This window comes from Gopherus flavomarginatus, chromosome 1, assembly GCF_025201925.1.
Source record: "Gopherus flavomarginatus isolate rGopFla2 chromosome 1, rGopFla2.mat.asm, whole genome shotgun sequence".
NCBI lineage: Eukaryota > Metazoa > Chordata > Testudines > Testudinidae > Gopherus > Gopherus flavomarginatus.
The window spans coordinates 365,825,914-365,959,256 of NC_066617.1; the positions used below are offsets into that span (position 1 = coordinate 365,825,914).

Genomic DNA, 133,343 nt, shown 5'->3' on the forward strand with positions numbered 1-133,343 from the left:
AGCGCACAGCAACACGGCTTGCCAGTCTGGAGCAGGAAATGAAGGCGCATAGCGTATCTGCTTGAGACTGCAGGGGGAACTAAGGGAGGCGGGATCAATGTTACTGAGACGGAATTGGAGCAGGACGTGAGAACTATCACGTTGTGGGAGCTTTAATGAGCAGAAACAGTGAGGCCTTTGGTTTTACCCACCACCTGCACGCTGGCACTCCCTTCCTACACAGCACGATGGACGGAATTAGGTTAGTACAGAGTCAAAGGGAAGTGCACCACCTATTGACTCACCAGCATGACTTCTGCTGCAGCTGGGTGGGTGTTGCATGGGTCTCCCATCCCAGTAGTGACCCAGCCTGAGACCGAGGGAGGGAGAAAACACAGCAGTTTCTAAGCAAACAAGCCCTTTTATTACTTCAGAATGTGATACTCCTGGACATAAAAAGTGAACATCTCGCAAAGTCTTCAGATCCTAACACTTAAAATTCTCGTCTCCTGCCTCCCCCAAGAAATAATATTAAGCATAAGAGAGTTTCAAATAACAATTAAATTAAACATTAAAAAAATAGCTCGTGATTTCAACCACAACAAAAAACACAACACGACGGTAGTTTAGTAGGATTAAAGTCACACCAAATGCCTCGCTAACTAACAAAGAGACAAGGTGGGGTGCAGAGAGCCTGCCAGGCCTCCCGGGGACCAGCTCCTTCCCGTGCCTGATAGCTAAACCGCACTGGAAACCAAACACGTCCTTCATTTCTCTGTGAGAGCCACTTCATCACCATTGGAGATTCTCCTTGGGATGGGCAAAGGCTCCAGTGACCTAGCGGAGTCCTCCAAGGGTTGGATATGTCTCCTGGGGCATGCATGCTCACCTCTGGCTCTGGAAAAGCAGATGAGCACCACTGCCTCCATGGGGAAACTGAGGCACAGAGCGGTGAAATGAGCAGGCGAAAGGGCCAGGCAAGCAAGTCAGCATCAGTGCTGGGAACAGAAGCCAGGGCTCCTGACTCCTACTCCCATGTCCGCAAACCAGTAGCTCAGAACAGCCTCTGAACAAGGTTCCAGTCCATCCTAGCCCAGAGACAGCTGTGCTAACACAGGGACAGTAGCCAGCCATGTTTCACTGACACCGACAGGCGGGTCCTCATTGGAACCAAATCACAGTGATGATCCCTTTGGTCGGAAAGGGAAATCGGTGAGCAGGGACCTGCCCTCAGCACCAACCTAAGGGGCTGTCCCCCTTGGCAGCTGGTGTCTTGAAATGAGAACTGCTTAAAACTGAAACTGTGAACAAACTCAGACACCTGAGTTCTGGCCGTGCTCTGGCCTTTCGCCCGTCCTTAAGGCTTGATCTCTCCCTGTGCCACTCAGCGCATCCCCTGGGATCTTCCTGATGGCTAACAGGGAAAGGGGCCTAGAGAAAGTCAAGGAGGCAGCCCATGGCTTTCTCCCCCGAGATCGCCAGCAAGGGGCTGAAAGGCACTCACCCTGCCTGGAAAGCTGGCCGCAACCTCATCCAGCAACAGCTCCCAGCCACCACCACTGCCTCAGGCCAGATTCAAACTCGCCACAAAGCAGGGGGGCTTTGTATGGCCCCCCACACCACAGGCCTTACACTGCGGGATTGACCCCATGCGCAGCTGGCTCCAGAGGAGTCAGAGGAGACGGCTGTTAACACCACACGCTTGCTCAATGCCTTTGGGTCCCCGTCGGGTGGCTGGTCCAGATTAGCAGCCTGCCATTGCCACAAGCTAATGGAGACGGGGTTGGTGCCAGTGGGCGAGGGTGGGGCTGACGGGGTATGGGGTCTTGCCTCACGTGGCCCACGCTGGGGAGGGTTGAGTCACCCAAGCCTAGTGAAGAGTGGGGGTGAGTGCCCCATTGCCTGTGTTCCCGCTTGGAACGTGTCAGCCAAGCAGCCACCCATGTGCTGCCAGCATCCAGCAACCAGGCTGATGTGCCTGGCCGTGGTGGCCGGGGAGGGGGTGAACTATGTTCCTCTTCAGGCTCTCGCTGGCAAAGAGCTCAGGGTAGGGCCTGCCCCGTCTCCATCCACCCCAGGGCCTTGCAGATCAACCTCTTCAGTGCCACAAGGGGCTGCCCAAGAGCCCGAGTCAGTTACAAAGTGGCAGGTGGAGAATAGCTGGGAGGAGGCTGCGAAGAAATGGGGTTATGCCCCAGCAGCTAGAGCCTATGTAGGCAGCGATGGGGGCGATCTCAGCTGTCCACACATGGCAGTGGAATGACCCACCCCGGCTCTCTGATTTAACAGGTGCCTATAAACGCTCTGGCACCTGTGGGGTGCCGGAGCTCCACTCCCTGAAGGAAACTGGCACAGCTGAGTTTGGCAAAGGAGCTGCTTATGGTACTGGGAGAGCTATGATGTCCTTTGCAGTTACAATCTCGAGGCATTAGTGAAATAGCCTCAGTTTCCCTCTCCCCCAGCACACAGAGGAGCGGTTGGACGGGGCCTTGGGCATCTTGGCTTCTGAAGTGGGAAAAGAACCCAGGTGTCCGGAGCCCCAGTCCCTGGCATTAGAACTTTGGCCCTGCCTGGCTTGAAGGGAGGCAGCTGGGGTCCTAGACTCACTTTGGATTCGCTCAGCAGCAGGCGAGGACGCTACAGACACCGGCCAGAGCTGCCCCGTTTGTGATTTCGAATCAATTCCGTTAAAATGGAGCAAACCCCAGTGCGTGTGCTCTTAAGCCAATTGCAGCCCAGTATCTATCCATTTATCTTAATTCAGCAAGGACTCAAAGCTAACGTACATGGATATAAACCGAGTTTAATTTGGATAAAGGACTCTGACACTATCTTTTGCTCTGGTTCAACTAAACCGGTTTGATATAACACTTTCAGTCAAGCGGGTGCAACTCTGCTGTAGCCTGTCTCAGCTGCCACGTCCTCCCGCTCTCTGCTGGCAGCTCAGACTGGTGGGTAAAGACTTGATGCCAGTGGAAGGACTTGCTCTCCAGCCAGCAGCACATGGGGCAGGGCTGTGGCCCTCGCAGGCACCTGAGCTTGCTGCCCCAACATCTAACTAACTCATGTGGTGCAGGCAGGCACAGAGAACACGAACTCGGGGCTTGTCTTTGCTGCAGCGGGAACTCACGTTGTAACTCGGGTGTTGCCCCTAGCTTGAGTCCTGCCTCCACACCAAACCCCACATGTAGGCTGGCCCGCCGGGGGTACAAGCTACAGCTCGAGCGAGCTGAACGCAGCAGCTGCTCCCCTGACCCCTCTGCAGTGTGGATGCAGGCGAGCACCACTCTCCAGAGCTGGCAGTCCTCCGACAATTCCCCTTGTGGGCCCAGAAAGGACAGGCGGGTTCTCCCACGCTTCCCTGGGAAACGCCCCCTCACTCACTGCAGCGCTAAAGCCCACGGGTGTGCCCCTAGACGTTGCCGACCCGAGGGGGGGAATAAAGCGACGGGTACAAACGCTGCCCCTTGCTCTCGTGGACGGCGGGCACAGATGAAGGCAGGACCCTTGGGTCCCCACGCCCGGTGAGGAGCAGCTAGAAGACAGGGCAGCAGGAGGCAGTGCATGGAGCCTGGCTAGACGCCTGATGGGCAGGGCTGAGCTGGCAGGAAGGATGCCAGGGAAGATTGGCCAGCGGGTGGCGCACTAGCCTGGGTTTAATTCCTGGGTTGGGGGCAACCTGGGTTTAATTCCTGCTCCGCCACAGACTTCCTTTGACCCTGGGTGTTGCCCTGTCTACACTAGGAGTGCTTTAGCGGGATCCTAAGGCGTAACTACGCTACAGCCGGGGAGGAGAGGAGATAATGGCGGCCAGAGGAGGACAGAGGACACAGGAGTGAGTGGAGGGACCATTGCCCCCGCCATGGGCTCCCACAGTCAAGCAGAAGGGCTGAGATAGTCTTTACTCCCCCACTGAGCCTAGACCCTGCTGCCCACTCCAATTCTTCACTGGGTCAGAGGCGCTGGGGGGAGAGACCGTTCCTGACACAGACAGCCCTCCCTGGCTAACCACATGGTTGGGACGTATCCCAGGATGCTGAGGCGCCTGGCGGGAGACAGGGGGAAGTTGTTTTGTCATGACTCCCATGGGGAAAGATCCAGTGCACTGGCACGGAATTCCTCCTCAGCTCCGGGCCAAGCCTCCCAGGTTAATTCCAGCCTTTGACTCCCAGTCAGAGCCTGTCCCCGATTCCCCACCCTCCGGGCGGATGCAGGCTCATGTCCCCACTTAGGCAGCTCGCGTACCCCCCTCAATAGAGCGCTCCAGCCCCTTGCTCAGCCTGGTTGCTCTCTGGTGCCCGGAGCACTGTAACCCAGTGGCACCTGTGCCCGGGGAAGAGGGAGAGGCCCTGCCCGCCGCTGCCCACAGCGCTGCGAGCCCGCGGGATGCAGGGGGGCAGGAAAGGGCCTGGCTTGGCTGAAGGGGAAACTCTTTACAAAGGAGGAGGAGAGGCCTAAACTGGAGCAAGCCCAGGCTGCCTGGCAATGAAACAAGACAAACTTTCTTCCCCTGGTTCAATAAATACGCAATAACTTAGGCAGCAGAGCGCCCTCCTCCCAGGCCTAGGTCACTTCCAGCCCCCAGCTGTGGGACTGCTCAGCCCACGTGCAGCTCTCTGCCCCCTCCCACCCGTCGCCCCCTTGCTCTGGGTTGGCTCAGGCCTGATTCCTCCAGGAAGCCATGGGAGGCGAGGACAGGTAGGATCTGGGTTGCCGTGGGGTGGCTCCTCCCTACTCCACACCCACAGCCCCATCTCTGGGGTGCCCCCCTGCAGATGCAGCACTAAACCAGTGTCCCATGGGGATGCAGCTCGTGGCTGCCTCGAGTCCCCTCCCTCCCCGCCAGGGGGAGGGGGGTGCAGGCACAGTGAAAGCCCCCGAGATCCCGACGTAGGAGGGGGCAGGAGGGGGACGGGGGATGCGAACAGGAGCGAGCACGGACCGGCACGCCCAGGCCCTGGTGTGGGAGACACAGATTCCTGCTACTTCCTGAGCTTCAGCAGGTTCTCCAGCAGGAGGCGCTTGTGGTTGGGATCCAGCACCCCGGCCTCCTCCAGGTCCTCGTCCGTGATGTCACTGGAAGCGGGGGAGAGGACAGGAGTCAGCAGCCAGCCCCAGTGCGGCACCAGAAATCAGGTGACTAAATAGCCCCCCTCTGATGGAGAAGCACAGACATCGATTAACCCTCGCGGCACCCCCACCCCGACAGCCACAGGCAGGGGATATTATTTACCCACATGAGTCACTGGCAGAGCCCCAAATAGAACCCAGGCGTCCTGGCTCACGGTCCCCTGCTGTAACCACTAGGAAACACTTCTCTGACTTCTCACGTCACCAAGGAGACCCAGGCATCAGTGAGATCCCCCCAGAGCATGCTTCTGAGGTGCCTGGAGAAAGCAGGGTTTGCCAACAGGGACCCCTGCCTGGGGTCAGTGACCCTTCCCTGCCAGGAAGGCTGGTGGCGCCTACCCGATGCCCTTCCCTGCCGAGACCTCCGCTGTGGGCAGACATGGCACCGTCACCCCACTACAGCAGGACAGCAGCGGGCGTCAGACGACCAGAGCTGTGCCCCAAAGCTGTGCCACGTGGCAGGTAACCAGGTGTCTGGACAAGAGGCACCTTGCACTACACGCCTGCACTCGAGGACCAAGCCCCTATAGAGGACCATATAGACTGCTGCTCCTCTCAGCTGATCCCACGCTGGGAGAAGGTTCCCGGTTCTGCAAGTCAGTGGCGCCCCCTAGTGGCAAAAAGGCCAAACTTCCACCCTGTGCTCCCAAACCCGTCAGCATGCTGGGATGGAGAGCGAAGGCCCCGGAGAGCCAGGGTGTTGGCATGCCAGGTCCATGGAACAGGACGTGCCCCCAACAGCTGGCATTTGCTAAGATCCCGGGCAACCAGGAGACGTCTCTACTCATCTGTTCTCCTCCTTGTACCCTCCCACCCCTCCCCCTCCCCATTCATCATGCTGCCCCTCACTGCCCCCGCCAACCGGGCAGATGTATCTTGTTCAATCCCCCCGCCCCAGCGCTGGTGTCGCTCTCCGTGGCAGACTGGGGCGATCTCACCAGCGAGGCTGTCCCCTCCCTTCCCCATGCCCTGTGTCACTGGTGGCTATCCCGTCACAGAGGCTGATTGCTCTCCCCAACGGGTGTCTCGCCCCCTCCTGCTCCTTATGTTCCCCGCTCCCATGGACTATCTCGAGGGCCCGACCAAATTCACAACTGTGAAAGACACATCACGGACCGCAAACTCAGACCTCCCCCATAAAATCAAGCTATTGGAGGGGAGGGAGAGGGGCAGGGCTCCCCGTGCACCGGGCTCCAGCTGCTAGTCCTGGGATGGGACACAGCCGCTCTCGAGGGGAGATCAGACCCACCTCCGGGTACCTTCCCCAACTGCAGGAAGCTCTGTGGCTGCACAGAATGAGGGTAGCAATCCTGCGACCCCCCTACAACAGCTTTGCAACCCCCCACAACCTCCTTTTGGGTCAGAACCCCCACGGTTACAACACCCTGAAATTTCAGATGTAAACCTCTGAAAATATGAAATTGACTCATTTTAAAACTCTCTGGCTGTGAAATGGACCCTGAGTTTGGTAGGACCCCAGCTGTCTCCATCCCCGCCCCCTAGGATGTGCCCATCTTCACTGCCATGCCCCCAGCTTGGGCTCACTGCTCCTGCCAAGCCAGCATCCCCCTGAGCAGGGTGGTGATGGTCAGGCCAGGCCCCCTCACCTGAGGAACTCCAGGTCGTCCCAGCCGTTGTGAATCAGCCCCTCCTCGTACCTCTCCAGCCCGAGGGCTAGGAGCCATTCGCCCACGCTGCACTCGCTCAGGCTGGAGCTGCTCCTCCCTCCCTGGCCCAGCGCCTACACAGAGCAGATTGGCACAGTGCATCAGGCACCACGGGCCTCCAGCTGCCCCACCCCAAACCCCCGGGACCCTCCTGTGCCAAGCAAGGGGGCTAGTGCAAGGCCTTACTGCCTGCTCTGTGCATGGGAAAATCCGACTAACCCAGGGCCTGGCTCTAGCACCTTCCGTCCCAGGACCCCAGGCACTTTGGACTGATGAATTCATGCCCCGAGGGGTTGGGCAGTATCCGCAGGCCCATTCTCCAGATGGGAAAACCGAGGCCCAGAGCAGGCCAGTGAGCTACCCGTGGCCATGCAGTGAGTCAGTGGCAGAGCTGGGAGGAGAACTCAATTCCCCTGACTCCTGGGGACAAGACCAGGTGGAAGCCAGGGGAAGGGGACGTCAATTCCAGGGCTGCTGAGACCCCTCAGCCTTCAGCCATTTAAACCTGGGGCCTCTTAGCCACAGCAGCTTGGCTGAGCTTGCCCCCATGTGCATCGCTGAGGGACCCCAGAGGGAGGGCGCTGGGACCCCTGATTTCATAGGGCCTGTGACAAGCTCCTGCAAGTACCTCTTCAGCCAGGTCCTCCTCGATGCTCTCCCGGATGGAACGGGGCGGGAAGGTGATGGGCCGGCTGTAGTCGGGGTGCATGCACCTGGGGGGCAGGTCCAGCCGCCCTTTGCTGAGCAGATGTGGGGCCGGCCGGCCCTGCTGCTCCCGCCCCAGGCCACTGCCCCCTTTGCTGCCTGGATAATCCACCTCGCTCAGGGTCTTGGCCATCTGCAGCACCGAGCAGGAGCGATCGTCCAGGAGGCCTCCCTGAGCCTGGGGGGCACTGGGGGGCTCCACCAGGAAGCCAGGTCCGGGGGGGAGGGGAGGCCTTGGGTGTAGCTTGGGTGGGGCCAGCTTGGACTCCAAGGGGTCGCTGAAGGCCACAGCAGCCCAGGGCTTGGCAGTGCCGGGCTCCTCCCTGCCAGCTGCCCCACCCAGGTCCTTGGCGCTGGCGTAGAGAGGGTTTTCAGACACCTCAAACTCCACGGCCTTGGGCAGGGGCGGGGGTGGGAAGTCGGGGGGCGGCAGGTTGAGGGTGCCTGTGTCCTCGTCGGAGGAGCTCTCCTCGCCCCGGCCTGGGAGCGGCTGGCGGCGCCGCTCCGGCTGCACAGGCACCGTGATCTGCACTTTGTTCTTGGGGGCCGGCCCCTTGGAGGGAGTGGGGGGATCCGCAGCCAGCAGCTGATGTGGGACCCCCTCCAGCACGTAGTAGGCTGGGTTATTGAAGCTGTTCTTCGTGGGGCCGCCGTCGGGCTCCGAGGCCGAGTCCTGCTTGGACCTGAGGGCACAGGACGAGAGAGTGAGGCCAAGGGGCAGGCAGGAGGAGAAGCTGGTCCATGCAGTCCGCAGGCTCTTTGGGGCAGGGACTGTCTCTCGCTATGGGGTATGCACAGGGCTCAGGCCCCCCTCTCAGCTGCTCCCCGGCTCTGGAGGACTCCTCTACCCCAGGCATCTCTCCCCGATGGGACGGTCCCTGGCAGCCCCGAGACGTCACCACCGAGGCACTTAGGCCCCCCCTCGGGGGGACGTCCTGCCAGCTCTCTGGTGAGAGGCTGCATTGTTCTAGCTCATGGTGGTACCAAGGGGACTGGGGGCCCAGCTTGTCCCAAACTGACCTGGTCTGAGAGGTCTCCTCCCTGGAGGTGCCGCGGAGCGGGCCCGGCAGCCGGCCAGCAGTCAGGGTGCTGGGCTTCTCTGGCTCGTCAAACAGCTTCCCGAGGGGGCAGGCTGCCGTCTCCCCCGGCAGGGGCTTCCGTCCGGCGGATCTAGCAGAGAGGGGGAGACTATTGGTCAGTGGAGGCAGGGCCCGTCCATACCCTCCCAGTGCTCCAAGACTGACCCCCACATTGTGGTGCTGCTTCATCCGTCGTGAGGCAGGGCTGAGCCTGAGGGGGGAACTGCGGGCCCCGGAGAGACACCTTCAGGGAGGAGAGGCCCAACCCACCTGGGTGCTGACGTCCAGGCCAGGGCTGCCTAGCACCAAGCCCGGTGAGGCGCAGGCCCAACTCCAGGGCTAGAAAGCTGCCACGCAGCCCATCCCCGCGGGCCCAGGCCAGCCTGTACCCTACGGTCTATTCGCCAGCGTTTCAGACATCACCGGGGATCAAACCCCCGCAGGACTTTCCCAGCTGTACACAGCCAGCACCGCACTACGGCAGCGGGCTGCACTGATACCCGCTGCCTTTCACCCCAAACCTTCCAGCCCCAGACAACCCTGTCTGCTCCTGGGAAGCTTCTTCAGCCAGGGGCCTGCCCCAAAAGCCATCCCCACCCCAGCAGGTGGACCCCGCACTGCTCGCTGATCTCCCCTGAGACCAGGCCAGTGCAGAGGGTCACTGACCGTCCCCGTGAGTGACAGGGCTGACCGGACAGACATGCCCCCTGGGTATCCCTCCCCCAGGAGGAGAGCACCCTCCCACCCCCCCGCCCACCTGGCTTCTTCCTGGAGCGGCATTGCCACAGCCCGAACCCACCCCAGCCCACCCTTACTTGGCGTGCTCCTGGCTGGCCCGGGAGACCAGCGGCAGCTTCCCCTTGGCAGCTCCTGTCTCGTCCTTGTCGATGCTGATCCACTCTGTGGGCGGGAGAGACGCACGCTCAGCGGCGGAGCAGGCCCCGCTTAGCTCATTTGGTGCCTCGCCTTTGGGCACCCGGGCCTGGCTGGCTCGATGCAGTCCCAGGCCATGAGGATCCCACCCCTCGGCCCTTGGAGGGCTTCTTCTACCCACCTGGCACCATCTCGCTGGCTCCCCAGCTCTGGGGGTGAGTGGGAAACTCAGCCCCCAGAGTCCTTGTCTCTCGGGCACCTCCAGCGGTGGTGAGATGGAGTCACCCCCAGCCACTCACTAGATCAGAGGTGGGCAAACTACCGCCCGCGGGACCCTCCTGCCCAGCCCCTGAGCTCCTGGCCCAGAAGGCTAGCCCCTCAGCCCCTCTCCCACAGCCTCAGCTCACCCCACCACCGGTGCAATGCTCTGGGCAGCAGGGCTGCGAGCTCTTGCCGGGCCTGACCCGGTCTCTGTGCTGCGTGGTGGCGTGGCTGGCTCCAGCCGGGCGGCACGGCTGCCTGTTCTGGTGGTCTGGGCAGCGTCGCCAGCCACCAGTGCTCCAGGCAGCGGGGACTGGATAGAGGGCAGGGGAGTTCGGGGTGGTGGTGTGGATACGGATCGGGGCGGTCAGAGGGTGGGAAACAGGGGGTTGAATGGGGGAAGGAGTCCGGGGGGGCAGTCCAGGGGGGTTGGATGGGCAGCAGGGGGCAGTCAAGGGACAGGGAGGGATGGATGGGGCAGGGGTCCTGGGGGGCAGTCAGGAGGGGGGGTTGGATGGGGCAGCAGGGGGCAGTCAAGGTCTGGGGGCGGTCAGAGGACAGGGAGGGATGGATGGGGCAGAGATCCTGGGGGGCAGTCAGGAGGGGCGGTTGGATGGGGCAGCGGGGGGCAGTCAGGGGCAGGGGTTACAGGGGCAGTCAGAGAGAAGGAGTGGTTGGATGGGGCAGGGGTCCTGGGGGGGCCAACAGGGGACAGGGAACTGGGGGGTTGGATGGGGGGTGGGGGGCCAGGCCATGCCTGACTCTTCGGGGAGGCACAGCCTCCCCTAATCGGCCCTCCATACAATTTCAGAAACTCAATGTGGCCCTCAAAGTTTGCCCACCCCTGCACTAGATGATACCACCTTCCCCATAGCTGCCGGCCTGGCTTGGATTCAAATCCTGAGCCACGCAATAGCAGCGGCCCGGCTCCAGCCTGCGTCTCTGCTTAACTGGGGACCAACATCCCAGCTTCTTCTCGGTAAATTCCCTCCCTGGCTGCTAGCTAATGGCTCCATCAGACCATGCAATCAGCTGCGGCAATCGGGTCGTGTAACCCCGTGGAGCCCTGGGTGCCTGGCAGGCAGCCCCTGAAAGGCGGAAAGCCTCCCCCCACCCACTCACCGTAGAGCCTCTCCCGCGTGCTCATCCGCTCGGCTGGAACCCGGACCTTCATGGAGCCCCGGATGTTGCCCGTCTCCTCCCCGCGGTGGGATAGGAAGGTGAGGAACTGCTGGGTGGTGCTGCCGATCATGGACTTCAGGGCAATCACGCATTCGCCTGGAGGATGGGCGGGAGATGGGCGTCGGCAGGACAGCCAGAAGGCAGGCACCAGTCAAGGTTAACCGGGGATGGGGGGAGGGAAGAGGTGCCCATGGCACCGCCCTGCCCTCCCTACCATCCCCAGCAATGTGACCCCAAAGGAGAGTGGTGGAGGGAGAGAGAAGACGCTGCAGAGACAGGGGTGGGATTCCCGCCTGCGAGAGTCGCTCTGCGACTGCACTCAGGAGCCGAGCCCCTGGAGCGAGAGGCAGGTGGGGTGAGCAGCTGGGGCTCTGGACTGGGATGCTAGAGACCTGGGTTCGATTCCAAGCTTGGGAACATGCTCCCTGGCTGACCCTGGGCAAGTCACTTTAGAGCTCAGCTGGGAAAGGAACAGAACAATGCTTCCCTAATGTCAAGGGGCCATGTGAGGCTACAGAGCAGGGTGGGGGACTCGGATAGTGCTGTGCAGAGAGGGGCCTAGACAGGAGGTGTTGCATTATATACCAAGAATATCTACACTTGTTCTGAGGCCCAGAAGGAGGTGGGAGACAGACCAGAAAGTCTCCAGGTAAAAATAAAAGGGGGGGAGAAATAGGGGTGACATCATGGTAGACCACCAAAGTAGGAGGTGTTTCTACTACAAATAACAGCTATCCAGAATGCAAGCCCTAGTAACAATGGGGGGACTTGAACTGTGCAGCCATCTGATGGAAAAGGCAACACGTAAACTTTGCAGCAAGTTCTCAGGCTGTAGCAGGAATGACTCGTCGTTTCAGAAAGAGGAGGATGTAACCAGTGGGGAAAAGCCATTTTAGACTTCATTCTGAAAGACATGGGCGTAGGGAGGAGGCTTTTAGGTTTATTAGGAACTGGAGGAGCCTTTTGGGAAAGGAGGAGCCTGTACAGAAAGGATGGACTCCACTAAACCAAAATGGAACCAGATTGCTGGGTGTGTAAACTTAAAAAGGTTGTAGAGGAGTTTTTAAGCTAAGGGCAGAGGGAAAGCCAACAGGTGCTGAGCACACGGTTCAGGACAGAGACATCCCTTAGGGGAGGATCTGTTAATGGGGATTTTCTATATCTTCATAAGGAGGAGAGTATCGAAGTTGATAAAGTACAGGTAGGAACTGAAGAGAAACCGTCAAACGAAAAAGAGTCCCAGTCAGTTACATCACATGAAGGCAGACAGCCAAACATTGAGAAATATTATCAGAGCTTGTCCACAAATGCAAGAAGTCTCAGTACTACAATGGGTGAACTCGAGAGGGTGATATTAAATGAGAATGTTGGTAAGAAAGTAAGAATGGCCCTACTGGGTCAGACCAAAGGTCTGTTATGGACCCTGTTATGGTCCTGGCCTTCACAACATCCTCTGGCAAGGAGTTCCACCGGCTGACTGTGCATTGTGTGAAAAAAATACTTCCTTTTGTTTGTTTTAAACCTGTTGCCTACTAATTTCATGTGGCGACCCCTAGTTCTTGCGTTATGAGAACTAGTAAACAACACTTTCTTATCTACTTTCTCTAAACCAATCATGATTGTACAGACCGCAATCATATCTCCCCTTAGCTGTCTCTTTTCCAAGCTGAAAAGTCCCAGTCTTATTAATTTCTCCTCATACGGCAGCCGTTCCATACCCCTCATCATTTTTGTTGCCCTTTTCTGAACCTTTTCCAATTCCAATTTGGATGTAACAGGGATCACAGAAACTTGGTGGAATGAGGATAATCAGTGGGACACGGCAATACCAGGGTACAGGAGATATCAGAACGATAGAGTAGCTCGTACTGGTTGGGGAGTAGTACTAATACAGTTGCTTTCTTTCCCATATTGCACCACTCCCCCAGCAGCCCTGTTCTTGCCAGATTCTGCGAGCAGGGCCTGACTCATACCAGGCCTCTGGTACAAGGGCTCATGTCTCAAGCTGAATTCCTACTACATTAGCTAATGTGACGCTGATTTTTGAAAAAGGCTCCAGAGGTGACCCTGGCAATTAGAGGCTTGTAAGTCTAACTTCAGTACAAGGCAAATTGGTTGAAATTATAGTAAATAACAGAATTATAAGATAGGTAGATGAACGTGATTTGTTGGGGAAGAGTCAACACAGCTTTTATAATGGGAAATCATGCCTCATCAATCTACCAGAATTCTTTGAGGGGGTCAACAAACATGGGGACAAGAGGATACAGTGTGCCTGGATTTTCAGAAAGCGTTTGACAAGGAAATGGCCTTAAGCAAAGAAGGGAGTCCTGGGATAAGAGAGAAGGTCCGCTCATGGATCATTAACTGGTTAAAAGATAGGAAACAAAAGATAGGAATAAATATTCAGTTTTCAGAATGGAGAGAGGTAAATAGTGGTGTCCCCCAGGGGGCTGTTCTGGGCCCAGTCCTATTCAACATATTCATAAATGATCTGGAAAAGGGGGTAAACAGTCAGGTAGCAACATCTGCAGATGATACAATACTACTCAAGATAGTTAAGTCCAAAGAAGAGCTACAAAAGGATCTCTCAAAACTGGGTGACTGAGCAACAAAATGGCAGATGAAATTCAATGTTGATAAATGCAAAGTAATGCACATTGCAAAACATAATTCCAACTATACATACTGTGACAGACCCAGGCCAGTGGGGTACAGGAGTCTGGTAGAGGGCAAATATACTGGTCACTGGATAAGTAGTTTTCTGTTCCCTGAGTGACCAGAGCAGGGTCTGCACTAGAGTAGTCAGGAACCTGCTAGAACCAATTAAGGCAGACAGGCTGATTAGATCACCTGCAGCCAATCAAGGCAGGCTAATCAGGGCACCTGGGATTAAAAAAGGAGCTCACTCCAGTCAGGCAGGGAGGAGCCAGAGGAGAGGAAGTGTGTGAGAGGAGCTGGGTGTGAGAGGGTGTGCTGCTGGAGGATTGAGGAGGACAAGCATTATCAGACACCAGGAGGAAGATCCTGTGGTGAGGATAAAGAAGGTGTCTGGAGGAGGCCATGGGGAAGTAGCCCAGGGAGTTGTAGCTGTCATGCAGCTGTTACAGGAGGTACTACAGACAGCTGCAGTCCACAGGGCCCTGGGCTGGAACCCGGAGTAGAGAGCAGGCCTGGGTTCCCCCCAAACCTCCCAACTCCTGATCAGACACAGGAGGAGTTGACCCAGACTGTGGGGAAGATCACTGAGGTGAGCAAATCTGCCAATAAGTGCAGGACCCACCAAGTAGAGGGGGAACTTTTCACAACACATAATGATGGGGTCTAAATTAGCTGTTACCACTCAAGAAAGATCTTGGAGACATTGTGGATAGTTCTCTGAAAACACCCACTCAACATGCAGTGACAGTCAAAAAAGCGAACAGAACGTTGGGAATCATTAAGAAAGGGATAGATAATAAGACAAAATATCATATTGCCTCTATATAAATCCATGGTACACCCACTTCTTGAATACTGTGTGCAGATGTGGTTGCCCCATCTCAAAAAAGATCTATTGGAATTGGAAAAGGTTCAGAAAAGGGCAACAAAAATGATGAGGGGTCTGAAACGGCTTCCGTATGAGGAGCGATTAATAAGACTGGGACTTTTCAACTTGGAAAAGAGACGACTAAGGGGGGATATGATTGAAGTCTATAAAATCTTGATGGTCATGGAGAAGGTAGATAAGGATGTGTTATTTACTCCTTCTCATAACACAAGAACTTGGGGTCCCCTGATGAAATTAATCGGTAGCAGGTTGAAAACAAAGAAAAGGGAGTATTTCTTCACGCAGTCATCCTGTGCAACTCCTTGCCAGAGGATGTTGTGAAGGCCAAGAATATAACAGGGTTCAAAAAGAACTAGATACATTCATGGAGGGTAGGTCCATCAATGGCTATTGGCCAAGGTGGGCAGGGATGGTGTCCCCAGCCTCTGTTTGCCAGAAGCTGGGACAGGACGACAGGGGATGGATCACTTGGCGATGACCTGTTCTGTTCATTCCCTCTGGGGCACCTGGCACTGGCCACCGTCGGCAGACAGGACACTGTGCTAGATGCACCTTTGGTCTGACCCAGTCTGGCCATTCTTATGTTCCTAGGTCACAGCCCACAGGAGTCGGTGACAGAGCTGGGAACAGACCCCACCCTAGGGCAGCCAGGACTAGAACCCTAACCCGGGACTCCTCCCTTTGAGCCAAAGGAGAATGCCAGGCGCTAGAGCAGATCCCTCCCTTAGCCTCTCTGTGACCCGGCCCCTGGAGGGTGACATTACTCCTATGCTGCGCTCCCCCTCCTGCTACTTACCGTAGGATTCGTAGCCATCGACGGACTTGACTGTGAGCAGCAGGTGCTGGTCCTGGAGATACTCGATCTCGGACAGAATCGGTTTCAGCTGCAGCCAGGGGGAACCCATGGAGAATGGACATTTACTCAGAGCAAGGAGGCCAACATGCTGCATGTGGCAGCTACAGGGCACGGCGGAGCAAGATGCAGTAATACAGGGATCCTGCTCCGCCTGCCAATCGAACCCATCGCCCACGTTCTCCCACTCGGACAGGGAAGCAGTGATACTGACCCGCTTTGTAAAGATTTAGGGATTGTTACTAACAACAACAAGGTGGTGTCTCCTCTGCGCAGAGGGGGTGTCAGGGTGATTGGCTGGGGGAGGGGGTGAGTTCTTACCGTGGGCAGCTGCCTCGAGGACCACTGAACCTTCAGGAAGTTGATGTTGTCACTGCTCTGCATGTCATTCTCACAGCTCTTCTTGAACTCTGGGGGCGAGGAAGTGGCAGGCTCGGGTTAGGCACACATTCCCCCAGCGTTCAGACACAGTGGAGCAGTCCCACAGTACACCTCCCCACCCTGCCCCCATCTAGCCAGAATGGAACTGTCCTAAGACTAAGTTGACCCCACGTAGGGACAGACACCCTCCCTCTTCCCCGCAGGCTTCTGCTGCTTGAGCTAAAGGAGAATCTCCACGAGCACAAGGAGAATTAGGACTTTTACATCCTCTGCCAGCTGCAGCCACTGGCAGGCCATAGGCTCGCACACAGCAGATGTTGGAGAGGCTCCTGTCTACACTAGCCAGTGGGCTACACGGTATGTGTGAAGGCAGGCAAGCAGGGTGGGGGTGTCAGGCACGCACCTTCCAGGCAGGTGGAGTAGAACTCGATAAAGAACTTGGTCCGGCTGGCCGTCTTCACGATAGCTTCGATGCTCTCAAACTCAATGTAGGCCTGATCTGAGGCCTTGGAGAGCCCTGGAAGCAGAGCATAATAATAGAAGAACACCTCGCTAGCTCTTACGTAGCACTTTTCATCCCTAGATCTCCAAGTGCTGTACAAAGGAGGGCAGGGTTGTTATTCCCATTTTACAGAGGGGGAAAACTGAGGTATGGGGCCGGAAAGTGACTTGCCCAAGGTCACCCAGCAAGCCAGTGGCAGAGCTGGGGACAGAACCAAGGTCTGCTGAGTCCCGGTCCAGTGTTGCAACCACAACGCCAAACTGTGGAGAGGGCCATTGCTGCCCCAAGAAGACAGGACCCACAGGTTTATATGAGGGACTAGGAAGACACCCTGGCTCAGTTTTTATCACAGCTGGTATCAAGCGTGGAGAACTACCAGGTCTGCCGGACCCCAAGCAAGTTCATCTCTCTTCTGGGTTGAGTGATGGAGCAAAGGGTGCCCAGAACTGCCAAAGGGCACAGCCGAGGGGAGGACAGGAGAGCAGGGCTGAAAGGAGGCATGGATCTAGGGTGGCGTTGCCTTCTCCGGGGGCAGTGAGACAGGATCATGCTGGGGGGCGACAATCCTGAGGTGGTGAGGTTGGGAGGACTCCCAACACTCAGGTGGAAGGCTGGGCCGCTCTGCAGTATGGTGGGAAAGAGATTAAAGATCATCTAGGTATGACCCCAGAATACCAGGAATACTTTGCCTCGGTTTTCACTAACGAGGATCAGAGTGTCTGGACAAAGGCAGGATGGAAACGAGTTTCCAGAAATGGTAATTACCTCAGCCAAGGTGGAAGAAAAACTTAATGAACTTAATGTGCTCAAATCAGGTGGCAGGGAGCGGGGCAGATCGTTTCCATCCCAGGATCTTGAAAGAACTGGCACATGAGACTGCTAGTCCAGGAGAAAGGGGGGTTTAAATGCATCTAGCTATTTGGGGTAGTGCCGTATGACTGAAGAATAGCTAACGTCCCTGGATGTAAGAAAGGGGAAAAAAGTGACCGGGGCAGTTACAGACCTCTTAGTCAGACTGCAGCAGCATTCCAGGAGTTAGACCAGATTGTGAAGGAGAATAATTAAATTCAGAGAGGTAACTGGCAAAGGAGATGTAATGCAACATGAGTTTACCAAAGGTAGATCGTAGATTTCAACTACCTGAAGAGGGGTTCCAAAGAGGAGGGATCCAGACTATTCTCAGTGGTACCAGATGATAGAACAAGGAGCAATGATCTCAAGTTGCAGTCGGGATGGTTAGGTTAGATATTAGGAAAAACTTTTTCACTAGGAGGGTGGTGAAGCACTGGAATGGGTTACCTAGGGAGGTGGTGGAATCTCCATCCTTAGAGGTTTTTAAGGCTCGGCTTGACAAAGCCCTGGCTGGGATGATTTAGTTGGGAAATAGTCCTGCTTTGAGCAGGGGGTTGGACTAGATGCCTCCTGAGGTCCCTTCCAGCCCTGATATTCTATGATCGTGCCAGCCCAACAGATTTCCTTCTTTGAGCAAAGAATGGATGCTTTAGACAAGGGAGGTGCAGCAGACCTAATAGACTCGGTCTTCAGTGAAGCATCTGCCACGGTGTCACTAGGGAATGGTTACGGATCAGTGCAAGACTCGACAGGTGGGTAAGGAACTGGCTAAAGGGAGAAGGCAGAGGGTTGCGCTGAAAGGTGAATACTGGACAGGAGAGAGGTTCCTAGCGGAGTTCCCCAAGGATCAGTCTTGGGAACAATCTCATTCACTGTGGTTATTAAGGACCTGGACACTAAAAGCAGGAGCGGGCTGATGAAACGTGCTGATGACCCCAAGTTAAATGCCAGCATCAGTAGAGCGGCGAACTGGAACACAGGGATCTGATGACCTTGAAGGCTGGAGCGACGGAAATGGGATGAAATTCAGTAGTCCAGAGTTCAAGGTCATGCACTTTGGGTCAAGTAAGAATTTTTGCTTCAAGCTGGGGGCTCACTGGCTGGATGCGACAGAGGAGGAGAGACCTGGGTGGGTGGGTCAGGACTGGGAGCCAGTGGAGTGATGCGGCTGTGAAAAAGGCAAATGGGCTCCTAGAATGCATTAGCAGAGAGAAAGAAGTATTAAGGCCATTGCACAAGGCACTGGTGAGACCGTATCAGGAATCCCGGTGCAGTTCTGCTCACCTGTGTTCAGGAGAGAGGAATTCAAACTGGGACAGGTACACAGAAGAGCTGTGAGGATGACCAGAGAGTGGTGGGCCTGTTTTAGGGGAGCTGACTGGAAGAGCTTGGCTGGTTTAGTCTGGCAGCAAGAAGGGGAGAGGGAACCGGATTGCTCTGTGAATACACCAGGGGGTGAGCACCAGGGAGGGAGATGAGCTCTGGAAGCTAAAGGACAGTGCTGGCACAAGAACAAATGGAAACTAGCCATGAACAAATTCAGGCAGGAAATTTCTAACCATCAATAGGAGCTGTGGGAGCAAACAAATGACTTGGTTTTAAGGGAGAGCTGGACAAATGGATGAGTGGGAACTGCACGATAGAATTGCTTGTGAGGGTCGGGGGGTGGGGGGCAGGGGACAGGGCTCGGCAGCCCTGAGGCTGGCTTCCGATCTATGGCTTACACCTTCCCAAAGTTCATGCTTCAGGGTTTCAACTGCCCACCAGCAGGGGTTAGGAAGGGATTTCTCCCTCCCCCAGTGTATTCTGGGAGGATTTTTTTATCTCCCTCCTCTGAGGCGTGAGGGATGGTCACGGCTGGAGATGGGACATAGGATGGGGTGGCCAGGGCTCTGAGGTGCTCCCGAGCGCTGTTTCTTGGCGGCAGGGTTAGCATGCGGGGGCTGGGTGGGCTGGTGGCCTGCAGTAGACAGACGGTCACACCGGAGGCTCTAGCGGTCCCTTCCGGACTTAAACGCTACAACTTTGCGACGTGTGTCCCCTCACAGAGGCTCAGTGACAAGTCAGGGCCGGGGACAGGTGGAGAGCCGCTTGGCCATTGCTAGCCGGTGGCCCCCCAGCCCAGCACAGGGCAGGCACACGTCCGTCTTCCCCCCGTACCTTTCTTGGAGACAAACTGGGATGTCACTCCGACCTCGAAGGCTCCGAAGACAGGGGAGTGGTCGCTGGTCGTGATGTCGTCGGTGCATCCTGCCAACAAGCAGGATCCACTGGTGAGCTGGGCCGGGCACTGGCTCAGCAGGGCCAGGGGCTCCGACCTGCAGCTGATCAGGCCCGAGGGGAAGGCATGTCCCTCTCTAGGGGTGGAGTGCCCCAGGGCTGGGCTCACCGGTGGGGCAGCCGAGAAGGAGCTGGGCACTGCTGGAGCCCCCTTGCCTGGCCCTTCGCTTGGCATCCGTACGCACCTCAGAAACATCGCCAGGGAGAGAACTACGTTTCCCTCATACCAGAATTTAGTGGGGAATTCTGATAGCCCAGGGGACCAGGCCTCTCTGCCCACCCACTGCCCTGCCAATGTGCCCACCCCAGGCTCCCCACAGCCTCTTCAGTCCTTGCCCCCCTACCTCACTGAGGATGCTCACAAGGAGGAGGGGTGCTTGGCTAAGGGTGATGAGACCCTGTCCCAGGGACAGAGCCCACCTCCCCCATGAGAACCAGACTCAGACCCGCAACTCACAGGCCTCTGCGACTAGACCGGTTTGGGCTGGATTTGAACCTGGGACCTAGCAGGGAGAGGCTGCAGAGCTCGTTCCCAGCCCGGTCCCCACCCTGTCTACCCCACGCCCACGGGAGGGCTTTCCTCTTGAGCCCCGCAGGGCCTTGCCCAGCTGCACTGTGGGAGGCAGCGCCCACGAGGTCTGGGTGAGCAGAGCCCTGGCAGGGAGCCTGGGCTGTCCCTCTGCCCCTCTCACCACTCCCCCAGCGGTGTCGTGCGGCTCGAGGGGGTATGAGGGGAAGGAGATTCTGGGGCTGAGCGGAGAGAGGGTGTCCCAGCCCCAAGGAACAGCCAGCGCTGCAGGCACAGCCAGGGGAGCTCCTGGCACTGGGTCCCTGGTCACCTCTGTGCAGACGCGCCGGCCACGGGCTCCTCCGCATGCTGGCAGCAGTGAGGTGAGAACACGGGGCCTGCTGCTCCACAGGCCCAGGCCTCTCCCACGGGAGATGCTCCACCCTGGTCAGCCGCCCGAGGGTGAGCAGGTGACTCCAGCCAGTGGGTGCCGCTGACGCCCCGCACTCACCGTAGGAGTTGCAGTTGATGTGGGTCTCGGGGTACGACTTCCACAGGATGCGGTCACACCAGGAGGGGACGTTGGTGCGGACCTGGGCAGGGGGCACAGGATGCTGGGGTGAGGTATTGCTGGGCAGTGCCCTCCCCCTGCCCACCAACCTGGCAGGGCCCCTGGCACTGGCCCCTGACTGGCCCACAGGGTCCAGAGAGAGAGCCACGGGAACCAGCTAGCCCTCCCCAGCCCCCCAAACGCTCCCCCCCCCGCCTTTCCTTCCCCACCCAACCCCCAGCACCTACCCCGGTGGGCTTCTGCTTGTGCCATACGTAGGTGTCGCGGGAGCCCCGCTCGTAGCGGTAGGTTGGGGGGAAGGTGATCTCCTCCTCGCCTGCAGAGACACAGCCCGGGGTGTGAAGAGCAACAGCCTGGGCTCGGCCACCCTCAGCATCCCCAGCAGCCACGGGGCGACAGTCCACACACCGGACTCCAGGCCCAGCAGTGCTGATCCCCATAGAGGAGCCCCCTGCCCCCCAGCAACACCCCAGCAGGAAGGGGAGAGCCCCCAAAGCTCCCCCACTCCAGCAGGGAAGGCAAAATGCCCCACAGCTCCCCCAAGCCCAGCAGGGAAGGGGAGATCCCCCGCCACAGCTTGCCCCACCCCAGCAGGAAAGGGAGACCCCCACACCTGCCCCGACCCCAGCAGGGAAGGGGCAGAGCCAGTGGGTGAAGCAAAGACCACGCCCCGCCCGCCTGCAGCAGAGCCGCCCTCACCAAATCGCAGGAAAACCTTGTGCTTCTCCTTCTCCAGGTTGAGCTGATCCACCTTGAGCAGCGGCTCGAACTCCTTGCGGTTGATGTAGTTGAGGATCTCCTGGAGGAGGCAGGGCCGAGCGGGCAGGTCAGAGCGGGGAGGACAGGCCACACAGCCCCCCCCCGGGGCCTGCACTCCCCTCCCCTCAGGCCTGCACCCTCCTTCCCCCCACGGGCCTGTGCCCCTCACTTGTCAGTCCTCCCCACGCTGCATCCTTCTCCCACCAGGCCCGCACCCCACTCACCTGTATGTCCATGTCTAGGCGGTAGTTGAGGTCCCCGAACCAGAAGAGATGGGTGAAGCGGAGCGAGATGTCGAAGGAGCTGAGCTGCTTGTCGCCCAGGGACAGCAAGCGCAGGATGTCCAGGTAGTTCTGGTTCCGCCTGTCAGAGAGGGGAGTGGTGAGCAGGCAGAGATGGGCCAGCAGAGAGGAGACAGGGAAGGGGACACAGATCAGAGTCTCCAGGGGCCCAGCCCATGGGAACATAAACCCAAGGCCTCGACCTCTCCTAGTTACTAAAGATCCCCAGGTGCTTCCCACAGGAGCAGCGGGTTTGCCTGGGTGCCCTAACTCGCGTGCCGTCACTGTCCAATTCAACTGCCACCACGCTCCTCCCCAGAAGCAGACGCGCTGACCTGCTGCGTGGGGCTTGTTACGTGTGTAACCGCCCTCTGGGATCCATCGAGACGGTAGAGATGACAGATTGGGGGGTGGTTTAATATTCTCAGGGGTTCTACCAAAGAGAAGGCATGTGGAGAATGAACGCCCTCCCCAGGCTAAGAGCACCAGACCTGACAGAGAGACCAGGGGGCAGGAGATGGTGGTTTTCCTCATTTGGCAGTCGATCCACCAGCTGCACTTGCTGCTTAGCTTGGGAACGTTGGTGCTTCCAGAGCCCATCCAGCGGGACTGCAGCATGCATGCTAACAGCGACAATCGCCGCGTGCTGACTGCCAGGCCCAGGGCAATGCGGCCCCAAGGAGCAGAGTGCGGGACGGTGCATGGAAACACTCCGGGACGGGTGAGCACAAATGTGTCTGAGTGCATGCAAGTGTGCAGGGCTGAGCCCAACTGTGCCTAAGAAAGCAAGAAGGAGCATGCGAAGGCCAGAGTGAGCAAGGGTGCCCCAGGGTGAGCATGCGAGGGGATGAACCTGTTCAAACCGGCACATGTGTGCATGGCAAGTGTGCCCCAAACTGAGTGTGGGAGTGCAAGTGGCGGCATGCAAACACTAGTGCACCAGAGCGAGCAGGAGTGTGTCAGAGCGAGCAGGAGCGTGGCTCGGGTAGGTGCGAGTGTACCCAGAGCGAGGGTGTCCAGGAGTGAGCATGCCACATCTGTAAGCAAGCAGGAGTGTCAGCACGTCCCAGAGCAGACTCGGCTCTCCCTGGCAGCACAAGGCGACTCCCGCTGTGCCCGGCTCTCCTGTCTCTCCATGGAGACCAAAGCATCGTCTGTCTAGAGCCATTGGCCACGTTTGCGTGCTGCCCACGCCCAGCGGCAGGAGCTACCAGCAGCTCCCTCTCAGCCCAGCTGGCAAGACCCGGGCTAGGTGATGGGCTCCCACTCTGCCAGGGGCTGCCCTGCCCCGCGCACTCACCTGGCCGTCTTCTCGTTGCCTGAGGTCAGGTGGCAATTCACAAAGCCGAAAGAGGTGCCATTGAACATGAAGGAGACTCCCACGGCCCCTTTATTGCCTGTAAAACAAAGAGGGAGTGGGGGCGAGCCCCACTCAGGCTAGGCCAGGGCTCAGTTCCCAGGCCTGCTCCGGGCACCGATGGCCCATTGCACAGTGGCCAAAGCTGGCGCCGGCAGCATGGAGTGAGCAGAAAAAACACAAAGCCAGTAGGTGGCAGGAGGAGAGAGTCCCAGTTGGCTAAGAGCTGCACCAGAGGTCGGGGGTAGGGGATTAGGGAGCAGGCTCTGGGAGGGAGTTTGGGTGGTAGAGGGGGTCTGGGGTGCAGGCTCTGGGATGGCGTTTGGGTGCTGGGTGCAGGCTCTGGGCTGGGGCAGGGGGTGGGGGTGCAGGAGGAGGGGGTAAGGTTGCAGGCTCTGGGAGGGCGGAGGGGTGAGGGGTGCAGGCTCTGGAAGGGAGTTTGGGGTCTGGGGGATATGGGGAGGGGGTGCAGGCTCAGGGAGGGAGTTTGGGGGTGGGACGGAGTATGTGGCGAGGGGGTGAGGGTGCAGGCTCCTCAAGGTGGGGGGGGGGTGCTTACCTGGGGCTCCAAGGCAGGGCAGGCCAGGGGGCTTCTGCACGCTGCTGCCCCCAGGCATTGCCCCCGGAGCTTCCCATTGGCCACAAGGGTGCTCAGGGCGCGGGCAGTGTGTGGAGGCACAGCCCTATCCCGGGGCCACAGGGAGGGGCCAGCAGACACATGGAGCGAGCATGCAGACACTGCTCAGCTCCACTGCGCTGCCGGTGGTCGGCGGGGGCCTGGGCCATTGTAAATCGCCTGGGCAACGTGCCAGGGGTGGGAGTGCACAGGGGCAGCGGGCAGGGCCAAGGGAGAGACCCGGCCCGAAAATTGCTGGAGCCCCGTGGGCCACATTGGGGAGGTTCTTGGGCCACAGATAGCCTGCGAGCTGGGAGTTTGAGACTTCTGCTTTAAATCATGGTTTCCTGCTTGTTGATTTAGCTCAACATTACAACTGATGCTTTAAAACAACCCACCTTGATGCTAACTTGCCCTAACCCTGTGCTGGAGGGAAGGAAGAGAAATTTGGTCTGCAGGGTCCATTTGGCCGTTGACCCCTGACCGCTCCGGAATTGGCGCGAGATCCACCAAGGCGCTTCGCAAAGGCCAGTGAAGAGGCACAGACAGTCACAACTAGTGACCCAGGCCGGATCAGGATGACCAACTGCATCTGAAAGGCCCTGCGCTGTATCCCAATCCTCTGAGCCATCCAGTCCCCTCTTCCACTGTCCCAGTCTCAAACCCCAGAGCTAACTCCCGCCCCCAGAGTCAGAAAATGCTTATGTTGGATGTCAGCCCCACTGGAGCCTGTGTGGCCAGAACATACAGACACAGTGCGAAGAATCCATGTGCACTGACAACTGCTGTGTAAATCACTCACACGCAGAGAGCAACAGGGACTAGAACTGTGACCTGCTACTCGAAGACCAGAGGAATCTACCACTTGCATAGAAGGGCCCTGTGGGGCAGAACGTGATACCAGAGTGCACCCTCACTCACGCACAGCCAGCCGTGCTAAAGGTGAGTGCGGAGGGCCGAGTCTGTCTGTCCCAGGTACCCAGTCTAGCCCCCGCAGCGCCTAGATCGGCCCCTACCCAGCGTGTTGGCGATCCCGGTCTTCACGCTCGAGGTGCTGACATGGCTGATCCGGTTCTCGTGCTCCGGTTTCACCAGGACGGCAATCTTAATATTCCACAAAGCCTGCATTGCGATCTGGCAGGGGGCCAACAAGACACTGTTACAACTCCTGGCGGGGGTGCCGGAGCCTGGCTTGGAGGCAGCAGCTGCCTTAAAGTCACTGACCCTGAAACCCCACCTACAGCGAGAACCAGGCATGCAGCAATGAGAACCAACCCACCGAGACACCCAGCAGTGCCCGCAGAGCCTCCCTGTTGCTCAGTGTTTGCAATCCCAGGTTTAAATAAAGTTTGGTGAGGTTGAAAGCAGCCAGGGTGGCTGCTGGGAATTGTAGTCCAATCTGTCCCCGGGGCAGACACCTGGGATAGCTGCTGCTCCCCCTCTTCCATATTCCATCAAGGACACTTTCTGAACCACCAAGGCACAACCCAGATGTTTACAGGAGGCTTCTCTTCCTCTTAAGTCGTTTCTACCTTAAGGAGTCGCTGGGTCTAGCATTACATTAACGGCTGCTGGCTTGTCCTGGCAAGAAGAGAAGAGTCCTGGACAGCGTGATTTTCCTTTTGCCCGTGACTTTACTGTGTGTTCAGGACTCCCCCTGCAGCAGTGGCTCCTGTGCCTCGGGGCTGGGCCTGGCTCCCTGTTTCGAGCGTGGTGACCAGGCACACTCAGGTTTGGCCTAGCCACCCCCGTCCATCATGACAGAGGAGAAGGGGAAACCTCCGACTTGCAGCGGAGACAGGCCTGGCCCAGCCGGCGGGACACAGGAGCTGCCACTGGCCAGGTCAGTGCAGGATGAGCTTAGTCTCCAGCCCCGCACTCTTCTGCACCAGGCCAGGGGCGGGGTTACAGTCCCGGCGGGCGCTGCTGCAGGTGCTTGCGGCCCCTCATTGTTCAGGACATTTTCACGGAGCAGTCACTCAACCCGGGACTGTCCCTGAACTGACCACGACTGGAGGAAAGGGATAAAACCGCTGTTAAATATAACACCTTACACTTCACGCAGCTCTGCTGGTGCTGAAGGATCCCAAAGCAAGAAAGCTGAGAGCCTTTTTCAGATACTCCAAACACCCCCAGCCCCCATTGAATTCTCACACATGCATGAGTAATGCAGCCACCTCTGGGGGGCGGGGGGTAGGTATGGATGCCAGTGCACAACACTCTGAATGTGCTAGGACATGAATGGGAAATGTTGGCCAAAGACACCGCAGCTGAGACCCCTCACTCCAAAAGCAAAGCGTCTGGGAGCTGACGCCTCTACCTCAGGAGGTTAAAGGGCTGAGAGACCTGTGGCCACGGGCATGGGCAGCGTGTGACTCCCCGCATAACTGGGGAGGCTGGGCCCGAGTGCTGGAAGCTCCCTAGAAGTGTGGGGGGCCACCAGCGCCTGGACCATGGCCCTGCCCCGAGGCCCGTCTCCCCGAGGCCACACTCACGCTCCACCCCAACGCCGCCCCAGGCCCGGCTCCCACTCAGCCCCCTCCCCCGACGGGCCCCCCGCCTGCACCTCTCTCTGCCCCCTCCCCCGACGGGCCCCCCGCCTGCACCTCTCTCTGCCCCCTCCCCCAAGGAGCCCCCCGCCTGCATCTCTCTCTGCCACCTCCCCCAAGGAGCCCCACCACTGTGCCTCTCCCCACCCCCTCCCCCAAGCCCTCCCCCGCCCACCGTGCCTCTCTGCCTCTCAGGGGCGGAGAGGCATGAGTGGGGAGGGGCACGCGGGGGAAGTGGCGGAGTGGAGATAGGAAAGGAGCAGGGTGGGCAATGGGGTAATAGAAGGACGAGGGGGTGGGACCTCAGAGCAGAACGTGTAGTGGGGGCTACTGCCCAGGTGCCCTTTCAGCAGCAGGCGGCGCTCCAAAGGGAGGTGCACATCATGTCTGAGGGGGCTTAGCTTCCCCCCAGCCTATTATACCTGCCGCTTGTGTTCACAGGTTTCACACCCGGTCCCTAAGCCGTCCCTCATCCATAGCCTAGGTGAAAATGGCAAATCCAGCAATGCTGAGGATTTGGGAGGATGGTCACCCCAGCAACAGTCTCCCCGAGCCCTTCTGCTATCCCATGGCCATCCACAGCCTGGGATCCACTTGGATTTAGAGGCCTGGGAGTCTAATGGCAGGCCCTCAACCAGAGGAGGTTGCAGACATCCTGGGTCTTAATACGGCGGGATGGCCCCTGGAGATGACAGCTTCCCAGCATGCGATCCTCCCTCTTGAGCCGAGCGGTGCGCAGCTGGAGCATGGCATGCTGGGAAGCTGTCGTCTCAAGGCGAGCGTGGCCCAGTGTGCAGCCGGGTACCACCACACAGCCCCGAGTCCCAGGCCATCTCCTCAGGCCCTGCCCCAGCGCTCGGGCTCTTACCGGGCGGTACTCGATCTCCGTGAACTCCTTCAGCACGCCCCGGAGGAAGTCAACCCACTCCTTGTCCCCCATCGAGTTCTCCTGGGTGCCAAAGACGTAGATGTCATGGGGGATGGTGACTGTCATCTCATCCAGCGTCTTCCCCAGGCCCTTCGACGTAAACCAGGACGTGATGCTCTTGGGGGGAGGCACGCTTCCTGTGGGAGAGGGCATGGCCCAACAGACCCGCGGTCACCAATGGGGTCACCCTGCTCAGTCCCAGGAGGATGGGCCTGTGGTTGGGCCACCAGCCTGGGACATCAGAGACCAGAGTTTAGTTCCCTGCTCTGCACCAGCCTCTTGGTTTCCTTGGGCCCGCCGTTGAGCCGCTCCATGCTTCCGTTTCCCCTCTGTGCAGTTGGGGAAATAGCCGGGCCCAGCCTCACAGGAGTGCGTGAGGATAAACACATCGAAGATTGTGAGGTGCTCAGAGACTGCAGTGTTGGGGGCCAGACAAGAACCATCACACGGTGCCCACTGCGTATTCACAGAGATCGGGGACTAGGCAGGGATCAGACACGGATGCCTTCTCAGGGGGCTGCGAACAGGTGTCAGGAGGCAGCAACCATCCTGCCTCGCCCAGGCTGTTAAAACTTGGGGTAGCTATAGTTAAAATACTTTCACTTGCAGCAGGCTAGTCAGCCACTAGATGTCACTGTGTATTGCCGGGGGGAGGAGGGGGGGACTTTTTGGCCTGAGGGCCGCATCGAGTTTTGTAAATTGTATGCTTAGGGGAGAGGGTCGTGGTCCGGTCCCCACCTCCTATCTGCCCCCCTACCCCACCCCGGGACTCCTGCCCCATCCAACTCCCTGTCCCCTGACCGTCCCAGGACCCCTGCCGCCCCAACCCCTCCTCTCATTCCTGATGGCCCCCCGGGACCCCTGCCCCATCCAACCACCCCTTCTCCATCTCCCCTGACTGCCTCTGGAACCCCTGCCCCCATTCAACCCCCCTGTTCCCCCCCAAATTCCCCTGCCCTCTGTCCAATCCCCGCTGCTCCGTGCCCCCTTACCGCACTGCCTGGAGCACCGGTGGCTGGCAGCGCTACAGCTGTGCCCCCCGGCTGAAGCTGGGCCACGCCACAGCCACCACGCAGCCCAGAGATCGGGTCAGGCCGGGCTCTGCAGCTGCGCTGCCCGGCCACCCAGAGCATTGCGCCGGTGGCACAACGAGAGAGCTAGCTGAGGCTGCGGGGCAGAGGGATGAGCCTCCCGGGCCAGGAGCTCAGGGGCCGGGCAGGATGGTCCCACGGGCTGGATGTGGCCCACGGGCCACAGTTTGCCCAACCCCAGGGGGAACTGCATGAAATTCCAGACAGGTGTGGTCCCTGGTGAACAAGGCAGACAAAAGTGGAATGCAAGCTGGGCGGAAGCCTGTTTGTTAGTGCTTGGAGCTGGCAGCTGTTTTGTTTAAATAAAGGCTTCCTATTTAAGACAGGCTGTGATTCCTTATGTCCTGAAGGCAGGAGGAGAGCTGGGTAGGGTATGTGGCTTGGAGATGGGATCTGAGACTTCAAGGCATCCCGGTGGGAGGTGTTTAGTGGGTCTGGATACGTTCTGTGACTATGGGCCATGCTCCCTGGGCTGAAGGGGACCCCTGTGAGGCCAGCCACTGTGACCCTGGCCCCTGCTTCCCAGACTGAGGGGAACTCCCGCAGGGCACTGTCTGAGCGCTCCACATCACCCTTGCCCATGTTCCCCATGCTACCAGAGGGGCAGCTCCCGACAAGCCCTGCCCCAGGCACCCCGTGGCACTGACCCATGTTCCACGTGCCGATGAAGACGGAGATCATGTCGGGCTCATCCTGCTTGGAATGTTTGTTTTTCATCAGCTGCAGCAGCTGGCAGAATGCCTCCCGCTTCTGGAGGAAAGGCAGGCAAAGGAGGCAGGTGTGAGGAAGTGGGAATGTTCTTAATGTTTTCTCTGAATACCATGTGAGTGCCTCAGTTTCCCCTACGCCTTTCTTAAGTATCTAGGTGGGGGGATAAGGGTATGTGACTTGCAGAGCCCTAGGCAGGCGTGATGCTGTCTGCACAGAGAATGGCCGACACCCTGTCTCCTGGCAACTGATGGCCTGGGCCCCTCCCCTGCAAGTGCCAACTGAAGGTGTTGGAGAACAAAGAGATCAGGTGGCCTCCTGGCCCAGAAAAGAAACAAAGGCCAGAGGAGGGGCTGGAGGGGGGTTCAATTTGGAGCTGGCTGGGGAAAGGGGGGAAGCTTCACCGGTCTGGGCTCCTTGCCCTCGAAGATGGACCTGACTGAGGGGGTCCTGTTGTCTGAACCTACAAGCTCTATTTTGGACTGTGGTCCTGGCGTTTAATTGCCGGGTCCTGACTCCCCTACACTCTGTGACAGCAGGTTAGGCAGCAGGAGGAGATGGGCTGTGGACAGGAGACCCAGGTAAAATCCCTGGTCCCGGCCACCCACTCGTCAGCCAGCAAGGGCTTGAACAGGACAAGGATATACAATAGTTCTCCCATCACCGAAATGCAGCCACCTCTGGGGTGGAACGTAGTTTGTTTTTAACAGGGCACAGCAACACTATGCAGCTGTTTAAGACAGGAAGCAAAGAATTCCATAACCAGTTACAAGGGGCAATCTGGTGCCGCGGCATGATTAATGCTCATGTGTGGTTGTGGTCTTGGTTTTAAAGGCAGCACCTCAGTAACCCCTATGAATTTGCTGGGCCTCCGATCAACCCGCAGACCCATCTTGGAATCTGAGTTAAGCTGGGTCCTTTACTTCTCCTGCATCATCACTAGCAGTAAAGATTTTGTAGGAAATCATGCGCTGGAGTGCAACCCCTTTTAATCATGCCCTTGGTGACCCTCGGGGTGGCCAGGCTGTGACGCCCCTGAGGTCTCTGCAACTGACATTCTGCAGACAGCCGAGCCGATGATGCATAAGGAAGAAGAGACACCCTGTCCCCGTCCCAGCGCCGGGTTGGCTTTGCAGGAGTGAAGACGCCCTGTCATCAGTGCAGTCAGCTATCCTGGGAAGATCTCCTAAGACAGGGTTTTGGTTTTTTTTAATGTCATTTCTTTGCGGAATGGAACAGCACTCGAATGCTTTGATTTAGCCACATTCCCTTCCACCCTGCGGCCTCGGAGCTGCGTGGGGAGGATCACACCAGACACAGTAATAACAGACCCATGACTCACCCTGGCGCTGACGAAGACGAAATCTTTCCGCTGAGTTTTATCCTTCTCCTTCTCGAAGACGATCCCCAGTTTATTCTGCACCCGCTGGGACTTGATTAGCTGTCGGACTGGAGAGCAGCATGGAAAATCAGAGCAGATGTGACCCCAGAGCCCCGTTCCTCTCCCCAACCCCAGGAGAAAGCCCGAGCTCTGCAGAGGCAGGACAGAGAAGACCCCAGGGATCCCAAGGCTGGAGGGACGGGTGCAGTGTGATTGGCACACACGGTATCATGCTACGAGGAGGCAGCGCAGGTGAGCGATCAGTTCCTGAGTGACGCAGTTTGGGGGCCAGATCTAATCCTTTCGTATCTCCGCATGCTACAGGGCAGCCCCAACACCCCACAGAAACAAGAGGGCACAGGGTAACAGCAGCGCCAGGAGAGCTGCAGCTGGTCCCCGAGGGCACGGGGCATACAGGCCGGGCACAGCACCCAGCTCTTACTCTTGTCATGGGTGAACGTGTTCCAGTCCTCCTGGGAGTCCTTCTGCTTCTTCAGCACCACCAGCTTCCCGCCCTCCACGTCTACGCTCAGCGTGAACTTCTGCGACTTGCCGATCTTGGTGAGGTCCCCCAAGATGACGTCCAGCTTCACCTGGGGCAGAGAGACGGCCCCACGTGGATGGGACGCTCGAAGCTGCTCGGGTGGCCACGCCCAGCCCTATGGCTAATGCCACTGAGCTCAATGGAGCTATGCCAGGGAGGAATTTGGCCCCGTGACTAGTCTTCTACCTGGCAACCCTGGCAAGAAAGCCCGTCCGAGGTGACTGGCGGGTAGCCACGCTGGGGTGTGTCACTCCCCCTGCCCTGGGTATTTCCAGCAGCTCCTGGCTCTCCAAAGCACAAACTCTGCCCATTTGAAGAGCAGCAGCTTCTGGGTGGTGTGAGGGGGTGTCTGTACCCTGCACAGGGCCTGGTGGGGTTACAGGCCAAAGTGCGTTCTGGCTGGTGGAGTGGGTTAAAGGGAGCTCAGAAGCCCAGGTTGGGGAGCGGGAGGGGTGTGGAGGCGAACTGGCTGCAGGGAACACAAGGCCTTCTCCTGGAAGTCACGGCTAAGGTCTGGGGTTCGGGGCTCTGCTGTGAAATGGAGGCGGGATTCGGGGGCAAATCGGGGCCAGGGTTTGGGATTTGGGGGCGAATCGGGGCCTCAGGACCCCAGCACTGTCTGGGCCCCCAGAGAGCGCCTTCCGTGTGAGGTGAATGTGAGACAGCTTCCCAGAGACGAGGATAGTACAGAACCTTTCCCTGCACTATGTTATTCTGGAGACAGAGCAATAAACCTGACTGATGCTGGTTACTTGGTATCCTGAGTATATTTCAGAACGAACCCAAGTGGGGTCAAGCAGCTGACTACACAATTGACCACCGTTTTCCTTGGTCGAACAGCTGCTTGGTTTGCTCCTCAGAGCTACGGACCAAGAGAAGCTCCGTAAATGTGTCGTTCCGGATCATCCAGGAGCTGGCACATGCTTCGGAGCGATTCCGGAACAGACACCGGCTCTGCTTTGCTTCTCAAGGGCCAGGGCCCAGGGCTTCACATCTGAACCCCTTTGGCTAGTTGTGGGGAGAGGGTGCGCTCAGACTGAAACTCCCAGATGCAAATCCACTCCACGGCTTTGGTTCCGAGTTGGGAAAGGAGGAGCATCTGGTTTAGATACGGTCAAAACTCTTCTTATGAGATTTTGGTGCTATCAAACCCACACCCTGGCTCCAGTTCCCACCGAACAATCCCAAACCTGGCCCTGATTCACCTCAGAATAATCCCAAACCTTGGCTCTGGTTAGCCCTCAAACAATCCCAAACCCAGCCCTGATTTCCCCGCAAATACTCCCAAACCTAGGTCCAATTCCCGCTCAAGTAATCCCAAAACCTGGCTCCAATTCCCCCTGGACTAATCCCAAATCTCGGCCCTGATTCCCCCTCAAGTAATCACAAATCAGGCCCTGATTTGCCTCAGAATCCCAAACCCTGGCCCCGATTTGCCCCCAAATCCCGCCTCCATTTCACAGCAGAGCCCTGAACCCCAGACCTTAGCCGTGATTCCTGCTAGAAACCCAGCCCCCAGCTGTAATTTGCCAGGAGCCCTTGGCTCACCCTAACCCCAAACTCTCTTCAGCCTGTCTCGGGGGCAAACTGGCACCTGCCGAGCACTGTTCCCAGTCGGGGGCCCAGGCCACGGGGCGAAAGCTTTACCTCGAATGCTTGCACGGGGATGCTCTTGGCTTTGCGGGAGGAGGGCTGGGCCGGGGCAGGCTGGGCCGTGGAGCTCATGTCCTGGAGAGCCTTCAGAGCCTGGCGGGGGGAGAGAATCGACACGGCCTGGTCACACGCGGCACCTGCCGGGTCCCTCGCTCCCCATAAAGCCTTTGGCCTGGGTGGGGTCTTCCGGCTTTAGCCCTGGCCCTCCCCACCTGGAGCTGACTCCTCAGCCGTCTATGGCTGCGCCGTGGGCTGCAGCTGGTTCCCCTGAAGTTCAGCGGCTCCCCCCGCCCCTCACCGTGACTGGAGAAAAACACATGGGAGGCGGGAGATCTGCCCCCGAGGTGCGAGCTAGGGCTGGGCCCAGGCAGAGCATTCAACGAGTAAGTGGAGACTGCGCTGCCACGCAAAGTCTGGCTGGCTCTGGTGGGGACTGTGAATCCCAGAGCAGTCACTACGCAGCTGGGAGGGCCCGGGCAGGGCTCCTAAGGTGGGGGTCAGACCCACAGACGCCCCCCCCAGCACCATTGGCGGGGTGCTCAGCCCCCCGGGAAGTCGATGGGAGTGACAGGTGCTCCGCAGAGCGAGCAGGCAGCTGTGGAGGTAGGTGGCTCTGCAATTTGCTCATGGCTCCCGAGGGAATCAGTGTCAGAGCCGAGAGCCGGCTCCGAGAGCCCCTGGGTCCCAGCCCTGCACCCGGACCACGGGATCCTAGCTCCGTCCAGCTGCACGGCGCCGTCCCTGGCCTCCGCAGCAGAATCCAGCAGCAGGACACACAGTCAGGCTCGGCACCGGGCAGGGTGACACCGCCACGTGTCCCCGGAGCCCAGGCCCGCCCCACTGGGCCCATACAGACCCACGCAGATCGCACGGGTTTGCGTCCCCAGCCCCCATTCTGACACGGGCTGCGAGTGTCCAGGGCCCGGGCCAGTTCACCCACCTTCTTCTCAATGCCGGACAGGAAGTCCTTCAGGACAGACAGCTTCAGCACCAGGCTCTCCAGCTCCTGCTCTCCCGTCTGGCCAGCGGTCTGCAGGCGCGAGGGATCCAAGCAGAGAACGCTCAGATGGCGCAGCAGCCTGGCAGCCCCAGCCAGGCCCCCCGCGTGCAGCCAGGCTGCGAGATCGGGGGTGCATAGGCTGGAGGGGCTCCCCCATCCCCACAAAGAGGGCTCAGTTTGTTCTCCCGACTTAATGCTGTTGCGTCCCACTTTCATGGGAGCAGGTCACAATGGGGGATCAGGGTCCAGGTCCTCTTTTTGGAGGGGGAAACTGAGGCACAGAGCCGCAGGCCATGTCGCCAATCAGCAGCAGAGTGAGGACAGAACAAAGGTGCCCAGCCCCCCAGCCCCAAGCCTGGCTCCCTTTCCTTGGGCTCTGGGAACTGACGTGTTTGGAGCTAGCGGGGAACAGGAATAAACTCGGTGAAGCCTCCGAGCGAGCTGGTGCCGGCTGGGCCGAAGGCAAAGGGGCAAGATGCTCTGGGTTGTCCACCCCCCACCGTCGCTCCCCGGGGACACACGCTGCCTCCTCTGAGCCAGGTCTCCAGCTGCTGGAACACAGCATGCTGAGAGGAAAGGATGGAGCCTGGCCAATGTATGCAGGACAACAGGGCACCCTCCCGCAGGGGCCGCCAGGTGGCCAGTCCCCCAGCTGGTATCGTAAGGGACGAAGGGCCCAGAGTGTCAGGGATGGCGGGCAGGCTGTGCGCCCCAGGGCACGCCGGAGAGGGGATGCCGTCTCCCGCTGCAGCAGCTGCTCTGATGGCCCCACAGCCCTGCCCCACCCAGCTCAGCCTGCTATCGCATGTAGGTCCCCGTCTCATGGGTTATCTCAGCTGCCAGGGGGGAGAAAGACACCAAGTCTGGGTCACGTCCAGCCCCCAGATTGGTGTGGGGGGTGGGGAATGGGCCCTCACCTGGCAGGTCCCCCACAACAAGGCCTAAGGAGGGGCAGCAGGTGTTGAGACATAAGGCGGGGGAGGGGTTCTAAGTCCCAGTGGGGTGGGGAAATGGCCCCCTGCGGCACGCCACAGCCATTACTCCCCACTCCCGACCTTACCTGCTGGAGGATCCGGGAGACCACAGGAGAACTCTGCTGGTCAAACACCTTGGAGAGGATCTCCAGCCCGGACAGGACCTTGTCCACCTCGCTGCAAGGCAGAGGTGCAGATGGATGTCAGCCTGGGGCAGGTCAGAGCCAGCCGCACCAGGGCCGGCGTGGGTTTGACAAGCGGCCGGGAAGCGGCACCAGCCGCTTCACCAGCCATGGGATGAATTCTGAGCAGGGTTAAGGGGGAGAATGAAACTCCTGCAGCTGAGTGCTGACGAGACTGGCAGTGGGACTGGACCTATACCCCCTCCCCACTGTTCCCCAATCCCCCCAAGGGCCTGCCCCACACTCCACCACTACAGCAGGAACCCCAGAGGGACACTGCTGTCCCATGCTGGCCAGGGGCCTGCAGATGCAGCAGGGAACAGGTGCCATGGGGCCAGCCCGTTGGGCAAGGAGATGCCCACAGCACCCTGCCTGCCTCCCAGTGGCAGCTCCCAGCCACAGCACCCCATGGCAGACAGCCCTGGAGAGGTGGGGATCAGCAGCCAAGATGCAGCCTGAGCCACCGGGGAGTGCCAGGCTCCAGGCCAGGCTCTTACCTGTGTAGCCTTTTGCAGGAGGTGACCAGGGTCTTGTTGAGATGGGGCAGGCTGCTGGCCCCGGCTTTGACAGCCTCCAGGTCCAGGGTGTAGCTGCCCTTCAGGTACTCGTGGGAGACTGTGCTGAGGCCGTTGGTGGCACTGCAGGGGGTGCAGAAAGGTTAGCAACCCGAGGCTGAGCACGGGAAACGCCCGCTGCATCCCGGGCCGTCCACCGGGGCATGAGAGCGAACGCCCGCGGGAGGGCACAGCGGGAGGGCTGAGTTCTGGTGACAGCAGGTCCCGCGAGAGAGCACTTCCATGGGACCCTTCCGTCTGGAGGGGAGCATCGCTCCGGGATGCGGGCACCCGGGACAGAGTGGGAACAGACGGGGGGCAAAGGCGCACAGGTGTGATTGAGGGTGATTGTGCACATGCGAACCCAAGTGTGCAAAGGTGTATGTGCATTAGCAAGTGTATGCACGGGGGGAAAGACAGCCCAAGCGTGCGAGTGCAGCAAAGCGGGAGTGGGTGTACAAAGGGGGGAGGCAATCGGGTGCATCTGGGGAGCGTCAGAAGGGACAGATTCTTGCCGTTCCAGCCTGCTCCACCGGAGGCACCTCCCCAGCTAGGGGATCGGACTAGCCCAGCTGTCCGAAAAAAGAGTGAGGAAACCCAGACTGGCTCAGGACGCGACTCGAGGAGTGGGCTGGATGGATCTCAGGCTGGTTGGTGGAGGACAAAATCACTAAATCCTTGCTCTCGTTGGCTCCCTGCTCCAGGGAGATCAAGGAACAGAGCAGGGGGAAGGGTCAGGAGCGAGGGGCAGGAGGGCAGAGATGGGGGCTGTAGGTCAGGAGTGAGAGCAGATATGGGGGCTGTGGGTCAGGAGCAAGGGGATGGGGGGCAGAGATGGAGGCTATGGGTCAGGAGCAAGGGGCAGGGGGGCAGAGATGGGGGCTGTGGGTCAGGAGCGAGGGGCAGGGGGGCAAAGATGGGGGCTGTGGGTCAGGAGTGAGAGCAGAGATGGGGGCTGTGGGTCAGGAGTAAGGGTCAGGAGTGAGAGCAGAGATGGGGGCTGGGGTCAGGAGTGAGAGCAGAGATGGGGGCTGTGGGTCAGGAGCAAGGGTCAGGAGTGAGAGCAGAGATGGGGGCTGGGGTCAGGAGTGAGAGCAGAGATGGGGGCTGTGGGTTAGGAGTGAGAGCAGATATGGGGGCTGTGAGTCAGGAGCGAGGGGATGGGGGGCAGAGATGGAGGCTATGGGTCAGGAGCAAGGGGCAGGGGGGTAGAGATGGGGGCTGTGGGTCAGGAGTGAGAGCAGAGATGGGGGCTGTGGGTCAGGAGTAAGGGTCAGGAGTGAGAGCAGAGATGGGGGCTGGGGTCAGGAGCGAGGGTCAGGAGTGAGAGCAGAGATGGGGGCTGTGGGTCAGGAGTAAGGGTCAGGAGTGAGAGCAGAGATGGGGGCTGTGGGTCAGGAGTGAGAGCAGAGATGGGGGCTGGGGTCAGGAGTGAGAGCAGAGATGGGGGCTGGGGTGAGGAGTGAGAGCAGAGATGGGGGCTGTGGGTCAGGAGTGAGAGCAGAGATGGGGGCTGGGGTCAGGAGTGAGAGCAGAGATGGGGGCTGGGGTGAGGAGTGAGAGCAGAGATGGGGGCTGTGGGTCAGGAGTGAGAGCAGAGATGGGGGCTGTGGGTCAGGAGCGAGGGTCAGGAGTGAGAGCAGAGATGGGGGCTGGGGTCAGGAGTGAGAGCAGAGATGGGGGCTGTGGGTCAGGAGCGAGGGTCAGGAGTGAGAGCAGAGATGGGGGCTGGGGTCAGGAGTGAGAGCAGAGACGGGGGCTGTGAGTCAGGAGCGAGGGGCACCAGCAGCTCCGTATGGCGGGATCTCTGGGCCCCACCTGGTGGTTCTGGAGATGGAGGCTCTTTACCTCTCGATGGCCCCGTCCTGTGTGGCTGGCCCGAGGCTGGCAGAGGAGAAGCTGGCAGAGCCGGAGCGCGGCGGTAACGGGGGCTTTTCATCCTCCCCATCTGGAAGGGAGGAGCAGAGCCAGTCACAGGTCGGGCCTCGTACGTCACCTGCAGTAACTGGGGTTCCCGGCTCACCCTGCCCTGGAGGGGCCGGGAGCCCAAACACCTTCCTGGGTGGGTCTCAATTTGATACCCACGGTGACCCTGGCAAACCTGGGACCAGCTCTTGCCAAGGCTTTGGGCCTCCGCTGAGCACGGACACATTCATTGCTTGGCACCCGTCTGTTCCCCTGGCACATGAGTACGGGGCAGTGGGGTATTGAACCTGTAACCCCGTGTCCAGGGCTCAGGAAAGGCTTGTGAGTTGCTGCGGCAAGAATCTCCCTCATCATTTCTGTATCTCCTGCTACGGGGGAATAGCTCTGGCTTTGCTTGATCCCTGATTGCTCTGGAACTAGCCAGGCAGGGGGGGTCGTCTCCTGCCCCGGAGAAGGGCTGTCACAACTCCCTGGCCCGCTGCGGGACACCCCAATACACAGACTTGGGTCAGTGCCCCCTCACGAGGCTCGTGCAAACCAGCTCCTCCCACCAGCTCCAATTCTGGGAGCGGGAAATACAGAGCAGCCGACTGGCCTGGACTCTTGCAGGGCTGGAGGGAGGACACAAGCCCGGAGCCCCGGGCCAGCCATTCAGAGCTGACACAATGCTACCGCTCGGCCGCCTTCTGCAGCCAGCGTCGCCTGCTTTAACCTGGACCTAACTCCTTTCTGCTTCCCAGCGAATAAATCCGCAGCTGATTTGCCACAGGATTGTGTTTGGTGGGAGCTCCGAGGGACCGACTGCGGCTCGTCGCTTGGGATGGGAGCCACCCCGAGTATTTTGCCATCGTTGGTGTGAGGGACCCAGCTCTCCCTGAGGCCGGCGTGCCTGGGGGCGGGACAGCCGGGAGCGGCCCAGGGCGCTGGCTGTGACCGGGATCCAGTTCACATTTGGTGCTGGCTCGATGAGAGCGAATTACAGACCACACGGCTGGTTCGGGGGTTCTGCCCTTGGTCGGCACTCACAGCCGTGAGCCGCTCCACATAACCACATCCTGAGCTGGTCAACTGCGGGGGTCCCAGACCTGCTGGGGAGCCCAGGGCCACAGGCCCCACGCGGCGTGGCAGGAGCAGCAGCAAGGAGACCTGGCTCTAATCTCGGCATGGTGTGAAGGGGTGAGATGGGCTGTCACTGCGAAAGGAGGCAGCAGGACCACTCAATATCACTCTGCCCCAGCCCCCAGTATTGGACCAACAGGCCCAGCTACCCTGGTATCCCGCCTCCAGAGACCCTGGCTTACATCAATGGGCCCATCTACCCTGGTATCCCACCTCCAGAGACCCTGGCTTACATCAGTGGGCCCATCTACCGTGGTATCCTGCCTCCAGAGACCCTGGCTCACAGCAATGGGCCCATCTACCCTGGTATCCCGCCTCCAGAGACCCTGGCTTACATCAGTGGGGCCGTCTACCCTGGTATCCCACCTCCAGAGACCCTGGATTACATCAGTGGGCTCACCTACCCTGGTATCCCGCCTCTTATCACCCCAGGTCTCCCCTGCCCCTGGCTCCTGGGGCAGGCCAGCACCGCCAGCGAGGCCGGGGGCCAAGCTGCCAGGACGTACCTGAGTAGTCCCTGTCCTCGGCATTCTCCTTCTCCTTCTCCCGCTCGACGGCGAAGAGCAGGGTGCAGACCAGGCCCTGGTTGGACTGCAGGTAGAGCGCGATCAGCTCGTTCAGGGTCTTGAATCGCCTCACTTGGACTCCCTGCGACGTCTGGGGGCACAAGGGGGTGGGAGGGAACCCATCAGCATAAGCAGGGGCCACACACAGACACGCCAGATTAACATAGCTCTCCCGGTTACCCCAGTGCAACCCCTCGGTGCAGCCAACGGGCGTCTTCCTTACAGCCCAGAGATCCTAGCAGCAGCCTCTGACTCTCCTGCCCTCCTTCTCCTCTTGGGCTTCACCCCTGTCCTTCTCCTGGCCAGTACCCTAGTCAGGGCTTTTCATCCTTCCCCATGCTCAGTCCCTGCAGCCTGTCTTTTTCTTCAATAACAGCAGTACCTAGAAACCTTGACTAAGATCAGGGCCCCATGGTGCCGGGTGCTGCCCAGACCCCTCCCGAGATCAGGGCCCCATTGTGCCAGGCCCTGCCCAGATACCTCCTGAGATCAGAGCCGCCATGGTGCCGAGTGCTGCCCAGACCCCTCCTGAGATCAGGGCCCCATTGTGCCAGGCCCTTCACAGACCCCGCCCGAGATCTGGGCCCCGTCACATTGGGTGCTGCCCAGACCTCTCCCGAGATCAGGGCCCCCATGGTGCCAGTCTCTGCCCAGAGCCCTCCCGAGATTAGGGCCCCCATGGTGCCGGGCCCTGCCCAGACCCCTCCTGAGATCAGGGCCCCATTGTGCCAGGCCCTTCACAGACCCCGCCCGAGATCTGGGCCCCGTCACATTGGGTGCTGCCCAGACCTCTCCCGAGATCAGGGCCCCCATGGTGCCAGTCTCTGCCCAGAGCCCTCCCGAGATTAGGGCCCCCATGGTGCTGGGCCCTGCCCAGACCCCTCCCGAGATCAGGGCCCCGTCGTGCAGGGCGCTGCCCAGACCCCTCCCGAGATCAGGGCCTCCATGGTGCCAGGCCCTGCCCAGACCCCTCCCGAGACCACGGCCCTGTCGTGCCAGGCGCTGCCCAAACCCCTCCCGAGATCAGGGCCCCCGTCGTGCCAGGTCTTGCCCAGACCCCTCCCGAGATCAGGGCCCCCATGGTGCCAGGCCCTGCCCAGACCCTTCCTGAGACCAAGGCCCCACCCTGCTGGGTGCTGCCCAGACAAGACACTAAACCGTTGTCTCTGTAACCTGGGCACACCTGCCCCCACAAGGAGGGCAAAGCCTGCCCATGCCTAGGAGACAACAAGGTGGCAGGCTGGGGGAAGCATGAGGGGTGGGTTGGTTTTCTCCCTTCTCATGCTGGAGATGAGAGGCTGGGCCAGATGGAGCGAGTGTCGGCCCCACCCAGGCAAGAGCCGTGCAAGGAAATGGGGGAGCCCCCTCTGCCATCTGGGGGTGTATCCAGCAGCGCTGGGGGTGAGGCAGCAGCCCTGGCCCTGCTGTACACACGGCCGGTGGGTGGCACCCATCTCCCGTGTCCCAGCCAAGCCTTGGTGTCCCGGGATGGGGCCAGGGCCCCGCTGTATGCAATGCAGACTCGGTGTGAGCCACGGGGCAGATCTCTGGGGAGTGACACTTTGGGGAGAAGGGACCAGGTGGAGGCAGGGGATTTCTCCTGTGGGAGGGGTTTGGTGGGGATTGCGGGAGGGTGCTTTCTCCTGTCCCCTCTCTCCATTCGGCTCCCTCCCTTCTGCCACGCGGGGACATGACAGCATTAACCCGCCGCCCATCCTTTCACAGCCTGGGCCTGGCTGGGAGGTATTTTAACAGGAATTTCTCCAAGATCCCCATGTCCCGGCCAGGGGCCGAGGGCCGGCCTTGGTGCCGTCCTGCCTAGTGCATCTGTTCCTCCAGCTGTCCCATGCTCCCAGCCAGAAATCCCATCTTGAGAGCGGTTGGAGAAAGCCCTGAGCCCCTGCACCTGAAGAGGACAGTGGGGCTGGGCCCCTGTGAACAGAGCCCACGGGACAAAGACCGTGATGCTCAAATGTGGCTGCGTCCTCACGCCTTCCGCACTGGGCCCTCAAAGCCCTTTGCTACTAGCAAACGGATTTCGGCTTCGGCTTGACAATCTCACTGCAAATCCAGGGCCCGGGCCCCCCGTGCTCTAACTATTTGGCTGCACTCTCTTTTAGCTGCCCCAGAACGGCCTGTTTGCAAGACGAGGGTTAGCCACAGGAACCGGGGACCCGGGAGCTGCAGGCAGCCGCAGAAGCCACTTTTTGTGCTGTGACTAAGCCCCAGGGCCTGTCTTCCCCAAGCCAGGGGCAGGGGTGGGCTGACTCCTGCCGAAGGGGACAGCTTGCAGCCAGTGTCTGGTGTGCAGCCGAGATAGGGGAGTTGGATTCAGAGACGCAGGGCGGAGAAGTGGGAGCCAAGAACTCCCGGAGTGTAGCCCCGGCTCTGACACTGCTCCCCGTGGCACCCAAACCAAGTCACTCTGCTGTGCCATGCCTCAGTTTCCCCAAAGCTAATAGTTCTGAGCCCCTTGTGAGCATCCTAGTTAAAAGCTGAGCTACACCGTGGGGTCTTGGGAAGGTAGGAGAACCTAGCTGGTGCATGTTCGGCTTTCATCCGCTGAGCAAGGGCGTGCAGCAGATAAACGCAGGCAGCTCGCCCTTCAGGGGGTAGTGTCACTGCTCCAGCTGACTTACTAACAGCTGGGTCACGGCGGTGGCGAGTTTGAAAAATTGGAAAAAAAAAATTAGTTTCAGGTCAGAACAAAAATAAAAGTTTTTGGTGACGTGAAAAGCGGAACAAAGGCCAGTTTCTCGGCAACCAAAACGTCCTGGGCCAACCAACCCCAGCAGCTTCCCTTCAGCAGCGACATTCGAAATAATGACATCCATGGAGACTTGGAGAGGAGAAGTCGTTCCAAAGCAAAACTGCAACCTGTTTAGAGCGCTTCCGGTGCAGGGGGGTTGGAAGGAGGGGACACATTTTCCACACGGAGAATTCTGCAAATCCGGCCTGAATTCGTGCCACATCCTGCAGTAAGAGCAGCGGGCTGAGACCAGGTGTCACTGCTCCACTTGACGAGCATTCTTCTTCCGTGCCCACTTGGCAGCCCATGCGAAGGTGAATCGATGCCACCGCACAGGCGGCACCGATTGGGCCTCTGCCTGGCAAGTTCCCGTCTCCTGCTAGAGATCTGCCTCGCTGAGCCAGGGCAGCAGAGCATTCTGGGTGAAGCATGTTCAGTGCTGCCTGTCCAGTACCTGCTCCGAGGCCCTGCCAGGTACCCAGGAGCGGTGCTGGCCCAGTGCCCCAGGGTGCTGCCTGATCTCAGCCCGGCTCCATGCACGGCGGGCAAGGCTGCGGCTGTCACTCTGGGGTGGGCGGGCGGACGGGCGGGGAGGAGGGGAAGGCGAGTATGCTGACTTGGCGATGCAGCGGGCAAGGCTGGCATGGGAGCTGGAGCACACAACACTCTCTTGTCTGTGGCCATCCCTCCCTGGGGGCTGCTTTTTCCTGTCTGCCGGACAGCACAAAGGGGTTACTGTTGGGCTATAAATACATCGGCACATGGACCAGCCTGTCTTCCTGCCAAGATCAGCAGCCTCTGCGCCAGCCGGCCTCGCTGCATAGCCCTGGGAAGCCCAGGCCACATGGCCTGTATTTCCACTGGCCCCAGGCGACAGGCGCCCTGATGTGGAACCCCCCTGTACTGCAGGGGCCCCCCCCACAAAGGCAGGGATCCCTCTGGGGCCAAGCTCCAGGCGTGTGGGAGGGGGAACCGCAGAGTAGACACAGCCCCCAAGTCCATCAAAGCAGAAGAAAGGGGGAGCCGTACTGAGAGCTATGCGTGCTGAGGAAAGGGAGAGAAAGGGGAACTAAGAGCCCCGGTGATCATGAAGCCCACGCTCTAGTTAGCTCTGCAGCCCAGCTGTGCACATCTGGAGGGGGTCCCATGGGCAGGGCTCTTTCACCAAGGTAGGCAGGCTGGTCCAAGGGTGTGCCAGGCACACAGCGGGCGGCGTCTCTCCATTCTCCCCTTCCCACTCCGCTTGGCCTCAGTCACACCTGTGCTGTCCAAGAGCCTCATCCTCTGCAGCCCCCGCAGCTGCCTCATAGGCCGCTCCTTCACTGCCCCGCTCTGTGCCTCAGTTTCCCCAGGAGCCTGCCTAGGGCTCATCTACCCAGGGAATTCCATCAGCATTGTTATACAGCCGTAAGCCCCCACATAGACAGTCCTACTGCCGGAATAACAGAGCCTTCTCCCAGGTCAGCATCAAAAGCCAGAACAAGGCTCTGTAACTCCAGGACACGTGTCCCCGAGCAGCTAACTTTGCCGATAAAATTCCCTATGGAGACCAGCCCGTAGACGGTGAACTCTGGGGGGCAGGGACTGTCCCCCACTGTGTGTGGGCAGTGCCCGGACGGATGGGGCCCTGAGCTCAGCTGGAGGCTTCCATGACCTCTATCTAATACACCTTGGTCTTCACCGGGGCTTCCCAGTCACCCTCGGCCCCAGCTGCGACTGGATTTTCCACACTATTTTCTCTGCCATGGGGAAATGTCTTGGGAAGATGCTACACAAAGTAGACTTGTATTATGATGGTGGGATGTCCTGGTGGGTACTGTGTGATGTGTATATTGTGTATGGATGTGCCCTGTTGTGTACTGTGTCTAATCGTCTGTGTGACGAGTAGCATCCTGCGTGGGGGGTGTCCTTTTGTGCACAGAGAATGGCCAGGCTGGGTCAGACCAATGGTCCATCTAGCTCAGGATCCTGTCTTCTCACAGCGCCAGGTGCTACTGAGGGACTGAAGAGAATGGGGCAATTATCGAGTGATTCCCTGTTCTCAGGTCCCTGCTTCTAGCAGCTGGAAACTTAAGGACACACAGGGCATGGGGCTGCACCCTTGCCCATCTTGGCTAATAGCCATTGATGTACCTGTCCTCCAGGGACTTATCTAGTTCTTTTTTTAACCTAGTTGTACATTTGACTTCAGGATATCCCCTAGCAACGAGTTCCACAGGTTGGCTGTGCGTTGTGTGAAGAAATGCCTCCTTTTCTTTGTTTTAAACCTGCTGCTGATTAATTTCACAGGGTGACCTCTGGTTCTTGTGTTATGAGTAGCAGTAAGTAACACTTCCTTATTCACTTTCTCCACAACAGTCATGATCTTATAGACCTCTCTCATATCCCCCCTTAGTTGTCTCTTTTCCAAGCAAAACAGTCCCAGTCTTATTAATCTCTCCTCATATGGCAACCGTTCCAGACCCCTCATCAGTTTTATTGCCCTTTTCTGAACCTTTTCCAATTCCAACAGATTTTTTTTAAGATGGGGCGACCACATCTGCATGCAGTATTCAAGATGTGGGCGTATCATGGATTTATATAGAGGAAACATGATATTTTCTGTCTTATTATCTATCCCTTTCCTAATGGTTCCTAACATTCTGTTTGCTTTTTTGACTGTCGCTGCACATCCACAATGACTCCACGATCTCTCTCTTGAGTGGTAACAGCTAGTTTAGACTCCAACAGTTTGCACGTATAGTTGGGATTACATTTTCCAATGTGCATTATTTTGCATTTATCAACACTGAATTTCATCTGCCACTTTGTTGCCCAGTTTTGTGAGATTCCTTTGTAACACCTCTCTGTCAGCTTTCAGTTTAACTATCACGAGCGGTTTTGTAGCATCTGCAAATTTTGCCAACTTACTGTTCACCTCCTTTTCCAGATCATTTATGAATATGTTGAATAGGACTGGGCCCAGTACAGAGCCCTAGGGGACACCACTAGTTACCTCTCTCCATTCTGAAACCTGATAATTTATTCCTACCCTTTGTTTCCTGCCTTTTTAACCAGTTACTGATCCATGAGAGGACCATCCCTCTTATCCCTTATCTTTGCTTAAGACTCTTTGGTGAGGGACCTTGTCCAAGACTTTCTGGAAGTCCAATATACTATATCAACTTGATGCCCCTTGTCCACATGCCTGTTGATCCCCTTAAAGAATTCTAGTAGATCTGTGAGGCACAATTTCCCATTACAAACACCATGTTGATTCTTCCTCAACAAATCGTGTTCATCTATGATTCAGGTAATTCTATTCTTTACTATAGTTTCAACCAATTTGCCTGGTACTGAAGTAACTCTTCCACTCTACTCCACACTGATTTGGCCTCAGCTGGAGTATTGTGTCCAGTTCTGGGTGACACATTTCAGGAAAGATGTGGACAAACTGCAGAAAGTCCAGAAAAGAGCAACAAAAATGATTCAAGGTCTGGAAAACATGACCTAGGAGGGAAGACTGAAAAAATTGGGTTTGTTTAGTCTGGAGAAGAGAAGACTGAGGGGGGACATTATAACAGTTTTCAAGTACATAAAACATGGTTACAAGAAGGAAGGACAAAATTTCTTCTCCTTAACCTCTGGGGATAGGACAAGAAGCAATGGGCTTAAATTGCAGCAAGGGAGGTTTACGCTGGACATTAGGAAAAACTTCCTAACTGTCAGGGTTGTTTAGCACTGGAATAAATTGCCCAGGGAGGTTGTGGAATCTCCATCATTTTAAGAGCAGGTTGGACAAACACCTGTCAGGGATGGTCTAGACAATACTTAGTCCTGCCATGAGTGCAGGGGACTGAACTAGACGACCTCTCGAGGTCCCTTCCAATCCTACGATTCTATGAAGTTTGGCTTACTGGCCTGTGTGACGCAGTAGGGAGCGGGGTGGATTGACCTGGGAATGTCGTTTAGTTTTACTGGCACAGTCTGCATTGGGGATGGGAGAGCAGGGGATGACTTTAGGTGAGGGACATTACCTGAGCCAGGAAGGGGGGTGGGACCAGTCGACACTTTTGCCAGGGAAACTGGACAAAGGGAGAGGGGGAGAGAAGGAATAGGGAGAGTTTTTTGGTTTCAGTTTTGGGCTGGCTGGGAAGAGGCAGGGAACCCCAAGTCTGGGATTTAATATCCTTGCCCCCCCCTTTCCCCCAGAGGGACCTGGCTGAGGAGTCCTGGTTGTACCTACAAGCCCTGCTTGGGACTGTGTTCCTATCATGTAATAAACCTTCTGTTTTCCTGGCTGGCTGAGAGTCTCGGTGAATAGCAGGAAGTGGGGAATGCAGGGCCCTGACTCCCCCACACTCTGTGACAGCCTGTAACTGCCAGGATCACCTCTGAACCCCTTTTTAAAAATTGGCATCACATTAGCTACCCTCCCGTCATCTGGTACAGAGGCTGATTATTACACTTAGCATCACAGTTAGTACTTCCGCAGTTTTATATCTGAGTTCCTTCAGAACTCTTGGGTGATACCATCTGGTCCTGGCGACTCATTACGGTTTAATTGATGAATTTGTTCCAAAACCTCCTTTACTGACACCTCGATCGGGGACAGCTGCTCAGATTGGTCACCTAAAAAGAATAGTTCAGGTGTGGGAATCTCTCTCACACCCTCTGCAGTGAAAACAGATGCAAAGAATTCATTTAGTTCTCCACAACAGCCTTGTCTTCCTTGCCTGCTCCTTTAGCACCTCGATGGTCCAGCGGCAGCTTCCTGCTTCTGATGTATTTAAAAAAAAATTTTTTTTCCTGTCACTTTTTGTGTTTTTAGCTAGTTGCTCTTCAAATTCTGCCTGGCCTGCCTCTTACACTTAACTAGCCAGAATTTATGCTCCTTTCTATTCTCCCCAAAAGGATTTGACTTCCAATGTCTTTCTGCCTCAAACTGCCTCTTTTACTCTGTTGTTTAGACAGGGTGGCACTTTTTTAGCTATTGGGGTTTTTTCTATAGTTGGGAGATACAGTTGGTTTGAGCCTCCACTGTGGTGTTTTTACACAGTTTCCATGCAGCTTGCAGGCATTTCACTCTTGTGACTGTTCCTTTGAATTTCCAGCTAACTAGCTTCCTCATTTTGGTGTAGTTCCCCTTTCTGGGGTGAAATACTGCTGCACAGGGCTTCTTTCATATCTTCCCCGACACTGATGTTAAATTTAACTACACTGTGATCACTATCACTGGGGTGGGAGGGGCTGTGACTAGCATAGTGGTGACAGGGGGGCTCGGGCTGGCATGGCAGTGCCCAGTGGGTATGGAGGGGCTGGCACGGCAGTGCCCAGTGGGTCAGGGGGCTGGGTCTGGCATGGCAGTGCCCAGTGGGTCAGGGGGGCTGGGTCTGGCATAGCAGTGCCCGGCAGGTAGGGGGGGGCTGGGGCTGGCAATGCAGTGCCTGGTAGGTATGGGGGGCTGGCGCTGGCATTGCAGTGCTTGGTGCTATGGGGGGTTTGGGTTGGCACAGCAGTGCCCGGTGGGTATGGGGGGGCTGACATGGCAGTGCATGGTGGGTATGGGGGGGTATGTCTGGCAGAGCAGTGCCCAGTGGGTATGGGGGTTTGGGGTGGCAGGGTAGTGCCTGGTGAGTATGGGGGGGCAGGCATGACAGTGCCCGGTGAGTATGAGGGGGCTGGGGCTGGCACAGCAGTGCCCAGGGGGTCTGGGGCAGGCATGACAGTGCCAGGTGAGTATGAGGGGGCTGGGGCTAGCAGGGCAGTGCCCAGTGGGTATGGGGGGCTGGGGCTGGCACGGCATTCCCTTCTGGCCATGTGTGGGGAGTGTCGGTCTCTGCACAGCCACACACTGTTGTGATCACAGCTCCTGTGTCCGAGGAAGCCCAGCCGGCACCGTGAATGCTGCACACGCTGCAGTGGGCAAGAGGCCGAGGCCCCAGCAGGCTGTTAGAGGGGACAGCCTGGCTCTGAGCCTGGTGAGCAGAACTGCTAACCACACCCATGGCCCGGAAAGAGCCCGTCGCCCACTGCACTGCACAAGAGCTACCCAGAAATGCAGCCACCTCTGGGGAGCAGGGCAAAAACCCCCTCTTCAGAGCAGTCTCAGGGGACCTGCAATGCCCACACCTCCATTGTGCGAGGTCTCTAGTTGCTCTTCAAATTCTGCCTGGCCTGCCTCTGCACTGGTCTCGGCACACGGCAGGAGCTGCACTGGTCTTGGCACATGGCAGTGAGCAGTCCCTACCTGCACCGCTAGGAAGTCATCCTCATCTGGCAGGATCCGGTAGGTGTGGACGTGCTTCTGGAACCTGCAGCAAGCCAGAAGGAAGAGGGGTTAGAGAGGCAGTCACAGAGCCCTGCGAGGTACAGAGTGGAAAGATGGGCTTGCGGTTAATGCACTAGGCTGGGACTCAGGTGATCAGAGCCCAATTCCCTGCTCTGTCACTGACTCCCTGTACGATCCTGGCCAGCGCCTTAGCCCCTGATCCTCAAAGGTATTTAGGTGCCTAACTCCCATAGGAGCTAGGCATCTAAATACCTTTGCACCTTAATCTCTCTCTTCCCCATCTTGGACATGGGGACCAGACCTCCTCTGTCCAGCCCTTGTTTACAGGGACTCGAAGCTACCCAGGATGGGGGCAGTCTCTCGCTGTGTATCCGCACAGCGCCCGGCGCACTGGGGCCCCAACCTCGGTTACAGCTCCTGGAAGATACTGCAATACTTCCCGTAGCACTCAGGAACAGTGGTGCTCCGCCTTTCCACCCACGGATCTCAAAGCCACTTAGGATCATTAACAAATTAACTGTGGGAAAACGAGGCCCAGATGGGACTTGCCCAGGTCCACGAACCAAATCGGATAGAAGCCAGGAGTACTGCTCCCACCCCCACACTGTAGCTATAGGACCATCTTTCTGGTGCAAATGGGTCTGCCACATGGACTGAACCAAGCAGCACTATTCCTGCCAAGCTACGCAACAGGACGCCAGCTGCAGCCCCCGAGAGCCCTGCCCCCTCGCTGAGCTCTGGTCCCCTACGGCCAACACAAACCCCAAGTGGCTGCAGAGGGAAAGACACCAGGGGAATTTTTTCACCCTTGTATAATTCAAAAAGCAGCTCAATGCCCTAAATGCAGCTATCATTGAAGCGCCGCCGGCGGTGTTTTTCAGTGAGCAAAGAGCAGGACAAGGAGGTTACAGCTGAAACCGCATACCAACCTTAAAAAGCGACACTGGAACAAACTGGCGAATGTGTATGTGTAGCTCTGCTAGCTGTTGCAATTGCTCAGCCGTGTGTCATCAGCCCTATAATGCCAGCAACTAAAGGAGAACCTCTCTTGGCTTGGGTACCAGGCAACTGCCCTTTCGGTGCAGAAAGATCCGGGTTCTATCCTTACTGCTGCCAGGACATTTTGAATGGCCACAGTGTGCGCCTGTTTGTACACAGTAACACCCAAAAGCACCATCTGACATCAAAGCCCATTGTGCTAGGCACTGTACGTACACACACACACACACACACACACAGTGAGAGTCCCTGTCCCAAACAGCTCCCGGTCTACAGAGATAAGACCAAGGACAGGAGGGGAAACTGAGTCACGGAAAGGGGACAGGACTTGTTCAGCGTCACCCAGCAGGTCAGTGGCAGAGCTAGGGGAAGGGCTCAGGTCTCCTGCCGCCCAGCCCTGTACTCACTAGGCAGCACTGCCGCCCACAAACGAATAAAGGAAACTAATGCCTACGAAGTGCTGTGAGATCCCGCACTGCAAGGGACTAGAGGAAGGCCAGCAGGACTGCCAAAGCACTGGAAACAAGGGTGCCTTTTAAAGGTAAGTACTCTGGCTTCACTGCTCAGCCCCTCCCACCCCCCCAGGCTCCCCTTCGCGTTGCCAAAACAGCAGGGGAAATGCACTGGGTCTGGCACCGGGAAGCCGCGTTTATTTCACTGGGAGTGATGCACCAGGGAAGCTGCTGAAACAGCAGCCAGCAGGTAAGGGGCAGAGCTGGGCCAATGCCGCAGCTGGCCAGCCAGAGGCAGCTGCTCACAGCTCAGCCTGGAGCGGCGGGTCCCCTCCCCCCACAGAATCTCAGTCCGCAGGTGGATGGGGCAGGAGCGGGGGAAGCTGGAAGGATTTGCCCTCTTGTCCCTCTGTCAGAGGAAGAACGCTCAGGAGGCTGGGTTCGCACTGGCTAGGCAGCTTTCCCCCTGCAAGGCGAGGACGGGGGCTGCATATAGACTGCGTCAGACCATCTGGCCCAGGATCCTGTCTCTGACAGTGGCCCCATTCCACAGGGTCAGGCACAGTGTCCAGAACAGGGCAATCATGGCTTGATCCACCCCTGTCGTCCACTCCCGGCTCCTGGCAGTCAATGGTTTAGGGACACCCAGAGCATGGGGTTGTGTCCCTGACCCTCCTGGCCAATAGCTATGGATGGACCTGTCCTCTTATCAATTTCTCTGATGATTTTTTGATAGTTTTTTTTTATAGTTTTGGCCTTCACAGCATCCCCTGGCAATGAGTTCCATAGATTAACTGTGTGTTGTGTGAAGGAGTATTTCCTCTTGTTTGTACTAAACCTGCTGCCTGTTAATTTCATTGGGTGACCCCTGGCTTTCGTATTGTGGGAAGGATAAATAACTCTTCCCTATTCACTTTCTCCACACCAGTCATGATTTTATAGACCTCCAGCAGATCCCCCCAGCATACCTTCTCTACGGTGAACAGCCCTAATCTTTTTAGCCTCTCCTCGTATGGAAGCTGTTCTGAGCCCTTCATCATCTTTGTTGCCCTTCTCTGAACCTTTTCCAGCTATACCCTTTTTGAGATGGGGTGACTAATGGCATTATGACCTGATGTGTGTGTGTCACCAATGCTCTCTACAAGATAGAATCAGAACTGTTCTGCTGTGTGTCGTATGCCCTATACTGCTAACAACTCGTGTGAAGCACTGACTGGGCCAGTGCATTACCTTCTGGCTCTAGACGGACTGCTAAGTCTGGGGTGAGGCACATTGGCAGGGGGGGGAGCAAGTGTCATCACTCAGCCCTCGGGAGGCCGGTCAGACATGCACATTCATGACACTGTTGCAAGCAGGAAGCAACCTGTTCTCCGAGGATTCCCCTGCCTGCGGGGAAAGTTCTCTTTGCTTGTCCTACCCACTCTCCTTAACCACACCCATGTCATCCTGGCCCCTTTACAGAACACTGCTCTTCCTGCTCCACAGCCCTGGGCCAAGAGACTTCACACAACACACAGTCAACCTGTGGAACTCGTTGCTAGGGGATGTTGTGAAGAGCAAAAGTTTAACTGGTTTCAAAAAAGAAGTAGATAAGTTGATGGAGGATTGGTCAATCGATGGCTATTAGCCAAGGTGGTCAGGGATGCAACCACACGCTCTGGGGTTCCCCAGGCTTCTGACTACCAGAAGCTGGGACTGGACGACAGGGGTTGGATCACTTGATAATTGCCCTGTTCTGTTCATTCCCTCTGCAGCACCTGGCACCAGCCTCTGTCAGAAGAGAGGACACTAAGCTCCACAGACCATTGGCCGACTCATATGTTCTCACGTAATAAGGAGCTAAGGAGCCGGGAATAAGTCACAGGCCTCTGTCACATGAGCTAAGGAGACACTATTGGCTGGTCCTTTGTTCTCTCAACAGACCAGCCCTAGAGGACGAGGTCACATCCACTCCCAAAGCCCAAGCCCCTAGTGGGCATGATGATGTGCTGCCAGGGGGCTCCCCTCCCCAAATCTCCTGCTTCAGCGGGAGATGTGTGCCACAGGTGCCCATGACCACCTCCCTCCTGCCCCCAGCCTCAGTCGCAACTTGGCACCGACCACGGCCAGTGTTTAACCTTCAGTGTGAACCAGCCTCTCTCCGCTGGCCCCTAGGTCAGCAACCCACAGGAGGGCAAGGTCGGGCGGAGGGTGCAGGCCAGAGGGCAGGGCTCCCAGCATGGCAAGGTGGAGCCAGTTAAGATTAGATTCCCAACTCTGCCCCGCCTCCCACTGGCTGGAAACTTCCCCCTTCTCCAGCCTGGCTTCCCATACACCCCCCAGTTCCCTCGTGCATCCTCCCACGCACACTGAGGGGAGACTGGCTTCCCAGGAGTTAAGTGCAGGAGATCACCAGGCCCCACAGCGACCCAGCAGCGTGCACTGTTCCAGCCCCAGCCCCGGGAGCATGGCCCAGACCACATCAAAGGCAGGGCGGTGCCGTTACTCTCCTCCACCCAGTGCAGCTGCCCGGGGCCTGACGGACATCACCAGGGCGACGGCAGGTCCCCCGAGGATGGGGGAAGGAGATGGCAGCCTGCGTGTGCCACTGAGTCAGCGGTTCTGCTGGCCTCCAACCAGCCCTCATGCGGACAGAGCTTTGAGAGATGGGGGCCAGGCCCCTCCAGAAGAGGGCAGGAGCTGTAAGAACCTGTGTAGAACAGGATCGGCTAAACGGCTCCACGGCCCGTCACTATGGGCCCTGTCCTGCAGATGGGGAAAAAACAGGTTCCCACTTGCTGCCTGGCAGAAGCTACAGCTCCCCCAAGGACTCTGCGTGGGCAGAAAACCTCGTGGTATCAGACTGGGGACAGTCTGGGGAAACAGAGTCACAGCCCTCTCCAGGCCCCTTTCACACCCGATCTGCTTGAGCGTTGACTGTACATTCTCCCCGGCTGGGGCTGTGTTTGAGTCTGTGAGCCAGGTAATCCCTTCGCTGGTTTTAACCCCATCTCCTGGAGAATTTAACCCTTCACAACATTTGCAAGGTTCCAGGCAAACTCCTGGCGCCGGTAAGCGGATTGATGAGGATGGTTCTTTGGACACAGCTGGGCTCAGGAAGCAGGAACTTATTTATTTTTCAGTGGAAGCTCGCAGGAGCCAGGGGCTGTGAGCCAAGCTGGTAGGGCGATGAGGAGGTGTTGACGGGCTGCAGGACGCCCCCATGACCCACAGAATGGGGTCAACCCCAGAATGCACCAGGCTTCCTGTGCCAGCCAATTCCAGCCAGCCCTGGCTACTAGCCCCAGAGAGGCCCCTCTGCTTTGCGGGTGTTGGGGGGTTGCTAGGTGGATGGAGGGAGGCAGGTGGGGGTAGAAACATGTGGCAGACGCACAGTTCCCAGCATGAGGCACGTCGGATTCAATGGCACGACCTATGCTCGCATGCCGCTGATGGCAAGACGCCCACCCACACCTACAGGGACCACAGCAGGAGGGCTAAGCGTTCACCCACATACGCTGCCAGCCCCACCTGCCCCTGCTAATGGGATTTCTCCGGGCTTCAGAGAGGGAACCCCTTGCCACCTCTGTCATAAGCCCAGAAGGCAATGATGCCCCAGGGGCAAGGAGAAGCCAGCTAAGGGGGCTGTACATGGCCCCACGTACAGAGTCCATCAGGATCCCGTACCCCACAGCTAGCGGCTGGCTGGAGGTCCCTAAAGTGACTCGACCTGAAAGCGTGGGAGGAGAGGAGCAGGGCCGAGAGGCATCAAAGTGACTTGGCCACAGGACGTTAGACCGCACACTCTCTCACTGTGACCGCACGCCCGCCTCTTTCACCCTTTAGGAAGGAAATCTAAAAATACCAACTGTATTTAAATGCATATGAAAAAAAAAGACAAAAGGGCAGGGAAATTTCAGTGGGTTAGGCAGGGTTTGCGGACAGTGGATACCAGACTCAAGGCAAGTTATTCGACTTTGCTCTAACGCAACAGGACACTCAGGACTTACCCCTGTGGGGACGAGTCAATGCACCTAACAGCCCAGTTTGCTTACTTCCCCTTTGAGATGGGCCCGACCCAGAACACCAGAGCCAGCAACCCCCACCAACAGCGGGGATGGGTTGCTGAGCTGGCTGTTCCAGAAGAAACCAGCCCCTGATACTGAGCTAAAAGAGGATCTTCACCAGCTGTTCGCAGTCCTGGGGCTATGACACAGTTGAGCAATTCTGATTCCATCCACTAGAGGGCAGTGATTCAGGCACATGAGCCCATACATAGACACACACACACACACCCTCCAAGCAGTCCCACCGCCAACATGGGAGGTCGACAGAGCTAGAATTTGGTTGTGTAAAGCATCAGCTCCATCGAGAGACAGAGCCACAAGCTTCAAACCATGCCTGGATCTTCCCCTAGAATGGGGAGAGGGCCCCTGATGGGGAGCAGCGTGCACGGGAGAATGGTTCACGAAACCGCCGAAGGAGACAGAGGTTCCCACTAATTGTGAATCTGATGGACACACCTGCCACCCAGGAAAGGATTATTTTAGCCCGAAGTGGAACGCGTACCTTGTGTCACCTCATAAGGGCAGGAGAGCAGACCGAGCAGCATGGTATTACGGGGAAGGCACTCTGGATGGATCGAGTGGTAGGAGGGTCTGATTTTCTCAGAGCACCACCACAGGCGCAGAGTTAAGGGCATTTGGATCCTTGACTGTGCAATACCATCCCTTACTGCATATGTCTGGGAAACCAGGGGGAGAGAAGCGGGTGAGGGGGGAGCACTGCTCTGTGGACGCGTCACTGGCATAGGCTTCCCTACGCCGGTCTGCCCCATGGACTGCAGAGCCTGACTTCACAGCGTGTCCCAGCTGAGGGGAAGCAGGCAGCTCCCCAGGAAGGACAGAAGGTAGGTGCAGGAATGGGAGGGAGAACCAGGGGTAAGTGGAGATCAAGCCCTGCTGGGGAAAGCCAGGTGGGAAACTCCGGGAGTGAGGACAGGGAGCCCTGGGAAAGACCCTGACTAAAGCAGGGAGAAGATTGGAAGACCCAGAGGGTGGGGCTAGGAGTGGCCCAGGGAAAATCTCAGGTAGAGAAGCAGCCCTAGCTGTGCAGTATGGTGCCCTGGGCTGGAGGGTGTAACTGGGTTCTCCTCCCTGCCCCCAGGAAGAGGGGCTGCAGGCTGAGCTGAGGAAGGGCCCCAGAGAAGGTGGAAGGATTTTGTTTGTGGAAAAGGCATTTTTGGACGTTGAGTTCAGCCAGCCGTGACCCCGACCGGGTTGGGGTACGATGGCGACCCGGCTGGAGTGCCGAGTTGCTGGAAGAGAAACCAGCACCGCTCTAGAGAGACTGTCGGCGGAGGTGAGAGCTGCTATGCCACACTTGGCCATAAGGGGGCACTGAGCGATGAGTGGACTTCTTGGCCCAGTCGCCCAAGTTAGTGCAGGCCTGAGACCACTCAAATTTACACCAGACTAGTGAAGAATGGTCCTCAGGGCCAGAAGCTGTAGGAAGCTCCCTGACATCTCCCCACGCCCCTGCAAAGAGCTGAGCTCAGCCAGAGGTGATACTCTAACCCTAATCTCTCTGTGACTCAGCTCCTCTTCTGTGAAATGGGAATAATCATCCCAGAGACAGTTCCCACGCAGGCTCAGTCCCGGGGGCGTCTAGCCCAGGCTCCTGGCTCTGCCAATGGCCAGCACCAGCCGGACTCTCGGCTCCCTGCCGCCAGCAGCCCGGCTGCCCCCCCTGGGCTCTCGGCTCCCCGCCGCCAGGAGCCCGGCTGCCCCCCCTGGGCTCTCGGCTCCACACTTCCTGTCGCTGGGAACCTGGCTGCCCCCGGGCTCCTGGCAAGGAGCTCTGTGCCCTGAGTCCGGGCAGCTCCTGGCCTCCCAGTAGGAAGCCTCAGTGCAGCCTGACTCCCTGCAGGGAGCCCAGGCAGCAGCCAGACTGGGAGCAGGGACCTGGTGGGCAGCCCAGCTCCAGGTGGAGCCCCCCACCCACTCTGGATGCCAGCCTGGCTTTCTTGTCAATTTCACAGCAACTTGACACTGACAGCCAATATAAGTAACCCGCAGAGTCTACTGCATGGCCCCTACTACACCCACATAAGCCCTATGCCCCCCATGGAGGTGATGTCCTCGGCGTAGCCGGGCACTCACGTCAGCAGGAGCAAGGCTGGAGCGCGCACCCTGACACAACAAGCTCAACGTACGCTGCCTTACCTAGACCTAACTCTGCAGCGCAGACCAGGCCTAAGTCTCATCCTGGTTTCTGATCATTACAGACCAGCTCGAGACGTGAAGCCTGTGGTTTAACATTGCTGCCAAACCGTTTGTTGGCATTACTTATAACTCCGGTTATTCTTGTTCTCCATGTGACTGTCCACGCCCCTTTTCAACCTTGCTAAGGTTTTGCTCTTGATGACTTCCTGTGGCAGGGAGTTCCACAGTCTGAGTACACGCAGGGTGAGAAAGTGAATCCTTTTGTCAGCGTATTGTAACACCTACTGTGTTTTCTCACAGCTGCATCCAGAGCAGAGGGCTGCAGTAACGCTCAGGTCCCTTCCCAGAGTTGATGCAGTTAATTCAGAAGTCTGGACGGTGTAGGACTAGTTTAATTTTTCCCCTCCAAGGTGCATTACTTTGCCTTTATCAAAAGTGAACTTCATTTGCTATTGTTCCCCTAGCTTGGTTCAGTCTCTCTCAAATTCCTCACCGTTCTCTCTAGCCCTAACTAACCTAATCATTTTGTGTCATCTGTACATTTTGCCCCTTCACTGCTCACCCCGTTAAAGGTGGGATTTCACCCTTAGATCCCCCCCCTTGAGTCTCCCCATACACATCCAGGTGGCCCAGTGCCGAGCCATGGGGGGGGGGAGGTGCTTGCCTCAGTTTCCCCCAATGGGCTTGCGGTGAGTTCAGGGAGGCTTTTCTGCCGTGAACAGTGCCCTACAGAGGTCTGGTTGGTCAAACATGGCACACACGCAAACCTTCCCCCCAGCATCCTAACCAGGAGGGGACGAGTTAACGTTGGTCTGTCTGTTCCCCTGCAGCCAATCCGTCTCCTCCATCCAGCCTCCTTACCAGTAAAACTCTCTTAGCCCAGGACCCACTTCTGGAGTCTGGGCTCTTGCCATCGTCTGGGGAAGAGTGCCCCATGGATTCAGACCCTGAAAGCTGCGCAGCTCTCTCTGCAGTGGGGGTAGTTCCTCTGGAGCACCACTCCTAGGTTCCCCTAGCCAGTTCCCCTGAGTAGCCCCTCTTCTCAGGACTTTCCTGACTGAGCCCTCATTACCCTTCGTTAGGCTTAGGCATCCAGTGGCCAGGGCGGGCTAGGGGGCAGTCCAGGGCTATAGTCACATGTGTATGGGAGGCCAGGCGGTGGAGACAATCCCGGGCAATGGTCAGGGTTTTTGCAGGGGTCCAGAACTGGAGGATCCAATGCAAGGGGCTGGCGCAGGGGTTGGAGAGGCAGGATGCGGCAGATGACAGCTTCCTCTTCCTCCTGGGGCCTTTCTGATGCGCCAGCAACCTATGAGCGCGCTGCCTGGCCCCATGGCCCAGGGCAGGCTGCTGTGCGTCTGCAGCCGTTAGCAGGAAGGCTGCTGGGCAGGGGCAGTGGTTTGGGGCAACCTGGTGGCGCAGAGGCTGAAGATTCCTGGGTTCGAAACCTGACAGTTCCTTAGCGACCGGCCTCCCAGCCAAGCACCTGAGGACTTCGAGGTGGGCTGGTTCTCCTCAGCAAAGCCTGTCCCAGGAAAGCTGGGTCTCCAACCCCTCAGGGCCAGCTACTTTGTGACTCTCCCCTGTCCAGATCGTTAATACATTAAACTACCCAGGGCCTACTACAGAGCCTTGAGCTCTCCACAGGGCGCCTGCTGCCACGATGGAAATAGACCATTTCAGCCTATTTGTCGTTCCCATCTCTAGCCAGTTGTCCATCCATGACGATACTTCGGCTCTCACCTGCCGCTACTTAGGTCGGCTCTACTCTTAAAATTTAAGTTGATGTCACTACAAAGCACAGGGTGTGAAAAATCATATGCCAGAGTGCTGTAGTCATGCCAACCTAACCCCCAGTGGCGATGATTTCAGTCAGGGTCTCCACAGCGCCCGGTCCATATGGGGGCCCTGATGTCGGTCGGGGTCCCCGCAGTGCCCGGTCCATTCAGGGGCTCCCAGTTTCGGTCAGGGTCCCTGCAGCACCCGGCCCATACCATACGGGGGTCCCGATCTCACTCACAGCCTCTAGGCACTACCATAACACACAGAATGGTTTGTTCTGTGATGACTATCTTAGAAATATTCTTCAAACTCACTCCCCACCTGCTAAATCCAAAGCATGCACAGGGGGCTGAAGAGCGCAAGATATGAGACCATCTTCTGCTCTGAGATCCCTCGGGTGTGGTTAGTATTGACTCCAGGGCACCTGAGCTCCCCTCATGAGCATATCGGTGGCCTCGCCAGCTCTGGGCTGAGGCACACTGACAGGGCAATGGGTGGTGCTCTCACTGCCATAGCACAGTCAAGGTCTGGGAATCAGTAAGGTCTAGTGGACAGATCACTGCAGAGGGCTCTAGGAGCCCCAGGTCCTAGTCCTGGCTTGGTCAATGCCAGGGGTGAGTCACTCTTCTGCTCTGTGCCTCGGTTTCCCCGTTGGGACGATGATTCTGGCCTTCCTCAGTAAAGCGCTTTGAGATCCCCAGATGCAGAGCGTTGCTGTTACGAAAGGGGAAGTTTCAGGGCTGGTGCCTTTCACTTTGATCCCTGAAGACTGTAAATCAAGGGCGATTTGAAAGTCAGTTTTGAATTTAATGATCTGTTTGCTGGTAAGAACCTGCCAGGGAACAGGGGATGCCCCTTTCCAGTAAAGATCTGCATGAAATCTGGCAGCCCTTCTGCTTTCTACTTCCTGCCTCTCTCCTTCCCAGCCCCTGCCCCAGCTTCCCTTCACGTCCAGTTAACACAATACCAGCCGTCCGCGGGCGGCCCTGAGCTGCCTTCTCATGAGCTCCCCCCAGCTCAGCGGGGTCAGGCCAGGGCTTGGAGAGAAGATTTCCAAGGGTGATACAGGAAGCAGGGCGGGTGACTCCTTCCGTTCAGCCTCTACGGATGAATTTCTGACTTGTGCGGTTGTGTTTGGAATGCAAAGGCAGAGGGAGCTCGGAGGGCGGCCTAGGATTCTGCTAGTGTAGCCTAGGGGACGCCGTTCTTGGAGAAAAGGGGCCAATCCCCTGAGTTTATTCGATCCCCTGGAACGACCACAATATCCTAGCCAGCGTGATCATTTTCCCCTGTAGTTTTCAAATGGATCCACTATAGTCTTCTTCACCTTCCTGTCCTGAACTGCTGAGCAGTGACGCTGTGTGCTGGGAAACAACTGTTATGCTTCACCCCAGAGGTAGCTGAATCTCACATCCTTCCATGAATCAGAAACTAGGGCTGCCATAGAGCGAGAGCGACACTCAGCCTTGGAGAGCCTGAAGGCTAAATAAATGGAGGGGAGAGGAGCACGGAGAGGGGAAGTGTCCAAGGTCACCCAGAAAGTCAGAGGCAGAGCTGTGGATAAACTCCGGTGTCCCGCGTCCCGGTCCAGGGACCCTCCCCACCAAGACACGCTGTTGAACTGAACAGCCCGGGGCCCTGATCCATTGCAAAGACGTACCCTGAGCTGTGAAAACAAGACGGCTGGCTACACGCCAGCTGAGCCTGTGTAAACTTCCTTCCGCCAGCTAAAACTCCCACGGGCATCCCATCTGCTTGCCACGCCAGAACTCCCTGCTCGGTGCCGGCACTCGCTCCCGCCCAGAAGCCCACAGGGAGCACAGGCACCTCATAGGATCAGGAGAGCAAGCACAGCACAGCGCACCCCTCAAAGGGGCCCCAGAGTTTCCAGGGCACGGGGAATGAGGGGGTGAGCGCAGAGTCCGAGCAGGTGCCCTCGACCCCTTTCCTAGCTCTATGCTGTCGAGGGATCTCGGCTATCAGCTGTTCCCAGGAGGATGGTGAAAACTGTTCCATAGCCCTTCCATGCACAGGGCTCACCCCTCTACCCGCATGAACCCTCCCAGCCCTAGTGGCAGCCAGCAGAGGGGTGACAATTCTCCATTTGCAGAAGGGGAAACTGAGGCACAGTGCCAAGAAAGTTGGTAGAAGAGCAAAGAATGGAACTCAGATGCCCCTATTCTAACCACACACCCCGGCTCCAGCTTTGAGAGCCGACACTGGCAGCAAGCTCACCCATCTGGTGCAGCCCAGAGGCGTATCGCCCTATTCTCCCCACCCCATGCCCACACTGAAATACCCGCCTGGGCTGGGTGCCCTGGTCTAATGCTGGGAGAGCCACACCGCATTCTACAGGCTCCAGCTTCTCCCCTGACTCAAGGGCCTGCGGGGCCCTTCAAAGTCACATGTCACTGGGGGCTCCCGGAGGGCTGAGTTACTGATATCTTAGTGACTAATCCTCCCCTGACAGCCAGCGACTCAGCTCCAGCGGGCAGCTGAGCAACACAAAGCCCTGCTGTGCTGAGTCGCCAGCTATTTATTACACGCCGCGCTCCCAGGACTGGAGACTGGCTGCAGCCGGGCAGCGGCAGGGCCTAGATGACAGATCGTGTGTGCTGATGCACCTGGTAGCTATTTTAGATGCTTGGAGGGAAGTAACGAGAAATAAGAACCCGCTGGGAGCTGCGGGGCTACACAGTGAAGCCCTGGGCTCAGCTGGTGGTACTGTAATACAAATTACTCTTAGTCAGAGGGGAAGGGAGTGAACCAACTCAGTCACACCAGGACTGCAGCAGTGAGAGAAATGACAGAGCTGCCGCCTGCAGCAAGGCACTAGGATGTAAGACTGATCGAAGAAAACGTGCTGTGTTGTCAACCCATGGAACTCATTGCCACAAGAACTCTGCTGGAGTAAAGACAGTTATTGAGAGAAGAATCTCTGCAGTTACAGTAGACACGATTAAAATGCATAAGGGATATAAATCCTCAGGCTTCAGGGCTTAAGCCAGCCATTGCCTGATGGGTCAGGAAGGATCTCCCCCTAAAACTGCCTCTCTCTGGAGGGGTGTCTTCCTCTAAAGCAGCTGGTCCTGGCTGCTGTCAGGACATCAGCTCTGCTCCGACGCCGCATGGCCATTCCAGTCCCTGCAGTTGGGGGGGTGGGGGAAGGGAGTACCACACTGGGGACACAGAGGGTTTGGGAATGACTGGACTCTGGGGTATTGGGCTTGGGGCAGTCAGCACTGGCCAGGCCCTCCTTGACATTAGGAGCTCATCAGAGCCAAACAGGCTGGATAATCTGTGCAGTTTCCTCGAGCCTCCATGCTGGGCTCCAGGCGGCTGGCGCTGACAATGATTCAAGCAGGCGACGGGGGGTGGGAAAGGGAGAGGAGCCCTGCAGCTCGGGGGTCTGGGCACTGGCTGACGACAGAGGAATGCCGCGGCTCAGCGACCTGGCTCCAAGCCTCCCAGCTGTGGTGCTCAGGCCATCTCCACTCCGGCAGCCCGGCGCGGCCAGCCAAGCTGCCGGCACTGGCGGCTTTGTTCTGTAAATTGATAGGCAGAACTGCGAGAGGAATGTCTCCCCCCTCCCACCCCGCCGAGGGTGGGTGGGCACCGGGGCAAAGATCCTCTCCCCCACCAGAGTCTCCCACCTCCCCTCTAACTGGGCTAATGCCCTCTCTGACTGCTGCACTGCAAGGGGATCAGCTCAGGGAGGGAGTCAGGAGCGCCCCTCAAAGGCCCAGGGTGCTGGGGTGCATGCCCCTGGATTCAGCTGTGATCTTCTCATCTGTCTGCCCTGGGGCCAGGTGGCAGAAAAAAAGGGTCTCCTCTCCTGCTGATTTCAGGGTCTGGCTGCGTCCCCACTCCAGCGCTCGGCCCAGCAGCGAGAGGCAGAGCCGAGCCAGTCTGGCGAGACCCCTCACCCGCAGCAAAGGCTCATCTGACCCCACTGACCCCCGAGAGGAGCCAGTCGGCAGGTTAGCAGCTTCCTTCCTCTTGGGATTTCGGCAAGTGCCAGCAGGCACTGCAGTATTGCTCCCTGGCGCCTGCCCCGGGGGCAGCAGGCCTGCGGGTCAATACCTGCTCTGTTAGCCAGATCGATGTGGAAGACGAGTCAGAGCCGGACAATAATGGGCATGAGGGGAAGGCTTGGCAGGGGCTTTGCCTGGGGAGAAGGGAGTGGGAGGGGAGGGGGCAGATAGGGCTCCCGCAGGCTTTTCCAAGGCTGGGAGAACAGCCTTGCAGGGAATCAGCAAGCTAGAGCACCCCTCCCCCCACAGAGGTAGGTAGATCGAAGACTTTTGCCCTAACAGCTGAGTGCTCATCGCTCCTCACTCCGCAGTGCTAGGCCTCCCAGCTCTTTGGGACAGGGAGTGTCTGGGTTTGTCTGGGCATCCTGCTCTGTGCACGGGGTGCCCGGGTGCACCATGCTGCAGCTAAAGAACAATACCAGTGTTACTCCCACTGGGCAGCTTGGACACTGACGCACTGGGACACGAAGTGACTTGCCTATGGTCACACGGAGTCCGGGGAAGAGCCGAGAGCTGCCCGGCGGCCTCCTGACCTGACACCAGAACCCCCTAGGCCGTCCCTCCTTCAGGGCCAAGCCAGCGCTGCAGCCTCGACCGGCTTGGATCAGGCAAAACTCGGAGCCTTCAGAGTTCACCGCTGATTTCTCCATCACGCTTTCTATTACGGCTCCATGGATAAAGGGTTAACGAGCTGTTCACAGATTAATCAGTTCCTGAAACCCTCCCGTGCATCCTCCCCCAAGGTGCGCGTAACCACCCGCCCGCTCGCATCCATGAATCATTAATCAGCCTTTCCGAAAGGGAATCTCCGGAACCAGAGCCATCAGGCCGGACTGTCACACTGACCCACAGGGACAGGGGGCAAGGCATGGTGGGGGAAGAAGGCCATGTTTAAAGATCTCCCCGGGGGCCACCGGTGCATGTGTAAACGTGGAGCCCTGCGAAGGGTTAAGGAACCCGCTTGCCTTCCTGTAACCCAGGAACACTCCCTGTCCGACTCCTGCGCCAGGGTTATTTTTAGGTTCCAGCAGTGTTTAATTTTCCCCTCCATGTCTCTCGCGCACACAGCGGCAGGCGGCTTCCGTGCCCTCTCCCTCGGTGAAAAGCCCACACAGAGCTGCCGGGATCCAGGGGCGGGCAGCAGACCCAGGCCCGGGGAAGCCCAGCCAGCAGCTGGGTCAGAGCAGGGCAGCTTGCCCAGGTCTCTGCCAGCCATTTGCCTGGATGGAGACATGGGAGCGGGCAAGGCAGAGGCTGCTAGTGAAGGGATCCAGCCTCCGTCCCTTCTGAGTCGCCGGTTTGAATCCAGCCCAGGGCTGCAGTCATTTACAGACAATACCTGGCCCTGACTGTTCGGGGGCCTAGCTGAAGTGAGTTTGAGGCATCTCAGCCCACCGGACAAGCGCCCCCACCACATCACGTGGCTGGGTGGGGAAATGGGTCTCGGCCAAGCAGTGACAGAAAAATGGAAATTTGCGTGCCCCCTGCCCCAGCAGGGGAGAAGATCCCATCCAGCCCCTGCAGCACAATCTCTGGGGCTCTCCTTAGGCCCCAAGGAGACACAAAGGTGCCACTGAGGCAGCAGCCTGGTGGTAATGAGCCCGGAGAGGGGGTGGAAAGCCCGTGGGGGGTGGGGGAGAGCCCTGCGTAATTACAGCTGTCCCTTCTCCGTGCCGCGTGAAGGAACAGAGCGTTCTCACCACAGCACAAAGGCACCATGCATAAGGGGAGGGAGCGGGCAGAGTCGGCACCGTTCCCAGGGCAGCAGCTGGAGCTGAAACGTGTTTGCAGAGAGGAAATTGCTTTTCCAGGGCCAGCCCTTCGGGGGCTCCAAGGCCAGGGGGAGCTCACAGCAGGAGGCGGGCAAACAGTCAGGGTGCCCAGAGCACCCAGCCCCGGCACTGTGGGCTGAGTGGCAGCATGGGCTAGTGGCTAGAGCACGGGGCTGGGAGGCAGGAGGGGTGGGATTCACACAGATCGGCTGCTAAATGCTGAATCCCGCAGCATCGAGCTCCCAGCCCAGATTTGCCCTGTAGTTTTCAGCAGTGCACGAGCTCGCCTGAGCGCCTTCCAGTGTGGTAGTTCTCAAATACTTCCTGTTCCAGGACCCCTTCCCCACCAGAACTCTTGGGGCCCTGCTCTTAGCTGGGATTTCCCAGAGGTGCTGCTACCCAGGCTGTAATAATTCCACTGATTGGCACGCGGGCAGGCAATTTCTCTGCTTGCCACAGGGCAGATGCAGAGTCACTCGAGTGCCGCCACGGATGCTGTGCTAACGGGGATTTTCCTATGGCGCAGAGAGTCAGGGCAGTGTTCCAGCCGCGTCATTGCCCACGCCACACGGCATCCCCACCGCCACCCTAAATCCCCACACGTTGGGGGACGCAGAGGTTCCTTGCCAGCGCCCGGCTCTGCACTGCACCTCAGAAACACACCCACACCCCCAGCAGCGCTGACTACACAGGATTGAGAGAATCGCGGAACTGGCCCACGAGGTGACAGAAAACCGCCAGGTCATTTCCTCTGGTGCTACCGCGTGAGCGGACCTCGGCCCTGCCCACACAACCCAGCCCAGTCCAGATCGCCAGCAGAACCAGCACCTCTACAGCCAGCACAGCCCTGCTCAGGCGCCGAGGGGCCGGATGGGAGGATTGTTCCCTTCCAATCAGAGACAGGAATCAGTACAGATCCCCAGACCTTTGCGACGAGGGCGGTCGCAGGCAGATGACTGGCTTGGCTTGGGGCAGATGGATTTTGTAATAAAAGCACAAAGCAGAGACACTTGCTGCTTGGCTCACAGAGGGAAGACAGAATTCATTGCTCAGGGGTGCCAGCCTGAGCCCAGATGGCTCCTAGGCAGGGTTTTGCAGAATCTGCCGTACAGAAAAATGCTTCAATTCCCTAACCGCTGGCTGCACCCCTCTCCTGGAGTCCAGACATCACGGGCCACCTGTTGAGTTAGGAATCAGGAGCCCGAATGGCTGACTGGCAGAGCGCCCAGAGATCCATAGACTTCAAGAGGGCCCCAGTCCCACAGCCACACACCGCAATGTGTTGGCAGAATACCCCCAGCTACCAGAGGCTTCCCGCTGGTCACCAGCTGGCCACAGCACAGACAGACCGCCCCACACTGCATGCGTCCGCTCCAAGAAGCCCAGGCCCTGCCACTTGAGCTGATGGAGAATCCCCATTAGCCAGTAGCAGTAGAGGGTCTATGACACAGTTAGTATGTTGCCTACGGCCCTGCCGGGAAGCTGCAAGATGACTATCCCCTTGGCAAAGCCATATCAGAGAAGGGATCGGCAGAGGCTGCAAGTAGGGGTAGGGGGGCACAGATGCAAGCTGGGAAAGCCCTGAATTGCCAGCTTCTCCTCATCGGAGTTCAGCTCTGGCCCTTAATCCCAATGAACAAACTGGGCAGGAGGAGGTTAATTCCCCTCCCCCACCCTCGGCAGGGCAGGAGAGAGAGCACAGTGGCCATGGGGATACGGACAATGCAGGGCCAGCCCGCCCCCACGCCAGGTCACTGGCACAAGGGGCTGATGGCGAGGGATGCTGTCCCTGGGCAGGCCACCAGGCCAGAGAACAGCGGTGCTGCTGTGCCCCGTGCCCCATACCCAACCGCAGACACGCACCTCCCACAGCGCCAGCTCACTGCCTGCCATTCAGCCCAGACATGGGCATCCGTAGGGAACCTGGCAACAGCCTCTCTGGGCATCTCCCCTATCGGATGTCTCATTGCCTCTGCTAGTGGCCATTCCGTGTGCCAGCGAGTTTGGACAGGCTGGTCACTGCTTGGAGGAGGCCTCTGAAAAACCACCATAAGAACGGCCGTACCGGGTCAGACCAAAGGTCCATCTAGCCCAGTATCCTGTCTACCGACAGTGGCCAATGCCAGGTGCCCCAGAAGGAGTGAACCTAACAGGCAATGATCATGTGATCTCTCTCCTGCCATCCATCTCCACTCTCTGACAAACAGAGGCTGGGGACACCGTTCCTTACCCATCCTGGCTAATAGCCATTAATGGATTTAGCATCCATGAATTTATCCAGTTCTCTTTGAAACCCTGTTATAGTCCCAGCCTTCACAACCTCCTCAGGCAAGGAGTTCCACAAGTTGACTGTGCGCTGTGTGAAGAAAAACTTCCTTTTATTTGTTTTAAACCTGCTGGCCATTAATTTCATACTAGTTCTTGTATTATGGGAATAAGTACATAACTTTTCCTTATCCACTTTCTCCACATCACTCATGATTTTATATACCTCTATCATATCCCCCCTTAGTCTCCTCTTTTCCAAGCTGAAGAGGCCTAGCCTCTTTAATCTCTCCTCATATGGGACCTAATCCAAACCCCTAATCATTTTAGTTGCCCTTTCATTTGGTGCCAGGGGGCAGCGAGATGCGCCAGCGTCCTGTGCAGCTCCTATAACATACGCAGGCACACAATCTATCACCTGGCACCAGCCCCCAAGGTCTCCATGGGACAGCGCAGCCTGCAAGGAGCCGCCACAAAACGAGACCCCCTTGTGTCTCTCGGATCAACACCGCACGCCAGCCGGTCTAGTCAGCCCTCCCACCCCCTGCTCACTAAGGACACACACCACAAAGGGACGGACAGCCCCTGGCGTGGGCCGACCGGATTGCAGCAATGGTTAACGAGTGCTGGTACTTCTGGTTTCCCCTCCCTGACCTAACAATGAGTTACCAGTGCCCACTGCCCAAGACTGGCCTGCTACAATCACCCAGTGCAGGCAGGTTGTTAACAACACCTACCACCCACTGCGTGCAGAGACAGGAAGCGACTTCCTCAAGGTCACAGAGCAGCTCAGGCCTCTCGGCTGCCGGGTGCTGCCCTCCTGTAGTCGACTGATCTAGTACCTTGGGAAGCACCAAGTTCTAGCCCCGTGGCATGGTTCATGTCGGTGGAGTGACCACGCATCCTTTCCCAGGCACCGATACAAGGAGCCGGGACGTCGCTTCAGCGAATTTGCAGATTTGCAGGGAGAGGAATGTCAGGGCACAACAACTGGACCTTTCTAGAGTGAAACAGGACAAACCACCCCCAGCAGACGCTGCACTGAGCCCAGCGTTGAGACCTGCTCGATGAAAGGACGGGGAATATTCGTGCCACTGCAGCATGAGGCAGCAATCGGCCGGGATCCAAACAAGTCTGAGGAAGTCCGGATGCCACTCTGAGTTTTGTGGCTTGCCCGTTGCTACTGTAATGAGCTGCCAAGTGTGGACACGGAGCACCGCCCTCTATTGCGTGTCATAGGCCCAATACTGCTAATTTATGGGGATTCTCCGTTAGCAAAAGTAGCAGGACTCTGGGCTTTGGAAGTAGGTGGATTTAAGTTGCAGAGAGCTGGTTACGAAATTCTGCGCAAGGGAGGGCCCCAGTTGGCCAGAGATTTGTTAGAGAGTAAAGGGCTGGACCTAAACCACCCATGTAAACTCGGCCAACGCTCCGATCTGAACGTCGCAGTCTGGAACCCAGCTCCTTCAACACTAGAAGGTCATAGACTGCCAGGGTTGGAAGGTGCCTGGCATTGGCACTGACCTTATACAGGCTCCAGTCAAGCCTCGAGCCCCGGCTGTTGTGAGTTAAGTCAAGTGTCCAGCAACTGGAAAAGGGGCTGGCTGGGGGGGGGAGGGTTAACGATGGGAAAATGCCTCCCCGTCATGCTCCCCAAAAGCAGGAGCTAACCCTGTTTGCCACAGGAAACATACCAGTCCCCCTGAGCAGAGCCCTACCACAGGAAGCGCTGGACCTGCCCTGGCTTGTAAGGCACCACGCAGCAGACTTTGGGAGGTGCTAAGCACCTATTATAAAAGTCAATGGGAGACACAGGGACTCAGTACCTCTAGGGGGCAAATCGGCCCAGCGGTTTTTATACAAGGACAAAGGCACAAGCTAGGACAGTCTGTGATTCGGGCCTGCCGGGGGCAGGAGGGAAAGGTGGGGGGGTGTCACTGATGCCTTGTGGTGTATGGAGGCTGCAGCGGGCTCCTGAATGGCCCTCCAGCACCATGGGGAGCCTTTCCAAGTGGAGAATGCAGCAGGAAGGCAAATCAGTGTCCCTGCCCGGCCACCCCATGGGGTTAAAAGACGGTCATTTTCCTGGCCCGGGACACCATCGCCACAGAATCGAGTCAATTTCAAGATCAATGATCATCTCACATCCCGGCCCACCTAAGCTGCCTCTTCCGGTTATGTTCATCACTGGGGCATCCGAGCCCCCTGCCCATGTCTGGGGGGGTTTCAATTCCAGGTTCTGATTTTTCTCCCCCATCCTGCTATGGGACAGGCCCACACGCCGTGCTGGGGGACGGGGAACGGCTGACTCTGCCAGGGACCAGACCCAAGAGCTGTCAGATTCACAGCACAAGCAAAGAAGGAACCTGCCTTCTCATCTCTTTCTGCTGCAGATACCGTGCGTCCTACCTGCAACGCTAGTCAAGAAAGGAGACCTGTGGCTAGCACTTTACCCAACAACTCAGCCCTGCCCTGCTGAGAGGCAGGATCACCCCCTCACTTTACACTACAGTGGTCCAGCTCTGACATGGGAGCACAGATGCTTCCTACATCAACAGAAGGGTTTTTCCATCCATGTAGCCACTCCACCCCACCGGGAGGTAGTAAGTAGCTCAGTTGAAGAATTGTTCCCTCATCCTGTGTCTACACTGGGGCTTTGGTTGCCCTAACTCCACTGCACAGCACCATAGCTAGCTTATCTAATTATTAAGTGTAGACCTGGCCTGAGACACACAGAGGTTAAGGGACGTGCCCAACAGCCACAGCAAATTGGTAGCAGAGTCAGGAGTAGAACCCAAGGCCCCCCAACAACCAGCCCTGGGTTTATTTCACCTTATTTTCAGGTTTTCTGTCACTCCTGTCACTGGAGCCAGAGAACCCGCCAAGCAAAACCTTCAGGGACTCGGGAGAGCTGGATTCAAATCCCAGGTGCACAACAGCCTCCCAGCCTGACCTGGGGCAAACCACACTGCTGCTCTGTGCGTCAGCTGCCCCCCGCCCCATCTTTCTGCCCCCTGTTGTCCCCAGTAAATCCTTCGAGGCAGGGCCTGTCTCAGGCAGCACCCAGCACCTTTGGGTGCTTGTCTTGGCTGGGGCTGGCTCTAGGCATTACAGTCACTATTATATCGACTCCCACTGCCCAAGAGGGATGTGCAACTGGACCGCCTGATCTGTAGGTCTGGGGTCCAACAGCCATGCTTGGACGCTGGTGTCCATTATACAAACAGCTCTGTGTAGGGATGTAGGTAGACACACCCACACGGCCTCTAACTTTCTCAGCGATCTAGGGCTGTCTGCTCTGTACAGCGCCTAGCACACAGGGGCTCTGATCAATGGCAGGGGCGGAGCACAGTGGCATTGGCAAAGCACATTGCAGGATCTGGAGACCGCAGAAGATCTAACCGCCCGCCCCTCTCCTCACCCCCAAGCCAGGAGACCTGCGGAGCATTTATTTGTGCCAGAAGGGACAGGAACCTCCCCTGGGGGTGAGGGGCTTACTCCAGCTCTGCATCCTGCCTCCCCTCCTCTCTGATCGGGGGAACCCCAGTGCCCTCGGCTCGGCCGGGCCGGAGAGGGAAGTCAGGGCCCGCCGCCGGTCCTTACGTGGCACGTACAGCCCGGGGCAGGGGCACCCGCAGCCGGGTCAGGCCCCCTCGCCCCGGCCCATTGCACCGTCCCCTGCCCCGCTTGTCTCCGGCACAGGCCTGGGGGGTTCTGTGCCTGCCCCCCCCCCGCGCCCATCCCCGTGGCGCCCGGGCGGAGGACTCACAGCACGCAGAGGGCGTAGGCGCCCGAGACGCTCTCGCTGTCCCGCACCAAGAAGCTGCCGTCTCGGCCGGCTCTGGCCAGCAGCTCCTCCGCCGCCGCTCGGCTCAGGTCCCGGTGGTACCAGAGCGGTGCCGGGCTGGCGGGCCCCGGGCTGGCGCCGCTCCCCCCGCCGCACGCCATGCCCCTCCCCGGGGCCGGCTCAGCCCAGGGGGGGCCCCGCGCTCCGCTTTCCAACGATGCAAAAAAAATCAAAGCAAAGGAAGAAAAGTTCAGCTCGCTCCGGCGCCCCCCGGAGCGCCCCCGAGTCGGAGCTCGCGGGGCAATGGGCAGCGAAGCGCCCGAAGCCCAGCCGGGCTCGGGGCTAACATCCCCCCGGGCAGGGAGCCGCCGCTTCCTTCCAGGCGCGCAGCGGGGCCGGGCGCACCGCGGGCGTTGTCCAGGGCCCCCGGGACGCAGCTGGAGGAGCCGGCGCCGCTGGGGGCCGGCTGCGGGGAGCCCGGGCCGAGGGCTCTCGCCCCGCCGCGCCCTTTGCCCGCGTCTCCTCTGCCGCCGCCCCGCGCGGGGGAGAAAGTTTCCTCCTGCAGAACAAAAGGAGCAGAAGTTGCGAGGAGCCGGAGCGGGGGCTGCGCACGGGCTCTCTCTTCCTCCAGGAAGCCCCCTGCACCAGCGACTCTGCGGAGCAAAGGGCGAGGGTTTTCCAACATCACCGAGGGGGGGGCAAGCTCCCGGGACAATGGGACAGTCAGGGCTGCGGGCAGAAGCCACGGGGAGGGGGGGAAAAGTTTCTCCTGAGCAAACAGCCGCGCGAGTTTTTCTTCCTTCCCAAAAAAGGAGAGGGGCGGGAGCAGCAGCGGGCTCGCCGCTGGGTTTTGCTGCTCCTCCGCGCTGGGGAGCCCGGCTGCAAAGTTTCCCTGGCTGCTGCGGCCGTTCGCGCCCCCTTGCTGCTAAGTGTCCGTCCAGCCGCTCGCTTCCCCCTTTGCAGGCTGGGCCATGGCAAGTCCCGGCTCCGCTGCCGCGGCTCACCTTCCCTGGGCAGCTCCTGCAGGCAGGGCTGGCTCAGAGCAGCGCGCTCTCTTCCTGCGAAATGCAGTCCCCCTCTGCCCTTCGGAGCATGCCTGCGGAGGGACAGGGCAAACAGAACCACCCAGACCGAAAAATGTAGCTAGTGGCATAATAAGTAATGAATAAACTTCCTCATGCAGCCTTGCATGACAACTGGTGGCTGCTCTTAAAGGGACAGTACCTGGGTCTTCGGTTCTTTTACTGGGGGGGGGGGGTTATACAAATGGCTTAAGGGATGATCACCAGCTTTATAGCTCTATTTGGGCATAAGCTTTCATGGGTAAAAACCCCACTTCTGCAGCTGCATGGAGTGAAAAGTGACAGATACGGGCATAAATATATAAACAGACTCAGAAACTGCAGAGCCACCATTTAATTGCAAACTTAACACCATTAATTAGGGCTTGATTAGGGGGACTGGGAGTGGTTGGCTCACTACAAAACCAATTTTCCCTCTCTTGGTATTGACACCCCCTCATCAATTATTGGGAGTGGACCACATCCACCCTGACTGAAGTGGCCTTGTCAGCACTGGTTTTACACTTGTAAGGTAACTCCCTTCTCTTCATGTGCCAATATATTTATGTCTGTATCTGCAATTTTCAATCCATGCATCTGAAGAAGTGGGGTTTTTACCCACGAATGCTTATGTCCAAATAAATCTGTTAGTCTTTAAGGTGCCACTGGACTCCGTGTTGTTTTTGTGGATACAGATTAACATGGCTACCCCATGATACTGTATGTCTTACCAAGATCTGGGAGCTCTCTGTAAGCCCCAAAGCTGATCTCTGTCACCAATAACAGATATTACTTCCCCCACCTTGTCTCCCTTGCAGCACCTTCCATCAGGAGGCCTCCCATTTAAAAGGTTCTATATGCAGCTGCCACCTCTGGGGTGGATTGCAGCTTCAGCTTATCACCAGGGATCCTAGTTTTCCGTGATTAAAAAAACCAACATTCTCTGATCAAAAGACCATAAAAATCCACGTTTTTTTATGATTAAAATGAAACGCTGAACTTAGTAGAACCCCATTTATCAGAGCCTCCATTATCCAGCTCTCCGTATTAACAGAACCACCAGCTGCCCGGGGCTGACAGCGCCAGGGCCGGGGCTTGGACCATTGCAGCTGGTGGTTCTGTTAATACAGAGAGTCGGATACTGGAGGCTCCGATAAATGGGGTTCTACTCAATATGTTTTTATCTTTTCACAAAATGGAAAAACTAAAAATTCTCTGTAAAAACTCAAACACTGGGTTTTTCCGTAGCAAACAGATTTGTAGGATCCCTACTTATCACCCACCAGCCACTGCTTGCAGGACTTTGAGCAAATCACTTAAGCTCTGTGCTTTGATTTCTCCTCTATAAAAGGAAGATAATAGTTCTGGCTTGTTTAGCTAGATTGCAAACTCTTCATCATAGGAACTGTCTTGTACTACATGTTTGTACAATACACCGCTAGCACAATGGGGATCTTGGTTAGAGGCACAAGATGCTGCTAAATAAATAATCTTACTTCATATTTGTTTAATGCTGACAACGTGCTTGCCACTGTAGCAGAGAACTTGGCAGGAAATGGTTTATTTCCTCCCATGAAAAATGTTGATGAAATTTTAGAAATTGTGTTCCCTGAAATTGTTCTTTCCAAATTCCTCAAGATTTTACTGAAAAGCCAAAAAAGGGCAAACGATTTTTTTTTTAAATTGGCTAGCTGGGCAAACATTTGTGGGTTTACTGAAAATTTTGGCTCCGGTGGCTGAAATCTTTCAGTTTTACCCAAAATGAACAAGCAAAAAAGGTGTTTTTTTCCAAACAAAAAACAAACCCTACACAAAAAAATTGTCAAAATCAAACATTTCATGGCAAAGTTTCCACATGGAGAAAACAATTATTTTTCTTGGAAAAAAATGGTTAGAGAGAAAACTTTTGATCAATTTGACTGGTCAGTACACATAAAGCCAGTCACGATTCACAGGAGCTTAGGAGAGCGAGAAGACAGAGCAGCCTGGGGGTCTGGTTGCCAATTTTGGTTGGACATATTCCAAGATTGTTGTTTAATTCCTGGAGTAATCCAAGATTCCTGGGGGATTCAGGGGTGGGGAAGTGTGCATGGGATCCTGCCCTTTGTTTAAAAAAATACAGGATCATCACACAACCATTTGAGACAGGAAGTGAAGATGAACACCAGTTGAAACTACAAGAAGAATTTAGGGTGACAGAATTTAATTGCCCGAGTTGGAATTTAGTGAGGATACCACAATTAATGTGCTATCTCTTGTGCGAAGCAGCAGAGGAGCTCAGGCTCGGTACGGAAAGCGTTCCCGGGAATGACCGTCCTCAGCCTTTCAGAAGGGCGGGTGCTAATAACAAAATCCACAAGTAGGCAAGGCCCTTGGACTGGCCTCTCACCTAAATGGCCATATTTTGCCAGCAGCACGGTGTCCTCAAGCATCGCATTGGGGTATTGCTTTGGGACTGGCTGGGAGGGAGGGTGCCACCCACTGCCATGCCACTTCCTGCTAGGGGATCGCCTTGGAGTCAGGATTCAAACCCAGCACCTTGCAGAGATCGGCCAAGGTGCGAGCAAACCACTTACCTATCACTGTTCTATAGCTACAAACAGACCCGCCCCTTTAATCCTGTTGCAACACAAACCAGGTGCGGGGGCTGCATTTTGTCCCGCAATAAGAATGTGGAGTTACATGTGAGGCATAAAACCTTCCCCTCCCCTGCTGCAAACAACTTCACCCTAAGGAGGGAGAAGGGAAGCCACCACAGCTCAGCAGGGTGCATGGAAGTGGGCCTCTTCGATGACCTCCCCTCCCCAACTGAAGAGCCCTCGAGTGGCCTCCCACACCCATGCTGCCTCCCAATCAGAGGGAGAGTGTCACAGCTGATTGATGAGTCACTGCCCCTCTTCCAGGCTTGGGGAGAAGGAGCTGGAACCCCAGTGGAGTTAAAGTAGTTACACCCTATTACAGTAGCAGTGAATGAGGCCAGGTCTACACTGTACATGTAGCTGTGTGGGGCAGGGGTTTGATCCCTGACCTGATCCCTAGTGTAGACACAGGCAAAGCTGCACTTTTGCCTGTATAGATTGTTTTGTATGGCAGGGGTTGGGGAGGGCTGGACGAAGCTTTATCCCCATTAGCTTGGCCAGTATAAGCCGTGCCCGCACTAGGGGTACGTCTACGCTGCCGTCAGGAGGTGTGACTGCGTGTACACATACCTGAGCTAGCGTGGATCTAGCTTAGTATGTGCCCAGGCCACTCAAGCAGGTACCCAGGCCCTGGACGGGCAGCTTTAGTGCCAGTGTTACTGCTGTGCTGGGAGCTGGCCAGATCAAAGCTGGCTGGGGGGAGGGGGAGTCTCCACGGGTTGCAGTCACATCTCTGAGTGCCGGGTAGCCCCACCCTAGCAGTGCAGCGGGCCAGCCCGCCCACACCAGCAATGCACACCCATGCATAGCTTGAAGTGCAGGGTGCGCTGCCCCAGCCGCTGCCGGGCGCTGACCGAGGGCTGAGTGCAGGTCTCCTGCCCGGCTGTGCAGGGCACCACCCTAGCGTACTGGAAACAGTGTCCGAGGGGGGTTCGGTGGCGAAGGGATGTGAGGCTGCCTAAGGGCCCTGGCTTGTATCTCTTCCTGTCCTCTAGCCTCGTCCCCAGGGACAGCAGCCTGCACCCAGCCTTGCAGCATGTAAATGAAGGCCGGGGAGAAAGAGGAAGGCAGAATTTCACAAGCCCCAGCTGCAGGGAGCACTCGAGCGAATCCCCGCTCGGATGGGGGAGCTGCACAGAGGATTTTAGATGCCAGCTCCAGCCTAAGACCGAGCTAGACAGCTGCAGTACTGCAGATCTCCTCGCGGGAAAAGGAAGTAGGGTCACTGCGACTTCCTCTGAGCTTTCCGCCTCTCTGGGGCCAAGCGGGGCAGGGGCCTGGCGGGCGTGAGCTGTGGCTTGGGAACATGTGCGAGAGCTTGCCGGAGAGAGGCGCTCCCAGGAGGCAGAGGGAGGAATGGAAGCTCCAATAACAAACCAGTGGGGGCCTCCCCAGAGCAACCCTACAATAACAAACTGGTGTATAGAGCCGGGATGGTTCTTGGGGCACCCTGGACTGAGGGTCACCTGGCTACCCCCTGCCTCTAGCGAGAGGGCGCTTGCCCAGGGTGGCTGGGTGTTAGCTCCCGAACACCACTAGCCTGTCAGCCACTCAAGCGCTCTCCTCTGGGCTAGGCCAGCCCTGGCTTTGCCTTGCAGGTTATCAACGGGTGCACCCCAGGCTCCGAGTCCCTTTGGATCGTTCCCCTGTAATAACCACTCCCTGGCACTGGCGCCTCACAGAAATCCATCCTCTCCTGTCCCCCAAGGAGCAGAGCACCCCCCAGTTAATCACCGCGCCTGGAAACCACACAGCACCTGCCAGCAAACAAAGGAAGGTTTGTTTAAGAAAATATAGAGATTCTACAGGAAACGAGTGAGCGCCCTGGAAACAAATGGTTGCCAGACACAACAAAATCCTGAAACACGAACCTGGGCCTACACTTATCGATAGTTCCCCTGCCTGGCTAATAGAGTAGGTTTCCCCCGCACCGTTCAGTCTGTTGTGGAGCCTGCTGGCTTCACAGGAGCCAGGATCCCATTTTTCATGAGAACACCCTCACCCCTCAAGAGGTCTGCATCCTTAGTGAAAGGATTGGGATCATCCCCCATGTTATAGTGGAACAGCCTTTGGTCTTTGTTCATAGGCACGGCGATCCCCTCTCCGTTGTAATGTTCCATTTTCACCTCCAAGTGCTGCCGAAGGTTGGCAGTTTTCTTTGAGGGTTTCCATTGATAATCTCGGGATGGAGCCAGGCTGGACAGGGGAGCCCTGGCATTACACCCCCGGCTAACCAGGGCAGGGACATGACTCCCTACAGCTGGAATGGGCCATCACAGAGACACACTATCCCCTGGTGATGAACTTCTCCTCCACATCCATAAAGCACACGGTCAGTATCAACACATTCTTCCTTCGCTATTACCCGGCCATACGTCTCGCACTGATCGTGAGCCTTGATAAGTCAGGAGCTTTCTCTAGACACCTTGCATGTTACTCTTTCTGGGTACATACCCTGCAAGACGGGTGTGTGGTGCACTGAGTTTGTTGGTCTGAGGTGGGAGTTGTTTGCAGAGAACAAGGAGCCGCTGTGTCACCACAGCCCAGTGCTCATTCCAGGAAACCCCACAATACTTGCCCCAGAGTGACCCCAAAAGACACACGAGTATGTACGGCCCAGTGCAGATCAAGAGCAACCCTACAAAAACAAACTAGTGTGCACAGGACCAGACTGACTGTACAGTAACAACCAGCGTGCCCAGTCCTAGCGTGACTCTATGATAACAAACCAGCCCCCTGTCATGAGTACAGGGGACTAGACCAGACGACCTCTTGAGTTCCCCTCGGGTCCTACAATTCTATGATTCTATGCAGCCCCTGCCCGGCCGTACAAAAACAAACTAGAGTGCACAGGCCCCGACCAACCCTACCATAACAAACCACTGAGTGAAGCCCCCAAACTTCCACAAGACCCTACAATAATAAACTAGTGTGTACCTGTCCAGAGTGACCCTACACACCAGCAAGCTCAGAAGAAAGAAAAATGTTTCTGTGAAGACTTTGATTTCAGAATCTCTGGGACATTCTATACCTTGCGGGAGTGTTCTGTAACCCCCTCATTCTTCATTTTCATACCATCATGATCTTATGTGTAAAGCATCCGCCTGTCTTCCAGCCTGACAGTCCACAGCAAGAGAGCTGCCGAAACCCACGCCCCTCCGACACCAAGGGAGGAGGTTGTGGAGTTTGCTTCGAATCACCTTATTCCTGATCTTGTCCTGTAGCTGACGAAGAGGGCGAGATCCACAACATCAGGCCAGTGCTCTTTACTTAGCCTTCATTGGTGCCCGCGGGTCACTGGTTAGTGCTTCTGAGCTCCCCTCGATCACGCTCTCCAGCCCCGTTTCTGTGTGTTGCTCCTCTCTGAGCTGACGGTGCTTCCCCAGGAGCATCACTAGTGCCAGGACATGAGCTTTTATGGCAAGCCGGCTTCGTCGAACGGCCCGCCGTGGTCGTTTGGCGAGATCACAGATCGGGGTGAGGAAGGGAACTGTGGTTGAGTGGCAGACGTAGGGTGTGTCTGCAGTATGGGGCGTAGCTAGATCGCCGTATCTGTGCCAGGAGAACCCTGTAGCAGAGCCGCAGCACACCTCCCCAGATGGGTTTTCCCAGCACTGTAGGAACACTCCCACCCTCGAGGGCCTGTTCCTCCGTTCCCCCAGCTGTCCTTGCCAAGCGTGAGGTCGGCAGAGCTCCATCAGCCGGGGAGTGGTATTTTCACACCCCCAACCAACCTACCGCTGTCGGCCTAACTGTAGAGTGGAGACCAGGCCTTAGACTGTCGGGAGGCGTTTGACTTAACACCACAGGAGAGGCTGGTTCTTGACGCGGAGCTGTAGAAAAACAATGCAGCACCCCCAGGCAGAGCAAACAAGAGAGCCTGGCATTGGAGCTTGATAGGTGCTGTAGGGCTCCCAGAGGCCGTGCTGATGGGCAGGGTGTGAATGTCCCCGATAAAATAGAGCATCTCAACCACAAGTTACGGGGGCGAGGCAGAAATCACTAGGTGAGGTTCTCTGGCCTGCGTGATGCAGGAGGTCAGAGTGGCTAATCACAGTGGTCCCTGGTGACCATAAACTGATCAGTCTATAAGAATAAGACTGGCTCCAGTTTGTCAACAAACAGACTAAAATGTATGAGCTTCTCCATTGTCTGTGAGGCACAGTATCGCTTCCACCCCTTCACAGCTATATTAATGCTGGTTATATTCCTGCAGCAGCTCCAAACCCCAGTCACAGACCAGGCCCCACTCTGCCAGGCATGGACAGACAGAACAAAAAGGGGGTCTCTGGCCAAAGAGATGACAGTCTAAGGATAAGACAAGAAGTGCCCCAGAGAGATCGACAGGGAACGCAAGGGAACAATGAGACACCACCGCACGGTGCAGTGATTGTGCCGTTCCCCTGGTATTCTCTGGACCGGTGATCTGCTAGGTCACTCCAATCCTCGACTCTGGGAACCAGCCTTACCCTGCTCCGCTGTGAGAACTCCACTCCTGGGCTGTTCACGCACAGCTTCTGGCATGTAAACGGCTTCTTGGATTGTGCAACTGTATGACACTAGCCAATAGCTCCGGTCCCAGACAATCCTAGGAACCTCTGTCTTGCAGTGTCCAGTTATGCCTGCTGGACACTGCAAGCTTATATGAGTGTCAATTTAACAAAGAAATTAATATATACTAGGCTTCTTGTTGCCTCTGGGGAGCTAATATCCAGCTGATTCCCCCAACTTACAGCATGGATTAGTGACAACCACATGACACAATTTTCATAACTTCGTATGCATTAGGGATACACATATATGGATAGAGAAATGACTTTCAGCAGATCACAATCTTTCTCCTGATACAAGGCATGTGTGATAAATGATGGGGGGAGGAGTAGCTCCTGGACACCCAGCCAGCCAGTAGCTGTAAAATTCCTCTTGGTAGCTGTTCTCTGCTTGCTTTACCTGTAAAGGGTTAAAAAGTCCCCCAGCTGAAGAAAAGGAGTGGGCACCTGACCAAAAGAGACAATGGGAAGGTAGAACTTTTTAAAATTGGGAAAGAAACTTTCCCTTTGTCTGTGGTTCTCCAGAGACGGTGACAGGGAGCAGCAATGCTGTGTAGGCTTGAATCAGGTATGAAAATTCATCTTCCATACCTAGGAGGACTCACTGGGACAGGGAATGTTGAAATAGATGCAATCAGGTTTATTTCTTTATTTTGACTTGTGAATCTCTTCTGTGCTAATCCCTAGGTGCTTTTGTTTGCTTGTAACCTTTAAACTGCTCCCAAGAAAGCTATTCTCAGTACTCAATTTTTGGAATTGCTCTTTTAAAATCTAGCAAAAGCCTAAATTCCAGATTGTTTTTTCTTCCTTTTTGTTCTTAAGGAAATGTACCTTTAAAAACAGGAGTGGATTTTTGGTGTGTCAGCCTGCAGGTCCCATTGCATGGATGGTGCAGGCTGCTCTTTGGGTCTTCTTGGTGACCTCATCCTCTCAGGACTGATCCAAGCTCCTCCTGCTGCATGGCCTAAGGATCCTGAGAAAGGCACAGCCCAGGATGCAAGGCATGCTCACCCACCACCCCACCACTGAGGTCCCCATTCCTCTGGGATGACTGGCCCAGCCCACGAGTCTCTTGCATGACTCACCACGGCTACTGCCTGCCAGATGCTCTGGGTTTGTGGCTGATGGATGCACGTGGACACAGTGCCACCTCTTGGCCTCAGAGGAGAGCCTGGGCAGCACCCGAGGGTCTGCTCAGGGTCAGCGGGCTGGGGACGAGTCAGGAGCCTCAGCGGTGGGGTGGGACCTGGTCCCTTTACACAGCTCAGGCAGGGCTGGGCCAGAGATGGGGATGAGGCAGGAAAGGAGCTTTGGAATGAAGAGAGCTGGAGCCGGAGTAAGGGATGCCCGCCCCATACCCATCCCCACCTGGCCCTGCTCACTGGGGAAGCCAGTCAGTTCCGGTAGCTGGAGACAAGTCCCTGTGAAAGTTGCACAGGGTGGGGAGAGGGAGAAGATCGATTTGTACAATACACTAAGGCCCCTGGGGTGAGTGATGGCAGCCAGGCTGGGGGCAGGATGCCAGGCCCAGAGGAACATATAGGGAGAACCTGGCATGTGGCTTTTGCTGAGCAAAGGGGTCAGCGGGAAGGAGCCAACCTTGGCCTTGCTAGTGGATCAATAGAAGCCCACTATGACCAGCTAATCTGACTCCTGACTAATGCCAGCCAGAGCAGATCCCAGAGTAATTCCAGTCTGAGCAAGAACAGAGCTCATAGGAAACCAGCCCAGCAGGATTTAAAACAGCACCAGGGATGGAGAATCCACCATGCACTTAAGAAGTTGTTTCTAAGGGCTAATTACTCTCACTCTTAAACACTGACCCCTTAATTCCAGTCCAACTTTGTCAAGCAGCAGGAACATCCAGGAGTCTCCATTGAGCCTGACTACAAACAGAGCTGAGACTAAAACCAGTGGGGGAAGATCAGTGGGGGCAGGAGCAGATGACAGGGCTACATAGTTGCATTCCAGTGTCTTTTCTCATAGATCTGAGACTCTCTTGGGCTTTCTCAGGCCTCGTCCACCCAGAGAGCCAGTGGGCAGGGCTGCTGCTCCCAAACAGCTGTGGGGACAAGGCCTGAGAGCCCAGGCCCTGTGCAGAGCCCATAGGCTGCTTGTTGGAACTGGCACTAGGGCAGAGTTGGAAGAAGGGCACTAAGGACAGAGTAGGGTCTAGGGAATGGGACCCCATAGGCCAGCTGCCCAAGAAGGGGCATTAGACAGGGAGCCTGCAGCCCAGGAACACATCTGAGCAGCTGGAACCCAGAGCAAACACCTGGAGGCAGTAGTTCATACCAGTATTGCAGTGAGCATTGGACGGGACCCTGCATCTTCCCACAGAGGCTCCCCCTGCAGGCTACACAACCTGGGTGCAGGACATCTGCCAGGTGGAGAGTTCCTAGCACCAGGCAGGAGAGGAAGCTGCAGCTGCCTGCAGTGCCCAGACGCTGCTCTGCAGCCCCACCTGCAGTCAAAGCATTCAGAGCCCAACATGGGGGGCTTGCAGAGACTGGAGCCAGGCCCATATGTAGGGATCATACTCTACCCCCCAGCCACTGTTTGAGCAGAGTGTCCAGGCCCAGATCCCACCTCAGTTTGGGTCAAAGACAACCTGAGAACCCCAAGCTAGGCCCACTTCTAGCTTTGCAGCCCTGAGCACAAGGACATTTCTATCAAGGAGGAGACAAGCACAGAGCAGGGCTAGGACAGTTTATTTTGCCAGATTCTCCCACAAGCTGGGAGGTCTCAGTTCCAGACAGTTCCCACCTGCAGCTCAGGGGCACAAGGGCAGGACAGCGAGCCAGGGGAGGGGACACCTGTATTTCCAGGGAGTGCAGGATGGCAGGGATCAGACAAGGAAGTTAGGTAGTGAGGGCATCATAATGAGAGGGGACCTGCCCTGGAACCTGACAGAATAAATACACCCAGCCAGGGAGTCGCTGCATGTTACAGAGCTCAGATCCCCAGGACATGGAGGGATCTCTCCCAGAGCCCGCTGGGAAAGAGGAGCGTGGCAGGAGAACAGACAATAAGATCAGAGAGGCAGTCACAGGGGAGGGGAGAGACGGGACTAATCTGGTTCTATTGTGTCTTGTCAGGGTTAGCAGTAGCCAGACAGAATCCTGAATCTGCTGGCAAGAGCCCAGAACAGGGCTGCAGGGCAAACACACCCTGTGCCCTGAGTGGAAATATTTCCTGTATAAGCCAGTGGAGCTGCCAGAGGCTTCTGGATGCTCAAAGCAGGGACAGGAGAGCAGCCGGCAGCAGCAGCAGGACAGCCCGTGGCGCAGGAGAGGCGTCTCTTCCGTTCTGGGCATAGTACTTGGCCACGGCCACGTTGGGGTTCCCGTTGGCAGGGTCGAACCACATCTGGATGCAGCGCCCGCTGCCCCAGTGCTGTGTGGTGTATTTGTACGAGTTGGACCAGATCTTCTCACACAGGTCTGCCGGGCGGGGGAAGATGTATTTGAACAACTGGCACGTGGAGCTATGAGGGCACCGGTTGGTCCCTAGAGAGGGAGAGAGAGGGCAGCAGTGAGCAAGCTGTGGCTGGACTCCCTCTAGCCAGCCTTCCCCATCTCTGGCTGCTAGGCATCTGCCAGTCCCCAGCTGCTGGCTGAGCTGGCAACAGACCAGCAGGCTTGTGGGAGAAACAGTCCTTCCATGTGAGGTGAAGTTCAAGGGCTTGTAGCCATGTCGCTCACCTCCTGGATTTATCCCTGGCTGGCACCCTGATGGGCTGGGCAGACAGATGGAGAGTAGTAAGAATGAGGAACCTACCCCAGCTGGGCTCCCCTGAGCTAGTTTCCCCCCTGCCCCAAACAATTCTGCCAATGTTAATCCTTCCAGGCCCTCCATCACCCCATTGTCTGTAGCTTATCTATTGTCATGAACCTGAGGTAGGGCAGTGCTCTTCTCCCCAGTACACAAGTGGGAAACTGAGGCACAGAGACTGAATTATGGTCACACAGTGAATCTATGGAAGAGCAGTGCTAGCCAATACAGGATCCCAACACTTTGCAAAACTGCCTTCAGCCTTGGCACTAGCTAATCAAGAGCTTGTCAAAAGGCAAAACTATATCCAGTCTAGGTCCCAGTACAGCTAGTGTCATGGGCCACTGGGCTAGAACAGTCTGCAAGAGAGACATTGAGCCAAGGAAGAGTTACAGACTGGTGAGTTGGGTCTTAGCCGTGTGTGGGGGAGTTTAGTAACTTGTAAAGCCACACTGGAAGTGTAGGTAGTTTAAAAAAAATCAGTTGCTCTCAACCTTTTGACAGGGGTACAGTTGTCTGGAGGGTCTGATTTGCCTCATGTACCTTCAAGTTTCATTTCAGTTACTTGCTTACCAAGTCAGACAAATACACAAGTGTCACAGCACATGTACAAACTGCTGACTCATTTTACCAATACAGTTATAAAAACTCAATTGGAATGTAGACTATACACTGAAATGCAAGTACAATAGACCAGTATAAATAAGTCATGGTCTGAAGTTTAGTTTATACCAACTTCACTAGGGCATTTTATGTAGCTTGTTGTAAAGCTAGACAAATACTAGAGGAGTTGATGTACTCCCAGAAGACCTCTGCATGTCCCCAGGGAGGCATATACGCCTGTTTGAGAACCACTGGTTTAACTGCATGATTCCTCAACACCCCTTCTGCTAAGGTGGGCATCTTGCATAAAAACAAGAAAAGTGACATTCCTACCCACTCCTACAGAGCCAGATTGTATTGCACCGGGGTCTTTAGAAGGAACCATTAGGGTGACCTAGTCTGACCCCCTGGATTGGTTGTGAGCAGGTATTTGGCTTGGTTTGCTTATTTGGCCTCCTGAACATTGAGAGCCATGAATGTTGTCAGGCAGTGGCCACCCCCTACAGTCAATAGCAGGGAACTGAAGCAGATCTCAAGTCACAGGCTCTAAGCATTTGCCACCCTTCTTCTGGGCAGAATCTGCCACTGCTCCAGCCTAGGCTCTGAGCCCCATTCACTCCTCTGCCCACTGAAGGTACATGGGCATTCCCAGCACGGACCTGAGTCCAGGGCTCCTGCCAGCTCCTTCTGCACATCACGGAGAGCCCCATTTTACACTCTCCATCTCTGTCCCTGGGACATCACAGCTGTGGCTGCCTCCAGGACCTGGACCCACTTTGGAGGCAGGGGATACTGGTGAGCAGAGGGGCACCACACCCCCACGCACCTTGGGGAGGAAGAGCCCAGAGCCACACAGCCTCCTGCTGGGCAGTTCTGCCTCCTGGGTGAGCAGATTTCCTGGCCTCTGCTCTAGCATGGGCACCATTGCAACAGCTAAGATGCTCCAGGTTCACTGGACACTACGTTCAGTCCAAGGGATGAGCCACTCCCCTAGTCTGACCCAAACCAGGGAAAGCACAGAGAAGAGAGGAGACTACAGGACCCAGCCCCTCACTTCCAGGGTGCTCCTCTCATGAGCCCCCACCCAGGGTCTGTAGCTAGTCAGAGGGCTGCTGCCATCAAGGGGTAAGAAGAGGTAGGAGCCCCTCCTCCAGCTCCTGGGCCTCTGAACCAGCCTTAAATCTGTACAGCGAGGTCTGACCCCTCCCCATTTCCCCCCACCTCCATGCTGCAGCAGCCTGACTCCACCCCACAGCACAGAGTGGGGTGGTGGGTTTGCTCTCAGCAGCTCACTGACCTGAGGTCCAGTTCCAGCCCTTGTGCCAGTTCTCCTTGCAGGTGACGGCATCCTTGCAGGCCTCCCACCACAGCTCACAGTCCTCCTTGCACAGCGGCACGTTGAGGATCCTCTCCCGGCGCCAGCTGTTATCCGCCTGGTGGGACAGAGCTGTGAGCATCAGGGGGCAGCTCTGGACTTCTCCCAGGGGGAAGATCAGCCTCCCCAGTGGGCAGGGGTCAGAGACATGCTCTCCCCCTCCCCGCCCCCAAATCCAGCACCACTGAATGGAGCCAGTGTGAGTCCCAGCAGAAGCAGGCCCAGTCCCCAGGGGAAGGGAGTTCCTCAGCAGCCTCCCCGCACACCTGAGCTGCAGCATCCACAGCCCAACAGGCATCCCATGCAGCTCAACCAGGCAATGGGCAGGCCAGCTTGATGTCCAGGATCTCGTCCCTGGATTTATTGCAAAGCCCTGCTCAGGAGCAGCATCTTTGATCTCAGCTGTTGCCTCCAAAGCAAACACCCTGCATGAACCCACCTCACCGCAGGACAGAGGCAGCATCAGTCCCACCGAGACACCAGCCAAGCTGGGGCCTTCTGCAGAGCTCAGCTTTGGTGCCAGGTTCTCTGGAGCCCTAGACAGCAGGGGTGGGGGATGGCAGGACCCCAGGGGCACTGCCTGGGGAGGGAAGATAAGGAGCTGTTCGTCAGTGCAGCCTCCAGGTGCTTTGTGGGGATTGTCTTGCCCACATGCAATGGGCTCTGGCTGGATACGGGACACCAGCTGCCAGTGGAGAATTGAACCTGGGGTCTTTGGCACAGAAAGCACAAGCCCTGACTGCTCAAGCTGAAGGAGCAACTCCCTGTGGTGCTTGAGAGATGAACTGTTGAGACCTGCCACTAGAGGGAGCCTTGAGCACATGCACCAAGCCAGCCTTCTCCCCCCCCAGCCCAGTGCCCAGCCCCAACACCGCTGACCTGGTCAATCCAGGGCCCCAGGTTGGGCGAGCACTCGTACAGACATGTGTCCTGGATGAAGTGCCGCTTGCACATCTCTGGCATCACCCCACAGTGGTTCCAGTTGAAGTTGTACAGGTAGGACTGGTCCTGGTGAGCCCCCGTGCTGGTCTCAGCCGTGCAGCAGGCGTTGTCTTTCCACAGGGCACACTGCGAACACAGAGAGAGACGGGTACACAGGGGATTTCAGCAGCTCGCCAGGTGGCAGAGAGGGTGCTGTAGATGCAGCAGCATCCCCGGTCTCTAGTGGTGCCTAGTGGGACTGCTCTGGTATCAGCACTGGTAGGGCCATGGCTAAGGACCAGGGATTGAAGGGCTGAGATGCTTTTTGCCGAGTGCTGGGAGATCTTGAAACTACTAAATGTTGTTAAGTGGGGAAGCTACAGACTGGTGGCAGGAGGTGCAGGCACCGAGCTGATAAATGAGGTTTGATTGGGCTCCAGATGTAACCCCCCTCCCACCCCAATTGTGATCTCCTCTGTGGGATGCTGGGGAAGTGGGGAATGGGGAAGAAGGTGCAAAGAGACAGACTGAGTTTGTCCAAATGAAAAAGCCTCCTAGTGACAAGGCACCACTTCCACATCTCAACTTGAGGATCATGTGGAACTAGAAAGCTGAACTAAATTAGATTGTTGGTAAGATATGTAGCCAGTGAACAAGATTGGGATGGTCTGCCCCCACCCCCCTTTTTCTGGGTGGGTGGGGTGATGCAGTAGGGACTATGTGTGGGGATGGGAGAGCCCGGGATGTCTTGAGGTGAGGGACAGGACCTAAGTCTGTAACCTGAGCCAGGCTGGAGGGGGAGGGGGACAGCACCTTTGCCCAGGAAGCCGGACAAAAGGAAGGGGCCGGCTGGAGGGAGTTAGTTCAGTTTTGGTTTTGGGCTTGGTGGTTGGAATTCAGGGTATCCTAGGCTGGGATCCAAGCACCCTGAACCCCCAGAAGGACTCAATTGAGGGGTCCTGGTTGTGCCTCCAAGCTCTGCTGTAACCTGTATTCCTGTTGTCCAATAAACCTTCTGTTTTACTGGCTGGCTGAGAGTCACTCCGAGTCCCAGGAAGAGGGGTGCAGGGCCAGACTCCCCCACACTGACAGGTGGGGTTTCTCTCACACACACACACACACACACACACACACACACACACACACACACACACACTAGGAGGAAGATTGGACTGACTGCTGTCTGAGAGAGGAGAGGAAGGACATGGCTGCCTCCCCCACCTTCTCTCCTGCAATCTGCTGGGACACCTTCTTTGTCCCAATCCCAGATCTTCTTACCAGCCTGGGCTAGACAGCAAGACCCACCTGACATCACCAGCTTCACTGGCTCCAGCTCACTCCTGACTTGGTTCCTGCTGTCACCCTGCCCCTCCACTTCCCACCTCAACCTTCGGTCTGCTTTCCTCTCTCCCTCCCTTTTGCCTCCTGTTCAAGAAGAGTCTGGCTTTTCTCACCATGCCTATATCCTGCAGTACTGCTGGGAGCCTGGGACCAGAAAGGCAGCACCTGGTGGGGATACAGATTTGCTGCATTTCGGAACAGCTGACCAGACCACATGCTGGGCCGGTTTCTCTGGCAGTGAGGTTGCAGAGTTTGATAAGCAGCTTCAGAGTCAGCACCAGATACAGATCTTCTCTGCCCCTGCATGTATTGGTCTGGTTTTGTCTTCTAGGACATATGACCTGGAGCTGTTAGTCAGATCACTTCTATTAACCCCTCTCCTCTCAGAAGATGGTTACTGCCATCTCCATCTGCCAGACAGCAGGGGAGAGACACTGCCTTCTAAACAACTCTACAGCAAAAGCTAATGGGGACAAGGAATTGTGTCAAACTTCAAGTCTTACTCAATATTAAGTTTCAGATTAGGGTTGCCACCTGTCCAGTTTTCACCCAGACAATCTGGGTTTCAGCTTGTGTGTGAGAGTGAAATGGCACCTGGACAAGCCCTGACATCTGTAGGTTTTTTTTTTTTTTTTTTTAAACTTGGCAGGGGGAGAGCAGAGAAGGGGCAGGGCCTCAGGGGTGCAGTTACCAGCAATTAGAAAGGTGGGAAACCCTCTTTCAAATGCTCTGTTTTTCTTCTAAAGATCTTTGTAATGGTGGCTGTCATCATGGTCCTAAACAAGCTGAGGTCTCCCAAAACCACATGTAAAATGGTTACACAGTGACAGGGCCATGTTAACACCCAGGTGTGCTAGAACAGTTGGTGTAGAAGGGGTGCTGAGAGCCATTGAACCCAACTGTAAACCCTGTGTATGATGGAAACCACTTCCAGCCAGGGGGTGCTGCAGACTCCCTCCCCCTGCCCCCCAGTTCCAGCACCTGTGTTGACACTTGCTACTTGGGCCAGTTTATTCTAGTGAAATAAAAGGGACATATCCAAGTCCACCCACATAATCAGTGGCAGAGCTGGATGGCAGCACAGGAGTCCTGGCTCCCCGGGCCCTCTGCCTCAGTCAGAGCCCTTCCCTAGGGCACCAGCAGGGGACAGGCCCCTTTTCAGAAGGGTGAAGTAGCCTGGTTTGCATGGCTTGCTTCGCTGCTGCCAGAGACAGGGCCGGCTCTAGGTTTTTTGCTGCCCCCAAAACCCCCAACAACGCTGCCCCTGAAATTGTGCCACTCCCACACACATGCTTGGTTTGCTGCTGCTTAGAGCTAGTCCTGGCCAGAGAGCTGGGTCTCCCTTGCCAGCCCAAGGACATTGGTGCCACGACCCAACCTGCTTCAGCCTACTAGAGCTGAGAGAGAAACCGCAATTCTTGGTGTGTTGCAAACACCTCCAGCCTCCTGTACTGCAGTCCTCCATGGCCCCAGAGAACCTGGTGTAAGGAACAGGCCTGCACTAGAAGGGACAGCAGGCCCAAGTGACTCAGTTACTCCTCACCCAAAGCGCCAAGGGGTCCAGGATGGGACTGACATGTATTAGTAGGACAAGACCGTACCTGGCCATGCAGTGCCCCCTCCGGGCCTGGCTTGGTTTTGTGGTGCTTGGCATCCATGCACGCATTCAGCACAGATTCCTTTGCGGCACTGGCCACACAGGCAGCCAACAGCCCCAGCACAGCCCACCACACTGCCATCTCCCTGTGACAAGAGCGAGGGGGTGGGGAATAGAAGAGAAGACATGTTAGTGCAGCTGCCCAGATGTGGCCTGGCTGCCTTTATGGGCATGACTGTGTGCTCAGAGCTATGCGCACAAGAGGGGATCCCCAGGCAAGAGCATCCGTGCTGGCCTGCTTCTGAGACTGGTGCTCTGCAGAGACCCAGGAGACCGACCACAAAGCCTCCTGCTCTGCTGGCAGCTTTTACCTGCCAAACATCCCACCTAGGCACATGGGTAGCAGGTTCTATGGGTCCAGGGCCCAGCTCCAGCAACATCTGAGACTGGGTCTCTCCATTGGCCCTGCTTTCCACCCCCAGGCATTTCCCCCACATGTCCCCTGGGCAATTTAATACAGCCCCCCACTCACCACTGGCAGTGCAGTGGAGCTGAGCAGCTTCCTGCCTGCTCATGCCCCATGGCTGTGGGCCTCTGGGCACAGGGGTGGGAGGGTCTGTGTCTACATACACAGCTCCCACCCCAAGCACCCCTGCAGGCAATAGGAAGCTGCAGGGGCAGTGCCTGGGGGTAGCTGCACATGGAGGCCCCCTGGCCCACCCTACTTAGCACCCCCCCCCCCAAGCCTGCACCCCAATCCCCAGCCCAGGGTCTGCACCACAGACCTCCTCCCCCTACCCAAACTCCATCCCAGAGCCTTAGACAGGGGCAGACTCTGGACATTACCATAATTTATACAGACTTGCCACCCCTGCATATGAGAGAGACCACAAAGCCTCCTGCTCTACGGCAGCTTTTACCCTCTAAACATCCCACCTAGGCACCAGTGGGGAAGGCACTTCCCCAAATCCCCACCCCAGGGTGGCTACTTGGTCTTGCAAGGGGCTCTGAGCAGAGCTCCCAATGTTTTGCCTCAGGGTGTGCTGGTTTCCACCCTAGCTATGAGCTCCCCTCCACCCTACAGCCACCCATGGGTGCAGTCATGCCACACCCTTGGTATTAGCCAATGATACAGAACCAGACGCTGTCTACTGGTTCCCTCATCTGAGCCTTAACCAGAGAGTCAGCAGTGACCACTGAGCTGGACCCTGGCCATCAAACTCCACTAACCTCACCAGCAGGCTTCTATGCTGGAACCACAGCATGAGATTAGACTCTGTTAGGTCTTATCTCTTCCTCCCTTGTTAGTTGTGTTCTTTCAATAGAGAGTCTGAGGAGGCTAGGTCACAGCTGTCTGGTTACCTCCAGTCAGCTGGAACAGGGTTGACAGAGTGGCCAGTTACACAATAACACAACCTTGGGCTGCCTGGATCACAGGCTGCAAGAGCAGACTCATAGCCCACCAACACCTGGTCTCAGGAGACTGACAGAGTCATTCCTGTTCATTTCAGGTCACTGGACTTGCCACTCCCTGACATGGCACTTTTCCAGGCCTTAATAAGAGGCCTGGTGCTAGCTTCCAATTTCTATTTGATTATCAAATATTCTCCCTCATTCCTTCTTGTTAAATCTCTTCTCCCCATCTTGGCCAAGGAGTTTCCTCCACTTTCTAGGTATTATCCTAGAAACACAGATACAAAGTTCCACTGCTGCAGTTTTTGCAGAAGCAGATCCCCCCCAAGCACTACCTGTGCACCCAGCCAAGGAACAAGGCAGACATGGGTCACAGACTAGTATCAGAAAGCAAGTCACACCTCTCTAGAAGCAAACAGCAGTTACACACCTAATCACATAGACACCTGGACACCAGCCAGCCCATATCACAACAGAAAAACAGGACCTGCCCATACCTTACTGTAAAAAGGGCCCTTCACTACTGCTTCAAGCAAATGCTCACCACAGCAAATATGCTTCTGGAGTCAGCTTTAATAGTCAAGTCCTTTAACCACAGGTGTTAACCCCTCCACACAACCAGGTTAATGAGGCTTAATTGTAACCAGTGCTCGTTACCTGTAAATTAGCAGTTTTTGTAACAGTCAAAGAGCTCTGTGTGTTTGCTGCAGGGCAGCTTAGTCCCATGTTAAGAAGACAATCAAGGATTTCATCTCAGAGGTCAGATGTCTGACCAAGTCCTGGACAAGGATTAGAACAGGGGTAGGCAACCTATGGCACGTGTGCTGAAGGCGGCACATGAGCTGATTTTCAGTGGCACTCACACTGCCCAGGTCCTGGACACTGGTCTGGGGGGCTCTGCATTTTAATTTAATTTTAAATGAAGCTTCTTAAACATTTTAAAAACCTTATTTACTTTACATACAACAGTAGTTTAGTTCTATATTATAGACTATAGAAAGAGACCTTCTAAAAACGTTAAAATGTATTACTGGCACGCGAAACCTTAAATTAGAGTGAATAAATGAAGACTCGGCACAGCACTTCTGAAAGGTTGCCAACCTCTGGATTAGAACATCAGTCCCACCTGCTGGGCAGTCTTTGGCCTTGGCTACACTTTGAGATGTGCAGCGCTGGGAGTTACAGCTGTCTTCGTACAGCTGTGTAGGGAAGGCGCTGCAGTGTGGCCACACTGACAGCTACCGGCGCTGCAGTGTGGCCACATTTGCAGTGGTGTTGGGAGTGGTGCATTATGGGCAGCTATCCCACAGAGCATCTCTTCCCATTTTGGCACCGTGGGTTGTGGGAAGGGGGCGGAGGGGGCGGATTATTGTGCTTCCAGTCTCAACGCCCCGTGATGCATCGCTTCACATCTCAGCAATCCCTGTTTTTCCGTCCACGTTTGGCGCCATTGTGACTCTCCCAACAGTTTCTGTGCAGCGCGATATCTGTGGGAAATGGAGCCCGAACTGCTGAGGAGTATGCTGACGAGTCTCGCCAGCACATCACGTTTGGCAGTTGAGCTATTCCTTAAGATCCAAAGTGATGAGGAGTCCAACGATGATTGCAAGTCGCCTGACGCGTACAACATGAAATTGCTGCTGGCATTCACGGAAATGCTCAGCACCGTGGAACGCCGCTTTTGGGCTCGGGAAACAAGCACTGAGTGGTGGGATCACATCGTCATGGAAGTCTGGGATGACAAGCAGTGGCTGCAGAACTTTCGGATGAGAAAAGCCACTTTCATGGGACTGTGTGAGGAGCTCGCCCCCACCCTGTGGCGCAAGGACACGAGATTGAGAGCTGCCCTGCTGGTGGAGAAGCGGTTGGCTATTGCAATCTGGAAGCTGGCAACTCCAGACAGCTACCGATCGGTCGGGAACCAGTTTGGAGTGGGAAAGTCGACCGTTGGAATGGTGCTGATGCAAGTTTGCAGGGCCATTAATCGCATCCTGCTAAGAAGAACCGTGACTCTGGGGAACGTGCAGGACATTGTGGATGGCTTTGCACAAATGGGTTTCCCTAACTGTGGAGGGGCGCTAGATGGGACGCATATTCCTATTCTAGCACCACCCAACCTAGCATCCGAGTATGTTAATCAGAAGGGGTATTTCTCTATGGTTCCCCAGGAGCTTGTGGATCACCGTGGGCGTTTCATTGACATTAACACAGGCTGGACTGGAAAGGTGCATGATGCACGCATCTTTCGGAACACTGGCCTGTTCCGGAAGCTGCAGGCAGGGACTTTTTTCCCAGACCGGAAGATCGCAGTAAGGGACGTTGAAATGCCCATTGTGATCCTTGGAGACCCCACTTACCCGTTAATGCCTTGGCTCATGAAACCGTATACAGGGAAGCTTGACAGCAGCAAGGACCGGTTCAACTACAGGCTTAACCGGTGCCGAATGCCTGTGGAGTGTGCTTTTGGCTGTTTAAAGGGGCGCTGGTGATCTCTGTATGGGAAGCTAGACTTGGGGGAAAGCAGCATCCCCGCGGTTATATCCGCATGCTGTACCCTCCATAATATTTGTGAAGGGAAGGGTGAAACATTCAGTCACGCCTGGACCTCCGAGGTTCAACGCCTGCAGGCTGAATTTGCACAACCAGAGAGCAGGGCTACTAGAGAGGCCCAGCACAGGGCTTCAAGGATCAGGGATGCCTTGAGGGAGGAATTTGAGGCTGAAAACCAACAGCAATGTTTGGTGCCTTGCATGGGAGTGAAGTGCAGTGGTTACAATGTTAGTAGGAATCTTTTTTCTAAGCTGATTTGCAGTGCCTGTTTCTTTCCTGGGCTACGGTATCTTTGACTTTCTGCAATAACAAAGACTGTTTTCAAAGCCAAGAATTCATTTATTGAAAAGAAAATAACATTCTTGACAGACACACAACATTTTGGGAACCTAAAAGGGCAGGGGCGTGGGGTGGGGAACTATACAGTAACAGGTTTGAATATGTGCTGTCTGGAGTGCTGTGCAATGACTGCTGCACTTCAGGATGCCTATACTGCATGGTGATGGGGGTTGAGGTCAGAAGGTAAGGGTCGTAGTTCTCAGGGCTGGTTGGTGAACGTACAGGTGTTGGGGGCAGCTGGTGGAGGTAAGAACCTGGATGCTGGGGAAGGGAGTTTGGAGCTGACATTGAAGCACAAAGGAAAGAGCTTTGGGATGGGGGGTGGGGCCGTGCGGTAGTGCTCTGCCTGCATGGCTACAAGCACCTGGATAGAGTCTGCTTGGCGCGCCAGGATGCTTATCAGCTGCTTTGTGCTTTTCTTCCTGGCCGCTGCGTTTCTCTAGCGGATCCCACTTTCCCTTTCCTTCCAGTCCTGCACTTTTTGATTCTCTCTGGCAGAGTGATCCATAACTGCTTGCAGCATGTCTTCTTTGCTTTTTCGCAGCTTCTTCCGGAGGTTTTGGAGTCTTTCAGCTGTTGATAACACGGGCATCCGAGAACTCAAGGTTCCTTGTAGAAAGGCAAAAAAGGCAACAGTTAACAGAGGCAGCATTGTTTATATCTCACAGACAGTTATTCCCACATAGTGAAGGCGTTTACAGTCTTCACAATAGGATAATTTTCCCATACCAAAGGGAGCACACATAACCCACAGGAGCCCCAAAATGGTGAGTAAGGGGGAATGATTGCTTCAGGGCTGTACTGGGGTTTCTGTGCATTGGAGAAAGCAAACAGCTGCAGGGGGCACCTACACTGAACAGTCTCCCAACATTTTCCACAGGAGTTGATCCTGGAAGATATCTCGCTGCTGCGGGTCACCTGGGAAGAGTGGGAGGGTCTTCTACAGCAATGCGGATTCCACCCTGGCCCCTATGCAGCTTGCCTGTGTGCAGCAATGGTCCCCCCACCCCTCGTGGCACAGTGGCGCGGACGCGTTAGCCTGACTGGGACAAGGACCACAGTGGCTCTCCCAATAAACTTGCGCAAACGCATTGCCCACTGTGATGGGGCAAGGCCAGATGGCTACAGTAAAGTACTGAGGAACAGGTATGTTAGCCCCAGGCTAAACAAATCCCTAGTACCCTGGTAACCAAATGGCAGTTGCTCCAGGTTAATCAAGGCACCTGGGACCAATTAAGATCTTTCTAGAAGGCAATGGAGATAGCTACTTTAATTAGAACACCTGCAGCCAATCAAGGCAGGCTAATCAGGGCACCTGGGTTTAAAAAGGAGCTCACTCCAGTCAGACAGGGGGGAGCCAGAGGAGAAGGGGTGCGTGCGTGCGTGCGTGCGTGCGTTGCTAGAGGATTGAGGAGGACAAGTATTATCAGACACCAGGAGGAAGGTGTTTGGAGGAGGCCATGGGGAAGTAGCCCAAGGAGATGTAACTGTCATGCAGCTGGTACAGGAGGCACTATAGACAGCTGTGATCCACAGGGCCCTGGGCTGGAACCAGGAGTAGAGGGTGGTCCTGGGTTCCCCCCAAACCTCCCAACTCCTGATCAGACACAGGAGGAGCTGACCCAGACTGTGGGTTCCACAAGAGGGGAAGATCACTGAGGTGAACAAATCTACCAATAAGCACAGGACCCACTAAGGTAGAGGAGGAACTTTGTCACACCATGCTCTGGCTGAAACTTTTGAAGAGGTTACTGAGGCTGATTATTGTGATGTGATAGACCACATCAATGGGCTATTCCACATCTAGGTATGCATGCATGCAGCCCTAACCCTCCCTCCTCTCCTGAAACATTTCCATCCTGAAAATAAAAGCTGCTTACTGGGAACCTGTTCCTCTGCTTGACCTGCAGTGACTGGCTACCTTCCTCCTGGCTTGAGAAGAGCTGCTGGCTGCATGCTTCCTGGGACTCCAGGGTGTCTCCCCCAACCCCAATACCCTCACTCTGTTTCCTCCTTCCCCCCACTCTGAAGTGTCCATTGTGGTCCTCGGATTGGTGGTGGGGGTCACCCCCAAGTATCGTGTCCAGTTCTTTGTAAAAATGGCAGGTTGTGGGGGCAGCGCCGGAGTGGCAGTTTCCCTCACAGGCTTTGCAATAGGCACTCCGCAGCTCCTTCACTTTAACCCTGCACTGCAGCGCGTCCCGGTCATGGCCCCTTTCCAGCATGGCCCTTGATATCTGCCCATAGGTATCGTAATTCCTACGGCTGGAGCGCAGCTGAGACTACACAGCATCCTCCGCCCAAACATTGATGAGGTCCAGCAACTCGCTATTGCTCCATGCTGGGGCTCGTTTGGCACGTGGAGGCATGGTCACCTGGAAAGATTCACTGATTGCATTCCACACCTGGCTGAGCAAACAGGAAGGGGATTTTTAAAATTCCCAGGGCATTTAAAGGGCGGGTCACCTGAGGCCAGGGCAGTAGAGTTTGAACTGATGAGCAGAGTGGCTGAACAGGCATTCTGGGATACTTCCGAATACCTCTGGAGGCCAATAACAGCGCTTTTGGTGGCCAAACTGGTGGAGCAGCGCTGCAACACCAGCGCTGCAGTTGTTATTCCCCAGGCAGAGGTAGAGTACAGCCAGCGCTGTATCCAGGGAGATACAGTGCTGGATGTGCCTTGCAAGTGTGGACGGTGTGTGAGTTGCAGTGCTGTAAAGCCACCACCAGCACTGCAACTCTCCAGTGTAGCCAAGCCCCAAGTCATAGACTGTTTTTTCTTTGCTCTGTAAATTGTGCCAGATAAAGGAGCCATAGAATGCCAAGATTCAGCTGTCTAGTCAGCTGGGGCCTCTATTCTACATTGTGTCTGCCATGACCTGGTCAGCCCCAAAGGAGACCAGAGGGCCTTGCTCTGGAGAGGTGTGGGGCTTCGAAGTCCATGAGAGTTGCTGCTGCTCAGCACTGGTCACATTCATTCCCCACATTTGTAGCCCCTGTGGCTGCAGCTAAACTCCTGTTTTTCTGCCCCCTCTCCCACAGGGGCAGATCCAAAGAGCCTGTGGCTGATGTCTAGGCTAAGTGACAAGGAGGCACAAGCTCCCACTGAAAGAACAATGCTCATGTAGGCCAGGCCCATCAGTTGTGTTTCAAGGGGAGTGGTCTTGGGAAGGATGGGAATCAAGACAGGTGGGCCTGGATCCTCAGAGGGACTTAGGCATTGCAACACCTAACCTGTAGGTACCTGGAAAGTCCCAGTTATCCACACACCCTGTGTTAGACATCCAGGCCAGGGGTTCTCACGACACATTTTTAAGTGGCCTCAGAATGCAGCCACCAGCTCTTGCTGGGGCCACTCTGACAATTTGTCCTAAAATACTGAATTAACTTTAGGAAAAACTCACACCAGCTGCCTTTTCCTCCAGATTTGTGTCTCCAGAGGGGGGCAGGGGCAGCCCTGGGGGAGGGGATGCTGCTTTGCACCCCCCTCCACAATCACAGCAAGAAAAGCCCCTGATCAGTCATGAGCCACGGTGGATTAACACATGGGTCAATGGGGCCCGTGCCCAGGGGTCCCGGCCAATGAGGGGACCCACGCAGGAGTGGTGGCATTCTGACTCCATCCCCTGCTCCTCTTGTTGTCCTCCCCCGCCTGTTGGCCCTGCTTCTCTTCCCCTTGATGCCCCAGCCACAGTTAGGCTGAAAGACATGGCTGTGGTGGGGGAGTGTATCCCCCCATCCTCCCCCATGCAGAGATAGGGGACATTACCCCCAAAATGCCACTGAAATTCAGTGGCATTTCAGCGGATGCTCGGCCACTGCCATGGTCCTTTGTCTGGTGCCTGCCCGATGAAAAGGTTGGAGACCACTACTCTAAGCGGTCTTGGTGCCACTAGATGGGACAGTGCCCCACACCCAGGAGCTGTGTGGGTTACACCTGGACTTCAGGGAGAGGGCAAGACTTCTAAGCATGAGCAAGGCACCCCTGAGTGTTCAGCTTGGGTTAGCCTTAAAGGACATACAGAGCTGGCTTATTATAGACATTTCTAGTTCTTTTTGGGACCTAAGACTGTAACTCACTAGTGTGTCTCTGTTACTTGCTTTAACCAGGTAAATAACTCGCTCGTTTCCTTTTCCTAGTAGGATCGGCTAGAAGCGCTGTCTTTGGTGTTAGATCTAGGGTACCACTGACCTGGGGTAAGTGACGGGGCCTTTGGGACAGGAGTAACCTGAAGATTAGTGTGATTTGTGGTGTGAGAGACCATCTACCACAAAGACAGGCTCGCCTGGGTGGCAAGCAGAGGCAGATTAAAATGTATTGGAGCCCTGGGCACAAAGAACATTTGGGCCCCTCACATCCTGCTCCCCGCCATGGGGCGCTGCCCCCTGCCTCTCTCCTTCCCCCAAGGCCCCACCCCTGGCCTGGCCAGAAGCCAGGCTGCAGTAAGAGCTGCTGTGGGGAGCCCTGGACCCTCCACTTGCCCCAGGGGGTGCACCCTGTGGGGCAGGGATACAGGCCGGGGGCTGCTTTCAGGCACCCTGGCCCCCCTGTCCAGGACAGGCGGAGGGCCCGCAAGAAGGGCGAGAGACTTGGGCCAGCTCTGCATGGTGGGGGGCGGGGTAGGGAGAGGGGGCTCGGGCCAGCTCTGTGGGGGGGGAAGGGAGAGGGGGCTCGGGCCAACTCCGTGAGGGAGGGAAGGGGAGGGGGCTCGGGCCAGCTCCGCGGAGGAGGGAAAGGAGAGGGGGCTCGGGCCAGCTCTGTGGGGGGGAAGGGAGAGGGGGCTCGGACCAACTCCGTGAGGGGAGGGAAAGGAGAGGGGGCTCAGGCCATCTCCGTGGCGGGGGGTAGGGAGAGTGGGCTCGGGCCAGCTCCGTGGGGGCGGGGGAAGGGAGAGGGGGCTCGGGCCAGCTCTGCGGGGGGGGGGGGAAGGAGAGGGGGCTCGGGCCAGCACCATGGGGGGGAAGGAGAGGGGGCTCGGGCCAGCTCCACATGGGGGTCCAGGGGGAAGGGAGAGGGGGCTCGGGCCAGCTGTACATGGGGCTCGAGCAAGCAGCTCCTCATCTCTGCATGGGGGAGGATGGGGGGATACACTCCCCCTGCACAGCCGTGTCTTCCAGCCTGACTGTGGCCGGAGCATCAAGGGGAAGAGGAGAAGCAGGGCTGACAGGCGGTGGGGGACAACAGGAGTGGGGGATGGAGTCAGAATGCCACCACTCCTGCATGGGCCCCCACATTGACTGGGGCCCCTGGGCACGGGCCCCACTGACTCATGTGTTAATCCACTGTGGCCAGTGACTGATCAGGGGCAAACACACAGAGCTCTTTGGCTGTTACGAAAACTGCTAATGTACAGGTAACGAGCACTGGTTACAATTAATCCTCATTAACCCGGTTGTGTGGAGGGGTTAACACCTGTAGTTCAAGGACTTGATTATTAAAGCTGACTCCAGAAGCCTGGCTGCTGTGCTGAGCACTTGCCTGGAGCAGCTGTAAAGCTGCCCTCCCCGCCCTTCCCCCGGCAAGGGGTGGGTGGGTATGTAGGTAGGTTGGTTATGTTTTTCTGTTGTGATATGGGCTGGCTGGTGTCCAGGTGTCAATGTGATTAGGTCTGTGACTGCTGTTTGCCTCTAGAGGGGTGTGACTTGCTTTCTGACACTAGGCTGTGAGCCATGTCTGCCTTGTTCTTGGGCTGGGTGCACAGGTAGTGCTATTCAGGGGGGATCTGCTTCTATGAAACCTGCAACAGTGGAACTTTGTATCTGTTTCTAGGATAATACCTAGAAGGTGGAGGAAACTCCTTGGCCCAAGGTGGGGAGAAGAGATTTAACAAGAGGGAATGGAGGAGGATATTTGATAATCAAATAGTACAAGGCCTTGTAGTAGCTTCCAATTTCTACTGCCTGTAAAAGCCCCATGTCAGGGGGTGGCAAGTCCAGTGACCTGAAATGAACAGGAATGACTCTGATTGTCAGTCTCCTGAGACCAGGTGTCAGTGGGTTGTGAGTCTGCTCTTGCAGCCTGTGATCCAGGCAGCCCAAGGTTGTGCTAGTGTGTAACTGGCCAGTCTGACCACCCTGCCCCAGCTGACTGGAGGTAACCAGACAGGGCTGGCTGTGACCTAGTGCCTCAAACTCCCTGCTGGAGGACCACAGAGCTAACAAAGTGTGTGTGTGTGGGGGGGGGGGGGGGAGAATACAACCTAATGGGTGTCCTCTCATGCTATGGTTCATACACAGAAGCCTGGGGGTGGGGTTAGGGGTGTTCCCTGGCCAGGGTCAAGCTTAGTGGTCACTGCTGACTCTCTGGATAAAGCTCAGATGAGGTAACCAGTGTCTGGCTCTGAATCACTGGCTAATAAAAAGGGTGTGGCATGAATACAGCACCTATGGGTGGCTGTGGGGTGGAGGGAGGCTCATAGCTAGGGTGGAAACCAGCACACCCTGAGGTGAGACATTGGGAGCTCTGTTCAGAGCCCCTGGCAAGGCAAAGCAGCCACCCTGGGGTGGGGGTTTGGGGAAGTGCCTGCCCCAGGCTGCCTAGGTGGGATGTTTAGCGGGTAAGAGCTCCTGTAGATCAGGAGGTTTTGTGGTTAGTCTCTTTCTCTCTCATGGGTCTCTGCAGAGCACCAGTCTTGGTAGCAGGCCAGCAGAGATGCTCTTGCCTGGGGATCCCCTTTGTGTGCTCGGTGCTATGCCCCATTTTGCCCTTTCTAATTAAGGCAGCCAGGCCACATCTGGGCAGCTGTACTAATGTCTTCTCTTCCATCCCCCCCTCACTCTAGTTGCAGGGAGATGGCAGCACGGTGGGCAGTGCTGGGGCTTTTGGCTGCCTGTGGGGCCAGTGCTGTGAAAGAATCTGTGCTGAATGTGTGCATGGATGCCAAGCACCACAAAACCAAGCCAGGCCCGGAGGGGGCGCTGCATGGCCAGGTACGGTCTTGTCCTACTGACACATGTCAGTCCCATCCCTGACCCCTTGGCGCTTTGGGTGAGGAGTAACTGAGTCACCTGGGCCTGCTGTCCCTTCTAGTGCAGGGCTGTTCCCTACATGGGGTTCTCTGGGGCCATGGAGGACTGCAGTGCAGGGAGCTGGAGGTGTTTGCAATGCACCAAGAATTGCGGTTTCTCTCTCAGCTCTAGGCGGCTGAAGCAGGTTGAGTCATGGCACCAATGTCCTTGGGCTGGCAAGGGAGACCCAGCTGTCTGGCAGCAGTGAAGCAAACTGGGCTACTTCATCCTTCCGAAAAGAGGCCTGTCCCTTGCTGGTGCCCTAGGAAAGGGCTTGGATTGAGGCAGAGGGCCGAGGAGCCAGGACTCCTGTGCTGCTGTCCCAGCTCTGCCACTGATTCTGTGGGTGGACTTGGCTATGTCCCTGTTAATTTCACTAGAATAAACTGGCCCAAGTATCAGGTGTTAACACAGGTGCTGGGACTGGGGCTGTAGGGCTGGTTCTGCAGCACCCCCTGACTTGAAGTGATTTCCATCATATACAGGCCCAAGTATCAAAGGTGGTAACCTGACCCTTTCTAACTCACTGTTATTTAAATGTGGGTTGGGATTCTGAGTACAAACACCTCAGCCCGCTTAGGACCATGGCAACTGCCACCATTACAAATATCCATCTCTTTATTAAAGATTGAGGGGGAGGAAAGACAGCTGGAGCATTTGAAAGAGGATTGCCACATTTCTAACATCTGGTAACTGAGGCCCTGCCCCTTCTCTGCTCTCCCCCTCCCTGCCAATCAAAGAAAACAGATATCAGCGCTTGTCGAGGTGCTGTTTGACACACCTGGACTGTCTGAGTGCAAACTGGACGGGTGGCAACCCTCATTTGAAACACAATATTGAGTCAGGTTGTAACTCTGACAACATTCCTTGTTCCCGTTCCCGTTCGCTGTAGAGTTTGTCGAAGGCAGGCCTGCCGACAGTGGGGGGGCAAATGGGGAAATTGTCCTGGCAGTGCCGTGCAGTGCAAGCTGGCTTTCTGGCCAGCCTTGCTCCATGCTGCTCCTGGAAGCTGCCATTCTGTCCCTGCAGCCCCTGCGAGGGGGTCTCCACACGCTGCCCCTGCCCTGAGTGCTGACTCAACAGCTCCCATTGGCTGGGAAAAGCAGCCAATGGGAGCTGTAGGTTGGTGCCTGCATGTAGCACTGTGCAGAGAACTCTGGGACCCCTGCTAGGAGCTGCTGCCAGAGGGGTGTGCTAGTCACTTTTGGGAGCTGCCTGAGGTAAACACTGACCCCTCTCCTGTACTTCTCCTTTACCTCTTCTGTCCCCGCCCCCCTGCAGCTGTCTGGCAGCTAGGAGATGGTGGCAAGTCTTTTGGGAAAAGAGGCATTAATAGAAATGATCTGGCACTCCTAAGTCTGAGCCCACTTCCTAGAAGACAAAACCAGACCAACACATACAGGGGCAGAAAAAAGACCAGAGAAGATCGGCTGTGCAGCTTGTGTCTGGTGCTGCCTAGCCTCTCTACACCCTCACTGCTGGAGAAACAGCCCCAGCATGTGGTCTGATCAGCTGCTCCGAAACCTGGCAAATCTGCATCTGAACCAGGTGCTGCCTTCTGGTCCCAGGCTCCCAGCAGTGCTGCAGGATACAGGCTTGGTGGGGAAAGCCAGACTCTTATTAAACAAGAGGCAATGGTGGGGCAAGGGGGAGGGAGATGATGAAGTAGGGAGTGGAAGCAGGTGATGGCAGGAACCAAAGTCTCTTATCCCCTTTGGTCAGGAGTGAGCTGGAGCCAGTGAAGCTGGTAATGTCAGGTGGGTCTCACTATCTAGCCCAGGCTGGTAAGAAGATCTCCTGGGATTGGGCTGAGGAAGGTGTCCCAGCAGATTGCCGGAGATGGTGGGGGAGGCAGCCATGTCCTGCCTTCCCTTCCCTCAACCAGTGGTCAGTCTGATCTTCCTCCCAAAGTCCTTGTGTGGTCTGCCTTTTTGGTCTAGACCAAAAGGAGTGCTGGGCTTTTAGACCCCCCAAAAGGAGTGCTGGGCCAGCATAGCCCATCCCCTCACTTTACTCACTGGTTACACGTGTTCCCAATGAACTAACTTTCGTTCAGATTTCTAGTCCCATGTTTCTTTAACTCAAGGCTCATGTGGAAGTGGTGCCTTGTCACTAGGAGGCTTTTTCAATTGGACAGACTCAGTCTGTCGTCTCTTTGCACCTTCTTCCCCATTCCCCACTTCCCCAGCATCCCACAGAGGAGATCACAATTGGGGTTGAGGGGGGGGTTACATCTGGAGGGCCCAATCAAACCTCATTTATCAGCTCGGTGCCTGCACCTCCTGCCACCAGTCTGTAGCTTCCCCACTTCACAACATTTAGTAGTTTCAAGATCTCCCAGCACTCGGCAAAAAGCATCTCAGCCCTTCAATCCCTGGTCCTTAGCCATGGCCCTACCAGTGCTGATACCAGAGCAGTCCCACTAGGCACCAATAGAGGCCGGGGATGCTGCTGCATCTACAGCATCCTCTCCGCTATCTGGGCGAGCTGCTGAAATCCCCTGTGTACCCGTCTCTCACTGTGTGCGCAGTGTGCCCTGTGGAAAGACAACGCCTGCTGCACGGCTGAGACCAGCATGGGGGCTCACCAGGACCAGTCCTACCTGTACAACTTCAACTGGAACCACTGTGGGGTGATGCCAGAGATGTGCAAGCAGCACTTCATCCAGGACACGTGTCTGTACGAGTGCTCGCCCAACCTGGGGCCCTGGATCCACCAGGTCAGGGGGTGTTGGGGCCGGGCACTGGGCGGGGGTGGGGAGAAGGCTGGCTTGGTGCATGTGCTCAAGGCTCCCTCTAGTGGCAGGTCTCAACAGTTCATCTCTCAAGCACCACAGGGAGTTGCTCCTTCAGCTTGAGCAGTCAGGGCTTGTGCTTTCTGTGCCAAAGACCCCAGGTTCAATTCTCCACTGGCAGCTGGTGTCCCGTATCCAGCCAGAGCCATTGCGTGTGGGCAAGACAATCCCCACAAAGCACCTGGAGGCTGCACTGAAGAACAGCTCCTTATCTTCCCTCCCCAGGCAGTGCCCCTGGGGTCCTGCCATCCCCTACCCCTGCTGTCTAGGGCTCCAGAGAACCTGGCACCAATGCTGAGCTCTGCAGAAGGCCTCAGCTTGGCTGGTGTCTCTGTGGGACTGATGCTGCCTCTGTCCTGGGGTGAGGTGGGTTCATGCAGGGTGTTTGCTCTGGAGGCAACAGCTAAGATCACAGATGCTGCTCCTGAGCAGGCTCTGCAATAAATCCAGGATCTCTTCCTTGGACACTGAGCTGGCCTGCCCATTGCCTGGGTGAGCTGCATGGGACACCTGTTGGGCTGTGGATGCTGCTGCTCAGGTGTGCGGGGAGGCTGCTGAGGAACTCCCTTCCTCTGGAGACTGGGCTTGCTTCTGCTGGGACTCACATTGGCTCCATTGGTGCTGGATTTGGGGGTGGGGAGGGGGAGAGCATGTTTCTGACCCCTGCTCACTGGGGAGGCTGATCTTCCCCCTGAGAGGAGCCCAGAGCTGCCCCCTGGTGCTCACAGCTCTGTCCCACCAGGCGGATAACAGCTGGCGCTGGAAGAGGATCCTCAACGTGCTGCTGTGCAAGGAGGACTGTGAGCTGTGGTGGGAGGCCTGCAAGGACGCAGTCACCTGCAAGGAGAACTGGCACAAGGGCTGGAACTGGACCTCAGGTCAGTGAGCTGCTGAGAGCAAACCCACCACCCCACTCTGTGCTTTGGGGTGGAGCCAGGCTGCTGCAGCCTGGGGGTTGGGGGGAAATGGGGAGGGGTCAGACCTTGCTGTACAGGTTCAGGGCTGGTTTGGTGGCCCAGGAGATGGAGGAGGGGCTCCCACCTCTCCCTGCCCCTTAATGGCAGCAGCCCTCTAACCAGGGCCCGTGCAACCATTTAGGCGACCTAGGCAGTCGCCTAGGGCACTAGAATTTGGGGGGTGGCATTTTCTTCAGCAGCAGCCACGGTGGCTGGATCTTTGGCTGCCTCAGTCACTGCTGGCATTTAGGCAGAGGGAGCTGGGGCAGGGGAAAGAGGGGAGGGCTGCCTGCAGCAAGTAAGTGGGGGGGGCAGCATGCAGGGGAACTCCCTGCCCCAGCTCACCCTTGCTCCGCCTCCTCCCCGAGCACGCCGTTGCTGCTTCACTTCTCCCTCACACACCCCCAGGCTTGTGGCACCAGTCAGTTTAGATGCTGCAAGCCTGGGAGGTGGGAGAAGTGAAGCAGCCACGAGGTGCTTGGGAAGGAGGCGGAGCAGGGGTGAGCTGGGGTGTGGGGAGGTGCCTCAGAGTAGAGGGTGGGGAACTGCTGTGGAGGGGGGAGGGGGCACCTCAGGGCAGAGGAGGGAGCAGCTTGGGGCGGGGGAACGCAAGGTGGAAGTTTTGCCTAGGGTGCAAAACATCCTTGCACCAGCCCTGCCTCTAACTACTGACCCTGGGTGTGGGGGGCTCATGAGAGGAGCACCCTGGGTGTGAGGGGCTGGGGCCTGTCGTCTCCTCTGTTCTCTGCGCTGTCCCTGGTTTGGGTCAGACTGGGGGAGTGGCTCATCCCCTGGACTGAACGTAGTGTCCAGTGAACCTGGGGCATCTTCAGCTGTGGCGATGGTGCCCATGCTGGAGTGGAGGCCAGGAAATCTGCTCACCCAGGAGGCAGAACTGCCCAGCAGGTGGCTGTGCAGCTCTGGGATCTTTCTCCCTAAGGCGACTGGGCATATGGTGCTCTTCTACAGAGTTGTGGCAACGCCTGTGTCACGGAGTCCCCGGGCGATGCTCTGGAACTGCTCCCCACCAAGCCAGTCAGGACTCTGGGGAGCCTCCTCTCCTTGGAGCAGACTGTTTTCAGGCCAAGAAGCTCACACGGCTTCACCTTCCTGGGTCTGACCTTGGAGCATTCAGCATCCTCTGCCCCTCCGTGCGCTTCCCATAGCGAATCCACCTAGGTGGGGTCCTGGGGAAGCCACAGGGTCCTGCACCCCCACTTTGCAGTCAGATGTGACTCTTAGCCAGCCAGTAAAACAGAGGTTTATTTAACAGGAACTTGGCCTAAACCAGAGCTTGTAGGTACAGAGAAGGGGATCCCTCAGCTGGGTCCATTCTGAGGCCCAGCGAGACAGACAACCCTGTCTGCCCTCACTTTCCATCCCCACCCAGCCCCAAACTGAAACCCCCTCCAGCCCCTCCTCTCTGGCCTTTGTCTCTTTCCTGGGCCAGGAGGTCACTTGACTTCTTTGTTCATCTTTAGCATCCCCTTGCAGGGGGGAAGGGCCCAGGCCATTAGTTGCCATAGAGACAGCGTCAGGCAGAAACTGCGGCCCCCCCCCTTAGTATTCAGAGGAAACATTAAGAACAACCCCACTTCGTCACAGCCCATCTCTGCTCGCCAGTATCCCCTGCCCCCAAAGTGGGTCTGGGTCCTGGAGGCGGCCACAGCTGTGAAGTCCCAGGGACAGAGATGGCGAGTGTAAAATGGGGCTCTCCGTGATGTACAGAAGGAGCTGGCAGGAGCCCTGGACTCAGGTCCGTGCTGTGAATGCCCATGTACCTTCAGTGGGCAGAGGAATGAATGGGGTCAGAGGCTAGGCTGGAGCAGTGGCAGATGCTGCCCAGAAGAAGGGTGGCAAATGCTTAGAGCCTGTGACTTGAGATCTGCTTCAGTTCCCTGCTATTGACTGTAGGGGGTGGCCACTGCCTGACAACACTCACGGCTCTCAATGTTCAGGAGGCCAAGTAAGCAAACCAAGCCAAATACCTGCTCACAACCAATCCTGCACCTTGATGAGGGGTCAGACTAGGTCACCCTAGTGGTTCCTTCTAAAGACCCCGGTGCAATACAATCTGGCTTTGTAGGAGTGGGCAGGAATGTCACTTTTCTTGTTTTTATGCAACATGTCCACCTTTGCAGAAGGGGTGTGGAGTTAAACCAGTGGTTCTCAAACAGGGGTACATCAACTTGTCTAGTTTTACAACAGGCTACATGAAAAGCACTAGTGAAGCTAGTAGAAGCTGAAACTTCAGACCATGGCTTGTTTATACTGGTCTGTTGTACTTATTTTTCAGTGTATAGTCTACTTGTATTCCAATCAATTTATTTTATAATTGTATGGTACAAATAGTCAGCAAGTTTTACATGTGCTGTGACACTTGTGTATTTGTCTGATTTGGTAAGCAAGCCACTTTTTTGAAGTGAAACTTGAAGGTAGATGAGACAAATCAGACTCTCTAGACAACTGTACCCCCGTCAAAAGTCAGAGAAGCACTGATTTTTAAACTACCTACGCTTCCAGTGTGGCTTTACAAGTTACTCAACTCCCCACATGTGGCTAAGACCCAACCCACCAGGTTGTAACTCTTCCTTGGCTCAATGTCTCTCTTGCATACTGTGATCTAGCCCAGTGGCTCATGATGCTAGACCTAGACTGGGACCTAGACTGGATATATATTTGCCTTTGACAAGCTCTTGATTAGCTAGTGCCAAGGCTGAAGGCAGTCTTGCAAAGTGTTGGGATCCTGTATTGGCTAGCACTGCTCTTCCATAGATTCACTGTGTGACTTCAATTCAGTCTCTGTGCCTCAGTTTCCCACTTGTGTACTGGGGAGAAGAGCACTGCCCTACCTCAGAGGTTCATGAGGATAAATAAGCTACAGACCCTGTGGTGATGGAGGGCCTGGAAGGATTAATGTGCATTGGTAGAATTTGGGGAGGGGGGTGAACTAGCTCAGGGGAGCCCAGGTGGGGTAGGTCCCTCATTCTTACTAGCCTCCATCTGTCTGTCCAGTCCATCAGGGTGCCAGCCAGGAATAAATCCAGGAGGTGAGTGACATGGCTACAAGCCCTTGAACTTCACCTCACAGGGAAGGACTGTTTCTCCCACAGGCCAGCTGGGCTGTTGCTAGCTCAGCCAGTAGCCTGGGACTGGCGGATGCCCAGCAGCCAGAGATGGGGAAGGCTGGCTAGAAGGAGTCCAGCCACAGCTTGTTCACTGCTGCCCTCTCTCCCTCTCTAGGGACCAACTGGTGCCCCCATAGCTCCACGTGCCAGTTGTTCAAATACATCTTCCCCCGGCCGGCAGACCTGTGTGAGAAGATCTGGTCCAACTCGTACAAATACACCACAGAGCACTGGGGCAGCGGGCGCTGCATCCAGATGTGGTTTGACCCTGCCAACGGGAACCCCAACGTGGCCGTGGCCAAGTACTACGCCCAGAACAGAAGAGACGCTTCTCCTGCGCCACGGGCTGTCCTGCTGCTGCTGCCGGCTGCTCGCCTGTCCCTGCTTTGAGCATCCAGAAGCCTCTGGCAGCTCCACTGGCTTATACAGGAAATATTTCCACTCAGGGCACAGGATGTGTTTGCCCTGCAGCCCTGTTCTGGGCTCTGGCCAGCAGATTCAGGATTCTGTCTGGCTACTGCTAACCCTGACAAGACACAATAGAACCAGATTAGTCCCGTCCCTCCCCTTCCCTGTGACTGTCCCTCTGATCTCATTGTCCATTCTCCTGCCACGCTCCTCTCTCTCCCAGCGGGCTCTGGGGGAGGTCCCTCCATTCCTGGTGATCTGAGCTCTGTAACAAGCAGCGACTCCCAGGCTGGGTGTATTTATTCTGTCAGGTTCCAGGGCAGGTTCCCTCTCATTATGATGCTGTCATAAACAGATAAGAAGAATTAATAGCACAGAAGTACTTTATATCTCTTTGACTATAAAGGGTTAACAAGTTCAGTAAGCCTGGCTGTCACCTGACCAGAGGACCGGATACTTTCAAAGCGTGAGGGAGGGAAGTTTTTGTGTGTGCTGTTAGATTTTGGTGGTTGTTCACTCTGGGAGCTCAGAGGGATCAGACATGCAACCAGGTTTCTCTCCAATACAGGCTCTTATAAGTCCAGAATGGTGAGTACTAGGTAGATAAAGCGAGTTAGGCTTATGGTTGTTTTCTTTATTTGCAAATGTGTAATTGGTTGGAAGGAGTTCAAACTGGTATTTTGCTGAAAAGATTTGTATTTATATACTTAGGCTGGGAGGGTGTTCCCAGTATCTACAGCTGAAAGACCCTGTACCTATTCCATTTTAAATTTACAAAGATAATTTTTAGTGTTTTTTCTTTCTTTAATTAAAAGCTTTTCTTGTTTAAGAACCTAATTGTTTTTTAATCTGGTGAGACCCCAGGGACTGGGTCTGGATTCACCAGGGAATTGGTGGGGAGAAAGGAGGGAAGAGGGAGAGAGAGGCTGATTTCTCTCTGTGCCAGGATTACTTTCTCTCAGGAAGAGTCTGGGAGGGGGAAAGAGGAGGGAGGAAGGTGAATTGTCCTCTCTGTTTTGTGATTCAAGGAGTTTGAATCACAGTGATCTTCCAGGGTAACCCAGGGAGGGGAAGCCTGGGAGAGGCAACGGTGAGGGAAAGGGTTTACTTTCCTTGTGTTAAGATCCAGAGGGACTGGGTCTTGGGGGTCCCCGGGCAAGGTTTTGTGGGGACCAGAGTGTACCAGGCACTGGAATTCCTGGTTGGTGGCAGCGCTACAGGTTCTAAGCTGGTGATTTAAGCTTAGAGGAATTCATGCTGGTACCCCATCTTTTGGACGCTAAGGTTCAGAGTGGGGAATTGTACCATGACAGATGCCCTCAGCTACCTAGCTTCCTTATCTGATCCCTGCCATCCTGCGCTCCCTGGAAATACAGGTGTCCCCTCCCCTGGCTCACAGCCTGCCCTGGTATCTCTGCTTCAGCAGACTGGACACTCACAAGGGGCTCCAGTGCACCCCCCCAACTATACCCTGCCCTTTGAGGGTGAGCCAATGTGCAGCCACACCACCCTTATGCTCCTAGCTGCAGGGTTCTGCTGCCTCGTTGGAGCAGATGCATGGGGAGCGAGACCCACCCCAACTCCCCTGCTGTCAGAGATCCCCCACCCCCTCTGTCCTGCCTGGCTCTGGTTTCCCAGCTTGGCTCTCAGCATGGAAAGCGCTGCCTGGTTTGGCAGGATGCTTCTAGCTCTTGCCTGGAGCCAGACTCCTGCTCTGCCTGGCCTCTAACCTGCACCAGGACTAGCTGTGGCTACATGCCATGCTCCCAGCACTGGCTGCAGACCCAGTGACCAGGGCCAGCCCCTACCACCAGAGCAGTGCCTGTGCTCGCTGTCCTGTCTTTGTGGCCCTGAGCTGCAGGTGGGAACTGTCTGGAACTGAGAACTCCCAGCTTGTGTGAGAATCTGGCAAAATTAAACTGTCCTAGCCCTGCTCTGTGCTTGTCTCCTCCTTGATAGACATGTCCTTCTGCTTGATCCGCAGGGCTGCAGAGCTAGAAGTGGGCCCAGCCAGAGGCTTCTCAGGTTGCCTGGCAGGTGGGTACCTTTGTCCAGCGGCTGGGGGCAGAGTATGATTGCTGCATGTGGGCCTGGCTCTAGCCTCTGCTAGCTCCCCCACATGGGGCTCTGAATGCTTTGACCCCAGAGCAGAGTCTAGGCACTGCATACAGCTGCAGCATCCCCTCCTGCCTGGTGCTAGGACTTCACTCCACCTGGCTCCCCTCGCTCACATCCCCACCCACCATTCTCCTGCCACATCAGGCAGGTGCAATGCTACACCTATAACCTGGGCAGTGGTAAGGGACAGGTCTGGTCCCTGACTGCCAGCTGAGCTGTGTTCAGAGTCCTGTGGGGTGACTAAGGATGTGCAGCTCAGACCTTGCCCAGGGAAGGCACAGCTTGTTCTGCTGTTCCTTGAACGGAAAGGTCAGAAGGGCTGGCTCTTTGCTAAGGAGCTGTGGGGGAGCAGCAGGGTGTCTCTGACTAGAGGCCTTCACACCCCAACCCTTTCCAACAGATGCTGTGTCTAGACAGAGCTTGGCAAAACCTCATGGTGGCCAATATTCTGCGCGGTCCTGCACCCAGGCCATGTAGCCCATGGGAGGGGGACCCTCTGTGGGAAGATGCAGGGCCCAGTCCCATACTGGCTGCAAGACTGGTATGAACTACTGCCTGTCAGCTTTCCTCACTCTTGAAGAACAATCTCCAGGCTTGTCTTCAGCTGTAGCCATGTGGCACTCCTCTCCCTGCACAGTGCAGCTGGGGGGCTTTAGGGAAGCAGCTACCCCACAGCTGGGAGAGCTTTTCCCCTCGCCCAGGGACAGTGGCTATGTTGACTAGCACTGTTTATGCCGGGGCTATGGTTGGCATGACTACAGTGCTCAGGGGTTGGGTAGGAGTGGTGTAGTTATTGTATGGGGAAGTAGTGTGGACCTGGCAGTGGTGTGCCATGCTTTCAGCTGAACTGGGCAATGAGCAGGGGCTGGCTACAAAGAACCTGGGTCTGGAATTAGTGGGCTAGGCTAACGCTGGCACGGGGGAGGGAAGAGACATAACGGAGAGTGGGGGGAGACAGGAGCTGCTGGGTGGGAGGAGCGCAGAGCTCTGGGGAGGCTCCCAGCAGCTGGTGTGTGGAATGGTGCACAGGTGCCAGGCCCAGCAATGCTCCTGTCTGCAGCTGTTCAAGCACTGGGTGGGGTCCCCTGTGGCCAGTCACCAGGCTCTGATACTGGACCCAACCCTGCAGGCCCCGGTGCTTCCAAGCCCCCTAGCTCCAGGTGGTGCTCTGGGTTCTGGCTGTTCAGGCATGGGCCTGGGCTGCAGGCTTCCTGTCTAACACCCCCTCTTGGGCAGCTGGCCTCTGGGGTCCTATTCCCCCAGGCCCTACTCTGTCCTTCGTGCCCCTTCTTCCAACTCTGCCCCTGTGCCAGTTCCAACAAGCAGCCCGTGGGCTCTGCACAGGGCCTGTGCTCTCAGGCCTTGTCCCCACAGCGGTTCAGGGGCAGCCCTGCCAACTAGCTCTCTGGGTGGACAAGCACAAGAGAGTCTCAGCTCTATGAGAAAACAGACACTGGCAGGCAAGTGTGTAGCCCTGTTGTCCTCTCCTGCCCCCACCCATCTGCCCCTGCTGTTTTGGGTCTTAGCCCTGTCTGGGTTCAGGCTGGATAGAGAGTCCTGGGTGTTCCTACTACTGGACAAAATCCAACTGGAATTAAGGTGTGAGGGTTCAGCGGTGAGAATAATTAACCCGTGAAATCACTTTCCAAGGTGCATGGTGGATTCTGCAGCCCTGGTGCTGTTTTAAATCCCGATGGGCTGGTTTCCTGCGAGCTCTGCTGTCGCTCAGACAGGAATTACTCTCGGACATGCTCTCCCCTGCGTTAGAGGGGATCAGCTGAGTCTCTTGTGAGGCTGAGGTTGGCTCCTGCCCACTGACCCCTCTGCTCAGCACAAGACACATGCCAGGCTCTCCCTCTCCGCCTGCCCCCAGCCCGGCTGCATTCACTCTCCCCAGGGGGCCTTGGCATATTGTTCAAATCGACCTCCCCTCTCCCTGCCCTGTGCAGCGTTCGTGGGGACTTGTCTCCAGCTACCGGAGCTGACTGGCTTCTGCAGTGAGCAGGGTGACCCCGCTCTGGTTAGCCGGGGATGTAATACCAGGGCTCCATCCTGGAAACTCTGAGACCATTGCAAACCTTCGGCACCACTTGGAGGTGAAAATGGGACATTACAATGGACAAGGGATCTTCCTGCCTATGAACAGAGACCAAAGACTGTTCCACTGTAACATGGGGGGTGGTCCCGATCCTTTCACTAAGGATACAGACCTCTTGAGGGGTGGGGGTGTTCTCATGAAAAATGGGATCCTGGCTCCTGTGAAGCCAGCCGGTTCCACAACAGACTGAACGGTGAGGGGGAAACCTACTGTATTAGCCAGGCAGGGGAACTATCGATAAGTGTAGGCCCAGGTTCGTGTTTCAGGATTTTGTTGTGTCTGGGAACCATTTGTTTCCAGGGCGCTCGCTCATTTCCAGTAGAATCTCTATATTAAACAAACCTTCCTTTGTTTGCTGACAGGTGCTGTGTGGTTTCCAGGCGCGGTGATTAACTGGGGGGTGCGCTGCTCCTTGGGGGACAGGAGAGGGGGGATTTCTGTGAGGCGCCAGTGCCAGGGAGTGGTTATCACAGGGGAACGATCCAAAGGGATTCGGGGCCTGGGATGCACCCGTTGATAACCTGCAAGGCAAAGCCAGGGCTGGCCTAGCCCAGAGGAGAGCGCTTGAGCGACTGACAGGCCGGTGGTGTTCAGGAGCTGACACTCAGCCACCCTGGGCAAGCGCCCTCTCGCTAGAGGCAGGGGGTAGCCAGGGGCTTAGGCCCCTGCCACATCCCTTCGCCACCGAGCCCCTCTCTGACACTGCACTGCTAGGGGGGGGCTACCCGGCACTCAGATGTTACTGCAACCTGTGGAGACTCCCCCCAGCCAGCTTTGATCTGGCCAGCTCCCAGCACAGCAGTAACACTGGCACTAAAGCTGCCCGTCCAGGGCCTGGGTACCTGCTTGAGTGGCCTGGGCACATACTAAGCTAGATCCACGCTAGCTCAGGTATGCGTACACGCACTCACACCTCCTGACGGCAGTGTAGACGTACCCCTAGTGCGGGCGCGGCTTATACTGGCCAAGTTGTGCTATTGAGATCTGCAAGACAGACCGGAATGCCCAGAGGAACTATCTGGGACTCCATGTGAAGGTTGTTCTCATACGTGAGGATTTCACGCTTGCTGTTTGGTTGGTGAAATCTAAGTACAGAACTCACAGCCACTTGGCGGGGTCTGTGCTCTGGTTTGTCACAATCTGCCCGGAGGCTGGCAGCCACGGTCGTGAGGCTCTCCAGCCTGCCTAACTCCTGTTATATCCTCATTTAAAACCAGGCACTCGCCTTCTCCCATCTCACTAGTGACACTGCTAGCATTTGTACACCTGCACTTACAGAACCCTTTAGCTGGCTGCCCGTATGGGATGTAACTGACTGGGACTCTTTTCCCTGTGACTGTTTCTCTTCCTACGTGTACTTTATCAGCTTCTAGCCTCTCCTGTCTACTAGAGAGAGTCCCCTTCAATAGATCTTCCCATGAACTCCTCCATACCCTAGCTCTTTCTTTAAAAACTCTACAGCCTTTTTCATTTCTCATGCCAGCAATCTGGTCCCATTTTGGTTTGGGTGGAGCCCATCTTTCCTGGGTAGGTTCCCCCTTTACCCAAAAGTTTCCCACTTCCTAACAAATCTAGAGCCTTCCTCCCTCCACTATCCTCAGCCACACATTGAGACCCTGCAGCTCTGCCTAACTGGCCCTGTGCATGGAACTGGAAGTATTTCAGAGAATGCTCCCATGGAGATCCTGGACTTTAATCTCTGACCTAGTGGCCTAAGTTTGGCCTCCAGGACCTCTCTCCTACCTTCCCCCATGTCATTGGTACCTCTATGTATCACAACCCCCAGGTCCCCGCTGCAATTCTCATGCAGTCCCCAAAGAGTTTGACTGCACACCAGAGTGCCAACATGGGTAGCGCTCTGGGGGCCTGGGCACAAGCTATCAGGGAGCTGCAGCATGTCTCTTAGGGCATTGGGACCACAGGGTTTGACATCCCAAGAAGGAGGAACTAGCAAGGGAGTCTGGACCCCAGGAATGTGCCCAAGAGGCAAGAACTAGAGATAGAGTCTGGACACCAGCAGGAGCACATTGGCTTAGAAGCATAGGGAGTCCAATACAGCAGCCTGGAGACTGTACAACCAGAGTTGTATCAGCTGCAGACACTAGCATCAGTCCATGCTGCCAGACGGTGGCTGGGAGCTCACATAGACCTTGCATTCCTTGTTGCCAGCACTTCCCCGTCCCATCATGCTTCAGCTAAGTTATTTCTCTGCCTTCTGCGGCCCCATCAGCCAGTGCTCAGTGTAGCATCGCTGTGATTCTAGCCAAAGGAAGCAGCGTTCTTTGTCCCCAGCCATTGGCCATTCCCTATTCAGCTGCAGCTTGGCCATTCCCTATTCAGCTGCAGACTAGCGGAGGCCAGAGAGCAGTAGCTCCTAAAAGTGATGTCGTCTGCTTGGGACTGGCCCCCACCTCTTTAAACACAGGTAACCCCCCTACGGGTAGACAGCTCCGGATGCAGGGAGCGCTAGTTGGGACCTTTGCCAATGTGGAATGACTCATATTGGGCAGTTTTGTCAAACCCAAGACAGTTTGCTGGTGGTTCTATTCTGACAGAATTTGCACCAGGAAGGATTTGGGGGTTCACGTCTGTCCCAAGAGACCCCACTCAACCCCCTCAGCTGCTTGATCAGACAAGAGCCATTTGGGTACAACGCCATTTCACCCTGACAGGTCCCAGGTTTTGGTTTCGTTGCCAGGCGATCTCCGTGCAGAAGCTTAGCAGTTGTTGCAAAACTGGATTGTTGTCCTCTGGCCAGCTCAGCACACAGGACTGCAGCCCGGCCCAAGACTGTTTAGCTCAAGCTCAGAACTGCAGCAGGCACAGCTCCTAAGGAGAAAGCTCACACGGCTATTCCAGAACGACTCCCTTGGTTGGCACTGCTCTGACATAGAGCGACTTCACTCCAGATTAATGACTCCACCTGGGGAGTGGAGCAGTGATTCTGGAATGGAGTGTGCACCCAGGAGCTACTGTGCAACTGCTGTGGTGGGCAGTGCCCACCCCAGCAGACAAGGCCTGACTGGAGAGAAGCTACACAGTTTTAAAGGGGGAGAGTATTTAACCATTAGATCCATTTCCCAAGGGGCATGGTGCATTCTCCGTCACTGGCAATTTTAAAATCCAGACTGGCTTTTCTTCTAAAATATCTTCTCTAGGGATTACTGGGGGGCAGGTATCTGACCTGGGCTGCACAGGAGGTGAGCCTGGATGATCACACACGACCCTTATGGATTTGAATCTATGACCTACTTTATTCCATGGGATTAGAACGCATCACCAGAGGCGGCAGGTGCTTCCTTTACCCAGTTCGGTTTGTGTTTACATTGGCTCAGAGGTGGGGTTTACTTGCTCTTGGCTAGTTTGTGGGTTTAGCATTGTGCAGGCATGTTCCAGGACAGTTGTGTGTGCGTAGGGGAGCAGGGCAGAGTTTATTTCTGCCCCTAGACGGGAGAGAATCCTGCAGGAGTCAGCATTAACCAGATACTCATCTAAAGCCAAAGCAGAGAGAGGCTGGTTTCCAGAGGATCCCCTGGACTGTTAGAGTCATAGACTCATAGGATTTAAGGTCAGAAGAGACCATTATGATCATCTAGTCCGACCTCCTGCACAACACAGGCCACAGAATCTCACCCACCCACTCCTGTAACAAACCCCTAACCTGAGCTATTGAAGTCCTCAAATTGTGGTTTGAAGACCTCAAGGTGCAGAGAATTCTCCAGCAAGTGACCCGTGCCCCACGTTGCAGAAGAAGGCGAAAAACCTCCAGGGCCTCTGCCAGTCTTCCCTGGAGGAAAATTCCTTCCCGACCCCAAATATGGTGATCAGCTAAACCCTGAGCATGTGGGCAAGACTCACCGGTCAGCACCCAGGAAAGAATTCTCTGTAGTAACTCAGATCCCACCCCATCTAACATCCCATCACAGGCCACTGGGCATACTTACCTGCTGATAATCAAAGATCAATTGCCAAATTAATTGCCAAAATTAGGCTATCCCATCATACCAGCCCCTCCATAAACTTATCAAGCTTAGTCTTAAAGCCAGATATGTCTTTTGCCTGCACTGCTCCTCTGGGAAGGCTGTTCCAGAACTTCACTCCTCTAATATTTAGAAACCTTCATCTAAGTCTAAACTTCCTGATGGTCAGTTCATATCCATTTGTTCTTGTGTCCACATTGGTACTGAGCTTAAATAATTCCTCTCCCTCCCTGGTATTTATCTCTCTGATATATTTATAGAGAGCAATCATATCTTCCCTCAGCCTTCTTTTCATTAAGCTAAACAAGCCAAACTCTTTGAGTCTCCTTTCATAAAACAGGTTTTCCATTTCTCGCATCATTCTAGTAGCCCTTCTCTGTACCTGTTCCAGTTTGAATTCATCTTTCTTAAACACGGGAGACCAGAACTACACACAGTATTCCAGATGAGGTCTCACCAGTGCCTTGTATAATGGTACTAACACCTCCTTATGTGGACCCTGCCAACTCCACACTGGCCCAGCAGTCCACTCTTGCTCAGTTTAGACAGAGGGGCCTAACTCCAAGCCAGCTGGTACCACTAGCTGGGCCCAGCTGTGTCTGCGGCACTGGGAAGCAAGCAGCAACATGTGTCTGTGTGTCAAGGAGGAGACGAGCACAGAGAGCAGAGCTGGGAGAGTTTATTTCTCCTGAGTCACAGCTGCCAGCTAGAGGGGCTCAGATTTCCAGCAACTCCCCATGGTGGTTGCTGGGGAGTTTGGCTGGACCGTGGTGGCCAGCATGGAGCAGGACGGTGTTCCCAAGCATTGCTCCGGTTCTACAGGCTGTAGGAACTCTTGGTGTCAGCGCTGGGAGCATTAGCCATAGCAACACAGCTACCATGCAGCGGCTCAGACCAGGTCAGAGCCCAATCAGTCACCTCGGGGTGCAGAGACTCTGGCTCTGGCCAGGCACTGCCTGTGGCCATGCTGGGCAGCACTTCCAGTTAGTCTTCTGCCAGAGCAGGGGCCGGGAACTGAGAACCCTCCGGGAGCTAGGGTCGGGCTGGGGAAGCTCAGACAGAAGAGGAATTGGAGCAGCGGCACAGGAGACAGAGACCCAATCACACAGCAGAACAGCAGCAAGGTATGCAAGGATGGGGTAGTGATGCCTCTGTGCGCATATGGGGCCCCTGCCCCCCAAAGCTACAGAGAGGAGAATCTCATGGGCTGAAGCGGAGACACCAGGGCAGGCTGCAAGCCAGGGCAAGAGACACCTGTATTTCCAGGGGCCACAGGATGGCAGGGAAGGAGACAGAGCAAGGCTGGATGAGAGGGTCCAAAAGCCTTGTTCTCTTCACAATTTTCATCCCCCAAGGCGTCCCAATGCCTCTCCCCTGCCCAGCCCCACATATTTGCTGTCTTCCCTTTCGGGTTTCTGCTGCTCTGCACATTCAAGTGCAAAGACAGTGGCCAGTCCTGTCAATGGAGGGCTGAGGGGCACAAGCACCCAGATGACCAGAGCTGGCTTTAGGACGTGCGGGGCCCGATTAGAAAGAGCTGCTGCTGAAATGCTGCCGAATTGAGCTGCTGCCAAATTGCTGCCACTATCTTCAGTGGCAGCTCAATCGGTTGCCACTGTTTCCGGTGACACTTCAGCGGAGGGTCCTTCCTTACCTTGTGGGGCCCCTCTTCCAGATGCTGCGGGGCCCTGGTAGGCACGGGGCCTGATTCACGGGAATCGGGCGAATCGGCCTAAAGCCAGCCCTGCAGATGACTGCGGGCACCATCGTTAGAGGGGACCTGCCTGGCTCTGCTACCCAACAGAGGAAGTGCACCCAGCCAATGAGTCACAGCATGTTACAGAGCTCAAATCCCCAGGGACACGGTCCATGGAGGGATCTCCCCGCAGAGCCCGCTGGAAGAGAGGAGCGTGGCAGGAGAACACCGAGACAATAAAACCATGGAGTGAGTGACGTTCAAGGGCAGGAGAGGATGGGGATAATCTGGTTCTATTGAGTCTTGTCCAGGTTAGAAGCAGCCGGATGGAATCTTGAATCATCTGCCAGCCAGAGCCCAAGGCAGGGCCGCAGGGTGAACACACCCCATGCCTAGAGAAGAAATATTTCCTGTATAAGCCAGTGGAGCTGCCAGAGTCAGAGGCCATAGCTAGGGTGCTTTCAGCCAGCCACCAAGCCCTGCTACTTCAAGACCCGAGGACTAGCAGCTTCCAGATGCTCAGAGCAGGAACAGGAGAGCAGCCGGCAGCAGAAGCAGCAGGATGGCCCGCGGTGTAGGAGAGGCGTCTCTCCCGTTCTGGGCATAGTACTTGGCCACGGCCACGTTGGGGTTCCCGTTGGCAGGGTCAAACCACATCTGGATGCAGCGCCCACTGCCCCGGTGCTCCATGGTGTATTTGTACGAGTTGGACCAGATCTTCTCACACAGGTCTGCCGGCCGGGGGAAGACATATTTGAATGGCTGGCACATGAAGCCACGGGGGCACCGGTTGGTCCCTGGAGAGGGAGAGAGAGGGCAGCAGTGAGCAAGCTGTGGCTGGACTCTCTCCAGGCAGCCTTCCCCATCTCTGGCTGCTGGGCATCCGCCAGTCCCCGGCTACTGGCTGAGCTTGCAATGGCCCAGCTGTCTTGTCGGAGAAACAGTCCTTCCCTGTGAGGTGACGTTCAAGGGCTTGAAGCCATGTCACTCACCTCCTGGATTTATTCTAGAGGGGCTGCCTGGGCTCTCATCCCCCTCAGCTGGAGGGACTTGCTTTTGTCTGAGCAAGAAAGATGGACGGTTTAGTGCTAGTAAGAATGAGACACCAGGAAGTGCTGGAGCTGGGGCTGGCTTCCTCCCAGAGCTGCACCAGTGCACCTTGATCCTTCTCCTAGGGAGTTCTGCTAACACAATATTCACTGATTCCCAGACCGGGCTCAACCACCGTGATCAATGAGTCTGACCTCCTGCCAGAGACCTGCCCCCAAATAATCCCTAGAGTGGAGCTTTCAGAACAAACAGCCAAGTTTGATTTAAAAATTGCCAGTGATGGAGACTCCCTCATGAAAGGATGGAGGGATAGTTCAGTGGTTTGAGCATTGGCCTGCTAAACCCAGGGTTGTGAGTTCAATCTTTGAAGGGGCCATTTAGGGAACTGGGGTAAAAATCTGTCTGGGGATTGGTCCTGTTTTGTGCAGGGGGTTGGACTAGATACCTCCAACCCCAATATTCTATGATTCACATCCCTCGGTAAATTGATCCAGTGCTTAATTACTCTCACCATTAAACATGTCACCTTATTTCCAGCCTGAATGTGTCTAGGTTTGACTTTCAGCCATTGGACTATGTTAGACCTTTCTCTGCTAGACAGACAAGCCTGTTACTAAATATCTGTTTCCCACGTAGACGCTTCTAGACTGGAATCAAGTTACCCCCTAACCTTCTCTCTGTTGAGCTAAACAGATTGAGCTCCTTGAGTCTATCCCTACAAGGCAGGTTTTCTATTCCGTTCATCAATCTCATGGCTCTTCTTGGACCTCTTTCCAATCTACTTCCTTCTGGAATTGTGGGCACCAGAGCTGGACCCCAGATTCCAGCAGTGGTCGCATCAGTGCCAAACACAAAGGTGAAATCACCTCTCCACTCCTACCCGAGATTCCTTTGTTTAAGCATCTCAGGATCACGTTAGTCCTTTTGACCACAGGATGGCACTGGGAGTTCCTGTTCAGCTGATTATCCATGTCTGTCTATCTGCCTCCCCCCGGCACTGTTCCCAATCTTTTTCCTGGTCACTGCTTCCTAGGATAGAGTCCCATACTGAGTGAATTAGGCCTACATTCCTTGGGCCTAGGTGTGTACATTTTGCTGTATTAAAACACACATTGATTGCTCAGGCCCAGCTTAATCGCTCTGTATCAGGGATGTCTCCTCTTCGGTATTTACCACTCCCACAGTTTTTCAGTCATCTGCAAACTTTATCCGGGATGATTTCATTTCTTCCGGGACATTAATAAAAATGTTTAGTAGCATAGGGCCAAGAACCAGTCCCTGCGAGATCCCACTGGGAACACACTCACTCAGCAATGATTCCCCATTGTGAGACCTGCCAGTTAGCCGGCTTTTTATCCACATCTTTTTATCCCACCCGCTTCCTTCCACTGGGGCTGGCACAGAGACCAGATGAGACTACAGCCCTCAGCCCCTCACTCCCAGTACTGCTCTCTGGATCCCAGCCCTCAGTCTGTAGAGGGGCTGCTGTTGTCAAGGGCAGGGAGAAATGTGAGCCCCTCCTCCAATCAAAACACCTGAACCCACACAGCAAAGTGTGACCCCATCCTCCAGCCAGAGGCCCTTGCTCCAGCCACCTCCCAGGCTGCAGCAGCCTGGCTCTGTCCTGAGGCGCGCTTAGGGTTGCCAACTTTCTAATCGCATAAGATTTAATACCCCTGCCCTGCCCCACCCCTTCTCCAAGGCCCCGCCCCCTGCTTGCCCTATCCCCCCTCCCTCCATTGCGCGCCCTCCCCCACCCTCACTCACTTTCACTGGGCTGGGGCAGGATTTGGGGTATGGGAAGGGGGTGAGGGCTCCAGCTGCGGGTGCAGGCTCAGGGCGGCGGGGGGGGGGAATGAAGGGTGCGGGGGGGTCCTCAGGGCTGGGGTATGGGATCCCGGTGGCACTTACTGCAACTCCCAGGAAGTGGCCACGAGGTCCCTGCAGCCCCTAGGCTCGTGGGCTGCCAGGGAGGCTCCGCGCGCTGCCCTCGCACCTGCAGGTGCTGCCCCCACAGCTCCCATTGGTCTCAGTTGCTGGCCAATGGGAGCTGCGGAGCCGGCACTCAGGGTGTGGGCAATTCATATGCTTAGGGGCCACAGGGACCTGATGGCTGCTTCCGGAAGCCGCCTGGAACAGGGGCAGGTAGTAAGGACTTTTAAGGGCCCAGTCGGCAGTGCTGACTGGAGCTGTCGAGGCCCTTTTCAACCAGACGAAAACTGGATGCCTGGCAACCTTAGGTGCGCGGAGTGCGGTGGGTTCTCTCGGTGCCTCGCTGACCTGAGGTCCAGTTCCAGCCCTTGTGCCAGTTCTCTTTGCAAGTGATGGCATCCTGGCAGTCCTCCCACCACAGCTCACAGTCCTCCTTGCACAGCGGCACGTTGAGGATCCTCTCCCGGCGCCAGCTGGTATCCGCCTGGCAGGACACGGGGCTGTGAGTATCAAGGGGCAGCTCTGGGCCATAGTCACCCCCAAGCCGCCCCAGGGAGCAGGGGTTACCTACATGCTCTTCTCCACCCCGTGATCTAGCTCCACGGAATGACATTGCACAAGAACAGAGCCAATGCTGGTCCCAGCAGAACCAGGCCCAGTCCCCGGGGGAAGAGAGAGACTCACAGTAGCCTCCCTGCACACCTGAACGGCAGCATCCACAGCCCAACAGGCATCCCATGCAGCCCACCCCAGCTCGGTGTCCGGGAGAGCTCCTCTGCTCCCAGCCAGGGGGTTGGAGGAAGCCAAGTCAATGTAATCTCTAAGACTGCCTCCCCCATATGCACCCAGTACGAGCCCCATCACGCCGGAACAGAGGCAGCCGGTTGGAGTGCTGGGTCACAGTCGTTCTGGTGGGACCCGGGAGGTACATAAAACACAAGGGAGGTTTTCTTCATTGCAGCCACCTGCCCACAGTAACCTTTGGAGGAAATCGTCCTACACACATGCAATGGGCCTCAGCTGGATACAGGGTCACTAATTGTCAGGGGGAACTGAACCCGGACCTTCAGCACTGTAAGCACACATCTCTACTGCCCGAGCTGAAGGAACAGGAGACCCTATGCAGCCAACTGTTAGTCACTGGAACCCGCCACTAGAGCACATGCACCAAGCCAGCCTTCTCCCCCACCCCCAGTGCCCGGCCGCAACACCCCCTGACCTGGTCGATCCAGGGCCCCAGGTTGGGCGAGCACTCGTACAGACACGTGTCCTGGATGAAGTGCTGCTTGCACTTCTCTGGCATCACCCCACAGTGGTTCCAGTTGAAGTTGTACAGGTAGGACTGGTCCTGGTGAGCCTCAGTGCTGGTGTTGGCCGTGCAGCAGGCATTGTCTTTCCACAGGACACACTGCCAACACATCGAGAGACGGGTATGCAGGGGACTGTGCACTCACCTGGGGGGCAGACAGGATGCTGTGGATGCAGCAGCATCACCAGCCTCTCGTGGTGCCTCGTGGGACTGCTCCTCCCAAGGCCAGGCCCATGGCCTGGTGGTGGCGATAGCATTTTGCCCTTCTCTTTGAGGCTCTCAAAGCACTTCACAAGACTAGCAAATGGAGGGGCCACGCCCAGGCAACGGGGAGCATGATGGGTGGATCTGCTCATGCTGCTCACTCTGCGGGATCAGCAAGGGGTTGAGGGGGGCTTCATTTCAGAAGGACAAAGTGGCCCTCTGTTGCCTGCTTTGCATGGGCTGGTTTTGCTGGGTCCAACACTACAAGGTTTTAAGGTGACCAGATGTCCCGATTTTATAGGGACAGTCCCGATTTTTGGGTCTTTTTCTTATATAGGCTCCTATTACCCCCCACCCCCTGTCCCAATTTTTCACACTTGCTGTCTGGTCACCCTACAAGGTTTGGAGGAGCGGGAGAGGGGAGGCATGCCCAGTAAGACAGTGTCAGCGAGTGACGGATCCTGCAGCCCATCCAGGAGTCGCCTCACGAGGCTAGGCCTATGGGAAAGGGCCACAGAGCCAGGCCCCATGAAAACAGTCTTGGTGCATCGCAAAAACCTTCCCTCCAGCACATTTGGCTCCTCCAGGCACCCTCTGCCGAGGCACCAGTCCCTAGTGGAAAGGAACAAGCCTGCACTGGAAGGGATGACAGGTCCAGGTGACTCTGTTATTCGTCACCCAGCGCCCCAAGTGGTGTGACATCAGCCTGACATGTGTCACTAGGCCAGCGCTGCCTTACCTGGCCATGCAGCGCCTCCTCTGGGCCTGGCTTGGTTTTGTGGTGCTTGGCGTCCATGCACATGTTGAGCACAGATTCCTTCGCAGCACTGGCCACACAGGCAGCCAAGAGCGCCAGCACTGCCCACTGCGCTGCCATCTCCCTACAACCAGAGTGAGGGGTGGGGTGGAAGAGAAGACACGTTAGAGCAGCTGCCCAGATGTGACTTTGCTCCCGTCATTGAGGACACAAAATGCCAACAGCTCCCCATGTAACAGCATCACTATTAAGGTGCTATAGCAGGGGTGGGGAAGCTATGGCAACTCTCCATGCTGCGAGTGGCCGGCCCCTCCCGCTGCAGGAGGGGAACTGGGGTTGCCAGGCCATTAAAAGTCCAGTCAGCTCCGCGCAGCTCCCAGAAGTGACCAGCATGTCCCTGCAGCCCCAGGGCGCTGGGGCAATCAGGATAGCTTTGCGCGCTGCCCCCGCCCCCAGGGCTGGCTCCGCAGTCAATGGGACCTGCGGGGGCAGCAGCATTGTGCAGAGCCCCCGGCCCCTCTGCCTAGGGGCCACAGACGCCAGCCACTTCTGGGAGCAGCATTGATCCAGGGCAGGCAGGGAGCCTGCCTTAGTCCTAGTGCACCCCTGACCAGGAGCCGCCTGAGGTAAGCACCACCCAGCCGGAACCTGCACCCCGTCAGAACCCCCTCCTGCACCCCAACTCCCTCCCAGACCCCACACTCAGCACCCCAACCCCCCACCACAGATCAGAACCCCCTCCCACACCCCACACTCAGCACCCCAACCCCCCCGCCACAGATCAGAACCCCCTCCCGCACCCTAACTCCCTCCCAGACCCCACACGCAGCACCCCAACCTCCTGCCACAGATCAGAACCCCTTTCTGCATCCTAACTCCCTCCCAGACCCCACACCCCGACCCATACTGTTTGCCCCAGGTTGCAACTCTCTCCCACACCCTAACTCCCTCCCAGAGCCCACACCCCCACCTGCACCCCAACCTCCTGCCCCAGCCCTGATCCCCCTCCCACATCCTAACTCCCTCCCAGAGCCCGCACCCCAAGCCCCCTCCTCCAGCCCTGAGCCCACTCCAAACCCCTTGGCCCCAGCCCTGGGCCCCCTCCTGCACCCCAAACCCCTCTCCTCAGCCCCACCCAGAGCCCAAACCCCCTCCCACACCCCAACCACGTGCCACAGCCTGGAGACCCTCCCACACCCTGAACCCCTCATTTCTGGCCCCACCCCAGGGCCTAGGGGAAGCCCTGAGCCTCCATGCCTCCTGCGGGGCTGTGTGTGGCCTGTGATTGATTTTTTTCTGTGGGTCAGTGGCCCCTGATAGAAAAAAGTTTCCCCACCCCCTGTGCTACAGCCTGGTGCTCTATGAAGACCCAAGAGAGAGATCATGAAGCCACCTTCTGGCAGCTTTTATATCCCAGGCATCTCTGTGAGACAAAAGTGATGCACTCACCCTTTGGATGTCTCCTTTGTCTTGAAAGACTCACTAGATGCTCTGAGCTGAGCGCCCACAGTCTCGCCTCAAGAGTTGCTGGTTTCCACCCTTGTTGTGAGCTTCTTTCCACCCAACACCCACCTGTGGGTGCATTCATGCCATTCCCTCTGCATTACAGCACCAGACACTTGCTTCTGGTTGCATAATCTGACCCTTGCCCAGAGATTCATGTGGCTGAGCAGTGGGCCAGTGGATTCCTGGCCAGCTGTTAGCTAGTATCAGAGCCAGTCAAATCGCTTTCTGAACATTAGCATGGTCAGCTGTACAGCCCTCTGTGAGGTGGGGAGAGTCTCCCCCCAAAGCTGTGGAATGGGGAAAAGGTTAAGCACAGACACTGACTGTCCGCTCTCCCACAGGCAGGTCTTCGCACAGACTCTGTGTACTGCAGACTGTTACCATATACAAATTCACAGTCCTGCCTATAACCCGGACACAGCTCCAACACACCCTCGACCTTTGGGTTGGGAGAGAAATCAGGCACCATCACCTCTTCCTGTGGCATCACCCCTTTCACAGATGGGGGCACTGCTGAACTCATCTCAGTGCTCTCTGAATGCAGGAGAGACTGGAAACCCTCAAGCTGACACAGGAGAAGTAGAATTTATAAATCATCCGGTCCTGATCCCCTAGTCTGACCTGCTGTATAGCACAAGCCAGAGACCTGACCTGAATGAATTCCTGCTCGAAGAAGAATAGATTGTTCAGAAAAACAGCCAGTCTGGGTTTAGAAGTTGCCAGTGATGGAGAATTCACCATGACCTTTGGTAAGTTGTTGCAATGGTTAGTTACCCTCCCTGTTGTAAATTTACACTTTATTTCCAGTCTGAATTTTTCTTCAACTTCCCCAGCCATTGGATTGTGGTAGATCTTCCTATGCTAGACTGAAGAGCTCTCTACTATTAAATTTCTGTTCCTCGTGTAAGTACTTAGGAACCGAACAAATCACACCTTAGCATTCTCTTAATTAAACCAAACAGATCTAGCTCCTGGAGTCTCTCTGAGTGAGGCAGGTTTTCCTGTCCTTGAGTCACTCCTGGGGCTTTTCTCTTAGCCAACTCTAATGTATCAAGAAGTTATTTTAGTAGCCCTTTAACTGGGGTGGGGAGGGAAACTAAGTCACTACCTTAAACCTAGCACTGTCTGGTTACTGTTACCTTCCACTCAGCTGGGACAGGGAAACTAGACTAGTCAGTTACACACTAGCACAATGTTATGATGTGAGAATCACAAGCCAGAAGAGCATGTGACACTCACAAAAGCCAGTTCACGGGGGAAATTTAAAGGGAAAGAGTAAAAAATTTTTCTTTTCATTTTAGGTTACTGGCTTCTGCATCCCCTGAGCTAGTTTCTACAGCCCTTTGAAGGCAGCAGATACAGGACCTGAGAGCAATGCTTAGATTGCCTTCCCTCCTTTAAAAAAAAACAAAACAATAAAAATATTTGTCAGCCTCCCATTTTTCTGCATTAAGTGATTTCCTCATCTTCAGGTACTAGCCTATAAGCTCCAGATTAAGGGCCCCCTCCCTACAGCAGCCTCATAAAGCATTATCAAAGCTAATTACATTTACACCTAAACTGTAGACATAGGACACCAGCCAGCCTTGATCACAACAGAAATACACATTAAAACATCAAGGGGACATACCTTACAGAAAGGCCAAACCAGAAAAGTTCTTTAGTAGCTTCAAGCGACTGCTTAGCAGAACAGCTACACCTCTGGAGTTAATAACAAAGCCCCCAGGTCTGAATGCTTTTGAGCAACTCAGGTGCTGTGATTAACAGGGCTTAGTTTTAATCAGCGCTCATTACCTTTGGAGTTAGTAACAAAGAGCTCAGTGTGTTTTCCCGGCGAACTGCCTAGTGCCATGGAAGAAGACGATCCAGCTCTTCATTTCAAAGGTCAGATGTCTGATCAACCTTTGGCCAATGATTATAGAGTCCAACTTCCTGGGCACTTTTCCTTTGTGCTGTATCTCACGTGAGATAAAGGAGTCATAGAACTTCTTGCTCAGGCCTCTTCCTTCTAATCTTTCAGTAACTGACCCACTCACCTGAGGACTCTACCTAGCCTGTGTTTGCATTGACTTGGGATGCCCCAGTATAGCTCAGAGAGGCTTACTGTGAGGAGTGTTTAGCATAGTGTGACTCACACACTGTCACCTGCCAGAGCTGGGATGTGAACCCAGGACTTCTGCAGCCCAGGCCAGGCCAGGCCAATCCCCTGTGCACTAGACCATGCTGCATCTCTCCAAGCAACTCTGTGGTAGGGTGACCAGCAAGTGTGAAAAATCAGGATTGGTGGGGTAATAGGAGCCTATATAAGAAAAAGATCTCCAAATCAGGACTGTCCCTATAAAATTGGGACATCTGGTCACCCTACTCTGTGGACACCACTTTGAACCCCTTGGACGCGCTGTAGTCGTATAATGGGGAATACGTGAGGCACGGTGGGATAGTGATTAGAGCCCCAGAATGACTGACAGGCAAGCTGGCCTGCTCACCTTTGAGCTCTGGGTGAGAAAAACGCCATCAAAGCACAAGCGGTTCTGGTTATCTTCACTCCAGAGATGTTACCACACAAGCAAAAGTACCTGATAAAGTGACAGGAGCAATTCACTTGGGTGAACTTCAGAGTAATCTCTATAGTATCTGGATCACTGCGGCTGATTACAAAGACAAGGGACTTGCTAAAAGCCACGTGTCCTCTGATTATCCCTATATATGGACACGTGGCTTTTAGCAAGTCCCTTGCAGAGGCAAGATTAGAAAGGCAAAGGCACAAAATGAGCTCAAACTAGCTATGGGAATAAAGGGAAACAAGACGACTTTTTATCAATACATTAGAAGCAAGAGGAAGACCAAGGACAGGATAGGCCCACTGCTCAGTGAGGAGGGGAAAACAGTAACAGGAGACTTGGAAATGGCAGAGATGCTTAATGACTTCTTTGTTTCAGTCTTCACTGAGAAGTCTGAAGGAATGTCTAGTATAGTGAATGCTTACGGGAAGAGGGTAGGTTTAGAAGATAAAATAAAAAAAGAGCAAGTAAAAAATCACTTAGAAAAGTTAGATGCTTGCAAGTCACCAGGGCCTGATGAAATGCATCCTAGAATACTCAAGGAGTTAATAGAGGAGGTATCTGAGCCTCTAGCTATTATCTTTGGGAAATCATGGGAGACGGGGGAGATTCCAGAGGACTGGAAGGGGGCAAATATAGTGCCCATCTATAAAAAGGGAAATAAAAACAACCCAGGAAACTACAGACCAGTTAGTTTAACTTCTGTACCAGGGAAGATAATGGAGCAGATAATTAAAGAAATCATCTGCAAACACTTGGAAGGTGGTAAGGTGATAGGGAATAGCCAGCATGGATTTGTGAAGAACAAATCGTGTCAAACTAATCTGATAACATTCTTTGATAGGATAATGAGCCTTGTGGATAAGGGAGAAGCGGTGGATGTGATATACCTGGACTTTAGTAAGGCATTTGATACAGTCTCACATGATATTCTTATAAGTAAACTAGGAAAGTACAAATTAGATGGGGCTACTATAAGGTGGGTGCATAACTGGCTGGATAACCATACTCAGAGAGTAGTTATTAATGGCTCCCAATCCTGCTGGAAAGGTATAACAAGTGGGGTTCCGCAGGGGTCTGTTTTGGGACCGGCTCTGTTCAATATCTTCATCAACGATTTAGATGTTGGCATAGAAAGTACGCTTATTAAGTTTGCAGACGATACCAAACTGGGAGGGATTGCAACTGCTTTGGAGGACAGGGTCAAAATTCAAAACGATCTGGACAAATTGGAGAAATGGTCTGAGGTAAACAGGATGAAGTTCAATAAAGATAAATGCAAAGTGCTCCACTTAGGAAGGAACAATCAGTTTCACCCATACAGAATGGGAGGAGACTGTTTAGGAAGGAGTATGGCAGAAAGAGATCTAGGGCTCATAGTGGACCACAAGCTTAATATGAGTCAACAGTGTGATACTGTTGCAAAAAAAGCAAATGTGATTCTGGGTTGCATTAACAGGTGTGTTGTAAACAAGACACAAGAAGTCATTCTTCCACTTTACTCTGCGCTGGTTAGGCCTCAACTGGAGTATTGTGTCCAGTTCTGGGCACCGCATTTCAAGAAAGATGTGGAGAAACTGGAGAGGGTCCAGAGAAGAGCAACGAGAATGATTAAAGGTCTTGAGAACATGACCTATGAAGGAAGGCTGAAGGAATTGGGTTGTTTAGTTTGGAAAAGAGAAGACTGAGAGGGGATATGATAGCAGTTTTCAGGTATCTAAAAGGGTGTCATCAGGAGGAGGGAGAAAACTTGTTCACCTTAGCCTCCAATGATAGAACAAGAAGCAATGGGCTTAAACTGCAGCAAGGGAGATTTAGGTTGGACATTAGGAAAAAGTTCCTGTCAGGGTAGTTAAACACTGGAATAGATTGCCTAGGGAGTTGTGGAATCTCCATCTCTGGAGATATTTAAGAGTAGGTTAGATAAATGTCTATTAGGGATGGTCTAGACAGTATTTGGTCCTGCCATGAGGGCAGGGGACTGGACTTGATGACCTCTCGAGGTCCCTTCCAGTCCTAGAGTCTATGAGTCTATGAGACAAGCTGCCCGCTGGCTATGCAGGTTGTGTGGTCTCTAGGGAATGCAGCTCGTCCTGTTTTACTCCTCCTAGTAAAGTCCCCCTCTCTGCTACACTTTTTGGTGTGTCATTATAATGAAGCTGGTTCTGGCAGGATCCAACTGAGAGTGCCAATTCAGGACAAATTGTTTAAAGCAGGGCAGTTACAGCCCAACGCTGGGGTTTTTCCACCTCTAAGGCAAACCAAACCAGCCAGACTAAGAGGACTTTGGTCTCACCCCGCTGGCTAACCACAAGTCACACAAGCAATTCCCTTAGACACTCGAGTTTCCCAGTATCACCACCAGTGCCACTCATCATGGGGACAAATCATTATGAAAACCAATATCCCAGTAAAAGAAAAAAGGTTCTTCTGATTCCAAAGGACCAAGCCCCAGACCCAGGTCAATATACAAATCAGATCTTACCCACAAATGATGCTGTTGCCAATCCCTTAGGATCTAAAATCTAAAGGTTTATTCATAAAAGGAAAAAGATAGAGATGAGAGATAGACTTGGTTAAATGGAATTAATTACATCCAGTAATGGCAAAGTTCTTGGTTCAGGCTTGTAGCAGTGATAGAATAAACTGCAGGTTCAAATCAAGTCTCTGGAACATCCCCAGCTGGGACGGGTCATTCAGTCCTTTGTTCAGAGCTTCAGTTTGTAGCAAGGTCCCTCCAGAGGTAAGAAGGAGGATTGAAGATAAGATGGAGATGAGGCATCAGCCTTTTATAGTCTCTTCCAGGTGTAAGAACACCTCTTTGTCCTTACTGTGGAAAATTACAGCAAAATGGAGTCTGGAGTCACATGGGCAAGTCTCTGCATACTTTGCTGAGTTACAAGGCATATCTGCCTTCTCTCAATGGGTCAGTTGTGTAGCTGATGATTCTTAATGGGCCATCAAGCAGGCTAGGCAAAGCTCACACCAACTTGTCTGGGGTATCACCCAGAAGCATAGCATCATTTTGAAATACAGACAGTATAGAGCCACTATTCATAACTTCAACTACAAAGTTGATACACACATATAGACAGTATAATCATAACCAGCAAACCAGAACTTTGTCTAAGACACCTCATTTGACCCCCTTTGTACAAGATTTGGTGCCACTACAGGACCTTGGTTGTAACCATGTTCTATACGGTCCCAGTTCATATCCATAAGGGGACCATCGTTCCTTTTTATTCAGTTTTATTTTTCTTAATGTTCCCTGGCCGCTGGGCTTTATGCCCCTGGCCAGCTACCAGTATTGCTGATCTTCTCAAGGGCAGCTCCCCGGATGTTTGGCAAGGGTGGCTCGTCAGACCCAGCAGGTGAGGTGCAGTCCACCCAAGAGTTCCCAAAAGCCACAACATCCATTTTGCATGTTTGTTTTTATTGACTTGAAAATATCTACAGATTTAAGGGTAAATTGGGGGTGGAGTTAAATGTCACAGCTCACTCTCTGCAGTAGCCAAATGCCAACCCCCAAAATTCAAAGCATGCAGGGCTGCGTGAGGCTCAATTCTCAGTATAGCGGAGAGTGCCTCATGTAGTTGCCTTGTTACTATGGCAGTTCACCACGCCCAGGAGTCACTTTATCAGGGCATTGCTGTATTAACCACAGCTTGGTGAGGCCACAGCAGGATTGCAGCAGTTAAGCCTTGGCTGCATGGAGTCTGCAGCAGGCAGGGATCAGGCTTGCAGCTCCTCAAAGGGCCCCATGCTTGGGAACAAGGAGTCAATGCCAACACCAGGGCCACCTCATGCTCTGCCACTCATGCCAACTTGGGTAGCAGTAGCAGCTCCTGCTTCCAGGTCTGCCTGCTGCTTCTTCCTTCTAAGTAGCTATTACATTATACATTGGGGGATGGTTGTTATTTTGTGATTTGTGCCTCACCTTTCAAAAAAGTCAGGCACCACCACAGCTGGCACAGCAGGGAGTCACATGGGTGCTAGAAAAGAATGGAAGAGGCATAAGCCACCCCTCAGGGGCACAGCTGGTGATGATTTGGGGGCTCTGGCTGTGTCACTTCTGAACTGGGGATGACTGTGAAATTGTGTCATGAAATGACTGGGTCGTGGGAAACCTCTATGCCCAGGCTGTAGTCAGTCATTGGCGATTTGTATGTGTGGTGTTTCAGTGTGCTGCCCCAGCTCTGTGCAGACAGCCGACGTGGCACACCTCGACCAAACGGCCCAGTAAAACCACAGGTTCGTTTCAGTAGCACAGGCACCCGGCCAGGTTTATTATCGATGACGCATGCTCCTAGAATCCCACTGATTCTACAGAACCTCTGAGCCATGTATGCCCATTAGAATAGACCAGCCCAGTGAATGGTGGGATTTTCCGTTCCCCCCAGGCCAAAGACACCCCCTCCGAGACCTCTTTATACCTCAGTACAAACAAGTTATGTGTTGCCTCTCTGATGTGGTTAGTTATCATCCATCACCTTGCACATGTTAGTTCAATAAAAACATTTCTATCCATCTCCCTGTCATCCTGACCTTATCTTTAAGAGAAGTCAGCATGTTCCTGTTATCTTTGGGGAGTGCATTTGCACCATACTTGGTATCGGGGTGTTCTGGTACCACACTTCTGGAATGTGTTTGCGTAAGTGGTGTGATGTTCCCCTGGTGGTATCTGGACTGGTGATCTGCTAGGTCACGCCAATCCTCGACTCTGGGAGCCAGCCTTACCCTGCTCTGCTGTGAGAATCCCACTCCTGGGCTGTTCACGCACAGCCTCTGCCATGTAAACTGCTCCCAGCTACGAGTGAGCACTTTTGGCCAGCCGCTGCTTGGATTATGCAGCCGAATGACACTAGCCAGTATCTCTGTCCCAGACACAAACCTAGGAACCTCCATCTTGCAGTGTCCAGTTATGCCCGCTGGACACTGCAAGCATATATAAGTTTGTCAATTTAACAAAGAAATTGATATACCAGGCTTGTTATCCCAAGGGGAGTCCCTGACACGCTTCAAACCAAACACACTGCTTCAGGTAGAATAAACAAACAGATTTATTAACTACAAAAGATAGATTTTAAGTGATTATAAGTCAAAGCACAAGTCAGATTTGGTCAAATGAAATAAAAGCAAAACACACTCTAAGCTGACCGTAACCCTTTCAGTGGCCTTATAAACTTCAAGGCTTCTCACTACAGGCTGGCTGGTTGCTCTTCAACCAGGCTCTCCCCTTCGATCAGTGCTTCAGTTGCTTAGTGGTGGTGTCTGTAGATGGAGGTGGAAGAGAGGAAGACCCTGGCAAACATCTCTCCCTTTTATCATGTTCTTTCTTCCCTCTTGGCTTTGCCCCCACCACCCCAAGTCAGGTGAGCATTACCTCATTGCAGTCCCAAACTGACCAAGGGGAGGGGGGTGACTCACTCGAGAGTCCAACAGATCCTTTGTTGCTGCCTAGGCCAATGTCCTTTGTTCCTGAGAGGCTGGGCTGTGTTTATCCCATACATGCGTAAGCAAAGTCAGAATGAGCTCTACCCTGACATCTGGTGGTGAATTATGGCGAGCGTGGAAAAGAATTTCAGGGGCTGATCTTGTTTGCATAGGCACACCCACCCCGCCTAGCATAGCCCACGGCAGCCTAAAATGGTCACTTTGACAGCTGTGGGATCCTCAATTTCTCTGTTATTGGGCCAAGAGGAATAAAGTGTTGTTACCCTGGTTATGAGAATGAGGGACTATGAACCTGTTTTAGGACAGAGGATCTCACCATCAACAAAGTAGCACTTGCTGGACAAGGGACATGGGTTCCAAAACCCAGTGAATTGAGAGAGATTGGGGATTGGTATGTGTACTTGATGGTATAGGTCCTAGCACACCAACTGCATGTCTTCTTTCCACTGATGAATAGTAGTGCTAATTTTTATTTCATTAGGAATCTAGCTAGATGTTCCTGAGCTGAATTCACATTGGGCCAATGGTGTACCAGGACTGGAGCTCCCCTACTACAAGCTGAAATCACTAAAAGAATTAAACTTACTGAGCTGACTGCTGTGTTAACTAGTGGGGGAGCCTGAAGATCTATCGCTAAGCAGCTGGCAGAATGGAGCAGTTTGCAGGATGGTTGGAGTGGCCCATGGAACAGAGAGTGGAGCAGAGCAGTTTGCAGTATAGTTGGAGCGGCCCCCAGTACAGCAAGTGAGCAGAGTGGTTTGTGGGGACGGCTAGAGCGGCTCATGGAACAGTGAGCAAGCAGACCAGTTTGTTGGGATGGCTGGTGGAGTGGAGCTGTTCGTGGTGAAGGCTGCAGCAGAACTCCACGGAGAGGCGGGGCAGTCGATCTTGGACCATGTAAGGTGCCCCTTAACACTCTGTGTGCCTCCCCCATTTCCACCCAGGCTAGGGGGGTAAAACTCTGCAGATAATCTTTTGAACTCTGGGGCGGCACTGACCAGGGACAGAGACTTTGGGGTTGTTGGACTTTGGGGGTGATTGGACTTGTGACTCTCAGGGGAAAAGGACACTGCCAAAACTTACTGGGTGGGTCTTTTGATCATGGTTTATGTTATGAATCCTGTTTGTGGTGATTCCCCAATATGATGCCACATTGCTTCCCTCCTTTGTTAAAAGGATTTTGCTACACTCAGACTCTGTGCTTGCAAGAGGGGAAGTATTGCCTCCTAGAGGTGCCCGGGGGTGGTGGTGGTATGTAATTGTCCCAGGTCACTAGGTGGGGGCTTGAGCCGGTTTTGCATTGCGTTATTGAAATGGAACCCCTGGATACTGAACCCGGCCCTTGTTGCTGCCAACTCAGAGGGGCAGAAGGGTTACACATGCCTGATGAAGTGTGAACTGCCTCTCTGCTCCTGGAGAGTTTTGCCTGGGCTTGTTTTAAGCCATGAGGACACATTTTCAGCCTCATAACTACATACATGAAATTACAATTGTGGGGAGGGATAGCTCAGTGGTTTGAGCTAAACCCAGGGTTGTGAGTTCAGTTCTTGAGAGGACCATTTAGGGATCTGGGGCAAAAATCAGTACTTGGTCCTGCTAGTGAAGGCAGCGGGCTGGACTCAATGACCCTTCAAGGTCCCTTCCAATTCTAGGAGACAGGTATATCTCCTATTATTGTTATTACAACCTATAACTACAATGCTCGGTGCATCACGAGCCTTCCAAAGACACCCAACATGACAAACTGCATTGTGTGGTATCCAATCATATTCTAAGGCTGAACGTGGGGGTGCTGGGTGTTCCCCTGAGGTACAGAGCATCACAAGTGGTCTGTGCCTGCCCCTTCTCAGGAATATTTGTGTTCTTGCAATACCAGCCTGTTCTTGCCAGGTTCTGTGAACTTGCAAGCAGGCATATTTTATAACAGGGCCTGACTCCTGCTCACAGCCTCTTACTACCTTTGCTTCATAGCAGCAGGGCTTGACCACTACTTTAGTTCAAACCTCAGGCCTCATACCCGGTCTCTGATACCAGGCCTCATGTCTCAGGCTCTCTTTCTAACACACTAGGATCCCCCAGGAGTTAGCAGGGCTGTGTCAGGCCAGAGACAGGGGCCCTAACCACTGCACCATCCTGCCTCATCCCAGGTGTCCACTGGGGGACGTTCAAGCCCCACAATCATCTCAGAGGAGTAACGAGCATTCTGGACAAGACACCATCCCCTTAGGCATTGTGCCTTCCTACCCTTGCAAATCCAGAGGGGCTGCCCGAGTCTGAAAGGACAGCAGTGTAAACCCCATGGGCCTGTTTCTGTCCAAATGAGCCAAGGCATTTATTCATAACTAGCCTGGATTGTCAAAAGCACTTTATTAACTGACTGATCTCCACCACCCACCCAGGAGGGAGGGCATACAGCTCCTTGCCAAGCTCATGAGACCATGGGTGCACCTGGCTCACTTGCGGCTGAGTGCATCAGGTCTCAACACAGTCCATGCCTTCTGCAAACAAGACACTAGATTCCAGCCATGACAAATTTTTACAATGTCCCCTGATTGCCGTGTTAGAACTCCCCAGGACTTTGATGGGATTTATTGCACAATTGCTTTGGCTGCGGGCCTGCGGCGGAGTGTTCTGGCTTTTTTATGACAGCGGTAACATTTTGCTGCGGTTGGCTAAAGAACAAAAGGAAATTATCCAAAGTATTAAAATACAGTTAACTCTTTCACTGGCCAATTGCTGCTCTATCGCAGCCTCTGGAGAGATGATGAATACACCTTGAAAATACCCAGAGCTCCACTGAATTCCTTGTTGATGCAGCTAAGTACCAGATCATAATATCATAGAAGACCAAGGTTGGGAGAGACCTCAGAAGGTATCTAGTCCAACCCCCTGCTCAAAGCAGGACCAACCCCAACTACATCATCCCAGCCAGGGCTTTGTCAAGCTGGGCCTTACAGATGGTTTTACATCAATATTAATAATAATTTAAGTAGTGCTTTACAAACTAATATAGACTCATACACCTGCTTTGAGGGCTACTAGAGATTATCATCACGGTGGCCTAGTGAATAGCGAAGCAGAGTACGCATCAGAAGAGAGGAGTTCAAATCTTAGTGCTGCTACTAGCCTGCTGTCATTTCACCACCCTGTGCCTCAGTTTCCCCATCTATCAAATGGGGATAATGACACCAATCCACTCTGTAAAGCATGTGGAGCGCTACTGAGGATGAGTGCTGGGGGAGAGGTGGGGTTGCCCTCAGGCAGTTGCCCTGTTGGGGATGTTCTCCTGCATGCTGTGCAGGTTGTCAGGGTTGGTGCCAGGTGCCTGCAAGGGGAACAACTG

General features: G+C 55.7%; 4 protein-coding genes across 4 annotated transcripts; 1 reads left to right on the forward strand and 3 right to left on the reverse strand.

The window, feature by feature from the left end:
* Window positions 1–1,462: 1,462 nt before the first annotated feature.
* Window positions 1,463–69,289, reverse strand: INPPL1 (inositol polyphosphate phosphatase like 1). The gene is made up of 28 exons (XM_050948402.1): window positions 68,858–69,289; window positions 47,540–47,603; window positions 38,502–38,652; window positions 36,799–36,898; window positions 34,894–35,034; window positions 34,301–34,391; window positions 33,181–33,270; window positions 32,235–32,333; window positions 30,486–30,636; window positions 30,005–30,111; window positions 28,602–28,704; window positions 26,804–27,000; window positions 24,403–24,520; window positions 22,714–22,810; window positions 21,357–21,495; window positions 21,073–21,172; window positions 20,601–20,689; window positions 20,314–20,395; window positions 19,175–19,264; window positions 16,064–16,177; window positions 15,601–15,689; window positions 15,223–15,310; window positions 10,817–10,972; window positions 9,376–9,460; window positions 8,502–8,651; window positions 7,405–8,164; window positions 6,717–6,850; window positions 1,463–5,055 (listed from the first exon to the last, which is right to left on the reverse strand). The coding sequence occupies exons 1-28, from the start codon at window positions 69,034–69,036 to the stop codon at window positions 4,962–4,964; spliced, it is 3,858 nt and encodes a 1,285-aa protein (XP_050804359.1). The 5' UTR covers window positions 69,037–69,289; the 3' UTR covers window positions 1,463–4,961.
* Window positions 69,290–80,149: 10,860 nt separating this feature from the next.
* On the reverse strand, window positions 80,150–88,644 carry LOC127034242 (folate receptor alpha-like). The gene is made up of 5 exons (XM_050922909.1): window positions 88,580–88,644; window positions 86,741–86,882; window positions 83,757–83,945; window positions 82,800–82,935; window positions 80,150–80,634 (listed from the first exon to the last, which is right to left on the reverse strand). Exons 1-5 carry the CDS (start codon window positions 88,642–88,644, stop codon window positions 80,360–80,362), a joined length of 807 nt encoding a protein of 268 aa, XP_050778866.1. The 3' UTR covers window positions 80,150–80,359.
* A 9,182-nt stretch (window positions 88,645–97,826) lies between these two features.
* On the forward strand, window positions 97,827–105,314 carry LOC127039389 (folate receptor gamma-like). Its single transcript, XM_050933104.1, has 4 exons — window positions 97,827–97,968; window positions 100,577–100,765; window positions 101,583–101,718; window positions 105,040–105,314. Exons 1-4 carry the CDS (start codon window positions 97,831–97,833, stop codon window positions 105,312–105,314), a joined length of 738 nt encoding a protein of 245 aa, XP_050789061.1. The 5' UTR covers window positions 97,827–97,830.
* Window positions 105,315–115,743: 10,429 nt separating this feature from the next.
* Window positions 115,744–120,596, reverse strand: LOC127034415 (folate receptor alpha-like). The gene is made up of 4 exons (XM_050923286.1): window positions 120,459–120,596; window positions 119,426–119,614; window positions 118,555–118,690; window positions 115,744–116,021 (listed from the first exon to the last, which is right to left on the reverse strand). Exons 1-4 carry the CDS (start codon window positions 120,594–120,596, stop codon window positions 115,744–115,746), a joined length of 741 nt encoding a protein of 246 aa, XP_050779243.1.
* Between the last annotated feature and the right edge of the window lie 12,747 nt (window positions 120,597–133,343).

Excerpts from the sequence above, each read along its gene's own strand:
- LOC127034242 (XM_050922909.1), bottom strand. The coding sequence starts at position 88,644 with ATGGGCAGGTCCTGTTTTTCTGTTGTGATATGGGCTGGCTGGTGTCCA. Across the intron at positions 86,883-88,579 it reads CCAGGTGTCTATGTGATTAG|GGAGATGGCAGTGTGGTGGG; the intron begins GTGTGTAACTGC and ends CTCTTGTCACAG. Across the intron at positions 82,936-83,756 it reads TGGGGCCCTGGATTGACCAG|GCGGATAACAGCTGGCGCCG; the intron begins GTCAGCGGTGTT and ends CTGTCCCACCAG.
- INPPL1 (XM_050948402.1), bottom strand. The coding sequence starts at position 69,036 with ATGGCGTGCGGCGGGGGGAGCGGCGCCAGCCCGGGGCCCGCCAGCCCG. Across the intron at positions 22,811-24,402 it reads CGGGATCGCCAACACGCTGG|GCAATAAAGGGGCCGTGGGA; the intron begins GTAGGGGCCGAT and ends TTTGTTTTACAG. Across the intron at positions 8,652-9,375 it reads GCCAGCCAGGAGCACGCCAA|ATCCGCCGGACGGAAGCCCC; the intron begins GTAAGGGTGGGC and ends CCTCTCTGCTAG.
- LOC127034415 (XM_050923286.1), bottom strand. The coding sequence starts at position 120,596 with ATGGCAGCGCAGTGGGCAGTGCTGGCGCTCTTGGCTGCCTGTGTGGCC. Across the intron at positions 119,615-120,458 it reads AGGAGGCGCTGCATGGCCAG|TGTGTCCTGTGGAAAGACAA; the intron begins GTAAGGCAGCGC and ends ATGTGTTGGCAG. Across the intron at positions 116,022-118,554 it reads GGGCTGGAACTGGACCTCAG|GGACCAACCGGTGCCCCCGT; the intron begins GTCAGCGAGGCA and ends CTCCCTCTCCAG.
- LOC127039389 (XM_050933104.1), top strand. The coding sequence starts at position 97,831 with ATGGCAGCACGGTGGGCAGTGCTGGGGCTTTTGGCTGCCTGTGGGGCC. Across the intron at positions 97,969-100,576 it reads AGGGGGCGCTGCATGGCCAG|TGTGCCCTGTGGAAAGACAA; the intron begins GTACGGTCTTGT and ends CTGTGTGCGCAG. Across the intron at positions 100,766-101,582 it reads TGGGGCCCTGGATCCACCAG|GCGGATAACAGCTGGCGCTG; the intron begins GTCAGGGGGTGT and ends CTGTCCCACCAG.